Source organism: Oryza brachyantha, chromosome 2, assembly GCF_000231095.2.
Source record: "Oryza brachyantha chromosome 2, ObraRS2, whole genome shotgun sequence".
In the NCBI taxonomy this organism is placed as follows: Eukaryota; Viridiplantae; Streptophyta; class Magnoliopsida; order Poales; family Poaceae; genus Oryza; species Oryza brachyantha.
The window spans coordinates 18,141,640-18,281,143 of NC_023164.2; the positions used below are offsets into that span (position 1 = coordinate 18,141,640).

At 42.5% G+C, this 139,504-nt stretch overlaps 16 protein-coding genes, 2 long non-coding RNA genes and 2 other non-coding genes across 25 annotated transcripts in view; 15 read left to right on the forward strand and 5 right to left on the reverse strand.

Moving 5' to 3' along the window:
- LOC102710945 (CLIP-associated protein-like) overlaps nt 1-872 on the reverse strand; it is an 11,790-nt gene extending 10,918 nt beyond the window's left edge. Inside the window, exon 1 of the mRNA XM_006647457.3 lies at nt 394-872. Coding sequence (XP_006647520.1) covers nt 394-729 — 336 coding nt within the window. The 5' untranslated portion in view covers nt 730-872. The remainder of the gene's footprint in view (nt 1-393) is intronic.
- Nucleotides 873-14,665: 13,793 nt separating this feature from the next.
- LOC102711326 (GDSL esterase/lipase At5g33370-like) lies at nt 14,666-16,591 on the forward strand. The gene is made up of 5 exons (XM_040520506.1): nt 14,666-15,046; nt 15,150-15,277; nt 15,378-15,620; nt 15,776-16,028; nt 16,148-16,591. Exons 1-5 carry the CDS (start codon nt 14,803-14,805, stop codon nt 16,381-16,383), a joined length of 1,104 nt encoding a protein of 367 aa, XP_040376440.1. The 5' UTR covers nt 14,666-14,802; the 3' UTR covers nt 16,384-16,591.
- Nucleotides 16,592-16,957: 366 nt separating this feature from the next.
- Nucleotides 16,958-26,002, forward strand: LOC102711500 (ATP-dependent DNA helicase MER3 homolog). The gene is made up of 27 exons (XM_006647458.3): nt 16,958-17,033; nt 17,218-17,318; nt 17,594-17,777; nt 17,865-18,026; nt 18,103-18,340; nt 18,446-18,482; nt 18,549-18,595; nt 18,905-18,942; nt 19,126-19,147; nt 19,238-19,450; nt 19,572-19,728; nt 19,812-19,863; nt 20,492-20,563; nt 20,679-20,728; nt 20,805-20,922; nt 21,003-21,066; nt 21,135-21,218; nt 22,235-22,360; nt 22,435-22,631; nt 22,717-22,905; nt 22,998-23,246; nt 23,319-23,368; nt 23,499-23,516; nt 23,944-24,026; nt 24,130-24,415; nt 25,076-25,119; nt 25,230-26,002. Exons 2-27 carry the CDS (start codon nt 17,230-17,232, stop codon nt 25,976-25,978), a joined length of 3,618 nt encoding a protein of 1,205 aa, XP_006647521.1. The 5' UTR covers nt 16,958-17,033; nt 17,218-17,229; the 3' UTR covers nt 25,979-26,002.
- An 85-nt stretch (nt 26,003-26,087) lies between these two features.
- On the reverse strand, nt 26,088-29,230 carry LOC102711224 (serine/threonine protein phosphatase 2A 55 kDa regulatory subunit B beta isoform-like). The gene is made up of 14 exons (XM_040520505.1): nt 28,955-29,230; nt 28,762-28,865; nt 28,545-28,649; nt 28,349-28,471; nt 28,083-28,271; nt 27,894-27,985; nt 27,656-27,774; nt 27,402-27,525; nt 27,175-27,301; nt 27,009-27,077; nt 26,821-26,912; nt 26,649-26,726; nt 26,484-26,554; nt 26,088-26,375 (listed from the first exon to the last, which is right to left on the reverse strand). Exons 1-14 carry the CDS (start codon nt 29,172-29,174, stop codon nt 26,236-26,238), a joined length of 1,653 nt encoding a protein of 550 aa, XP_040376439.1. The 5' UTR covers nt 29,175-29,230; the 3' UTR covers nt 26,088-26,235.
- A 145-nt stretch (nt 29,231-29,375) lies between these two features.
- Nucleotides 29,376-37,781, reverse strand: LOC102711598 (polyribonucleotide nucleotidyltransferase 2, mitochondrial). Its single transcript, XM_006648778.3, has 16 exons — nt 37,403-37,781; nt 36,781-36,936; nt 36,518-36,688; nt 36,090-36,215; nt 35,857-36,018; nt 35,542-35,661; nt 34,818-34,955; nt 34,527-34,689; nt 33,861-33,986; nt 33,292-33,422; nt 32,958-33,177; nt 32,794-32,865; nt 31,703-31,782; nt 31,382-31,525; nt 30,131-30,811; nt 29,376-29,955 (listed from the first exon to the last, which is right to left on the reverse strand). Exons 1-16 carry the CDS (start codon nt 37,745-37,747, stop codon nt 29,857-29,859), a joined length of 2,934 nt encoding a protein of 977 aa, XP_006648841.2. The 5' UTR covers nt 37,748-37,781; the 3' UTR covers nt 29,376-29,856.
- Nucleotides 37,782-45,572: 7,791 nt separating this feature from the next.
- On the forward strand, nt 45,573-46,386 carry LOC102711773. The gene is made up of 2 exons (XR_001549656.1): nt 45,573-45,656; nt 45,740-46,386. It is a non-coding gene; the product is annotated as an uncharacterized LOC102711773 (long non-coding RNA).
- A 2,900-nt stretch (nt 46,387-49,286) lies between these two features.
- Nucleotides 49,287-52,034, forward strand: LOC102711945 (39S ribosomal protein L41-A, mitochondrial-like). The gene is made up of 4 exons (XM_006647459.3): nt 49,287-49,442; nt 49,525-49,721; nt 50,751-50,815; nt 51,710-52,034. Exons 2-4 carry the CDS (start codon nt 49,574-49,576, stop codon nt 51,803-51,805), a joined length of 309 nt encoding a protein of 102 aa, XP_006647522.1. The 5' UTR covers nt 49,287-49,442; nt 49,525-49,573; the 3' UTR covers nt 51,806-52,034.
- Nucleotides 52,035-53,161: 1,127 nt separating this feature from the next.
- LOC121053685 lies at nt 53,162-53,247 on the forward strand. Its single transcript, XR_005811229.1, has one exon. It is a non-coding gene; the product is annotated as a small nucleolar RNA SNORD25 (small nucleolar RNA).
- Nucleotides 53,248-53,330: 83 nt separating this feature from the next.
- On the forward strand, nt 53,331-53,472 carry LOC121053675. Its single transcript, XR_005811220.1, has one exon. It is a non-coding gene; the product is annotated as a small nucleolar RNA snoR136 (small nucleolar RNA).
- Nucleotides 53,473-55,086: 1,614 nt separating this feature from the next.
- LOC102711865 (glutaredoxin-C4, chloroplastic) lies at nt 55,087-57,273 on the forward strand. The gene is made up of 4 exons (XM_015833654.2): nt 55,087-55,189; nt 55,777-55,865; nt 56,537-56,635; nt 56,830-57,273. The coding sequence occupies exons 1-4, from the start codon at nt 55,149-55,151 to the stop codon at nt 56,904-56,906; spliced, it is 306 nt and encodes a 101-aa protein (XP_015689140.1). The 5' UTR covers nt 55,087-55,148; the 3' UTR covers nt 56,907-57,273.
- A 3,233-nt stretch (nt 57,274-60,506) lies between these two features.
- LOC102712226 (two-component response regulator-like PRR1) lies at nt 60,507-63,386 on the forward strand. The gene is made up of 6 exons (XM_006647460.3): nt 60,507-61,110; nt 61,230-61,391; nt 61,475-61,608; nt 61,734-61,901; nt 62,105-62,186; nt 62,285-63,386. The coding sequence occupies exons 1-6, from the start codon at nt 60,942-60,944 to the stop codon at nt 63,133-63,135; spliced, it is 1,566 nt and encodes a 521-aa protein (XP_006647523.1). The 5' UTR covers nt 60,507-60,941; the 3' UTR covers nt 63,136-63,386.
- A 7,665-nt stretch (nt 63,387-71,051) lies between these two features.
- On the reverse strand, nt 71,052-73,161 carry LOC102712501 (myb-related protein 340-like). Its single transcript, XM_040521155.1, has 3 exons — nt 72,867-73,161; nt 72,170-72,299; nt 71,052-72,080 (listed from the first exon to the last, which is right to left on the reverse strand). Exons 1-3 carry the CDS (start codon nt 73,006-73,008, stop codon nt 71,510-71,512), a joined length of 843 nt encoding a protein of 280 aa, XP_040377089.1. The 5' UTR covers nt 73,009-73,161; the 3' UTR covers nt 71,052-71,509.
- Nucleotides 73,162-84,578: 11,417 nt separating this feature from the next.
- Nucleotides 84,579-86,417, forward strand: LOC102712777 (protein CANDIDATE G-PROTEIN COUPLED RECEPTOR 7-like). Its single transcript, XM_006647462.3, has 2 exons — nt 84,579-85,596; nt 85,694-86,417. Exons 1-2 carry the CDS (start codon nt 84,715-84,717, stop codon nt 86,186-86,188), a joined length of 1,377 nt encoding a protein of 458 aa, XP_006647525.1. The 5' UTR covers nt 84,579-84,714; the 3' UTR covers nt 86,189-86,417.
- A 6,911-nt stretch (nt 86,418-93,328) lies between these two features.
- On the forward strand, nt 93,329-96,856 carry LOC102713047 (protein MIS12 homolog). The gene is made up of 7 exons (XM_006647463.2): nt 93,329-93,629; nt 93,750-93,813; nt 94,854-94,973; nt 95,258-95,350; nt 95,426-95,564; nt 96,320-96,448; nt 96,544-96,856. The coding sequence occupies exons 1-7, from the start codon at nt 93,493-93,495 to the stop codon at nt 96,600-96,602; spliced, it is 741 nt and encodes a 246-aa protein (XP_006647526.1). The 5' UTR covers nt 93,329-93,492; the 3' UTR covers nt 96,603-96,856.
- A 1,070-nt stretch (nt 96,857-97,926) lies between these two features.
- Nucleotides 97,927-98,832, forward strand: LOC121053520 (ubiquitin carboxyl-terminal hydrolase 51-like). The gene is made up of 2 exons (XM_040520630.1): nt 97,927-97,943; nt 98,137-98,832. Exons 1-2 carry the CDS (start codon nt 97,927-97,929, stop codon nt 98,549-98,551), a joined length of 432 nt encoding a protein of 143 aa, XP_040376564.1. The 3' UTR covers nt 98,552-98,832.
- Nucleotides 98,833-107,299: 8,467 nt separating this feature from the next.
- LOC102713326 lies at nt 107,300-108,258 on the forward strand. The gene is made up of 2 exons (XM_006647464.3): nt 107,300-107,613; nt 107,760-108,258. The coding sequence occupies exons 1-2, from the start codon at nt 107,486-107,488 to the stop codon at nt 107,968-107,970; spliced, it is 339 nt and encodes a 112-aa protein (XP_006647527.1). The 5' UTR covers nt 107,300-107,485; the 3' UTR covers nt 107,971-108,258.
- Nucleotides 108,259-115,923: 7,665 nt separating this feature from the next.
- Nucleotides 115,924-117,472, forward strand: LOC102713599 (ammonium transporter 1 member 3). Its single transcript, XM_006647465.2, has one exon. It carries the CDS (start codon nt 115,924-115,926, stop codon nt 117,421-117,423), a length of 1,500 nt encoding a protein of 499 aa, XP_006647528.2. The 3' UTR covers nt 117,424-117,472.
- An 8,803-nt stretch (nt 117,473-126,275) lies between these two features.
- LOC102712147 (ammonium transporter 1 member 2) lies at nt 126,276-127,981 on the forward strand. Its single transcript, XM_040520978.1, has one exon. The coding sequence runs from the start codon at nt 126,342-126,344 to the stop codon at nt 127,827-127,829; it is 1,488 nt and encodes a 495-aa protein (XP_040376912.1). The 5' UTR covers nt 126,276-126,341; the 3' UTR covers nt 127,830-127,981.
- An 825-nt stretch (nt 127,982-128,806) lies between these two features.
- On the reverse strand, nt 128,807-134,774 carry LOC102713875 (pentatricopeptide repeat-containing protein At1g33350). Of its 6 annotated transcripts, none has more exons than XM_015833420.2 (5): nt 132,939-134,774; nt 132,711-132,817; nt 132,233-132,605; nt 131,295-131,948; nt 128,807-128,950 (listed from the first exon to the last, which is right to left on the reverse strand). In XM_015833420.2, the coding sequence occupies exon 1, from the start codon at nt 134,744-134,746 to the stop codon at nt 133,154-133,156; it is 1,593 nt and encodes a 530-aa protein (XP_015688906.1). In that variant the 5' UTR covers nt 134,747-134,774; the 3' UTR covers nt 128,807-128,950; nt 131,295-131,948; nt 132,233-132,605; nt 132,711-132,817; nt 132,939-133,153. The 6 variants fall into 6 exon arrangements, with proteins under 6 accessions (XP_015688906.1, XP_040376171.1, XP_015688904.1 ...); XM_040520237.1 differs by lacking the exon at nt 128,807-128,950 and adding an exon at nt 129,034-129,094; XM_015833418.2 differs by lacking the exon at nt 128,807-128,950 and having other exon boundaries at nt 131,053-131,948; nt 132,233-132,381; nt 132,492-132,605.
- Nucleotides 134,775-137,518: 2,744 nt separating this feature from the next.
- LOC107303660 overlaps nt 137,519-139,504 on the forward strand; it is a 3,874-nt gene continuing 1,888 nt past the window's right edge. Inside the window, exon 1 of the long non-coding RNA XR_001549603.1 lies at nt 137,519-137,583. This is a non-coding gene — a long non-coding RNA (uncharacterized LOC107303660). The remainder of the gene's footprint in view (nt 137,584-139,504) is intronic.

Here is a 139,504-nt window from a genome sequence, read left to right on the forward strand (position 1 = left end):
GTTCAAAGCAGAAATTGTACCGAATTCAAGCTAACGATACAATTTCACAGCTGCATGCAAACCAAATCGCACATTATACTTAGTTCAACCACAATCCATTAGACCACGCCTATTTGTAAGTTTACAGCTAACAATCTAGCTCGAAATGAGCAAAACCATCACACCCAAAGGTCCTCTCCTCACCCACTCAACCCTCGCCATATAACCCATGCACGGCGTGCGTGCGTGCAGTATCAAAACATAGACAAATTGAGATTTTCGTTTCGAAGAATAGTTTACAGGTAACTAACTATAGAAGGGACCGAACCCGCATTCCCCCCAAACCTTAACAGGTAAGAGCAAACGATATCGCTGTGGCAGGCTAGCAGCAGGCAACAGCGAAGAGAAGCAGACCTCCATGAGGGTGACAAGCAGCTGCCGGGCGGCGTCCCGGACAGGCTGCTTGCCGTCGCCCAGCCGCTCGACGGCGGCGGGCACGAGGGCGTTGAGGTGGATCTTGAAGTGGTCGCCGGCGAGCACCGCGGCGGCGGAGAGCGCCTGCAGCCCGCCCTGGGCGACGCGGAAGTTGCCGTCCTTGGTCAGATCCATGCAGGTGTCGACCAGCGCCGTCACCTCGGCCGACGTCAGCCCGCGCCTCGCCGCGGCCTCCAGCGCCTCGTGCAGCCTCTCCACCCCGGCCAGCCGCTCCTTGGTGTCCTTGGCGCGCGCCGCCTCCAGCGCCGCCTCCATCTCCACCGCGCCGCACCCCCCACCCAGCCGACGCTTCCTTCCCCCCGGCGACGACGGCGACCGGTAGGGCGGTGGTTGGGTCGCGTCGCGCGCTCCCGGGTGATGATTTTTGGGGGGAATGGGAGCGGAGGAGGGGAGTGTAGTCGGATCTGAGAGAGACGAAAAGGTTGGGGGAGGGAGGGAGAGAGTGCGCGACAGCGAGCAGAGTAGCGCAGAGTAGTTTCAGAGAATTTTGTGCGCGTTGGTCCCTGTCGTTTCGTAATGTCGCATGTAGCACCCCCAGTCCATCCCAGTATTTGACTACCATTTGACTTGCGGTATACTAGTGCATTTCTCAGGAGCCAGGACAAGTAGGCTTCACTGTAGTTCGTCATGCAGGTGCTGAATTATTACCTCCATTTTTAAAATTCATACGTTGATTTATAGATAAACCTAGAAAAAAAGTATTTTATAACCAAAGCACCCATATGTTCTAGATATAAACATTTTTTTTTACTTTGATCTAACAATTTAGTCATGCCTCCATTTCACAATATATGGCTTTACAGTATTAACTAGATTCATATAGATGCTAATAAATATAGACATATATGCAAATAATTTTATTGATCAATTAATGAATATAAGAGCTAAAAATACGACATAAAATGGGGTGAATAGTATTTAATGGTTACATTTTAAATGGGAAAGTCAAAATCATCCGTTAAAGGAACAGGAGTAATTTGCACTGGTTCTAATCTATATAAGTACTGTCTCCGCTTCATATTATAAGACTTTTTAGCCTTAGCTAAATTCATTCATTGATAAAATTTATGTGTGTGTCTAGATTTATTAGCATCCATATGAATCTAGATAATAATAAAAAGTCTTAAATTACAAAACAGAGGGATTAATAGATAGCTGGACTAGAAGATCAACCCAGAAGTTGTCACGTGAAGTCAGGGTTAGAGGGATGCGAGTATGCAACTTAGACCATGTTTCTTTTAGATTAAGATTATTGTAATCTAGATTATTGAGTCAGGTTATTATATAAGCTATAGATTGTTATAATTTGTAGTAAGATGTGAGTTGTTTCTTTCAATGATTATTGGAGCCTAGATTATTGGTTTGCAAGTCAAAAGAGGGAGTAAGATGGTATGGTGGGTAATTTTTCACCCAATAATCTGGAAAAAGCTCACCTAAATGAGCTTATCATATTATAATAAGCTGAGCTCCAGATTATAATAAGCTACTTCAATAAGTTATCTGTTTTTTTAGCTTACTCTCAATAATCTAGATTATAATAATCTCATGCTAAAATAAACATAGCCGCCTTATATCTGTACGGTCAAGTTAATGTCTTTTACTGTTTGGTTTTGCGTTGCTAGTACTAGTTCTTTATTAATCATACACCTATCATGTTACCACTATATACTCGTATTAAGGGCAAGAGCTTCTTTAGAGTGGAGGATTATAAAAGTACAGGGATGGGAAAAATGTATATTTGATTGGAGTATCATATTAACCCAATTTCAATGGATTAGAGTAACACGGGAAATTGTAGAAATATCCGCTTGGAGCAAGCGCCGGAAAAATGCAGAAACTAAATCGCTATGCCTTGAGGCATTCCTAAGAATTTGGAGAAGAGGTATTTCTATGGTTCCAAAAGGATCATATAAGAATTTTTCAATAGGAATCTAACCATTCAAAATTCCTTTGTTCTGAAGGAGCCCATTCCTTTAGTAATCAAACCACCTATGCTTGTAGTACACATATGATACAAAGATGATCCATGAGGCCATAATAAATTTCTCATAGTATTTTTTTAGACTTAGCCTGAGGGTGTTTTTTTTAAAGAAAGACGAAATGGTATATATAAAAAAAATAATTTTTAATAAGATTTTATATGTGTTCTTAGCCACATAAAAGGAATGGGGTGGAAAATGTACTACAGTGAAAAAACTTCAAAATCAACTCTAACATTAAGTTTAAAAATTCAAATTAATTTTATCTTATAAACAAAATCAGACACGGAAAGATGACGGCAGCGTTTGAAATCTCAGTCCCACATCTTTGCTAGGTTAAAACTCACATCGTAGGCTGTTGGGCTCTCTGTGTTAAGCAGTCAAGCTTCAATCTGCCATGCATAACAAAGTCACCAAATCAAGCTGGCACGGTACTGTCATCTAAGAATCTATCACTTCAGCCAGTGATATAAGAAATCCAAGGAGGGCGCTTTCTTTTCAGTGTCCCATTAGCCTCACGTAAAATTAGAAATATAATTAATTAAATATTAAAATTAAAATAGATTTATTTGATTTTTAAGGAAACCTAAATAGAAAATTTTCGTATAAAACACACCATTTAGCAGTTTAAAAAACATGTTAATGGATGTCGAGGGCATAGCTAATATAACTTATTATGTACTCTCTCCATTTTATATTGTAAGATATTTGACTGTTTTGTTTGCAATGTTTGACCATTTGTCTTATTCAAAAAATTATGCAAATATCATTTATTTTACTTGTGACTTACTTTATTATCAAAAGACTTTAAGCACGACTTGTCATTTTTTATATTTGTATTAAATTTTTAAATAAGATGTAACACCCAGCCCGTTTAAAGCCTGTTAGTAGTGTGTGTTGGGCCCATGTGGTCCAGAAGTAGAAATGTAGTGCTGGTTTAGTACCACTTTAGAAGTTTAGGAGGGTGAGAGTATGTTTATAAGTCTTGGTGCTCCAACCATGGTATTCTCGGGTTAACCTTTTTATACGAAACGAGGACGAAAGTGTAAGCAGGATACTATACGAGCGTGGATCCGCTCAATATGTAGAGTGGACTAATACGGATTTTGGAGACAGGATGGACTTAATGCGGATTTTGGAGTTAGTCTTCTTACATAAGACGAGCTAACTAGCATGCCATTGCCATGCATGCACGGCGCATGCAGTATACTTCATGCTACAGTTGAATTCAGAAAACATACCTAGGATAGGATGACACCCCAAATTATGCTTGTAATTTGGCAAAAGCATAGGGCTATTTCGGGTGAAAACAGTGGAGAGAAAAGGCAAGGATTAGTTGAAGCGTAATGTCATCATAGTTGGTGCAAGTGCATCTGATGATTGACATGATGATACATAGGGAGGTGGTCCTCCGGAGAACAAAAATTAATAAATCTTGAGGAGACAATATTGTTGTACGGTAGTAATACGAGCGTACCGGCCATGACCCTCGATTCGGCTTTGGATAAAGTTTTTGTGTTTAATAAATACTAGTACCAAGTTGGATAAAGCTTCCAATCCTTGGGAGTCCTACAGGTTGTGATTGCATAGCACTGCTACGTACATCGCACCTATCTATGTTTCGATGCAACCAACTGATTGCGGTCTAGCTGCTAGCTTGTTTATGAGGCAAAAAAATCGACTAGAAATCAGAAGTGATCATGGCAAATTGTGTTTGTTCATCTGTTGCGTTGGATCAGTAGTGGAACGCCCTGTGTTTCTCCTCGTAAATTGATCGAGGGGTCGCGGTCTGGCGATAGAGATATAAGTACATACGGGTGAGGGGTCGTGGTCTGGCGATAGAGATATAAGTACATACGGGTGATGTCTACTGCCTAACTGTATGTGCACGTACGTCTCCTGAAAAATTTGTAACCCAAGAAGCTGGATTAAAAAAGTCTCGTTGATTTGCTAAAAATAAGCATGAGTGAAACGACTTATTAACAATTTAAAAAAATTATGAATAAAATATGTATATACGTGTTTGTAGTGATATAAAAGTAAAGACTAAAAAATAAGCAATGATGAAAAAACCTCAAAGGCAACTTTAAATTTAAATTTAAAATGTTAATTTATAAGCATAAACGTAAGCGAAAAGTAGGTGACATATCAAACACACAGCTAACAAGGGAGGCAATATAACGTGTAGAAAACTAGGAATATTTCTGCTAATTATCACACACACATATATATATTAAAGATGATAAAATTGTCATAGTTATATATTTGCACACGAAAAATTTATATACGTGTTTTTATCGTCTAAAGCATATTGATTGAAAAATAAACTTCGACAAAAAACCATAAAATCAACTTCAATTTAAAATTTAAAATTTAAATTTTAGTTTATAAGCATACGGAAAATGAAAAGACGAAGATACAAGCCAAAATCGCGCTGGATTAATTAGCTTCAAATTGCCGTTAGCAAAATCCCATTTGGTATACTAGCCATGGTCAATCTTATCTGGACATGTCCTTATATAATTAACACAAAGTATACCATCTAACCCGATAATCATGCATGTCTGGTGAGCTGTCCAGTGATCACTGATGTTATAGCTTACAAGCGGCGCGATCAGGTACATGACAGAGTAACCAAGCTGCTGCCTGCTGTGCTGGCTGCTCTAATCAAATTCTGGAGCTCGATAGCAAGTGAACTAATAAACCGAGTAATCTTTGCTTTTAAACAACAATGATGATCACCGAGCCACGTATTAATTAGTTCTCTCGTGTGGCACGATTGATTAGTCCGTTGTGCCTCTTCTTTCGATGCACTGAGGCACTGATGACATCAAACAGTTGGTAGATACTCGTACAAGTGAGTTCAGGAGTACTCACAGCTGGAGCCGATTGATTGCCTGCTTGGATTGTGATGAAGCCTGAAGCTGAACCTCCAAAAAACAATGCTACATCCTGCTCATAATTGTCATGCTAGGCAGCATGCAGCAGCAGGAGAAAGGGATTTTCTGCCCTGCGCTGCTGCAGAAACGAACGAAAACGATCTCCATCCTGCTGATGCGACGACGCATCTGCAGCATGCAGGATTAGGCGTGAGGGGCAGAGCAGCCGGGCACCCACTAATCGCTTCCGCTCTATCTGTTTTGTTTTCTCTGCCCTGCCCTGGTCTGTGTGTGGCATCCAGCATTGCTTTCTTTTTATCCAATCTTCACAACCCCCCTTTATTTTTATTTATATAAACCTAAAAAATAAATTCTAATCTTAAAGTGGAGTTGATTTTAACTTTTTCGCTAAGATTTATTTTGCAATCTTAGTTTTTTAGATCGTAAATATATATATATATATATAATATTTTATTTACTAATATTTTTTTGTTCGTAAATATGACGTACAATCACCCCTTGCCTTTCTCTACGTCTTCGCACATATCATCAGTCCTTAAAGCATGACGCCGCCAAAAGATCGCAAGTGCAGGCTGCCCGCCGTCCAGTAGAGGAGAGACCTGCGTCCATTTGGGAGTTGAGACTCAAAATGCTTCAGAAAATTCAGAGAAAGCAAGTATGGCACGCCGCTTGTATTGGGCTTGCAGGGACTTCCGGATTCGTGGCCAAATTTGTGATGATACAGTCTTTTTCTCAAAAAGAAAAGGAAGTTGTTTGCAGTAAAGCACAGCACAGCACGCAAGCAAGCAGCCACCGGTGTCCACCGCCAGCAAGGAGTCAACACACGAGATCATGAGAACGGCGGTTAAGGGGGTGTTTAAGTTGGTAAAATAAAAATCTTTGGGTATTATATCATACGTTTAACCGGATGTCGTTTGAGTTTTTAATTCGGACATGAATAAAAAAACGAATTTTACGGCGAATCTTCTAAGTCTAATTAATCTATCATTAGTGTATGTGGGTTACTGTAGTAATTATAGCTAATCATAGACTAATTAGGTTTAAAAGATCCGTCTTACGATTTCTCACGTAACTATGTAATTAGTTTATCAATGTTTAATGCTTTATTTAGATAACTAAAAATTTGATGTGAGATTTTAAAGAAAATATTTTGGAAACTAATAGGACTCTTCAGCGCACGACGGTGTCGTCGCCAATAGGTGAACAGTCGCCATAGCTCTCCAAAAAAAAAGGGTCGCCATCAACGTCGTGCCAATTACCAGCATTTGTACGTAGTACCGGACCAGTGGACCACTTCTGCCAGGTTTTGTAGTGTACTTGCATGTACCGAGTATTGGGGGTTTAGAACTTAATGGTACATTCAATACTCTCGGTCATATTGACGTTAAGCTGTTAGTTGAAAAAGGAGAAAACCATATTTGCCCTAAAATATTTTATGAGTAATTGTTCAAAAGGAGTTACTTATCTCTATAAATACAAGGTCTCAAAAAGAGGGTATGAAATCTCAAGATAAAAAACAAGTCACATTGAGTCAAGATATAAGGAATCGCATCGCCACTTGTCATTGACTTGAATCTTACTGTCCAAAGTGTTGCTGTAATACTACATGAGACTCTGGAGTATTTGGATAGGCTATGGTAGATTGCTTTCAACTTGTACTACATGAGACTCTAGCCAAATATATATAAACATATATGAGTATGTCTATTACCTATCACAAGTTAGGGATATAAATCTGTATAAAAATTAATGTGCATTTCTCATTGATGCGCGCGGTATTGATATCTTAGCATCGGTCAAACCTTACATCAACAAATATCGTAGGCAGATCTTGTAAATCAATAATATTAGAACTAAAGTTGGTGGTTAATGGTTATTACTCCATTAATTTTATAATATAAGCATTTATATGTTCTTTCATCAATATTAAGGCTGGGTTAAAATACACCATTTTTAAGTCACTTCAGTGATCATTTTTTAATTACTATATTTTGTATTTTCTTCCCCAACTTCTCATTGGTCAGGAATTATTGATGTGATAAAAAACCATAGAAAATAACGAATAAATACGATATAAAATTTAATCCCTAAAATAATCATAGATCTTTTGGAGCAAAGGGAGACTTCAGACTTTCATTATAAAAGCAGAGGCTCTAGTGTCTCCTGTCTCCTGTCCTAAAAACAGTCGCGCGGTAGGTATTCAGGAGGCATCCGAATAACAGCTTCATTAAGCAATAAGCCGATAAGCATTCATTATGTGCTGTTCGCTTTTGCACTGTCAGGGTGGGAAACTTTAGGCCACTTATATTACTCGCAGTCTCTCTGATTTTGATATTGATATAGTTGACACTGTTAACTGTCCATGCTCATTCCATCCCATAATATAAGCATACATATTTTTTTTTCTCTCGATCGCATATAAGACGTGCATACAAACATATATTAACTGACACATATCTTTTTTAGATTTGATTTTTTTTTAATTCTTCATCATCAAAACGTCCAATCACATTACATATATGCATACATAACCTAAACAGGGATATGATTATAATTTTTTCTTGATCATCATGTTAAGGGTAGTCGTGTCCTATCTTATGGGATGAATGGATTATATATTTTTGACTATTAGGCTTTTTTAAGTTTTTTCTTAAACATATAAAATATAGGTTATATTTAAAGTTTCCTTAACAACAAAACAAACCATGATAATCATATAAACTTTTGAATAAAATAAATAGTTAAACTTAGATTAAAAATTAATGGTGTTAAATATTAAAAAGCCAGAGGAATTATATACAAGGATGCCATGGAAATCAACTAAGTGCATGTAAAAAGTAAACTTTGGTACTCTTCACAATGTCGAGAGTACTAAGTTACTACTACCCTGGTCCCCCGTCCACTTTATTTTTCGATTTTTGTGTCCAATGTTTTGACCATTAATTTTATTTGAAAATTTTATAAAAAACTTAAAAATAAATTAGTCACACATAAAGTACCATCTATGTTTTACCATCTAGTAATAATTATAATATTACTCATAAAAAATTTCAAATAAGACGAAGAGCACGTTAAAACATTGTATCTAAAAACTAAAAATGATTTTAACATGTGACGGATGTAGTAGTGGTCTAATCACAAAAAATGAAGAAAAGATACTTGAAAGTGGTCTGATCAATAGAAGAAGAGAAAAGAAACCTGAAAGATACATGGTACGTCCGTACTTATTTCCACTATGTCTTCTACCTAGGGATGATAAAGGGCTAACTCTTTTGCATATAAAATTAAATGTTTGGTTTAAAATATAGCATACTAAAATTTTATAGATTTTTAAGCTAAAAATTTGTAAATGTTAAGTAGGGTTGGAAAAAACCCAAGAATATTGGTTCATTACCACACCTTTCTACCTTTGCAAAACGGCTAATTTGTAAATAAAAAATAATTTATGAATAAAAACTTTATATACACGTCTACAATGATTTAAAACATTTAAATGTAAATGTTATAAAATAAATCACAATAAAAAACCTTAAAATCATCCTTAAAATTAAGTATTTAAATTATTTAAATTTTAGTTTATAAGCAGTTTAACAGCGAATTGATGGCATGGGGAGCCCTCGTCTAGGTGAGATATGACCAGTAAACTGTAAGAGCAGAGTCACAACATGCAATTCATGCCAATGTATAAATCACTACTACCGATGTAACCAATCTATATCATACCCTGATGATGGTAAAATAATTTTGTCAGGGCACTCCATGGAACTTGCAGGCGGCAGAGCCAGGTCATCAGTTCATGAGAGCGCCAGCGAAGAAGAGCACATGAAATTGTACATGGGCAGTTGGCATAGTACAACAGGCGAAAGCTCGCCTCCTATGGGCTGTTTTTTTTACTTCCACTGAACTGATGCACTACTCAGAGTCTTCAGAAGGAAACTAAAAAAAAAAAAGTAAAAAGACGATGCAGCAGGACACACCAATCAATGGCGCCGTTCTACCCGTTTTATTTGGATCGAGATCGATGAACATTGACAAGATCTAGATCGACGAAACAATCAATGACCACTTCCTTTTACTACTTGCTGCACTATTTCCCCGTCTGATTCTTCACGAAACGCACTGTTCTGACGGCCGGCTGGCCGACGGAGATAAGAAAAAGAGAAGGACGGGCCGGGTCAGTTTAATTCTCGGCCAACTTGGGCCTGTAACGATCTGGCCCATCACGAATTCACGATCCATCCTAAAAAACCGAATAATAATAACGCGAAGTGCAAATCGGTTAGTGGTAAAGTGGCAGCACCGCAACACACTGATCGCACCGCGCGCAGCAACATCGTGCTTAGGCTGCGTTATTTTGATCTAGATTATTTCTCAGATTTTATGTATATGCTTCTAATGATATATATTTTTATAAATATTATATCTCACATGTATAAAGCAACTTTTAATTTTATATTTCATGGTAGTTAATTTTATTGTTTATATAATTAAATAGCTATTAAAAATCAGATAATACTTATTTTTCATCCACCACCTTAAATGTTAGTCGCGACAGTCTCCGACACTATGCCAGCTACAGATTTGTATTCAAAAGCTGCATTCTATTTGTACGTACCGCTAACCAAAACATGTTGTCGAAGAGTACAGTTAATTGCTCAACTCATGTATCACCAGATCGGGAAGCCTTTTCTTATTACCTTTAGGAGTAGCACATGAGGACGGTGACAGTGGTAGAATCACTTCCGAAAGAATTTCTCGTGTCCAGTTCACGGTGATAACGGCTCAGCAGGCAGCCAGGCACAGGCAAATGTGCACTTAAACTGCACTAGCGCTCACGGTTTCGGTGAAAAACTCCACCTTTTCTCGCTTCGATCTCCTACGCGCATAGACAGACTAGCACAAATAATAAGGCACGGAGCACACGCGAGGCAGCAGTACAATTGGTGTCGCAACTCGCCAGCAGATGCTTGCTTCATCTTGGGTAGTTTTGATTGCAGCGACAGTACCGCTGCAGAAGCGTCTTCAGTAAATGCAATTGCCATTCTTTCGTTGGAAAAACAGTGTTCGCTTTTCATTCATCGAATCTCATTCCACTCAACGGCATCGGCAGCAACAAGGTCTTCAAGAGTCTGCAGCAATAGAAAAGCCGTGATCAGTTCGTCCTATTTTGCAAAAGGAAATGGGATTTTGGTTTTTAAGGAGAGGTAGAAGATCGTGATGATATAGAAACACTAAGTACGTACTACTACCACAAAGCTTTGTATGATGTAGAAAATGCTAGATTATATCGTTGAATTAAGTTGTTTTTGCATTGCAGCTTTCCTGTGCAGAGAAAGAACAGTAGGCCAACCCAAGAATGAAAGATCGTCCGTCGTCTCCCACCTCGTTGGTGAGAGTGTGCCGGAGACGTGGCCTGGTGCTGCACAGCCTGAAGGAGTTAGATATTTTAGTGTGAAGAGGGAGGGCAAGAAGAATCTCAGTCGGTTCTTCTTGTCGCAGTTAATCGATCAATGAGGAAAACACCAATTTGTTGGTCTGAAGATGCATCGTCAGGCTTGTCCATTGTTTCGCCCTAGTGTCTTCTTGAGTCTGTACAGTTTTGTTTATTTTTTCTTCAGCAGCTTACTGTTGATGTTTATCCCCCTTGAGTTGTAACTCCCCCCTTTTTTTCTCAATGAAAATCTGGTTGGCCTCCTTTAGCCAACCCGGCTATTTCGCCCTAGTGGAATTTCATCATTTTTATTCCCAGTTTTAGTTGAACTCAGTAGCTCACTGCTCCCAGTCCACTCGGAGTAGCTCGGCTGCATGCATGTTTCACCTTCTGAGGTAAGCTGATTGACATAGTTGTAACTACACTCGGATATGGCTATATGAGTGAAATCCAAAATGCTATAGCTGCTGTGGTGAATTTCAGAGATGGTTGTTCAGACATGCATATATGTACTCACTGCTGAAGTGCTGATCTCTGAATTAATATACTCATCTGATCCTACCAAAATTAATTTACTGCGGTCCTCGTAGCTAAAACAAGTGATCTGTAATTGCATACTGTTTGCTGGGGGCCAGTTCAACTTCAAAATTCTACCCCACTGGTTTATGAATTTCACATGGCATGCTACTTTACTGATGGAATGCTTCTGCACAGTAATAAATGGAATGTGGGATCGACTGTGTCGATTGATTGGAAGTTGTATCTTTTTGTAAGTTTTAGAAATTTGGTGGTGGTTGAAGACTTAAGTACTGCCTTTGTTTTACTGAAGTTTAAGAAAAGGTTACCATTTTCAGTATGGCCATGTGTTTTAATAACTGCAGTCTGAAGAGCAAACTGGTACTGGTAGATGTACTCTTGGAAACTTATGCAGACTGTCAGGGAGTGCATCTCTTTCCATCTTCCAGATGTCACAGACTGACGGGTAACAACAGAAATATACAGTATGTAAAAAGTTAAAAACTGTAGAGAAAAACTTGTGTTCAATCTGTCAGTTCAATCATTGCTGAAACTTGTAAAGGGTAAAAGATTCACTGCATTATACACTTGTACACTAGGAACCAGTTTAACGTCCCTATGTGATACTACTAGTCTATTTCGTCAAAAAATATAAGAAGACCTGGACAATTGTTTGTTCAGATTTACAACCAGATGTAATTTCATCTTTGACGAAGGGAGTACATAACAAAGCACTAATTTCATCCTTATAGCTGAATTTGTTGACATTTACAGTCTTTAGGATATATTATTGAAATGTTACAAATTGTTCTAATTACTTTTGACTAAATTGTACTTTAGATAACCTTTTATTACCATTTTTTTAAACTTTGAACCACCATTTAACCTATATTTTTATTTTTGTACCAAGTAAATTTGCAGTTGTTCTGATCTCGAACAACTTTTTCAACCATGTTGAACCTCTCTTTCAGTAAATATATAGGTTGAATATAGATAGTAGTTCGCTGTTCAATTTATTTCATGTCATTGATATACACTGAAAAATTATTCATGGCGATCCAAACCATAACAATAATAGATTTACTCGGTCTAAAATAAAATGATTAGATTTAAGAGTGGTCCAAAGTAAAACTTCGCTAATAAAATATGGCCCAAAGTATAATTACTCGTTACTTTTTTCAATTAGTAACCCATGAGTAATAATAAAACCATAATATTACAAGACAAATTGTAATGACAAAATTAGCAACATTGCTTTTCTTTTTGTAATGTGACATATCTAAAAAGCTTATGTTGATGATAAATCGGTGGTAAATATTGTAGGAAAGAAAAACAATGTATTTGTACTACTATTTACTATTTAACAGTATAAGCGAACACACCTTGTAGTTGACATGGGTCGAACCCACGTTTCAAAAAAAAAAAAAACTTGCACATGCTAGGAGAAGCATGCTCCCTATGTGAGGGTGAGTGCGTCTACTCATGTGCTACTTGGGATATTTTTAACTTACAGGTGATTATTTAGACATATTTATAAACGAAAGATAATTTGTGAATAATACTTTTATATGTATTCTTAGTGATCTAAAATTCAATGCTAAAAAATAAACATCGTTGAGTAAACCCTATGAAAATTCAAATTTTAGCTTATATATATAAGTGGAGAGATGGGAGTGTTAAATTAAATTCCGTACTCTGTCTTAACCCACCATCGATTGTTATACCGCAGAATAGCAAGAACTCTGCCGATTCAATAGGATACGTATGGAAAATCTCACAAGGATCGGGCCTACGTTCTTTTGGTGACGAAAGAGTATCTGTTTTTAATAGCTATTTAATGGTATTAACGGTATGATGTTCAAAATACACCTTACAAATGTGAGATGATGAAGGATGGCCTTTTGGTTTTTTTAGTGAAAGAAATCAAACAAAAAATAATTTATGAATAAAACTTTTATATGTGTGTTGTTAGTGATATAAAGCCAATACTGGGAAATAAATTATAATTAAAAAATCACAAAATCAACTTTAAATTTAAGATTGAAAATTTAAATTTTGGCTTATAAGCATAAGTAGAAGTGAAAAGATGAACGTAAGAAACTTTTCATAAAAACACACCATTTAACCGTTCGGTAAACGTATGCAAAGGTTTTTAAGAGTCTATTTATGACTAAAGTTTTCTAAAAGGGCTATAGTGTAAGAAATGCTGCCAAACCTGACACCTCCGTAAGCATGCAAGGGATTCAAAACAATCTTCATGTTAATGGCATGACCGTATGTGAGCTATGGAAAAAAAAGTGTCTTGTGCTCCAACAAGGGCAACCGACAATACGACAAATGATCAACCGTATCATAGAGGAGTTAAAAACTTAAGATGGTAGTGTTATAATGGCACGTTTATGCTTATTATAGTCACGTATATACTATTTATTGTCTACTTGATCCATATATGTTGCATCTAATGGTTCAGACAGTAGTATAGGGTCCCAATGGATAAGCAGTAGAGCAGTGACCGTACCACTCCATCAGCTAATGTGTCCTCTAATCAAAGGGATGTCAGGAGATCAGAGGGACTTGAAAGTTATATATTTTTTATCAGAAGTTTGGATATGGATTGGAATTTGGAAAGCCATGCTTTTCATATTTAAAAAAAAATCCAATTTAACCTTCTGATCAGAGAGACTTGATTAGATTGGATACCATTGATATTTTTTCTATTAGGTCAAAGGGACATGTTCAGATTGAAAAGCTATCAACCGGACATAGACACGTGACCTTATGATTGTATGAGAAAACACAACAAATTTATTCTATCTTATTGGAGGGAAGTAACTTAAATTGAAAAAGCTCTCCATCAGGAAGAGCCATGTGGCCCAATCACGGTACGAGAAAATGCCTAAGATTTGTATATAGAGATATCTTGGACTACAAAATACGTTAAAATGTACGATGGATGTGTACTGTACTTGAGTAAACGAACATATGCGTCGAATAGTCGCAAATCTCTCCTCAAACGCCGAACAGAACAGCAGATTGACATTTTAGCAGCTCTCGTGCATCTGAATTCTGAAGCCGGCGACCTTGCAAATCCACCACCGAAACCTCTCCAGTGGTCACACGCTTCCTGCAGTAGGGGCAGGCGCGCGGATGATCCAAGGCGGCAAGGCAAGCCGGCCTAGCTACCTCCCGGCCGGGGCACCTAAATGCTGCGCCCATCAGCCAACCACCTCGCATCATTCACCGCATTTGCCAGTGTCACCTGGCTGGCATTTTTTCTCTTTTTTACCTGTGCAAAGCAGATCGTCGCGCGTTCGATCGAGCGACACCACCCAGGCCTCTATAAAAGGAACGGTCGATCGATCGATCTAGCCAGCTAGCTTACCCCGATCTGTGCATGCAACTATAGATCGATCAACTACTCGATCAGCCACTGGCACGAGTGGGGGGCGTCTTGATCGCAGCAAGGCAGAGGCAGCACTGTTTCTCGCATCCGCAAGCGATAATGGACGCCGCTGCCTTTTTCGTTCCTCTGCTCGTCGTTGCCGTCTTCGCTGCGGCGGCCGCACCGGCGCCGGCGTCCGCGGCGCGGGCCTTCTTCGTGTTCGGCGACTCCCTCGTCGACAACGGCAACAACAACTACCTGATCACCACGGCGCGCGCCGACGCGCCGCCGTACGGCATCGACTTCCCGACGCACCAGGCCACGGGCCGCTTCTCCAACGGGCTCAACATTCCCGACATTATCAGTGCGTGTTTACGTTAACCCTGCGTACTGTATTTTCAGAGACAGTGGTGTTGTCGCGTCGAGTGTCGACACGTTTGACTGACACTGCCATATATTTTCTTCAGGTGAGCATCTCGGTGCCGAGCCTGCGTTGCCGTACCTCAGCCCTCAGCTCCGAGGGGAGAAGCTGCTCGTCGGCGCGAACTTCGCGTCGGCCGGCGTCGGGATCCTGAACGACACAGGCGTGCAGTTCGTACGACAAAAACCGCCCAATTCTTTCACTTCTCCCCGCCATTTATAATCACCGTGTTTCTGACCTCCAGACTGTGTGTGTGGTGTTTGTGCATGAACAGGTGAACATAATCAGGATCGGCGATCAGCTGCAGTACTTCCGGGAGTACCAGCGCAAGCTGAGGGCTCTGGTCGGCGAGGAGCAGGCGAAGCGGCTCGTGAACGGGGCTCTGGTGCTCATCACGCTGGGCGGCAACGACTTCGTGAACAACTACTACCTCGTGCCCATGTCCGTGCGGTCGCGCCAGTTCGCCATCCAGGACTACGTCCCGTTCATCATCTCCGAGTACAAGAAAATCCTCGCGGTAATTAAAATAAATACAGCTACACGATAACACGAGATCGTCCTGTAGTAGTTCATGGCCGAGCTACCAGCTGCCTGCCACCGCACAACTGTCAAATCAATTGGTCGCTGTCACTCACTGACACCGTGACACCGGCCGCCGCGGCGCCTTTGCAGAGGCTGTACGAGCTGGGGGCGCGGCGCGTGATCGTGACGGGGACGGGGCCGCTGGGGTGCGTGCCGGCGGAGCTGGCGCTGCACAGCCGCGGCGGGGAGTGCGCGGCTGAGCTGACGCGCGCCGTGGACCTCTACAACCCGCAGCTGGTGAGCATGGTGCACGGCCTCAACCGCGAGCTCGGCGCCGACGTCTTCGTCACCGCCAACACCTACCGCATGAACTTCGACTACATCAACAACCCCCAGAACTACGGTACGTACGAACGTACGCTCGCGCGACGGCCGGCGGCGACGGCGACCGGCCGACGACCGAAGCCGAAACGCGTGGCGTGACTGACCTGATGCCGTCGTGTTGTTCCTTTGTTGTTGCAGGTTTTACGAACGTGCAGGTAGCGTGCTGCGGGCAGGGGCCGTACAACGGGATCGGGCTCTGCACGGCGGCATCGAACGTGTGCGAGGACCGGGAGGCGTTCGCGTTCTGGGACGCGTTCCACCCCACGGAGAAGGCCAACCGCATCGTCGTCGGCCAGTTCATGCACGGCTCCACCGACTACATGCACCCCATGAACCTCAGCACCATCCTCGCCGTCGACGAGGAAAGGCTCTAGTTTGATAGACAGATACATACATATGTACTGATCGCGTCGATCATCGGGAGCACGTTACGTACGTACTCCGCTATACTAGTTATATCTATCATGAACGGCACGGAGTATAATACACTCTCCACCTGTGTAACAATTTCAATTTGGTTATTTAGTGTATTTGTTGGCTGAATCAGAATGCTGCTGCTTTCGTGATGAACCAATCGCTAATGTGCTCACCAGATAGAGTTACGGTTACAGGTTCTAATCATGATTAACTGGAATCAAAATTTGAATTTTCAATATTAAATTTAAAGTTGATTTTAAGGTTTTTTCATCGATTCTTAGACTTAATTATTATATATATAACACTTTTTATCTGTAAATTATTTTTTATTTAAAAATATACCGCTCCTTTGTGTTCCTGGCACGAACGGACGTGACAGCGTGAGCCTTCAAACCAGAATTTGAATTCCTTCCCGTTGCAAGCATCCACGCCTCCACGGCTCATCTCCTCACCTCGAGACGTCAGAGGCATCCTCCACTCGCGGCATCTCCTGCCATTCCTTCTCCCTCCTCTGTTCCCTCGGGAAGCAGCCGCGCTTCTCTCCATCTCTCCTTCTCCCCGCCTCCTTGCTCCCAAATCCCACCTCCAAATCCAGTTCCACCGATCGGTAGGCCTCTCCTTCCATACCTCTCGTATTCCTTGGTTCCTACCCCGCGCTTGAGCCTTCACCGATCGGTTCGTCCGCGAGCCGGTTTTGCTCCGATCGCCGCCACCGCCGCGCGCGCAACGTGTTCGACGAAACCCCTCGCGGCGGACTACTCACCCCGCGATCGCTCGATTTTTTTCTGCAGGGACCGGAAGCGATGGCGGCGATGGGACATCTCGGCGACCCGTACGCGCTGCACTCCGTCGCCGACCTTCCCCCGCCGTTCCGCTCCGCTTTCGGGTTCAGGTGCGCGCAGTACCGCGATGTATTAATGCATCTGCTGATACCAAACTCCGTGGGTCCGCGGTTACGGTGTTTGCACGGTGTGTTTCTGTGTGGTTGTATGATCGCACTGATGCATTCAGTAGATTGAGATGTTGAGTAGCCTCCTCGTAGCGCATCAGTCTAACGATGCACCAATGCACCATTGCGGAATGTGGATTGTGGTATGGAACGTGAAATGATCCGCTCCATGGAGCAGTTGGGATGGGGTTTACAGTGGTATCCTGGCATCCGTGCAGGTATTTCAATTCCTTGCAGAGCGAGTGCTTCCCTGCGTGCTTCCTCTCGGATGTAAACATGGTTATCTCTGCGCCTACCGGGAGTGGAAAGACCGTGCTGTTTGAGCTCTGCATTATGAGGCTTCTCTCAAGGTTCCTCTCGTCAGATTGGAGGTTTAATTTGATCAAAGGAACCTTGAAAACAGTACGTGTCAACTGCCCTTTTAGCCATTTTCTCATACATCTGGGACTTAGGTTTTTTACCGTTTGCTTAATTTGGACTGCCTCATAGATCTACATCGCTCCAATGAAGGCATTGGTGCAGGAGAAGTTGCGTGACTGGAACATGAAGTTGGGCTCGTTGGGAATCAATTGCTTGGAGATCACTGGTGACAATGACTTCTATAACATCAAATCCATACATGACGCTGATTTAATTCTCACAACTCCTGAGGTATATGTTGCTTCGCACGATGTAAAAAGAGGACTGGCTCAAATTCTAGCCACTTGTTTTTTTAACGATGTTGCAGAAGTTTGATTCTGTGAGTCGTCATGGAATAAGAGATGGTGGACTGGGTTTCTTCAGTGACATTGCTTTGATTCTTATTGATGAAGTTCATCTTCTCAACGATCCCCGTGGAGCGGCCTTAGAAGCAATTGTCAGTAGAATAAAAATGCTTTCTCGACTTGGCACAATGAAATCTGCCCCTTTGGCAAATGTTCGATTCGTAGCAGTTTCTGCTACTATCCCTAATATTGAGGATATAGGTTGGTAGCTCCATCCAGTATGGTGCCAACATGTCTCCTTTTCATTTACATACTATATTATGTTCTGTTAAAGGTTACTTACGTTTTGGCTTGTTGGGATATCAGCGGAGTGGCTGGAAGTACCTTCTGAAGGAATAAAAAGGTAATGAAAACAATTATATCAAGGATACCACCGCTAGAATTCCTTATTTATATATTCCTTTTGCAGATTTGGAGAAGAGATGAGGCCAGTGAAATTGACAACCAAGGTTTTTGGTATGGTTCTTGTTTCTCATCATATTGCAATAAATTTGGCCAAAGTGTATGGATTGAAACATTTGATTTACTTACCTCAAAATGAGATTTTTTTTGTCATGACTACCTCCAACCTGCACCTGAAACTTCCTCGCAGAATATAGTCATGAAATGATATTTGAATATATCATTATTTTTATCTTGTTCCATAACATCATGAACACCTGAAAACTTTGCTCTGATCACGTAGCATATCCTGCTGGCCTTATAAGGCATAACGAGCAATTTATATGTTTGACCTAATATTTATCTGTTTCACGTGCTATTTAGGCTACGCTCCAGCAAGAAATGACTTCCTATTTGAGAGGGTATGTATTTTCTTACTATCCAAGAATGCTCCTTCTTTAAAACTTCTTCAAAATTAGAAAGGACAATGTGCTAGTTAGATGTCTTCTGCATCCCCTTGAGTTGTACTACTATACTGATCATTTGTTCAGGATTACAGAATGAAATCTGATATATTAATTTTCTTTATTTCTTTCAACTTGTAGAGGCTCCAAAGTTTCATTTATGGTAAGTTACATCTAATTATCTGTCAATTGCACCGCAAATTAGGTTAGCAGAATTTCTGGATTCAAAATAAATGAGAATATTGATATACAGATATACTGATGCAACATTCAAGAGGAAAGTCTGCACTTGTTTTCTGTTCTACTAGAAAAGGCGCACAAGAAGCAGCACAGTGCCTTTCACAAACTGCAAGTTCACTGGGATATTCAAATCCATTTATGAAATCGATGCAGCAGTATGAACATCTAAAGGAGGCAGCCCTAACCTGTAGTGACAAGCAGTTGCAGGCTTGTATCGTACATGGAGGTCATGTTGAATCTTCTTCTTGACCCATGATACCTTCATAACCTGCAATTGGTTTCCCATGTTTTATTGTATTGCCTAACGTTACACTGATAGCTGATGTTACCTTATTTCCAATTTTCAGTTGGTTATCACAACGGTGGTCTTTGCCTAAAGGATAGGAGTGTTGTTGAGGGACTATTCCTGAAGGGTGATCTTCAAATACTTTGCACGACGAATACTTTGGCACATGGTATCAATTTACCTGCACACACAGTGGTGATAAAGTCAACACAATTTTTGTGAGTCCATTTCAAATATCCAGTGATTGCATTAATCTCTATCATTTTAATGATTTTTCTCTGATATTCATTATATTTTTCAGCAACAAAGAGAAGGGCCTCTATGTAGAATATGAGAGATCCATGGTTCTTCAGGTATGCATACTATTATGTCTAATTTGCATCTGTAGATGCATCCTTGTTGATGTACAGGAATATTTATTCAATTTCGTCATTAAAAAAATGTGATTTTGTATCCCTGATATGTAGCCTTAATGCTATACACCTGGTTAATCTGAACCAACAGACACGCTTAAAAAATGCATGAGAAGACAATCTTTCATGACCTATAACTGCAATATCATACTCATACGCTAACATTTTGCTTGGACAGCCGTTAAGTTGGTTATGACCTACTTATTGCCATAAGTTTATTACTGGAATAGTTATTTATGAAAAAAGAGGTACATCGGATGTACTAAATATCATGCTGCATACAGGTTAAATTGATTGTCTGTAGCAGATAGGATAAGTTGGTTCTCACATACTTATTCCCACAACATCACATCATTTGATCTTTTATCTAGAGAACACTTGAAATTGGATGTGCGAATTTCATGCCACATACAAGTTCAATTGTTTATACTGTAATATGTTAAGATTGTATTTTTTATTAAAATCAACATAAATCGAAGTTCAGAGCATTTTGTGATGCAATTAGAAAATTATAGTATATGATTTTCCTCTTGCTTCTGACAATGCCCCTTATTTGGATGATCTACAGATGTGTGGGAGGGCTGGGCGCCCACCATTTGATGATACTGGAACAATTATAATCATGACAAGAAGAGAGACAGTAAAGGATCTATGTTTTCCACTCTTGTTAACTCTGAAATATTTTAGTATCACACCACTACTGGTAAAATTGGTTCTGTAGGTCTTCTGTTCTAACCTGTAAGTTTATCTTGTAGGTGCATCTGTATGAGAACCTTCTAAATGGATGTGAAATGGTGGAGTCTCAGTGAGTATTTTACTTGATTTTTACATGGATTGCATACCATTTCAAACTTCTTTGTGAGTATGGAAGCTATGACCAGGTTACTTCCATGTGCGGTTGAGCATCTAAATGCAGAGATTGTTCAGTTGACGGTGTCTGATATAACTTTGGCTATTGAGTGGCTCAAGTGTTCGTATTTGTACATAAGGATAAAGAAGGCATGGTCAAATTAATATTATAAATCATTAAATTCATTTGCTTGAATGCATGAACTGACTTTGACGAATTAAATTACCAGAATCCTCAGCATTACGGAATTAAGAAAGAGATTCCACGTGAACTTCTTGAAAAGCAAATGAAAGGTATCTTTCTTGTACTTTGTACACTCCATGGTTCTATGGGATTTTGATTGTTATGAACTCAATGTCAGATATATGTGTTGAGAAGATCCATGAGCTGGGGGAGTATGGGCTAATTTGGACAGATGAAGATGGTTTCCTTCTAAAACCATTAGGTAAATTTTCTAATTCTGTAAAAAAAAAGTTTGCATGTATGTAGTCGGAAAACAGTTAACAGTGCACTCCTTATTTTGCTATACTTGTGTGTTGGCCATCTGCGCACATACCTACATCATGTAAAGTACGCTTGGGGTGGTGGGTTTGGGTGTATGTGTTGTAGGATGGGGATTGGGTGGGTGTCTGATTTGCTACCATGCACCACTGATGGCGTTGATTAATATTTTTGTGCAATTCAGTTTTGGGGGGAGCATAGAAGCACTATCATCTTTAGTATACACCAACCTGATCCATGGAAACTCTTTCTGTTACATTGGGCTAAATACATAACTGTGGTTCCTTGAACTGGGTTCGTTGGATGGTGCATGTTAAGTGCCCAAAGGGTTCTAGTTTCTAATCACATTATTGTATCTAAAACACATTTAGGTAATAGACCTAAATTTGACCGTGCATGAAAATTGAGCATTATACTGTGGATAACATGCATTTTTTTCAACTTGTTCCAAGTATGAGTTTATGATTGGTGTGGTACTGAGCTTTTCTTACCTCAGCAACCTTAACAACTGACGCAGACTAGTGCATCAATATCTGGCCTGTAACACTAACAGCTAACACTGGCGCATGCTTGAATATCTGGGGGCAGGCATTCACTCTAATAGTTCAAGCAGATAACATGAAATATTTGTGTAGGCTTTCTGATCATGACTTCCTTAACAGCTAACACTAAAATGTACACAGCCTTATCCAAATTTAATGGAGTTTCATTTTCGTAAGAAGTTCTGCTGGCAAACATGGCAGGTCCTTTGAGGGCTGGATATTCAACTTGAAGCCTAATCCTGTCCCATAACATAAATACTTTTGTTACTATTTTTCTAGTGTTTCTGGTTCTGTTTGTGCATCAACTGTTCAAGTCCCTTGCTACCTAAATGCAGTTACTCAGCTCATTTGCATATTTATCAATATTGCAACTTCTATATTAAAGAGGACTCTTCTGAGATCTATTTTTTCTCCTCAGAACCTGGGAAGCTGATGACAAAATTCTATCTGAAATTTGATACGATGAAGCTTATTGTCAAAGCTTCTGCCTGTTGCACTTTAGAAGATCTTTTGCATATCATCTGTCACTCTGCAGAGATTACTTGTAGGTGGCTCTAATTTGTTTAACTAATAATTAAATATAGTGTAGCAATTTGATTTGTTTTCTGGAATATCAAGGGATCCAACTACGCCGAAATGAGAAGAAGCTCCTTAATGACATAAATACTGACAAAGAGGGAAGGCTTCGGTTCCATGTTGTTTGTGCAAACGGAAAAAGGAAGAAGCGTATTCAAATGAGAGAAGAAAAAATATTTATACTGGTAAATGACTGTTTAACTGGGGACCCTCTAGTCCATGATTTATCCCTCAACCAGGTAATTTGCTTGTCCTGTTCAAAATACCATTTGGTTTTATCACCTATTCTTTTGAATTATTTTAATTCCTGCAATTTGCATTCAGGAAACAAATTCAATATGCTCAAATGGATGCAGAGTTGCCAAATGCATGAGAGAATATTTCATATACAAAAAGAATTACAAATCTGCCATAAATTCTATGCTCCTTGCGAAATGCTTGCACCAAAAACTTTGGGAGAGCAGTTCATTTTTGCTGAAGCAATTGCCTGGAATTGGAATTGTCACAGCAAAGGTTATTATATTATCTTTGTTATTGAGTATGAACACTATCATTGTATCCGTAGTCTGCATAATTAATGCTTGAGGTTATCACTGTCATCCCAGGCACTGAAGACTGCTGGAATTGATTCTTTTGAGAGTTTGGCAACTGCTGAAGCTAGGAAGATAGAATCCGTAACAGGACGCAATTATCCATTCGGATATAGTATAAAAAGTTCCCTATCATCATTAAGCCCCAAAATTGACATGAACATAGAGGATGCTGGAAACAGACAGGGAAAGTCAACAATTATAGTAACACTGTCTCGCCTGTCACAGGCAGTTCAATCCAGTAAACAGAATTATGCTGATATGGTATCCTTTTTAACTTTGTTTTGGATCAATTGACACTCTTGAAACCTAATTTTTTACACAATTCTTTGTCAGGTTGTGGGCTCAGAGGAAGATAATATGATCCTTTTCCATGAGAAAATAAAGTCAGTTGCTTTATTTGATGTCCATTATAGTCTATTACCTTTCCTTTAGTGCCACTATGCCCTATCCTGATATGTTCTTATTTGTTGTTCTTGTGGTGGTTGTTGCACCATTTCCAATTCATCTGTGAAGGACTCAAGATTTTTCCAGGTAGTATTTCTGTTATTGGAGCTAATTCTTCAATCCTTCTATAGAAAGATAAAAGCAAATGATATTTGATTCTACCGTTAAAATTAATGAGAAAAATACAGATTTAGAATTAAGACTTTCTAAAAATCTTTTCTACTGCATTGAGGAGGATACTCTTTTCATTCGATTAGTGTCTTCTTTAAACACCTTAATCTAGCAAAACTATTGAAAGCTTATTTTTATTGAGCTATTAGCTGTTGTCTTAACCACCAAATAAGCAAAAGAACCCTTGTTTCATATAAAAGATGACAACATCATGATAGCAGGGATGAATAGAATTTATTATCTAGGTACCACCTTAGAATATTTTGCTGCATGCAGCTTAGACATCTAAGTTGGAGCTCAGTTGTTCAGAAATACTCTTAACTGCCTAATTTGAAAAATGCAGTCCATACTCTGTGAAACTGTATGTGTCATGCCCCCCAAATGCCAGGGTGACTCTGAAGGTTGACCTCATTTTTGAAGAATACGGTAATATTATCATTGGAGAACTATTTATCATAAAATGAAAATTCCTCTATAGTGTGTACGATTTTATGCTGACATAGTTCATATCCTTATTTTTATGCTGAAGTTGGTCTTGATATACACAAGAAGCATGTGGTCAGCAGGGAAGATTTGCAAGCAACCAAAGTGTTTGGGATTAAAAAGGCAGAATTCTTGCACAATCTGCCTGCAGAGAGTTGTTTGGTTAGCTCTAGAACAACTCGAACAAACCAATCTCAGTATCATAATGGACAGAGCCCACTTTCTAAAGAGGTATATGTTATAGAAGATGATGCTATGGCCAATGCTCCAGATAAAGCTTATAATGATGTGGACATTCTGGGAACAAGAGAGTACAACAACTTAGCTTCAATGTAAGTCTTAACCTTCTCTCTACATTGCCAGGGATTCCATAGTTAACACAGCCAAAATAGTAGACCTATATGGTGGCCATCATTCTACATATACAATGTGTTTTTGAATTATCTGCAACTGGGAGAATGGTGGCTAGTTGTGAGTCGTGTTTTTCAGATGAGCTACAAGAAATTGTTCAACACTTGCTTTATGCTAGTCACTTGGCTAATTTGAAAGAAAATGAACGCAGTAGTGTTGGAGGGAAAGTCCTGCACAGCGGGGGGTTGTTTCAGACAATCAAGGAGGAGATTGCCCTTTGGAAGGATGCTGGCATGTTTAAAGTTAATGCTGAGTAGTTTCTTTTAGAACGGTCATGTTAGCTCCTGGGGGGTTTGAACCTCCCTCAACAGCTTTCTATCGAACATATGTAATGTGCAATCTTTATCCCCAATCTTAATGAAATTGGCCAGTCCAATATTTCGGCTGACCTGGCTAAAAAAAAAGGAATTATCTGCATGGATTGAATCAGGTCACCACAGGATTGCAATAGATCACAGCTAGTAGTGAAATTTCTGACCTGTGTTCTTCAACCATGTATTATTTTGTAACCATTTTATCTGAAAGTTCTCTAGTTCTCTCTGAATGTAGCTTTCTAAGGTGATTTTTTTTTATGACTACAGGGAGGTCCCAAGCTTTACTCTACTGCCTGAAGAAGATTATGAAGGTAACACAATGCTATATGACACTATACACACCTATTGTGTTTTTCATTTGTCTTCCTGCCAAGAAAATTTTTATTATCTTGCTCACTGAAGAATGAAATATCGTATTCAGATATTCAAGATGAATTGGTTTCTGAACCAAGAGAGGCAGAATGCAAAAGTGCCACCAACAATACAATTTTTGAACACATTCGCAAGAAATCCAGAGATTTCCCCGCTCTGTTGTTGTCGAAATCCATGGATAGCTCTTATGAACCTTTGATACTTAAGAAAATGAAGACATCAGGCGATCAGTTTGGACTGGATAAGAGCAGTCTGCATGCAGATGATGAGGTCATGCCTATGGTATCTGATCGTACTGAGGCTAGAGTCTCTCCAACCAATACAGCTGAGAGGTGTCGCAACATCCTGAGCAGCAGTGCAGAAAAGAGCTCCTTTCGGTTTACAGGAAAACCGGGGAGTCTATCTCAGCTGAACAGAACTCAAGACAAAAACTCTACTCAACTTGCAGGTAAAAGAGAAAACCCATCTGAGAAGAGCAAAGCCCTAAGCAGGATCCAAGATGAGAGCCCTCTTCAATTTGCAGGTAAAAGGGATAGCTCATCTGTTCCCCTAAACAAGACTCCAGATGAGAATTCTCTTCAATTTTTAGGTAAAATGGACAGCTCATCTGAGAAGTGCAAATCCTGCTTCAGAAGTCCACTCGCAGATTTCCAGTCCATGCAATGTACAAAGCAAGTCGCAGCCTCAGTCCAACCTCTCAGGATTCAGGATTATTGCAAGGATATATTAGCAAGTGCAAAGGGCAGTGGGACTGGTGCATCTTTTCTTGGCGTCAAGAGTGTCTTCTCATTTCTCTGACCCAGTGGTGATCTTGTGCAGCGCAGCACATCTTGAAACGCCAGAAAATATGCATTGTAAACTACCAGATGCTTAGCAAAAAGAACTTCCTGACGACTCATAGGTCTCGAGTGTCGCATAAATATGTCTCAATGCACAAAAGATACGAATATAATGCATAGTATTTTCACTCAATGTGTCCAGTAAATTTCTGCCCTCTATATTTCCTCCAGTATCCAGTATCTCCCACCAAACAAAATGGGAAAGGGAGCAGATGACTATGTATGATACATGTACAAGCTGTAATTGGCTGCACAAACCAGGAAGTTTTCTGTCGGGTGGCAAGCTAGATGCGTCACCTTTGATTCCATGTCACATTGGGTGTCCTCCCGGCCGTCAGATCTTGGTCCATCTTGACCTGCACGGGAAGAGAATTACCAGAGCACGCCCTACAAGCTTCAGTTCTAAAGCAGAGGCATCACTGAAAGAACACATAGACATGAAGATCTCGATTAATTCTTCGAACCTTTTCTCTGGATTCCGCGAGCAAAACTGCTGAGCAGACCTGAGCTCTTTGCAGGGGCGAACGATCGTATCCTGAATTCTTCACCGTATTAGGCCAGCCTTGTCAAAGTGTAAGCCATTTGACGGCATTAAAAGCGAGATAAAAGAATAACGCTAAGTACCTTACCTGTAAGGGTTCGTGCTAGCTTCCAACGTAATTCCGTTGCGATTTGCAGCACCACGCGAGAAAACTCTGAATGTATTACTGAACACAAAGAACCACAAGATGGATAAGGATGGTGAGCGACATCGTAGTAGACTATATATGTATGAGGTTGATTCCTTGCAGCAGTAGAAACCTGTAAGATCCAGTGGCGAAGTGGTCCCCTCCCTTGCTGCAGCAGCAGCTGAACCTGTCGAATATGCTGTCGTTGTTGTACAGTTCTGACAGCTGCAAAAATAAGTTCTTATGTTGTTGTGTGCTGCCTGACGCAACGGACAGAGCGATGCAAGACAGTGAAACGTTTTGTGCCGGATTAATACGTACCTTAGGACGAAGGAACTCATGCACCTTGTAAGTTGCAACAGGGGAGCTCTCGACGCGCAAGTCCCAGAGCTGAACGCAGAGATGTTAACTGAGTTAGTTTTCAGGAACTTCAAAAGTTTCAGCATTAACATGACAATGGAAGCCAAGACAATGGAATTCAGAATACCTTCAGGTTCATGTAGTCACGACTTAGAAGATGCTTCCCATCTCCAGTGAACTTCACGTCGGAGATGCAAGAGATGATCTCAGTGAAGAGTGTCCTAGGCTGCGTGCTGTTCTCGCGATCTTGGAATCTGTACAGCAGTAATCAACCATTTGGCAATAGTTTCAGAGGAGCAAAAAAGGAGAGTACTACTACTACTAGACTACATCAGCAAACTGTCTCGGGCTCACATTCTGACGTTGCCGTCGCACAGCGCCGACCGCCGGAGGTCGACCAGCCGGACGAAGCCCCTCGAGCTGCCGTAGGCGAGGAGGCTGCACGACGACGGGTGGAACTCTGCCGAAGTGATCACCTCTGATCCAAAAAGAAAAACAACAGCTACGCGTACGTCAAGAACTTGTCTCTCGGCATTTGGTGTGGCATTGTGGCGTTTCTATGCTCTAGTGCTCTACTACTACCTCTAACCAAACCAAACTAAAATCACCTACGAGATCCTCCATGTCCGCGGGCTTCATGTCCACGATGTTGAAGCACTGGCCTGTCACCTCCAGGTGCCACAGGTTGATCCTCAGATCGTCGGCCGACACGAACGTCTCCCCGTCACTGCGATCGCATGAAAACCAATGAAAATTACGATCGATTTGACACCGTTTTGTTAAGCAAGAAGAATTTTTGACAAAATGGTTTGCAAATGAACGAAGCTAATTACCGTATCGGCCTACCAGTTGTTTGAGAGAGAGTTGATGTTGTACTCATGAGCACGAGCGAACACTCTCCGGCATTTCGCGGAGTACCCTTCTCCAACCTCGCCTGCCTGATCACACATGGCGGTATGGCGCAAATGTCAGGCATGCCCAGACGGAGTTCAGCAGAAAATTGCAATGCTGCAGAGAGAGAGAGCACGGTAGTGCCTTGTCAGAATGTTCGGTGGAATCCGGGGACAGATAGCTCCTAGCCTTCTTGCTTGCGCACTCGTGATAGTACCCATTTCTCACGCCGGAATCGTCTCCCCCGAGCGGCGCGATCTCCGACAGCGACGCCGGAGTGCTCCGTCGCCGCCGCGGCTGGCCGTCCCCTTTCCTCCACCTGTGTTCGGAGACCTACCTTGAAGCTATGGAATCGTTACATCCATGAGCCAGTGATTGGGCAATGGCCATCCTATCCGTCGCCACCTTACCTTCCAGAGTTTGACGGTGCGGTCGTTGGTGGTGAGCATGCACAGCGACGAGCTGTTCGGCCGCGCGCACCATCTCAGCTTCTTCACCTTCTCGCCGATCTCCAAGCTGTGCAGCACGTCGAACTGCATTGCTAGTGGTCAGTAGAGCGTACTGCGTTCCAGAGCGTACGTCTCGATCGGTGGGTGACTCACTCACCTCCTGCTCGTGGCTCTGGAACTCCGCCATGTAGCTGTACGCCGGCGCCGCCGCCGCGGCGGCGTAGTCCGTCCGCTCCAGCTCCGCACGAGACGGCGGCGGCTCCTGCATGCGGCAAACAAGAATCGCGCGCGGGGTCAACCGCCCAGCTCGATCGATCGTGCTGCAGGAACCGTACTTGAAGTATAGCAGCTGCTTTGAGATGCAGGGCTCTTACGTCGCTCTCGTCGGTTCTCCGGAAGAGGATGACGCGCCCAGCGTGGTCGCCGGCGGCCAGGTGCTCGCCCTGACCGTCGAACTCGATGGCCGAGACCGTATCACCTGCAACCGTTCAAGAACCGGATTGTCCTCGGACGAAAAGCCAAAATCCCGATGGCGTTTGACACAGCGTGACAAGTAGTAGTACGTACCATCGTCCTGGAGCTGGAGAGTGCCGCTGTCGTGGCCTGCACCGCCGCCGCCGGCGGCGGCGGCGGCAAGCGGCAGTTCGCCGAGCACCTGGGAGAACTTCCAGCTGGGAAGCTGTGACGGTGCCTGAGCTTCCTGCGAACCGGGAGGGGAGGAAGAGCAGGAGACAGGGGAAGGAGCTATGGAGTTCGGGCTCCTCCTCCTCCTGCCGGAGTTGCTCATCGCCGCGACCAGGGCGCAGCGCTGCTGTGCTCTAGCTGGGGAGAGCCCATGGCCAGTCAATCATCTCATCTTCTGTTTTTTTTTTGGTTCATTTCTTCACGATTATTAGAGGCTGCCTCCGAGCCGCACGCCTCGTCGTTGGCACATGGTCCACACTGGCCCACTTGTCTGATGTAATGCGAGCGCAACCAATGGCTGAGATTTTGCATCCACTACTGCACAGTGCACATTTTGCACTACAGAATTGCACGAATACACAACCACTCGTGGCATGCCAACGAGCTGCTGAGATTCTCATGGCTAAAGGAACTACATTGAAGAAAGGAAATTTCTATGGTGTTATGGGGTGAAGTCACCAGTAAAGAGTAGAGTATGCATGCTAATGCTACGGTTACTTTCAGCAATGAATAAGAAATATTGTGTTCTTAATAATATACAACTGATAGTCAGATACTGAGGTGATGCGTAACGTTCGTGAGTGTCTGAGTTGCAGCCTTGCAGGGCAAAATATTCATGATAGCCGCAGAAGCTCAAAATTTCGGTAGCCCTCGGAACGAACTTCAGGCAGCCGCGGTATTATTTATCATGTTCCTCAAGTCGATGAATTGGCTGCTACACATTTACAACCGTCTATTTCTGTAGGCATCTAGCAAAAAAGACATTAGCCCCGTAAAAATGGCTACTAGTCTAGCAACGAGAAGACTGGAATTCCCTTTGAGTTGAAACTTGCGCATTTCACAAGTAGTTCCTGTCCGACCTCAAAAGTATTGCGTCCATTTTCCTGCAAATATTTCCAATGTCAGTGCCAATGGAATTAAAATACATATCTACATTGTTATGTAAAGTTTGTTTTTCATACAAAAGAATGACAAACAATGTGAAGTAATTGATGACGATATTGCAAAATTCCATTGGAAATCAACTTGCTCGCTAGAGAGCTTGGGGTCTGGAATTACCTCAAATTTATGCATTCCACGTACTCCATCACTCAACTCAAGTACTAATCCATAGGCTCGTATCTGATAGACCTTTGCTGTAACCACGTCACCCAGCTTCATGGACCCAGACCTAAAGTTTGAGGGACTCGAATAGTTCTGGACGCTGCTTTTATTTTGTTCTGGAACGGTGTCCAGCTCCAGCCCATCACTTGCAGAGTCCTCAGCCTTTTCTTTCTTATTTTTCTTGGCATTTAATGCACCTGAAGTTTTCTTAGCAGTAGTTCTCTTAACTTCCTGCCTTTCGCTGGCTGGTTTAGATGGTTTAGGTGATGACTTGGCCATCTTTGGACGCTTCTTCGTAGGACCATTTGCAGCCTCTTGCGCATCACATTCAGCAGCACTTCGAATTATAACTGCAGGAGTAGAACACTCAGGTGTCTCCTCCATCATGTTATCTTCATCTTTGCTGACGGATGGTTCACAATCAGCACCCCTGCTGGGCATGTTCTCTACAGCCGTCCAGCCAACAATTTCTTGACTTGGCAAAGGATCAGTATGATTACTTGCTAAATCTTTCTTTTTATGGGGGTGGGGCAGGGTAGCTTTAAGAGAGAGTTTAATGTTACCCCTGACATCCTGTCCAATGCATGTCAATGAGAGCACTTGGCCAACAGATACAACATCTGAAACTTTAGACACCTGCAGGCAAAAGGGAAATAAATTGAAATACATAAATAATAATTATTATAACTGATTAAAAGCGGGTTAATCAGCATTTAGCCAGTATGCATGCAATGAACTAATGGATCACTTATACAGTGTAAATCACAACTGAACTTGTAGCTTAAGTTAAGGGTGTTTGGTTAGAGAAATAGCCTCATATCACATGGGTGGTTCCTATGGCATAATCTCATTGGTCATCAACCACCGTGAGGATAATGTATCAACTCACCCATAAAACCAGCTCTATCGTGACTAACAATGTGGAGGGGGATGATAATGACCATTCATGAATATCATGCCTCAAACTAGGTTAACCCATTCCCCTCTCTCTCTCTCTCTCTCTCTCTCTCTCTCTCTCTCTCTCAAACAAAAAGTGTATAGGAACTTTTCCCATTGATAACAAATCAAATCGTGTTCAGTGGGAACTGTAATCATGTACTGGCACAAATTTGATATCATTGAATAACCTAAGATACCTTACTAAATAAAACACACGATAATAATCAATATATTCCATACAGTGAGAGTTTCAAAAGAAAAAAATACCGGTTCATGTGACAACTCAGAAATATGAAGTAGACCATGCTGTCCACCGTTGAATTCCACAAAAGCACCATACTCCTTTATTGAGGAAACAACTCCTTTGTACGCTCTGCCAATTTCAATTTCACGGCCCACAAGAAATTCAATCTGTAATGAGGTAGAAATTAGAATAATCTTGTTCTTCCTACCAAGAACTCCGTGTTGTACTCACATTTCAAATCTTATAGAACTGAATATCATGTATGAAGTGCAGGAAACGATCAGACCCTTTAAGCACTATCATAATTGGTTTAAATAGCATGTCATCGTTTTGTTGAGACATACCTTTTCAAGAGCCTTATCCATAATCGGTTGGGTTTTTGCTACAATAGTGACTGTACCATCACTAACAGATACCCGTGCACCTTGAGAATATGGAAGATAGGAGTTAACAACAGAACTGGTTGAGAAAATGTGAAGAATATACAGTGCATTGTATGTTCATGCATTCAAATATACAAGTTATCAAACAGAAACTAGTGATGAAACATGTCTGTAGTCAATATCTTGAAAACTATTTGAACCTCAACAGAGATTTTTACTACTGGGTTCTCACACAGACGTGTAGATTTAGAACCTACATAAGCAAGGCCGAGAATAGAGAAATAAAATATGAATGCTTGGTGGAGAAATGAAACTCTACCAATGTCTTATTCATGCTGCTGTGCAAAAGAAGGAAACTCATGAAGTTTTGAAAGAGAAAGACACAAAGTTGCAAAAATTTGATGTTAATAACTTAATATAGATTAACCAAGTGAAATTTCGATCCTTACATATATCCATATGTTATTCTTCATCTAGACAGCGTTACAATTTCTAGTTTTGCTTCAAGCAAATCATCTATTCATTATTTTATTTTATTTTTTGAAAAAGGTACAGTCCAAGCACTGAAACACTTACATCAGCAATCTGCAAAAAATTTATGGCTTAAAGGTACAACAGACAATAGTCAGGATCTCCACAAGCAACTTTGATCTATCACTCTAGTGAAATGGCATGTATCTTTACTTTTTATAAGAGGGATTTGGGCTATCCTATATCTATCCCCCACTGCATCTTTTGAGGCTACAAAATAAAGCACTTATGTGCATCTTTAGTAAGATGTTTATAAAAAAAACAAGGCATATTTGCACAAGATATGGCAATACATAGATGGTTGATTAGTATCATTTAGTCAAATATATAATATTTAGATTTAGCATAAATACCTATTTTTTGCATTATATATTTTAGATTATACTCCCTCCATATGCAAATGTTTGACGTTGGCGTCAAACAAAAAAGTTGGGAGGGAGTAGCATACTTATTAGTGATTCCTTCCAATGTGCAGGCATGATGCTAGTAATTTCTTGAAGTTAAATCCAGGGTCTTGATACCTGTTTCTTGCTCAACCTTTTTCCTGTGGAAAAGAAGTTTTCTAAGAGAATCACTGCTGAAGCTCAGTGTAGCTGCAAATGGAAGGCCAATTCTGGTGTTGTGATATCAAGCTAACTTTGAAAAAGTTTCCTTAAAGAACTAAACTAAAAGTGCACCAACAAACCTAATCGAGGGGAACTTCCATCATTGATAGCACGTGCAGAACTTATTTCCTGGTCCATATGGTCAAGGATTTGATTTCGAGCCTTTCTTGCAGGTTCCAAACTTTCACATATTATGTCCAACGGTATTCCGGCAGGTTTTATATCCAGTTGAATAGCAGTAATACCTTTCCTTGTTCCTGCAATTTTGAAGTCCATGTCACCCAAGTGATCTTCAAGACCCTGGAAAACAACAATGACCATGTTCAGTTCAGTATCAAACAAAATATAGAGTTCGATGAAAAACGCATAGTTCTTTGAGGAGTTAACAGTAGAATGGTATGAATATATACTTACTAAAATATCCGTCAATATGCGATAACTAGAAATATCTCCAGTTGTCGGGTCCACTTCACTGACAAGACCCACAGAAACACCAGCAACATGTTCCCTTACAGGTATTCCAGCATCCATTAAAGCCATACTTCCTGTCAGTTGCCATTCAGAAATGAATGAACAAAAAAATTAAGAAATAAATCAATGTTTATACACCTTGACACTAAAGGGAATTTATATAAATATGCATAAGTAGAATCTTCTGGGCGTAGAAATGATAAAGGCATAACAGAGAATGGCTATCTTGGATTTTCAATAGATAAAAGACACAGACCCTTCCTCTATTCCAAATAGTTGCAGTTTATAGCCTTTCAAACTAAGGCTTCTGCAAATAAGCGAATGAGAATGTATTGCCAAATTAGGCTAGTTGCTGCCAGCTAAAAGAAATATAGTTCTTTTAGAGAGAAAAAAAAGGATATAACAGAATTTAATGACCAATGATACCTCTTTAAACCATGGCTGAAAATCATAATTATTTGTTTCAACTTTGAAGTACAGTAGGGCCATTAGAAGAGACAAACGATGTATACCTCCACATATTGATGCCATTGATGTTGAACCATCAGAAGCCATGACTTCTGAATTTACCCGAACAGTATATGGAAATTCACTTTCTGGGGGAAGTACAGCGAGCAATGCCTTCTCTGCAAGTGTGCCTGAAAGGTGGTACAAAATAAATAGTTGTGCAGGTGATAACCATTTTGCTTCGCAAAATTACAATGCACAAGAAGATTGGAATTTAAGAAGCAGCATGTAAGGGAAGAGCATCAATGATGAGTCTAGATATTACACTTAGTCACCTGCTTTCAGCAAATTGCAACACTGCAATAACTCACAACACAGACCAAATGCTTAAGCTTTCAACCATGCTTTGCTACACTTCCCTAGCCTTCTATACTAACACCATTACAACCATTGAAAACCTCATTGAGGTCGAAAGAATGGTCCCTCGCGTTTGTCAATTTTTAAAGAGAACTACTTTTTTTGCCATCTAAATGTAAAGTTGTTGTTACTTGCCAAGGATGCCCTTTCTTCATTTTTCAACACACTCTCCTACTGAGTATAAATACCCATGTTAGACTAATCGCATCGTACTGATTGACCTCGACAATCCAAACATGTCCTTATTTGTTTGTCTGATACAGGGTAATTAACTCACTAGCTCCTATAATCTGCACATAAACAAGACAGCATACCATGTCCAACTTCACGTCGATTCAAGCCCCCACGTTTCGCAACTTCATTTATTGAAAATGGTGGAAAGCTGTAGTGAAGCATGAAGCGCTTTGTTGGAGGACCAACAATTGAATCCAATCGCTGAGCATCACCAGGAGCACCCAGGGTAACTGTACATAAAACCTACAAATAAAGTAGTCCATGTGTGTTATCACTTTACTGGGAAAATAATATTGCAATGTTCCTTCAGTTTAGCTGTCTCTCTGGGTGTGTGTGCATGTGTATGTGTGTGTGTGAGAGAGAGAGAGAACCTGTGTATCTCCACGTGAAAACAGGGCAGAACCATGCAATATTGGATATGTGCTGGACTCACAGTACAGTGGTCTAACTTGATCAAGTTGCCTACCATCAACTCTAAGTCCTTTCTCAATTATCCTTTTGCGTATGACCTGCACAAAAGATGGGCACAACTCCCTCCCTGTCAGCTTAAATAACCCAAGTGACTATATATAAGAAAATAACACTGAATGAGGTAGTATCAGGTTTTTGTCGATGATAAAAGATATCTGGTACATCTGATCCACCAATAAATTATGTGGATTGTGTAAATCTTGACTCAGTGCAAAACTGGTATACAAAGAGATTTGATATAGACTAATATGCTGGATATATAAGTTACAGACTTGCCAAATTTTAAGATTTCTGCTAAAATCATAAAGAAATCAAAGGGCTCTGTCATTACTATTACATGTATGTTGTTCCAGTATACAGATAGCATTACCAGGTCTGTCCAGACTTGCAAGTTTTGATGCATTTAAATTAGATGTGGTAAGCAAAAGGCCAAAAGCATAACTATGTAATGACATCATGACCTTTAGAGGTTACCCTCAGCCATCTGGTATTGCAAAATCAGGATATCTCTTGGCCATATATTTGTAATAAGTTGACAACATGTATACATTTGATGATCATCAATTGCTAAAATACTTTTCCCTCCATTTGCAAGAGTTTACCAAAGAAATCAAAGTGCACTACCTGTTTTCTCACTGTATCAACTGCCTTGTGAAGAAATTTCAAGCTGTCCTCATCGCATTCTTCTTCAAGCTTTGCTTTCACAGTTTGTGTGATATTTTCCAAGGCTTCTCCTCGTTCAAACTGCAGATAGTATGTTTTGAAGAAAAAAAGGAAAGTTTGAAATATGTTACATGTAGCTTGTCAAACAAAAAGACAGACAATAGAAAACCAATAGTGATGGCACAAATTCATATGAAATGGTCATCATCAAGCATTTTAGATCCCCTCCACATATTAGAAAGGAAGAGTACAGATAACATATAAATATATAATCACCTTGCCGTATGTTGAATCTGTGAAGACTTCTTCAATGGGTGCTTCTGATAATGTTCTAATTTTCTCATAGGATTTATCTGAAATCAATGAGATTTTGTACTCTTTCTTCAATTTGCCAGCTCGCTTAGCCAATCTAATTTGAGGATCAATGCACTTAATTGCCTGAGCATCATAACCGATTCATGAGTATATACTTACAATACAGCAATAGTAGTACAAAGATAAAATAATACCTCAGCATGTGCAAGCTTCATTCCTGCTTGAAGATCCCTTTCAGTTATCTCACGAGCTTGCACATCTATCATTAATGTTTTATCACGAGAACACGCATAAACAAGGTTGAGGTCACTCAAACCTAACTGCAAGGCATCATTAAAGTAATGTAAATACAACATGAAAGCTGAAAAAAAATTCTAGCATTGTGGACCACATTTGAACCATATAGGCTGATGGAGCTGGCCATGGTACACAAAAATGACAAAAGGGAATCAAATAGAAAACGATATCCTTGTAACTGGAGCAGGGCAAATACCAATAAGCGATACTGAATACTCCTGAGATATATCATTTCCCCAAACCATACATTCCACAACAGCATGGGAACAATTTATGGAGGATAGATCAGTATAATTCCATGTGGTAGTAGTCAATCAATATATACCTCATCCACTGTTGGGTTAAGCACAAACTTCCCGTCAATTCTTCCAACACGTATTACTCCGATTGGCCCATTCCAAGGTATATCGGATAGCATTAATGCAGCTGAAGATGCATTTGCAGCCATCACATCTGGGTCTTGCTTTCCATCTGACGATATAACATTTACCGTGATCTAGAAAAGTAGGATGTAACTTGGTAAATAAGTTATAAGGATTTTACAAAAAAAAATACATTTAAGAACCAAATAATAGCAGCAATCATTACCTGGACTTCATGGTAAAATCCAGAAGGAAACAATGGCCGTATTGGTCGATCGATTATACGCCCACATAGAAGTTCCCTTTCCTTAGGGGCACCTTCCCTGCGCATATATGTTGTCGGAATAACACCTTGGGCATATTGTTTCTCTTGATAATCAACCTACAAACACAAATAAATCATAAATATCTATTAGGACGCAGAGCAAAATGGAGCTAAAAAGATGCACAAGCAGAAGACAAGTGATGCATTTAAAATGTGAACAAGCGAATATTTATTTTTCAACTTTTGAGTTCAGCATTTCCTCAAATAAGTTATATAAATAAATGGAAGTTATGGGTGCGTATCAGCAGCTATAAGGATGGCCCAGGAACCACCAAAGCTTTTGCGTTTGCATTACATTTCAAACTAAACACCGTTCAAACCAATGTCAAGGTTTATAAATGGTATTCAGCATCCGATTTTGACTTCAGCAATCTCATAGATCACCAATTTGATTCTGGACAGAGCGATCATTAGCCAAATTAATTCGAAAACTGCAAACCAGAACATGATTGTGAAAGATGCCCCCATCATATTCAACGGTTTCTAAACTCCACATAGACAAGTTGGGGGAAATGATCCGTACGGTCAGAGGGAGGAAATCCCGGACGGGCTCGGAGGACTTGGCGGCGGCTACGGTGGAGAGGACGTGGGTATCGTCCATGGAGATCACGACGGAGCCGTTCGCGAAGCGAGCCATCTTGCCGGTCTCGAAGGATATGACGCGACCTCCAACCTCGAACTCATCGCGGAAGCTCTCCAGCACCTTCCGACCCGGCGGCGGCGGCGGCGGCGCGTCCGCCTGCGGGACCTCCTCGGCCGCGCCGGAGAGGAACGCCGCGCGGCCTCCCGGAACGGCGAGCGGCGCGGGGAGGCGGATGCGGTGGCGGCCTCGCGCGAGGAGCCGGAGGGAGGCCACCGCCATCGACATGGTGGTGGCGCGCCGTTGGCCGCAGGGGGTTGGGGGGGGGAGAGAGTGGGGTTTGGTTTAGGGTTTAAGCGAGGGCGAAACGACGTCTTGTGGGAGTGCCTTCTTTTACACTGTTACTGTGGGCCCACGTGTCAGTGGGAGAATCGGCCGAGCCTTCTCCACTGCTCTCCTTACCGCCATCTGAACTGTCCATGAGAAGATCGACGGCTGGGATTCTCCGAGAAGCCAGGCTGCGTGCCCCCAGTCCGCGCCACCGAGCGTCGAGCGCGGGAATGGAGCACAAGACAGTACTACCTCCGTCTGGAATTTTGACATTTTTATTTTTTTGAAAACTTATTTTATAAATATACCCTAAAAAATTTTATTGTACAAATGGACTTTTTGACCGTGCCAATGTCATTGGCGCCATCGTTGTATAGGACGGTGCCAATGACATTGGTGTTGTCCTATACATCGACGGTGACTTGGCGCGGTCAAAAAGTTCTATTTATGCAATAAGTTTTTTAGAGGTCTATTTATAAAATAAGTTTTTTAAAAAGACCAAAATATGAAAATTGCAGACCTTCGTTTCATATTATGAGGGTATGTTCAATGTTAGAGCCCATAGTGGGCTCTATCTCAAGCCACGTCAGCAGAAAAAACTTCTCATATAAAGGACAGTCTCTCAAGTTGACTCTTCATAATTACAGACTAATTAATTTTTTGTTTGCATTCCATTCGATTAGCACTTCTGATTAGAGTCAGCACACGTACAAAGCAGATATTCTGGTTGTCTCCTCGTTTATACGCCAAGAGCTGATGTTTTGCTAACTCCATGCAAAACAACCACTTTTCTCTCTTCTATCCTCTCTCTTCCATGTCAGCGAGCATGCAGCGATAGAGACAGCAATAAGGGGCCTTTGTACGTGCGCTAAGTCTTTTAGCGAGCTAGAAAGACTTATATTACGAAACGGAGAGAGTAGTAGGTACTGGAGCGGCCGAGCGGGCCGATCCAAGATGGGCAGAGGCCGCCGGCGGTAGTACACTGGTACTAGTCCGGTACGGGCATTTAACTTTTCGTCACTCTTACAAATGGCACCTAATAGATTTATCACCCTCTGTCTATGACATATGGGTCCTCATGTGTATGACATGTGTGTCCAATGACAAATATGTTAACACCATTTGTAAGAGTGGCAAAAAGTTAACCGTGGGCCACGGCGAGCCGAGGCTGAGAGCTACCCTCTCGAATCTGGATGGAGGAGGAGGCGTCCCCCGCAGATCCAATAATCGCTTCTACTGCGTTCATCAAGTTAGATTATTTTTATATTTTTCTCGATATTTATGTGCACGATTCCATATATTTTAAAAAATCTCTATATAAAAGTTTATTATCTTACCTTTATAAAATAGATTTTTACTTTGTACTACCTCTGTTTCATATTGTAAGACTTTCTAGCTTTGTCTAAATTCATCAATTGATGAATGTATATAATTTACATATATGTCTAGATTCATTATCATTTATATGAATCTAGCTAAGGCTAGAAAGTCTTATATTGTGAAACGTAGAGATAGTACTTAATTTCATCATTTACATCATTTAATATCTATCAAAAAATCATACGATCTTTGATCTTTCATCTAATTTTGTAAAAGAGCACGGTCACCTCATGTGTCTTCTAAATATGTTGGAGAGTAGAGATGAGAGGAATACTAGGTAACGTGGATCTCAGGGCCGTATATGTAGGAGTACATGAGAGAAGAGTGAAAACAACGTATAAGCAAACGAACCAATAATCTGTGAGTAAGTTTTTTATATCTAATCACAACTTAAAAGTGAATGCTGAAAAATAACTACAAAGTTTGGGACTAGCAATACCATAACTACCCCCATGTTTGATTGGGTTCTGCTTGGCTTCCTCTCCTATAAATTACAAGAAATATTAATGCAATATTTTTAGTATAAATCTTAATGCAATGAATTTTGAGTAAGTGTACTTGCCTTTTCTTGGCTCTATTCAGTGCACACTTGCTATCAATGGGCATGGGTCAACCCATGGATAATTTAGGTTCAGCTATAGTTTAACAAAATGAAATAAGTTTCACCACAAAAAAAATTTAGTTTATTTAGTTGAACTAGAGTCGACCTTAAAATACACGCGAATCGACCCACAGTCATCCCTAACACTTGTAGATAGTTTGAGTATGACCAAGTTCTCCACATCCCTTGCACCTTCTCTTGCTGGTACATCATCATTCACAAGTATTGTTGCCCCACCGATATCTTCACTAGCATCACCCACACCATCACCACCACCAACAGCTTCAGTGCCATCACTGCCAGCAACTTATCTAGCCATCTCGACTTGCTCATCCTTATCCATTAAACCCAATAATTTGTAGAATTTATCGTCCCTAGTGATATCTAACCGCCATTCAACATTGCTTCAAGCAAGAATCTCTAGCCTATCCCAATCCACAACATAGGTAGCGACATATGGGGCATCAACAAGAAGGAATGCAATTGGTTCCACTACCCCATCAGAAAAATCAAGGAAAACAAATTCACCACCAAGATCAGGCTCAATTGTCGAATTAGTAGGTTCTGACACACTTAAGCTAAGTGCAGGCTCCTAGTCGAGCTTGAAGAAATAAAAGGAGGTTGATTGTTAGAGTACTCTCTAACTGATTCTAACCACTCGCAAACACAAACACACACATAAAACAATTTCAAAACCCCAGATAGAATAATCGATAGATGAACTTTACCTTGCCATTAGCTCATGTCAAGTGCAATCCATCGCCACTATGCTCCTAGCTCCCACGTGATAGCACCATTCGGTGCCAACGACTTTGACGATGACGTTGGACTTGGCGACGATGATGACCTTGGAGAACCGGCAAGCTTTTACCAAGAGGGAGGAGCGGCTAGATTTGGATCCCCTTTATCTCTTTACTCGGCTAGAATAAACAACTTGAAGGGGACATTTTGGCCAGCCCAAGTGCGAAAAACAGTGAAAATTAAGGGTGAGATCGTTTGTCTTTTTTAAGGCATATTTGGAAACAAAAAATAATTTATGAATAAAACTTTTATATGCATGTTCTTAATGATTAAAGGCCAATACTAAAAATAAACTATGATGAAAAAGACACCAAAATAAACTCCTAATTTAAGGTTTAAAAATACAAATATTGGCTTTTAAGTATAAACAGAAGTGAAAAAGATGAGGTTGTAAGTGAAATGGCGAAATTGGCAAAGTATCAAGTTGGCATCGGTTAGGAGCGGCTATTTTGCTATAGTACATGGTAGTTAGAGTCATGTTAGGATATGATTAATTTGTGTGGACTATTTCCATATCCGTAATTATTCCTAATCTCTCCCGTTTACTCCTAAATATATCGCCCCCGTGGCTCAATATAAGATATCCTAATTACGCAGTATTCCACGCATCACCCCTCAGGCTATAGTGTTGTTGCTCGTGGTCCATCTCCACCGGTTGTTGTAGTGTTGAGAGGTTCCCTCTTCAGTATGGCTTCATCACCGGTTGTCATTCTCCGCATTGGTCATCGTTAGCCGCTCAGGATCTTTTTCATTTACTTCGAGCCTCACCACCACATCTCTAGACTATCACCATTGCCACCCTGGTCTGGTGGTTCACCCACCCCTAATTGTCTATTGAAGTTGTCGTCCAGACCATTGGTCCCACTACGTCGCCTTCGTCAAGCATGCCTCACCAGTGTTGTCGTATCTTCCTCGACTATACTTTGTTTTTCTCCGGTAATTGCGTGTTGCTACGACAATTCTTCGTCTACGTCATTCTCACGCCCCAACCATCTTGGAGGCCTTATGTGCTAGTCTCCTCTAACATTGGCATGTGGTGGTCTCCTACCTTCGCTCACACAATATTGGCAACATCGTTGCGCTTATTCGTTCCAAGTGGTTCATAGGTATGGCAAACCTGTCATAATGTCTTGTACTCCACGATTCGACAACATCAACACTTCAGCGTCATCTTCCTCAATGACTGTCGACACTTCAGTGTCATCTTCCTCAATGATTATCGACACTTCAGCGTCATCTTCCTCAATGGCTGCCGCGATCACATCACTGTCATCGTCTTCAGCACGTCCTCACCTACGACCACTCTGTGGCACGCCTTACGGCTCGGCTACCTCGACATCAGCTTCATTGATCGTGGCTCCCTTGCATCCTTCACTTATGCTAATTTGACTATGGCATAAAGGGCTATCATCCATGTTAAGCACTCTTGTCAGTTTCTTCTCCAGTCTAAGTGTTAGGGTATACGGTAGTTGGAGTCATATTAGCATAAGATTGATTTATGCGAACTCTTCCATACGCGTAATCATTCTTTATCTTCTTCCAGTTGCCTACTTGATCATAGGTGTTTTTAAGCATTCATTTGTTCTCATTCCTGATATTTTATTTGTGCTAAAAGAATTCGTGGTGTTTGCAATATGTATTTCAAAGTATTACATGAAACGGAAGCAAGCATCAATTCATGATCAAAATTATTATATGAGGCGAGCCTGCTTATCTGAGACACTCGGTCAAACTGTTGGGTTGTACGGCTGTACTAGTTCACCGATCATTTGGGTCCAGAGGGCTTAAAAATCGTAATTCACTCAGTATATTATATTTTTATGTGGCATGAAAGTACTACAGCAATACAACATGAAATAATGATGAGAACACATGTTGCTCTGAGTCGGAGAATAGTCAGTTATCCTATACTGTCAGAGAACAAATGATGTACTCTCTTCATTCGTAATTCATGTTATTTCAAGTTTTTATCTTATCTAGATTATTTCATGAATCAATATATATATATATATGTTATATATATATATAATTTATTAATATCTATGTAGATTATGGGAGGGTCATAGAAAATCTTATAATATGTAAGAGATGTAGCAGTATTATAGAAGGAGCAGAAGAAGCATCTTTATAATTATTTTAGTAAGTTCTTGGATCTCAAAATTTTTAACTCAGGAGATCGGTAGGTTTAGAACATTGGATAAGTTTGGCCAAGCCTTTACGAGTCATCCACTCATCCCATCAAAGTTTTTCTTGTCAAATTTAATTCATGGATTTATTGTGTTCTCTTTGAACTATATGTAACCTGCGGTTTGAGTTTGATCATTGGTTATTGTTGAGATCAATTCTCCCAAAAAAAGGATAAAAATGTTTAATTCTAAGCTTTTAAAAAAACAATTCTAAGTTGTTATTCTCTTCATCCCAAATTGATCATCATATAAGAGAAGAGAGCCTATTATGCATTCGTTGTAGTGTGAAAAAACCTTCGGTTCACACATTAAATAGTTACATACGTCTATCCAATCAACTTTGATGTAATTTACAAATTTAGATTTTGCATGTATATATGCAGCTTGAGATTTATGACTATAGCTTTTTCAATGCTAATTAAATAGATTTTTTTGTCTTTGTATATAAACTTTATATGATGATTAATTTGGAATGGAGAGAGTAATATGTTACTTAAATGACGCCGTACTACTCATTACTCACCTTGAGCATGCTAGGAAAAAACAAATCATTTATTTCTTGTGGGGTAATCATGTCCCTTGAGTGATGTTAGCTAGCTTTAGACTAGTCTTCACCCAGATTGACAGCAATATAAATTGCTGGAAGCGAATGGAAGTTGGGCAATTGCTTTGTGAATTATTGAGACGTTTGTTCTTCATTGAGTGGACTAGTGGGGTATAACAGCAATGTTTTCTGATATCAACCCTGCCTAGAGTGTCCTGGGTAAACTGGGCATGGATCGCAGATTCGCAGACTCTCTTACTAAAAATGTCTGATTGAGTATATGCCTTCCCTTCTTTTGGTGAGAAAAGTCCCTCTCCTTTGTGTTTACTCCCAGCTGGGTAGACGTTGAAACCTTGCCGTCAACTTTGCACTTATATTTCAGTGCTACTTTAACTCTTTTTCAGGCCAGTCTTTTCTGAATGGTATAGTTCGGCTCCCACCGTTTCGTTTTTTTAGGAAAAAATAAAACATCATTTTTCTAATAAAAGTAATCTATGCTAAAAATTTATATGTGTGTTCATAATGGTTCAAAATCAAATGCCGTGAAAATAAACTATGGTGAAAAACCATAAATTCGACTTTCAAAATAAAGTAATTTTACCATCCTTAAAGAGGTACCAAGAGATACCACAGTTTTCTATATAAAATTTGGTAAGTACCTTAGATACTAAAAGATACCAAATTTTACGTAGAAAAGAATGGTACCTCATGGTAACTACTTAAGGATGAAAAAAAAAGTCTTCAAAATATGTTTTAAAATTTAAATTTTGACTTATCAGCAGTTGCATAAGCGAAATGATAGGAGCCATCATCCATAGGTCAAGTTTGGACAAGATTTGAAATTTTTTGTAGCAGCATGTTCTGGTTTGTACAAACAAACAAAAAATCATCCAATACACACAGCTAGAGGTGGATAATATCAGTTCAAAGGCCACTGAATGTGTGCCACTATGTTGATGCTTTGTCTGTTGGTCATGGGTGAGGCAAAGGACTTGTTAGACGTTAGTGCTTCTCATCAGGGGGTGAGGGTAGTGTGATGGAGTAGCGTGTCTGATGGCAATGAATGGTTGCACTCGCAACAGGGAATTTTTCACTTGCTCTCTAGCTCATCCACCAGTACCCCCCAAAAAAAAGAGTGAGGAAAAGCAGGCCTAGATTGTTTTGTAGGGCCGATTTCTGTTGCTGGACCAAATGCCCACAATTGGTGGTGTTGATTTCCTCTCTTTTTTTGTGGGAGCAATGACACATACTCTATGCATAGTACTCCTATATTCTCCTCCCTTTAATCTTACGTATAATCTTTTCGGTTATACTTATACTTTTAAATCAAAATTTAATTTTTTATTATAATTTATTTTTTAGTTTTGTCTTTTAAATCACAAGAATATATATATATGTTTTATTTATAAATTATGTTTTGTTTGTAAATATACTTTTGATTTTCCCTTAAAAAACCCAAACAATCACTACTTAATTTGTTTGGTACCAAAGCTGGATTACCAAGTCAATCTACAACCTTGTTGCCTCATAGGGTTACATCGTCGGCAGTCAGATTTTAAAAGTTGATAAACTTTGTTAGCATGAGTTAGTGGATGAACAGGAAGGCTGCGTTGCTCCAAACTCCATATTATGAATATGCGCATCTCGAAAAGGGAGATTGCTTCTTTAGCTTTTATGTAAAGAATTGTCCTCTTATCTTTCTATCACGGATCTGTAGATTTGGTTGCTCAGTGAAGGCTGATTAGGCTCTGTTTGTTGGTAAACATCTGTTGGCTGGGTAAAATTGCTCCGGGTTAGTCGTGAATTACTGAATTGCTTAGCTTGTAAGTAACTGGTTAGCTACAAGAACTTATGCTTCTGAACTTTTCCCGGCAAGCATGACTATTGGTCAGCAGCTGCTAACAGATTGGTAAAAAATGACAAATCAATTGAGGTATAGAGGTTGTCTAAACTTTTACTAACATTGATGCCTCTGGTACACTAACTGGATGACAGAAAATGTTTGAATGTCCCACTTAAATAGGTAGGAGTGAATGTGATAGCTTGACTATTATATCTACATTTAGTAGGTTTGTTTGGAAGCTCGAGAAGTAGGATAGGAACGAAGAATTGTCAACAGAAGAAGTGCAGCATATCATTGTTTGAGACATTAGGCATTCAATAAAATAAATGAATAAATAAATGCACTGAACACAGTAAACTTTGTTTTCACCTTTCACTGCCCTTCTTTCCCACTGACTAAAAGCACACCACACTAGCCTCTTTAAAATGCCACCATGCCAGTTCTTGGCTCACTCACTAGACTCCCCTAACTTTTGCTGCATCAACAGCTGCGCACTTGCAACTTCAACCCAGGTACGAAAGAATCCCTCATGGCTCTTAACTTCATGACCTGATTTTTTCTCTTCTGAAGACTCTTGAATTCTTTGCCTCCACAGATCATGGTGGGCGAATGGCAGGATCATCTTCATGGTTCTTGAGATCAGGAGCAGCATATGCAGCATGAGGATGGAGAAAAATGGCTGGGCTGTTCCTTCTCCTCCTCCTCCTCCTCCTCCCCAAGAACTCCTCAGTTTGTCCATGCCTTTCATGGGCTAATTCCCTGGACTCCAGAATCTCTGGGTGGGTGGGCTTAGGGAGGTATGAAACAAACCGGCAAGTCATAAATCGGCAATGGTGAGCTCCGGCAGGAGTCTACTCCTCAGTTACCAAATTTATTTTCATTCCCTTGTAACCTCTATTCCAGTTGTTTCTACTTTCTGTTGTTCCCTCTTACAAAGGCCATTCCAATTGCATCTTGTGGAAGCAGACAAAATGTTGTCTCGGTGTAGTATTGTTTTGTGGAGTCAATAGTTGCGTGTATGTTGCTTGGGAACACTTTATTGTGAGATGCTCATATGAGGTCGGTAGTGGAAGTACCTAAGGCCATTCTGTTTCTCTGCAGCTCAGTCATAAATGTGTTGCTCTGTGATATAGCAAGAACAAGAAGAACATGTATCAAATGTGATCTTCTAGAGTACTGCACAATCAGTACTGCAGAGGATCTGAACTCAACATGTATGTGTTGCAGAGGATCTGAACTCAACATATATGTGTTGAATACATGAATCTACAAACATCTGAGCAGGTACTGAGACTGAAGCACTGCAGTTGCTGAGTTGCACACTTGCATCTTGGGTCATTCGTGCAAACTGAAGCTGCCAAGGCACTTGCTGCATACTGCTGCCTAGCAGCACAGATTTCCAGCAGATGTCCAAAAAAGCTTCCATAAACATGAATAGACAACCAAAAAAGGACTTGTGATGCTGGAGACACTTTACTCCAGACTTTTCTTTGGAGATTTAAAGTGCCCAGGAAAGATAGCATCCTTGTTTGGTCATCTTTGACGTATCAACGCTGCCATTGCACTGAACTACTGAAGAGGTACGAGCTTTGCTCCGCGAGGTACTAGTACAGTGAGGTTAGTATTAAAATTTTAGTAATGATAGATCGAATGGTTACGATTGCATACTACCTCGAGATACCGACTTGATAGTGGGTGGATAACACGAGTGATCACTATCTCACAGTACTAGCACCTCGCAGTATAAAAGGAAATACTAAGAGCAAAGCTCATATAGTACATGTCATTCTGTTTATCTACAGCTCGGTCACAAAAACGTGCTGCCTTCTGATGAAAATAAGAAGAAAAAACATGTAATGTACAAACTTCTAACCAGGTAGTGAAAATCGCTGTCTGAATACTGAAGACTGCGGATGTACCATACGTCCTACTCAGTACTATCTCCCTTCCAGGCTCTATAATCATGAAAATCAGCACATAATTGTTTCCAATGTGGTACAATATTTAAATCTTATAAATGAGTATATTTTGGTACGAAGGGAGTGAGTATTCTTGCATGCTGAAGCTGTCAAAGTACTAACAGTATATACTACTATTAGGTGCTGGTACCAGAGTACAAATTTGCAGCAGATGTCTAGACTTTTCTTGGGAGCCTAAGGGGTTGTTTAGTTTGAAAAAAAAATTTAAAAAAAACATCACATCAAACCTTTAAACACATATTTGAAGTATTAAACTTAGCCTAATTACAAAACAAATTTCAGATTCCGCTTGGAAACCGCGAGACGAATCTTTTGAGTCTAATTAATCCATCATTAGCACATGTTGGTTACTGTAGCACTTATGGTTAATCACGTCATAATTAGAATCAAAAAGGCGTCTCACTATTTCCTCCACAACTGTATAATTAATTTTAATGTTTATATATATTTAATACTTTATTTAGAAGTTCAAAAATTTAATGTGATGTTTTGGAAAAAAATTTTGGGAACTAAATAGCCCAGTGTTCAGAAAAGATTGGAATACTATGTCCCAGCATGTCTGTTCCATGATACAGTAGTACATTGCTCTGGATTCTCTTCGTGAACGTGAAGTTGCATTACAGTAAGCTGAATGCCAGCCAGCTTCTGGCCGATGGGAATGAAGCAACTCGTCAGAAGCCTTAATGATGACACTCTGCAACAATAACTTATGTCTTATTATAGTTTCTGCTGCAATGCCAAAGTTGCATTACAACAATAATGTTGTTGTAAACCCTGTAGGGGAACGAACTGCAATGCCAAAGTTGTTCAGAATTGGACTTAAATTATAGTTTCTGAAATGAAGATTTTGCTTTTCACCGTTTCAGGTTCCATAGTCCATATAATGCTGCAAGCTGCGTTCGTTTGCAGGATTTTAGATTTTTACGAGTACATTTTTTGTGCTCTTAAATGTTGTATGAAAAACTATAAAAATATATATTTTTTAATTTGTAGTAGTTAATTTAGACACTGTAACCTTAAATAGCTATCACAAAAATTAAATAATATATTATCTATCCTTAAATCTCAGATATATAGTAATCCGAACTAGTTATGCTCAAACTATTAAAGTTACAAACTTAAGAAAGAAAAAAAAAAGGAAAATTCACTTATACTCCATATGTTAAGTGAACCTTCCTTGAACCTTGATCAATTCACGCGAAAAATCCTTCAGAGTTTATGTTAAATAGCATCCTTACTAGAACGACGAAAGATTTTTTGCATGATTCATACAAAAATTCTATAATGAATATCACTTAACCCAAGTTATTATAATCCTTATTATACACAACCGCTAGCATCCTAACTTAGAGTTTATTTGAGAGTTCTTTCACCTAAATTTATTTTTTACATTGACTTTTAGATATATGAGAATGTGTATATAAAAGTTTTACTTATAAATTATTTTTCGTTTAAAAATATGTCGTTTAACCATCATCCCTAGGCTTTTAGCACGTGACATTAATCAATTGTTATTCGATCCACCGTCATTATATATTCCCAAATCATTTATATTTATGAAGCCTTATCCATTGTATGGAAATTTGTAGCCATCTAAGTCAAACCTTTTTTTTGCTTTTATACTCCATCCGTCCAAAAACAATATAATCTTTACTCTCTCTTATTTAATCCAAAATAAGTTAATCTTTAAGTCACGTTGTATTAGAGTTTGTGAAAATAAAGGCTAGATGCAGTAAACATAAGTAAATTGAGAAACAATTCTATTATGATGTATTAGAATGTCTAGGATGGGTGAATAATGAAGAGTTTATTTAGCATCTTCCTTATGCTCATTAACTAAAATTTATTTTTTGGTTTTTTTATCATATTTTATTTTTCAACCATTGCTTTTTATCATTATATATAAAAGTTTTACTTGTAAATTATTTTTAACCATTAATAAGCTATTTGACTTACGCTTAATTTTAAGGAAAAAACGACACTAATCTTGGGATGGAGGGAGTATTACAGTATCAAGTCAAATCGATTAACATTATTTCTAGATGGTTAATCATGTTGATTCAGTATATTTGTCCTGGATCCATCCTATTTGCTTGACCGTCCATTCTTCCCCACACTCGATCGTGGCCGTCCGCTACAGGCCTTCTTCCCCCTCCTACGCAAATCAGCAAATCGTCCCCCGCCGCCGCCGCCCGGTTTCTCCTCCCCTCGCCCCTCCGGTGCTCCCCTTCCTCACGCCGCCACAACTGCAAAAATCTCCAAGCACTACCTCACCTTCCCTCGTCACCGCCTCCGTCCGATCCGCCCCTCGCTCCTCCGGTGCGTGCCTCACGTTGCCCTGTACGCCGGCGACCGCAGTCTCCACATTATCGTGCTGATTTTCGCTGCTGGGGGTGTGCAGGAATCGTCGGGTAGGGGTGGTTGGTTGGTGGAGGAGGAAGAGGAAGACGATGCCGCTGGGACTGATTCTGAGCTCGCTCGGTAGGTCGATGCGGCGGAAGCGGCTGTCCTCGCTCGACATCCTCTCCTCCAAGAGGGCGCCTCGGGATTACTACAAGGGGAAGAACTGCAAGCCCACCGGGTTTCACACCCGCAAAGGTAATGCCCTGCGACGCTTGTGATCTGAATCTAGTCGTCTGTATGGGTCATGCATGCTCTCTCTGCGTATCATCACATATAACATCGCAACCATGATATGCTTGATTGAGAAATTTTGTGATTATGAACCGGATAGTTTACTTAACCGGTGTTGGTGGAGCACGAAATGGTGACAATTGCTAGTCACCACACTATTTTCTCAACCAGAAATCTGGAAGAACCAAGGAGAGGATATTGTTTATGTGAATCAATCGTTATGGGCCAGGGTTTATCTGAGCCATCCGTGCAAGTAATATTCTGCTTACTTTAGATTTGTGAGGTGCTTTCGGTAATGTCAAATATTGCTTCAATAAGAGGTGTGAGTAAGCAAATATAATAAGACCTTAAATATTTAGTGAGTAGCAAATAACATTTCAATTCAACTGGTGCATTTTGATTGGTGGTACAGCCAAGCAGAAATTTTCTCATGGAAAATTGAGAAATGCTTCATCTGTCATAGTTACAAAATGACATTTTATTTCATCTGGTATATAGTCATCCTACAGAATGTAGTAAATCATGTCAATCTGCCCGAAATAATAATAATAATAATAATAAAATAAAAAAAAACTGAAGAGAAGATTCTGTGGTATCGGATTCATCTTGGAAGAAAATATTAGGCAGTATTAAACAAAGAAGACCAAACATATCTGCATACAACAGTTTTACTAGTGCTATTTTCCAATATATTGCAGGATAAGACAAAGATCTGTCAGTGGATATTTTCCATTAATAGAACTTAGCCTTGACTTTTCTATGCGATGCTTGTTTGAACATGTATAAATTTTAGTTTCATTGATTTGTTTGATTTTTATGTGCAAGGATCAAATACTTCTTCATTATATTCCTGTTTTTATTTGATTCAAATACATTTGCTTTAGCTATCATATGATCATTCAACTGATTGTTGTTACTAATGCCCATCCCTCTCTTCATGAGTAAACATCTTACTTGCTTAGTTTAATTTTCAATATTGATGTAATTTCACAGGTGGATATGTCATGGTGGATGAGAAGCTGCCAAGATTTGTGGTCCCTGACTTGACTGATTTCAAGGTAATTAGCATTTTGCTCCAGATATATACTTGCACGGTTAAATTAAATTTAGTGTCAATGCTGTCTCACTGCTATATCCAGTCTGAACTTGCTGGGCAAACTTATAGGAGTAAATGACACCTAACAAGCAGAAAATGGCTAATATAACAATCAAACGTCTCAGATTTCTGTTTGAACTTTGAATCATCCTTCTTAAGAAATGACGGAAATAACTTGCCATGTCCAAATTTTATCGGAAAAGATGGGGACTTCATTTCTTGGGTAATGTGGTGAATTCTGGGTTTACATTTTCGGTAGGGCTCCTGATCCTGACCCACTGCGGTATGACGGAATTTAACGAAAACTGGTGGATTCAGACAAAATTCAAGAAACAAAACTTGAATTTAAATTCCTGAGTTTGCGTGCCAGCCAACGAAATCTTTTTGAAATTATCTAAAAACCAAACAGGATTGTTGAAATTTGTTGAGAGAATGAATTTGGAAGGAAAACAAAAGGTAGAGATAATAAAAAAAATGCTAAATGTGCTATGAGGGGCTCAAACCTGTGACCCTGCGGTGAACAGATATAACTGGGCTATTCCAGCTTTGATGAATGAGCTAAAGCGTGTAGACACTGAATTCTAATCAGATCGAAAGGCATCGTAAAGTTCCAGCAGAAACATATCTTCGGCCAGACCAGTAAGATGGTTTTTGTGAAAACTGACCAGTTTTTTTTGGAAATCTAGTTATGTTGAAACATTTAGCTCAAGAAAGGAAGAGAAACCGATAATGAATGATATATCATGGAATTCTTCTATTTATGTGATTCAAGTGGCCAAGCAACCATCTTTTTCATTTTTTCTTTCCAATTATGGTTGTGTATTTAGTAATAAATTTCCTGTATAAATGACTGCAGTTGAAGCCATACGTATCACAATGTGCCAGGGACATCACGGGGTCATCGACATCCTCCACTTCAGCAGAAACTAAAACTAGTGAAGACAAGAAGTGATCTGTATGGAATTGCTTAGTCATTGTTTGTGTTTTGCAAGAACGCAGAGCAGCTTTTCAGTTATGCTTTTCTTACGGCAAAAACAAGAACTGATCTTAGTGCATGTAGCATTAGCACCTGCAGGCTGCAGCATGTTGACTATCACTTAGCTACATCTTTTCTCTAAGAGATCTTGACAATGGAGCATATATTATCCGAATTCGGTTACATGTTAGCTGTTTTCTGGCTCCAATAAATTTCCATTTCCGGAGGCCTATACTGAGGTGATGCAACTGGTTGAAATATGATGTGATAAAAGTGAGTTTTTGTCATCCAGTAGAAGTGACTAGACTTTACCAATGCTACTCTCTTTTCTGCTCATACATGACCTACCCACTCGCATATCACTGAAAGCAAAGTTGATTGTCTCGTGCTGTCCATTTTATTGGCGCTGAAATTCGTTTATCACAAGGCACAGGCTACAAAACATGTTATGTTTTTGTAAACAAACCCTTAGAAAGTCTTAGGTATGTATGGCGAACTCATCAAAAATCATGCTAGCTTCAAGAAGTGGGCAACAATTTCTATGGTTGCCAAATTTTAGCAAGAACATGTTTCACTTCCCATGATTTTGTTAAATTTCCAAAAAAAGGGAAAAATTACAAGGCTGCAATTATAATTTTATTAAATTAGAAATATGTCATTCTCATCCATGTGTCATTGACTCATGTGTGCCTCGCATGTCAGTGAGATATCAATAACATATTTTTAATTTTGCAAAATCATAATGATAAGGTTGTAAATTTAAAAAAGAAAGAGAGAAAGTTTGTATAATAGCCACACGGCCTATTTAACATCCAATTTCCGGCCCATGAACTCACTCCCGGAGCCTACCTGTCCAGCCACATCTCAGCCCATTAGAGCCTTCGGCCAATTAGGGTTTCTTGCGCGAACCTGCACCGCCCAAGCCTATATAATGCGTCCACCTCTTCAACTAGCATTACCATCGCCGCCGCGCCGCCCAAGTCTTCCTCCTCGCCGCCGTCTTCTAGATCAGATCTTCCTTTTTCTTCGTTTCGTTTTCGTTGGATTTCGTATGCTTTCTACTCGCGATGATTTTGTGCGTGCTTCGTCATCTGGTCATTGGGAGGATTAGTCTCTAATCGGTTCCCAATCGACTCGTTCCCTTGAAGCAAAATCATCCTGTTGTATCCTGAGCTCGCCTTCCTCTCGTGTCCTCGGATGCGTCTCGCCGTAGGGCACTCGGCGGCTGTTACATACATCAACCTCCTCGAGAAAATCATCCCGAATCAGTTTTTCTCTCTCTTAAATTTTGTTGTTTCTGTCGATCTGTGTTCGATTCGATTCGTGGTCGCTGGCAACGGTGATGAGTCCTACAGACCTGTAATGACTCCTGCGGAGATGATCGCATGGTCAAAGAACATCTAAGGGACTGAGTTGTCGTTCGTGGTCAATCGATGAGATTATTTTAATTCCTTCCGATTGTTTTTTCAGTTTTTGTATACTCTGTAGTGAGTGGTCTGCTTCGGCTTCTGTTCGATCTACTCGTGCCTGCGGACGACCTTGAGGTTCGTGAGCAATGGCGATATGTGAAGCTAAAGTAATTGTTCCTCTCGCTATCCGGCGCGGAATTTGTTGATGCGATTGGACGTCGAGGAACTATACTTCGAATCTGTTACTCCTGGTCCTTCAAATTTTGGTGTTATTTGTACTGAAATTTTCGTGAGCAAAAAATAAGCAGTGAGGTAGATCATGACGGCAATGCGAATCTGAACATGCGAAACGGCAGCTGAAGGACTGTCTTGGTAAAGATGCGTCTGTAACGTTAAACAATCAACCTTTAAGTATGTAATCAGCTGTAGAACATCCAAAACCATAGGTAGGAACAAGTGAACCACCATAGTAAACCATAGAAAAAAGAAAGTTGGGCAACTGTCGTTTCCTTTTTTAATACAAAATGGAATAGGAGTTTTGAATACTATCTCGTTTTCATTTTGAACAATTGGAACACAGGATATTTCTTTGAAACACAGGTTTGTTAAATGTAGGAATATGTCAATGAGCGAAACATAGGAGTTAAAAGGTGGAACATCCTGCTTATTATTTTGCTTCAGAATCTTTATAGTATTATACAATTTGTGCAAATGTCAAAGGAAAATGTAAGATCTATCATCAGTTACTTTTTCAAATACCTTTCCGCTTTATATGTTATCATACGTATTTCTTTAAGAGGTGTTATGGTCTTTTCTTCTAAATCTTAATTCAAGTTAAAATAGGATTTTTTTTTTGTAGGATTGGAGCCCTCTAAATTCTACTACTGTGTTTTTTTGTTTGAATATAAAAGGTCCTAAAATTTAAATCGCCTAAATCTCTAAACTTTGGGCAGTTGAGCTGTTCTCAGTAGAAAATGGCCTGTATTATGTTGGGCCTCTGTTCGGAGACGGGCTTAACCTAACAGGCAGACACGTTCGCTGAACTGTTGGTCTCGTTCTTATCGGTAAGCCTGGGCACCAAAAGACAAGTTGCCGAACAGACCGAGACCGAGAAATTCGTTCTGGTCTCGCGTGAAGAAGCTAAAATTTCGTCCGGTCTTGGGTACCCGAAAATACCAAATTTGGCTGCCTCCCCTCCGCTGCTTCCTCCTGCCTGTCTACCTGGCTCCTCCGGGTAACTGGAATTTCGGGCATTTCAGTTAGGACCGAGATCGAATAAGAATTTCTCGGTGTTGTGTTTTTTTTCAAGACTGATCGAGCCAGAGTTCTGAAATCCTCCGGGTAACCGAAATTTTGGGCATTTCAGTTAGGACCGAGATCGAATAAGACCGAGACCGAATTTCTCGATGTTGCGTTTTTTTCAAAATCGATCAAGCCATAATTCTGAAAGACCAAATTTTCTCTGGAGACTGAACCGAAGACCTCCTCGTCGGCTCTTCGTGAAGTCAACCGCTGCCGAAAACAAAACACTAAGGAAAACCACGCACGTTGCGTATCCGTAAATTCTGTGCTGCCTTCTCTTGCCATCTCTGCGCTCCTGGTATCGTAGCTCTGCGTCACTGCTGGCGCCTGGAAATCCTGTTTGTCTCTCCACCAAGCAAACCATTGCAAGGATCGAGTCGCAACCAGGAGAAACAAATACAGCCAGTATTTTCCTTTTTGCAAGACCAAATATACGTATGCCAATTCGTGGCAGAGGAAAACGCAGATTTTTTTTAAAAGGAAATCTCCCGTCTCCTTCTGCACTGCTATAAAACGGAGGCTGGGCGGGCTTGGGGATGGCACATTCGTCTTCGTCTTACTCGCGCCCCTCCGACCCCAACCCAGCAGAGGAGCCCAGCAAGCCGACCATGGCGCTCGACAAGGCCTCCAACTCAGTCGTCGTCTTCAGGTCTCTCCCTGTCTCCCCTCTCACGCCTCTTTCATTCGCTTGCGTATATAAACGTGGCAAGGCTGGCTGACCTACGCGATGCGAGGCCGTGGGCCGTCGGGTGCTAAATTTGTGCTCAAATTTTGTGATCCTCAACAAAGCTAATCCATGAGGAAGGCAATATCGAATATGTTGCCTTTTGCTGTTCATTTCTTTTGCCGAACTTCCTGGAGCTGAATAGTTGATGTGCCAAACAAGACCCCTCAAATAGCTCGCCATGATAATTGAAGTTTGCATTATCCGGTGATTTTGGTATCAAATTATTTTGTTTCTGTGGAAACTGGAAAGTAACTAACGTATAATGCGAAACAGGTTGATTTGATATCATACTACTTTGCATAGCTTTTGAGAAAAAAAGGAAATGCTCAAATCTTTTGTCTGTACATTAGTACCTCGTGCAGTTTAAGACAGATCTGAAACAATAATCAAGCATTTATATAAAACGAACCTATCAGGATTATCTCCAATTTTTTCAAACTGTGACCCTGTGCTATGCTAAGCACTACTAATTTTTATCTTTCTCCGTGTGCTTCTTGGACTGGCCGTAGCAAGACGTATTGCCCTTTCTGCGCCCGAGTGAAGCAGTTGTTGGCACAGCTGGGTGCAAGCTACAAGGCCGTTGAATTGGATGTGGAAAGTGAGTGGAATACGCTTTCTGTTCTTTTCTCTATTGTTTATTTTTATAGTACGTAGTCACAAACATGTCTTTGTTGGCAACAGTACTAGGCAAATCTGCTTGGATTCCATTGGATTTAGTATGGTTAGGTTTAGACTTTAGAGAAATGTCCATAAAAATAATCAAATTGAAATACACGTGATCAAAATTCGAGTGGCTAAAAGATAATAATTAAGCCAAACATTTCCTCAAAAAGAGAACTATATAACCAAACAGAGAAAAACAACAGGGGCACACTTATAACCCCATTAGAAAGGAACTAGATTGGATGGAAACTCTGAGAAGTGTATGTGAACTGATGCCTCTAGAATAAAACAGAGGAATATTTTGCCCTACCAAGTTAGAGAAAAAGATTAGTGGAGTTGTGTAGACCTTGTTCGGAGGATTTTTAATATTATAGTGCTAATGGCATAATGGATTGTCAAGAGAAAATTTTCCTCGGTGGATTCTAAACTGATATTGGTGGTAAATGGCTGCCATTGAAAGTTTGAAACCACTTGATAGTACTCTTTAGCTCACATATGAAGATCATATATGACTGACTACATGGGGCAATTTTAGAATGACCTATCTACTCTTTGGTTCATAAATTGCAATTTATCATTGAACTAATTCTTTTTCTAATTACGAAGGTGATGGATCTGAGCTGCAAGCAGCTCTTGCCAATTGGACTGGTCAGAGAACTGTTCCTTGTGTCTTCATTAAAGGGAAACATATTGGTGGCTGTGACGGTGAGTCCTTTGTTCTTAATTTGTTGTGAACTTGCGATGCTAATGTCCTTGAACCAACAACATTTGCATGAGCTTTTATCACTGCTTAAATGTTCCCAGAACAAGAAAAGTGCTGAAACGACAGTCATTTAGTAGTTCAATTTTTTACAACTTTGACATCTGTTTTAACGTCCATATTCATGTCTGCCAAGCAGATACCATGGCAATGCACAAAGGAGGGAACTTGGTTCCTCTGCTGACTGACGCAGGAGCAACCACACCTTCACTGTAGATAAATACTTTGTGAAAACGTGTTCGTTTTATGTCGATGTCATGGAATAAAAGCGAATATGGGGACTTCCACTGGCACTCTAGCAGAAGAACTTACTGCTGACAGTAGCTTTGGGTGACTGCTAAGCCTGTGTGCAGCACTACTCTAGCTAGCTTAATTTGTATGATTTCATTGTTGTTAGCAATAAAGATGAGTGCGTCCTGTGAATGAGACTGATGATGAATTGATGATGGTCTCTATTGGCACCGCTCTTTCGGCACTTCAAGCTCCAGCTACCGGCGTGGCCATTTGCTGTTCAAGATATTTGAGATCGTGTGTTGTTGTGCCACTGATGCCATCCACTGTTCTGGGTGGAAGAGGTGCAAACAGACAACCAGTTAACTGGAGGACACATCCTTCGTAAAAAAAAAGGTTTTTTTTTGGCCCCGACCATATAGGTCTGACTGTCTGAGTGGCATCTTGATTGCATTTACCGTCATGCTGAATTACAGCGCTACTAGTAACCGGTAGATGAAGTTACCGACGTAAACAAACAACAACACATTAAGGCTTCCATAACGTTTCCAAACCGGCTCGATGCTCGAATGTAAGCAAACCGAATTCGCAAGTGCAGCATCGCTGGATCTGCTAATGGGCCCATCGACGATCTGGTGCCGGAGGCAGAATCTCGTAGCTACTTGTCTTGCGTACATCGGCAGTGGCACACACAAGGAAAGCGAAGCTACGAAAAGCGCTAGGCTCCCGGTCGGCGCCACGAGCCACCACCACAACTCCACGACCCGTCGCTCTCCAACCGGCGTACTGCCCACTCGTCCAGGTTTAGCTAAAGCCGGGAGCTCAAAATCTTTAACTCATCAACCACCGGCCACTGCCGTATCGCCATGCTGCCAATCAACGCGAGCATACGGACACGGGACGATGTCCCGGTGTCCCCCCTCGGATTTTTCCGCCGTCCTGGCACGTCGGCGGTGGTGGCCTCACGTCGTGATCCGGAACGGAGGGCGGGGACGCGGCCACCGTGGACGCCGGCGCACGGCACGTGGGGGGTGGAGCGCCCACTTTCACGTTAAGTGGCAATGGGACCATTAACCGATTTATCCCATTAGGACAGCTAAATAGGTTAGATTTTGTACCCATGGATATCTTAGTGAGAAATTTTTAGAGTAAAGTGCATCAGCGATCCTTAAATTTGTATGCATGTGTCATCTACGTTCCTGAGCTCTCAAAATGTATTTTTCGCTACTCGAACTTGTCTGGTGTGTCATATAGATCCAAACGGGCTTCGATCCGCTCCATCCGCTGACGTGCCATGGCACAATGGCGCCTACGTGTTGGTGGGGCTATGTGGGTCCCACATGTCAGTATGCCTCTCCTTATTCTTGTCTCCCCCTTCTCGATTCCTACACTGACATGTGAGACCCACACAACCTCACCAACACGTAGGCGTCACCGTGGCATGACACGTCTGTGAATGAAGCGGGTCGGAGCCAGCGGCGGATCTAGGATTTGGGATATGTGTGGTCCGACCGATTTTTTTTTGGTAAACACATTAAATATAATTATGCTAACACACACATATTATATATATATATATATTATATGTGCAAGTATAGATAGTAGAATAGACTATAAGTGCACTAGAATATATGAATAAAGAATCTTAAAACATATAAAATTAGTAGTTAAGTAAAATTTTGATTCAAAGAAACTTATATGGCTTCTCAGCAATAAAATAGAAGCTTAAATGCCTAGAAAAATTTAAAGAAACATTATCTTACTACATTTCTTCTTATCAAGTCTATGTCTTCTAAATTTTAATGGCTATAAAAGTATTCATTATATCTTCTGTATCCATTTTAAAAACATCCCGCTTAATAAAAATGATCATGTTACGTTATTTGCAAGAATACCAATCGATATATTTTTTGTGTATTAAAGGGCTGATCGGCATTTTTTGGGTGGTCCGGGGACCAACTGGACCACCCCCTCCGCCGGTGGTCGGAGCCCGTTTAGACCTATATGACACAACAGACAAGTTCGGGGGACGCAAAAAAATGTATTTTGAGAGTTCAGTGACCTAGATGACACATGCACGTAAGTTTAGGGACCGCTGGTGTACTTCACTCAAATTTTTATACCCGATGGATAATTGAGTTTTGGTATGAGTAGGTAGTGTCCATACCCATCACCTAATGGGTACCCACTAAAAATAAATAAAAATAAATTATATCATTTACTCATAAAAATTCGGCCCAACATAAAAAATTCTAATTATGTGGTAAACTATTACCAACTACTTTTGTAGTACTCATTATTTATTGCTAATTATAGCACAAGATTACAATTGATATTGATATTGTATTGTTATTTTTATTGTATTGTGGGTAATAATTGGGTATGGATTACCCATGGGTAAAAAAACTCACGTGAGTATGAGTACGAGAAAAAAATATATACATGAATGTAAATATGTAATCCAGTAAATAAAATTTTATTTCGTGAAGATGAATATGAGGTCGTAAATATCTATTAGTATCTACTCATTACCACCTTAGTTCCACGGTTTCCACCACCACCATGGCACCATCCCACGCGCGTGCGACGCGCCCCCACCTCCGCCTCTCGCGTCTCCGCCTCTCACGCACGTCTCGCTTCGTTTCGGTTTCAGCAGTATAGCGCGTCTTTGCTCGCTGGCCGGCTGGCCCCCAGCTCGCGCGCGTGGCGGCCCCCCGTATCGCACGCACGGCCACGGCCCCAGATGGCAACGGGACCCGTGATTCGAGACTCGATAGGTATTTACTCTATTAGAGTATAGATATGAGCTAAATATATTACCTGTGGATAAGTAATTAGGTAAATACTTTTATCCGATGGGTACGCGGGTATAGAAACATTCTTATCATCACCATACCCGTTTAACCATGGGTAATAAATACCCGCAAGTTTAAATGCATGTCATGACCTAATATTATATTAGGCTAGCCCAATTAACCAAAACCACATGTATTTAAACCATCCATACATTTTTCACCATACTATATGAATATGTGATGTTCTAAGTATCTAATATCTATGCATATACTATATGAAAACTATGATATTTAGATTGTTTTGAACTTTTGCGGGTATATGGGTAACCTAGCGGGTAAGGTTTACCCAAGCGGATATGGGTATGAGTAAATTTTCTTATCCGTGACAGGTATGAGTATTTTAATGATATAAAATTTTACTAATGTGTACGAGTATAGGATAACAATACCTGATGGGTATTTACCCATTACCATCCCTACCCACCGCCCGGCCCAATCGCCCTTAGGCATCGGGGATTAAGATATTTCCGAGGCGCTAACGTGGCAGGTCAGGTAGGTGTAGTAGATATTTTCTCACCGGCCCACACGCCGCCGCCAGGTCGGGGCCCCCATGTGGCTTAACCGCGCGGGCTCTCCGACCTGGCCCTCGCACGCGGCGGCACGCGTCTCGCCCAAACCGCTTCACGGTGTCCATCGCCAAACCGCTTCACGGTGTCGCGAGGGAGGCCGTGCGCGACCCGCGGCGCGCGGGTGCCGTTTATTTTACACCGCCCCGGCGGGTGTCTTTCTTTCCTTCTGAATTTTTCTTGTCCAGGCTACGACGAGCCCCACGCGACGCCACCGAGAGAGGAAAAGGGAGCAAAAGGTAGGGGAGGAGGAGGAAAATATCCTGCGCCAGTAGAGCGGACGCCGACGCCACCGCCCCCTGAATAGATTAGGCGCCGGATAATGGAGCGGGACGGACCGCGACGGGCGGAGGAGGTCGCCGCCGGCGGCGCGGGCGGGCGGTGGTAGCGCAACTGGTACGCTCGGCGAGCTTGAGCCTCTGGGGTGGGCCGGTACTACTGGCGACGGCACGGATGGAGGAGGAGGCGTCCCCGGCAGATCCAACAACCGCGTCGTCCTCCTGCGTCGTCTAAAGGCGCCGGCTGCTGCTTTTGTTCGTGCTGATTCCGACGCGTTGGCTGGTGACAAGTGGCTGGGGGGTGCGTCCGTGTGGTTGGGTATGGTGGGCGCCGGCGAGGGGGATCGCGTTGGCGGTGGCGGCGGTGGCGCGGCGGTTGGGGGAGGGCAGCAGTTCGTGGACCGGAGCAAGGTGAGGATTCTGCTCTGCGACAGCGACCCAAGCAGCTCCCGGGAGGTGCTCCGCCTCCTCTGCAACTGCTCCTACCAAGGTCAGTTCAGCTTTGCCCGCTTAGTAGGGGTGTTTGGCTGCTCTAATCATTTGGATTAAGATTGCTTGTTTTGCTTCGTGTGCGCTTGATTGTTTATCGCCACTGTTTTGTTATTTCAGTGACTTGCGCCAAATCTCCGAGGCAGGTGATCAACGCCCTCAACTGCGAGGCTGGGGAGATCGACATCATCTTGGCCGAGGTTGATCTGCCCGTTTCCAAGTGCTTCAAGATGCTCAAATACATCGCCAGGAACAAGGAACTGCGCCACATCCCCATCATCAGTAAGCCGCCTTCCTATTCCGCTGATACCCATGCTTGTAGAGCTGTAATAGTGACCTATCCTCCTCTTGACGCGATTATGCAGTGATGTCCAACAGAGACGAGGTTTCTGTTGTTGTCAAGTGCTTGCGTCTTGGGGCAGCAGAGTACCTGGTCAAGCCGCTGCGCATGAACGAGCTGCTAAACCTCTGGACCCATGTGTGGCGGCGAAGACGGATGGTAAAGGGACTATCTTGATTCATCTTCAAATTCTGGGTTGTAAAAGCATGCTCTAAGCTGAGATGGCTGTGGTGCTGCTGTACTGTGTATAAATTGTATCTTAAGTTGAGTGTTGGTATTGGCAGCTTGGTTTGTCGGAGAAAAACTTCTTCAATGACAATTTCGAGTTGGCGTTATCAGAACCTAGTGATGCCAATACCAATAGCACCACTCTTCTCTCAGATGACACAGATGATAAGCCAAAAGAAAACATAAATCAAGAAACAATCACCTCGAATCAACATGAATATGAGGTAACCAGCTAAGTAATCTTTATTGAAGTTTGTAGTCCAACATACTACTGTATTTAATATCTATCCACCTTTGTGTACTATCTTAATGCTGGAGCATACCTTTTTGCTTCATATGCTCTGTTGATGATGATGGATGTTGAATGCTAAATTGTTTGCATTAATCTGCCTGTTAAATGCCCTTGCATTTTTCGACATGTTCGCAGTCTAATCCTTCTGACGCTGAGCCTAAACAAAAAGACAACCCAGATGATTTGCCAATCTGTACTGAAGGTGGTGAGCAAACTTGTAAGTATCTTGAGTCTTAAACTGTTTCCTTTCGCTGATTTAGCAGTTCTCCCAATTGAAGAATAATTTATAAGGTTTATGTGTTTCTTCTATGCCAGCATCCCCAGGAGTAATGTTTTCACGTCCAATAAAGACTAACTTGAGGGTTGCCGAGTCTTCTGCTTTTCTAGCTTATGTTAAGTCAAGCACCCCAACCACCAGCTCATTTGATAGTGCACTACAAAGAGGTGGAAATCGGTTAGACTCTTCAGATCACAGGGCTAATTTCACTAGTACAGCTGATAGAAGTGACACTGGCACTGATGTAAATATTCGGGATAAAGAAGCCTTTGAGATGCCTGTGCAATACCCTGTGGTATGCTTTTCGTCCTCTAACTTGCATCTGGAGCGAAGCAATGAAGGCCAAAATGATGCTTCAGGAACTCCTCCTGTATATCATTTTCCATTTTATTATCCAGGGATGATGGACCATGGTATGACACATCCTCCTGTGCAAAATTTTCAAGGGAATATAAACAGCGCTCAAGTGCATACACCACCAACATTGCTCCCTCAGTATAATGTTTATCCCCAATGTCATGGTGTATCTATGATGCCACCATTTCAGTATAACCCTGCTGGTATGAGCATGCCATCAAGTCATATGCCAACACAAAATATGTGGCCACAAGTATCAAGCACACCAATGCCTGAGGAAACATGTAGTCGGTCTGAACGGAGAGCTGCAGCACTTGCCAAATTTAGGCTGAAAAGGAAGGAGCGCTGTTTTGACAAGAAGGTAAGGTATGTGAATCGGAAGAAACTTGCTGAAACAAGGCCAAGAGTGCGAGGGCAATTTGTTAGACAGGCAAACTATACAGATATAACTAGCACTGGAGATGATAACTCTGAAGATGAAGATGATGAACCATCCTCCAGGGAGATAGAGATGGTTTCTTCTCCAGAGTAGTGTAAAAGGTTTTGTTATATTTGAAATAGAGTTCAGACGATTATTGCTCACTTTGCAACTCAGTAGATCTAGGCAATACATTTCTTATGCTTGAACTAGGCAACACATCCATTCACTCACACAATACATCCATTGTGCCCCCAAGGAACTTGTGGCATATTCATAACTGTTACTAAGGACATTTTGGAGAAACTCATCTTTGAAGGTGAGATGCTAATTAGTGATGCACAGGCCAGTCCAGATCGTAATCATCGTGCTTCAGAACCTTATAGTATTTCTACTTGCACATACAGTGTTCCTTATAGGGGTGTTAATGGAGCGGTTATAGGGGTGTTAACGGAACAGATTTAAACGGACAATGGTTATACCATATCCTAAACATAATTTTTACGTGGATGCGAATATGGATGCGGATTGTTGGAATATGGATGCAAATTGTTGCAGATGTCGGATATGGTATGAAATCGGCTTGAAAACGAATTATTATGATCGGATATGATATGTATATACAATCAATACATTGCCATTTAATATTGGATGAAAAATACTTGGGCTATTGATGGGCTTTTGATTGAGTGTTTTATGGGCTAAACAACTCGGATTATCCGCTAAAATGATTATCGGATAATTCGATAATAAAATAGGATAATCCACATCCATCAGGTATTAATGATATCACATTCGTATCTGAATTGACAACTCATTATCTGAATCCGACTTCGTATCTGTCGGATAGTTGCAAACCTCTATAACATCCTTAATTCGAGCGGATTCGAATCGGATATTATCCGATCCGTTAACACCCTTAGTTCCTTAGACATGGTTACTTCCATTTTCTTGATTTTGGATGTGCATGTGAACTTGATGTCCTATAGTTAGGGGAATCGACATATTTACAAATAAAAAATAATTTATAAATTAACTTTTATATATATATTCTTATCTATTTATAAGCTAAGGCTGAAAAATGAACTATGGTAGAAAAACTTCAAAATCAACTTTAAATTTTAAGGTTAAAATTTAAATTTTAGCTTATAAATATAAAAACAAGAAAAAGACAAGGGTGGCAGTTCACGTTCGCAAACGCCACGGAAACAAGAATACCACCAACCTAAATATTGTAGCGCGACTCTTTGTGTAGACAGACACAAAGAGAATAACCTAAATTTTGGATTTAGGAAACAGATTTGTCGCCGTCATGATTCCTCGTAATCATGAAAACTGAGTTCCATTTGCACATCTATAGCTTCAATTCGCATAACTTATTTTCGACCTTGGAAAGTAATGTAATCGATATTTTTAGAAGGCCAAAAATGATTGTTAAAAGGAATAAGATGGTGTTCGAGCGAAAAAAAAAAGAAAAGAAATAAGATGAAGGCTTCTCATGTGAAGTTTAGAGTGATTACTGGTGGTTCTGTGACTACGGCCAGCACCAGAGCGATGTCGCCACTGCCAGCATGAGCATGACCTCTCAGCGGTTCACTTCATTGCCAAAAAAAGAAAAAGCCTGTCTGAATTTTGATAATAGAAAACCTTTCTGAACTTTGACAATGCCAAACTATGGCAATACCAATGTTGGCAAGGGGTTTTGGCTAAAGTTTTGAGTGTAAAGTTACAAAATTGTCAAACCTTGGTCTTGGTAAGGTTATATTGGTAGTGGTATGTTAGTCTGTTGGCTGTTGCCATGCCAAATTGTGGAAGGGTGGATATGGTAACAAAGTGAACAAGCCCTTAGCCATCAACTCTTGAGTAAAATTGCAGAACGAGCTCAGCTCAGTGGAATAAAATTGCAGCTCAGAACAAGCTCGGTAGAACAAAACTGCAGATATTTGCTACCTTGCTTTGTCAGGCAATCACACATGATGTCCTAATAGCACAAAAGATGACAATGTACTACAGTTTCAGAACATGCGAAGTCGCCCGAATGACATCAGGATCATACGGGAGTTAATATGGTAGAAACAGCACTATTTGTAGATAGCATGGGGGTACACCAGATCTTTTGACTGATACAGATAATAGCAAGGTGACAAGACTGTTTTCTCTTGAGGATCCATGGAACATGGTACGCCAAACTAAGCATCTCCATCAGTACTTAGGCGCTGGCTTTTGGGTTGGCAGCAACCCGAATCTCTTCTTCAACAGGTATCTCTGGCGTGAGTATTTGTCATCGGGAGAGAAGCGAGCTGCAGCACAAGCACAATGTGTCAGTAATCTTTTTATGCTCAAGAACACACGTAGATCATTTAGATATACAAATTATTTTAATGGCGTATGCACACAACGAGATTAAAAAATGATTAAAAAAACATTCTACCTAGAGAAAACTGTACATACAGGCACACGGCCTTAAGCCCCCTAAAACCCAAAATATTAATAGAACTATAGAAGGCAGACAATGTGAGCTAAAAGCTCTGGCTATACAATGCCTTCGTGTTCAGTAAACATCCCAGCAGACCCCAACACTAATTAGACATTGTAATTCTAAAATCCAGATAGCTTTGACAACTCAGGGCACATAAGCCGAAGAATATCTATGTATTTAATCTCCCCAACAAACAACTTTCATGCTTCAAACTGCGCCTGGGTTTATAATTAGGTCAACAATAAGATTTGACACACAATTCGAATGGTAAATCCTTATTTACAGTACAACACTAAGCACATCGGCACATAAACACAAATTATGACTCCACAGCAGAGGCAGAAATCAGAGCAAGCGACCGTACCTGGGTGAGCAGACTGCGTTGGCACACCGAGCGGAGATTCCTTCTGAAATACAAGAACAAGATACACCCCATTCAGCATCGATTAACATACCAAACCATACAGTAATCACCAATCAAAACAGCACATAGTCGCTAAGGCAAAGCCTACACGACCTTGGTGGTGTACACCTTGTCGCCCTTCTCGTTGATGTAGTACTGGAGATACATCTCGGACAGACGACAAGCCCTGAGAAATTCGTCGAGACGGGGAGCGAGGTTACTTCTGAGACCACCACACGCGGCGGCGATTTTCGAAAGCGGGAAAAAATAATAACAATAAGAAGAGTATTGGACCAACCGGGAGGCGAGCCGGTGGAGCTCCGGGGTCCGGGCGGCGAGCGACGGAGGAAGGGAAGGGGGGCGAAGGGAAACGCGAGGCGAGAAGGGAGTTGTGGCGGCCGCGGCGGTGGTGAGTGGGGGGAAGGCAAAAACCCTAGAGAACACGTAAGATGGCCGCCGGTGGGGTTTTCAACCCAGCCGAGAGTTGGCGGCTGGGTTGGGCTCATTGTGCGGTTTAGATGGTTTGAAGCCTGCGACGGCCTGCTTACCTATGGGCTCGCTGCGGACGAGCCATTGGGAAAGCGAAAAAAGGCTAGTTTGCGCGCCCGCGCGCACCACTTTCCAATTTTGTTTCTTTCCAAACAGTGTCTTTTACTTTATGTATATATGTATTTTTTAATTTTTCCAAACAGTGTTTTTACTTTAGGGGTATAAATTTTGCATGTATAAATTTATATATATAAATATATTTCTATATTGAATTTATATGTATAATATTTTATGTATATATAATATTTATATCTATATAGATTTTATACACAGAGTTTTTGTATATTATATATATATATATGTATTTATTACTGAGCAATTTTTTATTTGGCTCATGTTTAATGTTAGATGGAGCAGGGGATATTTTTTCGAGGCCAACGGAGCTCTGCTCGGAGCCGGGGATTCGCCGAACACAGGCGGAAAACGCTTTTGCCCCGGTTTCGTTTTTAGGACCAGGGCCTGGGATATTTTTCTAAGACGGGGTGGGGTTTGTTCTTGTCACCCCTTGGCTCTGCCCCACCTCATTGCCAAGCCTATAAGTACATATTTCTCTATCCTAAAAGTGACAACTCCATCGGTTCCCGCCAAGGAGCAAGCATGAACAGTCGGGCTAGTTGGGACGGGCTGCAGTGGTTTATTAGGTTCTAAGGTCTGAGCTCTAATCCTTGCTCAACCCAACTCATTGCCAAATCATATGGAGTTGATTTAAAAATGGTAAAAATAGCCCACCCCACTTAGAGCATCACCAACGAATGTCCAAAATTTTATCCTCTAACGTCATATACAAAGATGTTTATTAGCTAACTCTCTTAATTACCATGTATACAAATTTAATAACATAGCGGAAAGAAAGAGAAGGAGAGAAAAACCGTTCTCATGCATTACAATGGCTAAGAGTCGACTCTTAGCATTTATTAAAGAAAATTTTGTTGTACAAGGGTGGATAAAAAGAAAAATAATATAATAAAAATGTTTTATTTTATTAATGAAGAAATCATACATGACTCTACTTTTGCACGTACCGTTATAAAAAAAGTTCTCGTGCTGACGTGGATCAGACAAGAATCCACGGTGGTCTCTGTTTTTGAACATGCCCTAAATCCCTTTTGAGAGTATCTAATGTTTTAGATATGAAAAAATATACTTCTATCGAAGAGAGAACCTAAATGTGGTTTCATGAAAATAAAAAAGTTTGTCAGCTTCAAAGAGCCGCTATCTCCTTCCACGTGATTGCCTGCCCTTTGTCTCGCCTCATATGTGAGGAAATGATGGATTGGGAGGAGAAGCGCCCCCCCTCCCACACACACACAAGTGGGGAGCGAGAATAATTATGAAAATTTTATTTTTTTGGCATGTATTTATTCATTCTGTTTTAATTGGGTTAAAGAATTTTTCGATTTTTCACATGAACCATGCACGAACATGACTAGGTTTGAACATATATGACTATAATAAAAAAATGACAAATGTACCAATGCTATTTTTCTCATATTAAATCATAACATTTCTACATATAATAGATATTTAAGATTCAATATTTGAAGTGTGTCTTTTAAAACGTTATTTATTTCTAGGGATGGCAATGTATCGGGTTTATAGCGGGTTTTGTAAAAACCCACCTGTCACAAAACCCGTGACCGTAAGGTAAACCCATACCCGTAAACCTTTATGGGTGTATAACTAAACCCGTACCTATACCCGTCGGGAACCCGAAACTCAATGGGTACCCATGGGTGAAACCATGTCAAAGAAAAAATATCTTAATCGAGACATTTCCATGAGTATATTAAGGTTTTTCAATATTTAAATGCAGGAAATAAGCAAATAAACATAGTTGATTGATTAATATCAACAAGAAAATAAAAAAGGTAAAATAGTAAGCAAGTAAAACTAAGCTCGAAGAATTCTAACATTCAGTTATCCAATCATATTGACACAAACGGCCAATCATGCATCAATAATATTCTTATGCTCTCGGCTTATAATACTGAACAATAAGCATGTTTTATGTCGAATATTTCAAAGTGTTGCTATATTTTTGGGGCCCCAATGGACACCCATGGGTTAAATCTAAGACCCGTACCCAACCCATAACTTCACCGGTACCCATCCCAGGAACCCATGGGCACAAATCTTTGCCCATACCCGTACCCATTGGGTACAAAACCCGTTGGGGCTCTGGACCCGTGGGTCCAATTGGCATCTCTATTTACTTCCGAATAGAAGGAGTATATATATATGGGGTCACAAAATGAATGTGCAAACTGATAAGCGATTAAAAACAGCACTACCAAGTGCTCTTTGCCGTTTTTGTTCTTTTTCAATGATTAGATTCTTATTAGTGGAGAGTGCAAATGGTGCACTTGAAGTTTCCTGGATTTAGTTGTCTCTAGCTAGGGAAAAGAAGGTTCTTCCATTCTGTTTGTCCATAGGAAAAAGAAGTTCATCTCCCTATATTCTCACCATCTTTTCGCTTTGATATTGATAAGAAAAACATCCCTAAAAAGTAGATCGAGTAGTATAATTTTGCCAGAGTATATGGTTTAAATGCAAATGCTATGGCCCCTAAGGATTTAAACATGTTCACCATTAGCACCGTCGTCTCCCTTAAATTATACACATTTTAAGAGATTTTTTTTACGTCCATATATTGAGTATTACTGATTCATTACCGATTTTTTATAGCCCCAAAAGAATGTCTGGGAAGATTGCATATATCGTATCTTTTGCTGATTGTTAATCAACACTAAGGATTTGTGTGTATAGATAATCATTAGACTGAAGATTTTAGTTTAAGGAAGTCTTCCTTGCTCAGAGCGGCACGTGCTTTGCTAGTTACTGCGTCCAGTACACACACCCTTGCCGCTAGCTCCTGCACCCAGTTGGTTCGTTTTGAGGGATGTTCCCTCCAAATATTGGTCTATGCTTCTATTTTTTTAACCTCTTTTAACATGAAAAAAGGAACATACTCTTGTGGAATAACATACTTTCCCCACCAAGTCAGGAACAAAATTTATGGTGGTAGAACCTACGGTGGTTAACATGGTATGAATGCTGCCAGCATGGGAGGGTGATTGTTTGTTTTTGTCAAGGAAAAAGCGAAAAAAGATATTTACAAATAAAAAATAATTTGTGAAAGTAACTTTTATACACATGTTTCTAGCGATGAAAAAACCTCAAATCAACTCCAAAATTAAGGTTAAAAATTCGAAATTTAGCTTATAAACATAAACAAAAGCAAAAAGTTGCAGATGATGGTATATGAATTAATGTTAAAAGCAACTTGGTTAAAATAATAAATTAAATTAAATTAAAATTTTCTTAAATAGATTATTACCCCTCCCGTCCTTAGCCTTATCCTCTTCCTCGAGATGGCCTTCTCCACTCGCAAATTGTGATTGAGATTGTGATGTTATCGATGCAGTTAGCTCCTCTCGCTCCTAGCCTTTCACACATGTGACTCTTGCTCCTAGGATGGGCTTCAATTCCTCCCCCACAACCTTTCTTCCCCATCCTGTAATGCCCTACCCCTTCTTCCTTCTCTCAAAGAAACACATGCAAACTTGATGCTCGCACGCCTAACACCGATAAGCCCTAGATTTGCTTTTTCTACCTTGCCCTCACCCTTGCCCCACCCTCTTCATGACCTCCCATGGCTAACAGTTCCATCGCCACACTTCCCCCTTCCTGTCCATAACTCTCTACCCTACCCAACTTAACTAGTTAGCACCTATTTTTCCATCATCGATTATGCTTACCGTCCTCCTTTATTCTATAGTTGGACTACCGTCTTACCATAACCGTCACCCACCAACAGGTAGCCACTCCCCTGTCCATCTCCAACTTCCTCCTCCCCTTCTCATCCACTCCACCTAGGGAAACTTAATCTAATCATTACTTAGACAATGCTTTGACACATTATGATGAACTAGAGTTTGTCGAAATTTGTTCTTAGATAACAAGCACATGCCCATTAACAATCCTAAAATCAATATTCTACTATGATAAGTACCGTTAAAAGTCCATATGGAAAGATTCAATATGAGAGAAACCCTATAATCTATTTTGTATTGCACTAATCCTAATGTAATATATATAAAATATATTGAGGCAGAGACTTGGAGTATAAGACCATGTTTGTTTCCACTTAGAATTATTATAATCTAGATTATTGAGGCAGATTAATAAGTTTGATTATTATAAGCTGAAGTACATATGCACAGTAAGAGTAGTAATTAATTTAAAGTGCCTAAGGGTAGTGAGCCTTTAGCCACTCAATAATTTGAAAAAAGCACTTTTGGAGGAGCTTATCAAATTATAGTAACTTAGGGCTCTAGATTATAATAACCTGACATAATAGTCTAATCGTTTGTTTTAGATTATTTTTATAATCCAGATTACAATTATTGCTAAAACAAACCAGGCCTAAGACTAGTTATACTATGTTTAAATCTAGCATGTCTCTAATATTTTTTTTAGAACTCAAATATTCTATTTTATCTTTATAATATTTTATCTTTGTATCCGGAGTTTGTATTTGACTCCATTATCTCTAATATAAATATATAGTTATACTTCTAACGGTCCTTACTAGCGTCTTTATGGATGAATTTTCATTAACGGTCCTTAGAATACACAGTTTGTCAGATTACAAGAGCTCAGATGTGCTTTTAACACCTGTTTGTTTTTTCTGCAGTCCTCCTATATATCCCTTTTTCCCAAAAGCAAAACAAAGAAAAAAAAACTCTCCCCTTCCCTTTCATCCGAGAAAAAAGCGCTCTCAAATGAGCCAAACATGCCATCGAGGCAAGCTAGCTACTCAAAGTGGAGTATAGTTGGTGTTGCATCCTTATCCACCAACACCTCATGTACACAAAATGGACTCTCGCTCTCACCTGCACAGTCACTGCGTGTGCCCTCCTCCACACGCACAGGCCTCTGTGCTTGCAGTAGGATCGATCGATCCACAAGATCGACCAAAAGGAGGGGGAAAAAATCTACTTGTAGCTAGCTAGCTAGCTGGCAATATGATTGTTAAGCTAGCGAGCTAGCTATGGCTAGTAGTAACCGAGGCCTTGGTCCTGCAGCGGAGGGAAGCTGCCCCAGCAGCCGGCGCCGCCGTCGATCATCACGTCATGCACCACGTCGTCGAGGTTCCACAGGCTGCCCCACGTGGCGGCGCCGCCGTCGAGCTCCTCGCTGGACCCGACGTCGCTCGTCGAGGCGGCGGCGCCACCAGCGCTGATGGTGGCGGCGCCGCCGCCGCCGCCGAGGAGGTCGTCGTAGGAGTAGGGCGACGACATGTCTGCGGCGGGGTGGTAGTACAGCAGGTCGTCCATGTCCGGCATCTCCTGCATTATCTGCAGACCGTCGACGTCGTCGTGCGCTAGCGAGGCGGCTGGTGGCGCGGCCTCCGCACTACGGTTGTCCTCCACCGCGCTGGCGGCGTCGTCGTCTTGGCCGAGCATCTTCTGCTTCTGCTGCTGCATCTCGCGGCGCTGCTTCAGGAAACGAGCCCTCGCCCGCTCGATGTTCTTGGACGGCTTGCCCTTCTTGAAGTGCGTCCTCCAGTAGTTCTTGATCTCGTTGTCCGTCCTACCGGGCAGGCTACGCGCGATCGTTGACCATCTACCACCACAGAATAATGTAATCGATCGAATCAGTCATACACAGCAAATTTAACACGATCTATCGAGCTCTCGTGAAAGGATTTGCACCTGTTTCCCCACAGGGCGTGCAGCTCAAGGATGACGCTCTCCTCCTGCGGTGTGATCTTGCCTCTCTTGAGGTCAGGTCTCAGATAGTTCACCCAACGAAGCCTGCAGCTCTTGCCACTTCTCTTCAGACCTGCAGAGCACGACAGACAGGCAGGCCAAAGCATGCAGTGTAAGATATCAGACAGAACTAGCTGACGTAGATATGCAGAAAGTAATACATGACACACCTACCACCTCCATTTGCTCTACTTAACTAAGAAAAGAAAGCTTGGCTAATGCTAATCATCTGAAGCTCTTAGCGTGGGCCAGAAGGATTTCCATGTTGATCTGACGAATTTGCATGCGCGTGCATGCAGTCCAAAGTCCAAGCGCGGCTAATTACTTATGGATGTAAGCTACAGGCACCAAATGCGTATTCCCCGAAAACAAGAGCACCGAATGCAATCGGAATCAAATCGTGCAACTTGCCAATCATGTGTGCAACCTTAAACAACCTGTGCTGATTTCATGTTTGACTGCTCCAACTTGCAATTTAACTAACTAACCAAATGCAACATACTGTGATGCTACTAGCTTCTTTTCCCAAAAGGCTATATTAATTGATGACATGCGCTTCTTCATTTCGGACAAAAAATCAAACAAAACCAGGTAGAGATTGAACTGATTGCAAACATGCAAGAACACTACTCGATCTCACCTGTGATTTTGGCGACAGAATTCCACCTCCCTTCGCCGTGCTGCCTCACGTACTCGACCAGCAGCTTGTCTTCCTGCGCTGTCCATGGCCCTTTCCTCCACCCTCCTTCCTCCCTCCCCCAAGCAAACTGCTGCCCTTCCATTAATACTACTCTTTCCAGAGACAATCACTTCGTCTGCTATCTGTCTAACTCGATCGAGAGGGTTATCTATCTCCTCTTAATTAATTAATCTCCTCTCTTCTTTTGCTTCCCTCCTGAGCGAGCGAGCTGTCTCCCCGGTGATGAGAGCTAGCTAGCAAGTGGTGAAGCGATCGATGAAACAAACCGAGTGAGCTATCTCCTCATATATATCGGCAGAAGGCGCCATCTCACTCTCCGGGTCGATCACCATGGGGGCATGTCGCTGTCAGGGACATCCCACTGCCACTACTGCTTTCGGAGGAGCAGAGAGGGGGCCGGGCCGGGTTGCCGGAAATGCCCCCGACGGTGATTCGATCGGTGTCGCGGGTAATTTCGATAAACTTTTTTCCGCACTTTTTCTCCGCCGATATGATGATGGATTACCGACTTACGTAGGGTTTCCTGCCGAAAGCGCTGCCTCTAAGCCTAGCTTAGCGGCATGCGGTTTTTTGGGTGTTGCTTGGAGTAGCCACGACAAGGACAAAACCAAGCATGTTTCCTACTTTGTAGCTAGGCAGCCATGTATTGCGCATTTTTTAAATTTTTTGGGCCTTTCTTTTATTTTTAAATTTTAAAACTAATCCCTTCCCGAGTTTCATTTTTATATCTAGACTTCTCAGACATACTAATCTAACTAGTGTGATAAGGGTTTTGTCGCACTAGTTAACAATACTGCTATGCCAACTCATAAGGGCATGCCATATTATTTAGACATATCAAGCAGAGAAAAATGATCAAAATATTTAGAGTGAAGAAAATTGAGTAGAGTTCCATTTTAAACCAAAGAAATGATAATGTTTAGAAAATGAAAAAAAATCCCATAAAAGGCAAGATCTCTACTATTTGCAAATCTTTTTAAGTCCATCAACCAGGTATTCCCTCTATTTTTTAAGAAGCTCTGATGTTTGACTTTTGACCTGACATTTGTTCCTATCTTCAATAAATAAGTTATAGTATAATACATTGTTGGTCTCTAAACTTAAAGCGGATATTATCTAGGTCCGTAAACTTAATTGAAGTTATGCATCTAGGTCCTTAAACTTGGAAGCGGATGTCATTAGGTTCATAAACTTTTAAGTTGCATATCTACGTCCTTAAACTTGAGAGCGAATGTCATTTAGGTCCATAAACTTGAAAATTACATATCTAGGTCATTGATTCATTGATTTTGAAACTTATATCACTCTAATTTAGGGCTCATTCGTTTTAGAGGTAAAACAAAAAATTTAAATTTCTATGAGTGTTATTCAGTTCATATAAATGAAGTATAGAAAAACTAAAGGGGATTTTCTTTTCCGGCAAGTCGTAGAGAAAAAAATTACATTCATTCCAATTTATTTAAAAAAATCTATAGATTAACATGTGCATATATTTATATTCCTTAACTTTTCCTTCTAGTTACCTGGTGTCTAGGTGTCAAACAGTGGTACATACTTAACTTACACTAGCTAGAGGTAGGCATACTTTTCACCGTATTTATCATCTGAGACGACTGACCTCTGTAAAAATGCTGAGCCTGTTGACAGGGTTTACAAATGTCACCAGTAGTCAAGTATCGCTCCTTAGCAATTTGGTCAATAACCACAATGCCGATGCGGTCGTCGACAATTAAAGCACGATGAAACTTAGGCTTTTTTTCTAAAAAATATTGAATTCTACCTTTTGAACTTGATTGATTTATGGGTGATTTCTAAATTTGAACCTGCTCGATAAAACCTTTTTATTGACTATTGTCAAGTCAAGAACATCCATATATTACAGTAGAAGTATATTATATGCACACAAAAATTTGATGATCACTACTTCTTAATATTGTATTATATGTTTTGCTACCTCATTTGCTACCTATCATAGAAACATGAGTAAGGCCGGACGCCGAGCTAGGCTTGGCTAGGCTTGGCTTGGCTCAGATCATGATAGCTCATTAAGTTAATGAGCTAGCTTAGCTCGGCTTGTTAACTAAATGACCTAGCAACCTAGCTTGGTTTGACTCGTTAGCTAGCTCATTAGGCTTGCGAGTCACCATAGGCCCACAGGAAGCATCAGCTAGTGGGAAGGGGTGGGGCTGGTGGTAACCGGTGGGGGTGGGTTGGGGCTAGCGGCAACCGGTGGAACAGGTTTGGGGCTCGCAATGGTCGCTACAGGGATTGGGATTGGGGTTTGGGTTGGTGGCACAACCGTGTGATGGGTTGGGGCGGGGTTGTCAGCTATCGCCCCGAAGGGTTGGGTTGGACTGACAGGACTGAATGGGTCACTGCTTCTTGTGCTTCTCCTGCCTGTCACTGTGTGTGTCTAGTTTAGTGGTGGCTATAATATTGGTGGAGTTGTTATAGAGGAAGAGGAATGGAGGTATAATGGGCTATGGCTATGGCACGTTATCAGCCTAGTTCTGCTGCTCCCTGCTCAGTAGCTTGTTTAGCCCGCAAGTAGTTCATGAGCTGACTCGTTATCAAAAATAATCTAAAGATGTGACTTGGCTCATGAACAGATTGAAATGAGTCGAGCTGAGCAAGGTATCAAACCACGAGCTTTTCGTCTAGTTTTACACATGAAAGGTAAATCCTCAATTTAAACTGCGTTTTAGGGTGATTTTTTTTATTACAAGAAAGATGCACACACCACCATACATGCATATCATACTCACACATCATTAAATTTCTATTCAAGGGTACTTTCCTTTTTATACATGAAGGGCGAATATGTGAAAACTTAAGCACGGCCATTTGCTTGAGTATGTGAAAAAAATGAATAATATGAGCCACATACAAGGTCGCTAGCATCGGTGGATGAGTCTTGGATTGATTATGACCTAGCTAACTTACACAAAATAAAACATCTTTCCGAAAGAAAAACGTCTCCTCAAAATAGCGATGTTGGTATGATTGCTCGATCTAGAAGTAGCCTTCGGTTGAACCAATATCTTCCTTTGAAGAGTGGTAAGTGCATGGTGTCATCAACATTTTTCACCATGTATGTAATATAGGATGGTTTCTTCTCCTTAATTATTGTCTTATTTTTATATGTATGCTTTCGAACATCTATATAGGGATTTTTTAAAAGGTTTCTATATAAAATTTCATCATCTCATCTTTTAAAAATTAATTTTTAATTAATGGACAATTTTATCGTTTATAACATTAAATAGTTAGCACGCTAATAATATAATCTTTTATCCTTAGCCATAAAAGAACCTGACATATATTCTCTATTTTTTAGGAAATGGATGCAATATTTCTATACACATCAAACAAAAGGATTTCAGATTTCGTAACAATACACGGCGTATCTACATCCATGATGCACCTAGCACACGAGTTCGATACGAGAGGCCCCAGTTCAGGTGCCCATTGGGTCCTAGGACAGTTGACCTGTCTTGGCAGTGTCTAACCTCGTGCGCTGCCACATGTGCAGGCAGTTGACCTCCGTCGAAACGTGCGCATGGCCTACCATGCATTCAAGTCGGTCAAACTGTATAGCCTTGTAGGCCTTCGCCGAATCGCATGGTTTCTGCTGCTCAAGTCAAACAGACCTGCTCGGTCACGTACTCACGTCGCTTTTCCCGTACACCCTTCTAGCAGTCCATCTAGATCAAAGTGATCTCCAAATCTGACTGTTGCCAAGATATACTAGCATAGTAGTAGTACGACACAAGGACGGAAAGGCTACTGCACAACTTGTGCACAGGCTTCAACCTGGTGACAAGATCTCTAGTTCTCTACCGGATCGGCACGCGTGTGAGCCCAGTGGCAACGATCATCGGGTGGCCTCGGCCGGTAATAATTTCCCATGGCTCTCCACGGTAGAACTGAAACGCACCACCCACATCGGACGGACAGTCAAGCGCAATCAGACGGCGACCGCAACGTACGATAGCCAAACTCTCGTTAAACACCTGGCCATCGTAGGGGCCGGGGCATGCATCGATCACGGTCGCTTCAAGGCCGAGCAACCCGCGCCGCGACGCGCTTAGCAGCGGAAAAAGCGCAGCCGTCGCCGTCCGCCAAAAAAGACTCGGGCAGGCGGTTCCAAGCGGTCACTTTGACCACCCCACGATGGCGGATTCACCCCAGCGCCGCTCCGCGCCCGCGCGCCGCGCGTCGTGTTACGTTTTTTTTTTCTCACCCGTGTACGGTCGGCCGGGTCGCCTCATCGTCAACACGGGAGCCCCCGGGGCCTAACCCCACCACCGCCACTAAACCACCGCGGCGTCCGTCCAACCGCGCGCGCGCGGAGCCGGGACCGCACGCTGACTCGGGGTCAAGCGCGAGCGACACTGTGTGGCCTCCACCACTCGCCCCACGCCGCGGTCGCTCACACGGTTTGGGCCCAAAAAAAAAAAGAGCGTAAAGCGCGCGACCCCGAGTGCGTGCGCCTGTGCGAGGGATCGATGAGCGACCGAGCCGTGCGAGTGGACGCTGATGATATCGCGCGATGTGATCAAATATATCTCCCCATCGGGAGCGCGCTTTTAAGCCTAGCGGTAGGGATTAGCATGGGAGGAATTAAAGAAAGAAAGGGAGGAATTAAAGAAAGAAAGGGAGAGCGGAGGAATTGACGAGAGATTCCGTGTCGAGGAGGAGCGCGCACAACGGGTACGAGCGGCCCGTGGCGTCGCTGGGATCGTGGATGGCATGATGCCCGAAGCGAATTTTGCTGGACGGATGGATGGATAGGCAGGGTTCATGAGAGCGATCCGTCATCCCCGCGCGGGGTTCGTTAGTTGCCCATGATGGGTTTGTGACATGGCCCATGGGGGTATTATCGCGTGGAAATATCGATCAGCATAGGTAAGCAGCTGGTTTTAATTTTATTAGGTGAGAACATGGGAATGGTAGTACTAGGTACGTGTTTCACGTGGTGCGTACAGTACGTGCCCGTCTGATTTCGTTCGAGAGTGACGAGAGTAGGTTGCCCATATGGCATGTCGTTTTCAATATGTTTAAATTGAAACTATAAAAGAACTAATTATATTTTAACCTAAATATTTACATGGGTGTCTAAACATCACGTATCATTTACTCAAGTTCAACGGTATTATTATGATATTGTATTGAGTTTTTAAAATGTTTTATAACATATCTGTTCATAAATATGAGACAATGCATTTTAGCCGTCTAATTTTAAGCTTATGACCAACTAGCAACTAATGGTGTTTAGGCTTTGCCATAAAATATTTAATTTTGGGGTTCATGTTAAAAATTACTTTCTTGTGACTATAGTTTTATAAATACAATCGAAACAATGTAAAAATGTTATGGTCAAAACACACCCTACATTTAGCTACTCGTCGAATTTATAATGTTAAATAAGAGAGGGTATATGCTAATAAATCTTGGGACTTGCCACTCCAAGCACATGGCAAAAAAGAACATGCATATGCACTAAAATGGTAGAATGCATGATGAAGGTTAAAATATTGATGTCTATGAATTGTGTGTGTGTGTACACGTGGGGTGGGGTTGGGTTGCGGGTGCATTTCTTCTTATTAGTATAGTGAGGTCATGGATTTTTTATTGGGCTCTACCAAAGATTGTCAAGACCGGGCTGATTTTCACTAAAACATGTTACATATGATAGTTTTATATTGCATTCTTCAAACTCTTAAACAACCTCTCCGCGCCACTAGGTTCAAGCATAATATATTGTAATCTAGATCAGAAGTGATTATTTAAGCAATGAGATTACCTGGATTAACGTGTGGATATTTATGGAAGAAATAATTACACACATGTAGAAAATACCATTTTTATATTATTCATATATGATATTTAATTTAGCCATATGGTCCATGTTTTAGGTGTGAACTTCCAGCGGTAGGTCAAGTAATTAGAAAGGTCATTTTCTGCATAATTGCAATTTGCAACCACAGGAACTTAGCACACTTCTTGCTAATTAATGAAAAGTAACACAAAGAAGCAAGTGGATAACAATGAGGCTTTGCTAGTTTAAGAGAACAAAAACCAATCGTTTAGGATTGATGTGCTTTCTCTTCATTCACGTTTTGTTGTTGTCACACGTTCTACTATTTACATTCACCATTCATGGTATACCTGAGAGTTTCAGGGTGACTATTTGACTTTTTTGGAAAAAGTACTAAACACTACATTTATACTAAATAATAATTTGTGAATATATATATACACTCTTATATATATATATATATATATATATATATATATATATATATATATATATATATATATATATATATATATATATATATATATATATATATACACACACACACACTTAATAAACTAAAACAAACTAAAACAAAGACCAGAAAATAAACTTAGATAAAAGAACTTAAAATCATATCTCGATTTTTAGCTTATATAAGCATAAGCTTAACGTCCTCCCTGTCAGCAGCTCAGCACCCATCAATCACTCCTGTTGCTCTGAAGATAAAGAGCAAGCGTGCTTCAGAAAATTTAACAGCGGAAAAGAGTCAAAAGACCGAACCACTAGTTGACATCTCAGGACCGACCAGACTTTTAATCCCTCGGCAAATCAGAGAAAGACAACTGAAGTCTCGTCAGTTTCTAAAAGACAGAAAAGGGGCCGAGATAAAAATGGACACTTTAATTACTAGAAGAACCAGATAAAAGCTCTCCTGCCAAAGAACTAAGGCGACACTCACCTGTTTTTTTCTTCTACTTATACTTATAAATCAAAATTTAAATTTCTATCTTAAAATTTAGATAGAGTTGATTTTAAAATTGTTAATCAAAGTTTATTTTTCATCTTTATCTTTTATATCGCTATATATATATAATTTATAAAAATATTTTTACTTACAAATATATCGTGAAAAAGTCAAACAATTATCCTTTTGTTGGAAGGACACGAGCGGCTATCTAGTTACGTGCTAATTAACATCTTGCACTTGAGCACGCTAACCTCTGATTAGTGCAATATAATTGCAGTATAAAACTCCGTTTTGTTGGGCGGGGGAAAACGCGGTTACTGGTATCGTCGACGTATGGTTGCAGGCCGCCAAACCAGTACGTACGCTATCTCGGAGCGTGATCACGCACGGCGCCGCCGCCAGACACACGGTCTACTGATCACTGGTTAATGCAGCCTTTGGCAAATCTAATCTTCTTACACGCTTTGAATAGTTGTTAAACTAGGGACCAAATCCAAGTAGATGTTTCGTTAACTGCCAACTCGCTTGGCTACACATTGCTTTTTGTGGAAACCGTGAAGGTAACTAACCCGGCCTAGGTAGGACGTAGGAGAGACCACGCCCGTCGACTTGCAGTGGAAGACCAACGAATTAATTAACACGTGTGTTGATCACGGCAGCTAGAATGCATTGTTTTGAAAACTCTTTTTTTTGCGTGAATATTAATTCTCATTTGACTACTATTCTCTCAGTTGTCTAGATTCAGATATGTACTAATGAATCTAGATATATACAGAACATATACGTTAATACATAAATAAATCTAGTCAAGTTTAAAAATACATTATTATAATACGGAACACAGTGAGTGCAAGTTAGCCCAAGGTGCATAAACATAACCAATTTCATTCTACTTCCTGAAGCTAGGTACGCATGTGAAACTCCAGATATTTGGACATTATCCCTATCGATTTTTTTCTTATGGTTATGCTAAGACAAAATTTAGTGATGTTGATTTTTACTTTTTATCATAATTTATTTTCCTGTTTTTACTTTTAAATCACTAGAAATACTTATATAAAAAGTTATTTATAAATTTTTTTATTTACAAATATACAATTTCGTTTATCCAAAAAAACCAAAAATAGCCTGCCTTATCCCTTAGACCCTTATCAACAACAGGGGAACACGTAGCATATGAGCTTGCAGATCGACTTGCAGTAGAATTTCCGACACTAATAAAAATATACCGAGATCTCTTGATTAGCTACTATAATCAATCAGTCAATCAAATCATGGCCGACGAACAAACGGGGCACCAGGATGTTAGAATAGAATGTTTATTATTTTTCACTCTTGTCTTTAAACCTCACTAAATTAACCGGGGACAGGCCAAAGGGCATCTTTGTCACGGCATCACAGCGTTGCATAGATCCTCCCGGAGTTAAACAATGCCGTCCCGGCCGGCCGGCCTGCGAGACACGAGAGCCCCCCCTCGCCTCCACGTAGAGCCGTCTAGCTAGCCCGCCCCGTAGTTTGGTCGTAGTAGGCTTAGCTTAGCTTAGCCCGAACGACACACATCGCGGCCACCGGCGATTCAGCCGGTTATTTTTATGTCCGGCGTAGCTGTCACGGCGAGTGGGATCGATGCGCTGCTCCCCCCGCCCGCCCACCTGGCCGATGCATTGGTCCCCCCCGCCACACGGACGGCCTGCCAGGACGCCGGCGCACACCACCCACCACCGTACCACCGCCTAGTGTCCGCTGCTACGTCGACGTACGGCTGGTTGCTTTCTGGCGAGAGGCGTTGCGGTGGGGGACCGGCCGGAGTAAACTATTCCGGCGATCATGGCTGCCATTTCGGGCAAGCTCCCGCGCCCGGTTAGTTTACGCGCGGCGTCGCTGTCGCTCGCGCCACGGCGAGCCGGCGAGGCGGCTGGCGGCGACAGGTGTCCCGCCCCGCGGCATTGTTAAATGGGGGAGGGCGCATATCATAAAGCCCAGCGACCGGAAAGGGAAGGCCAATCCACATATGCGCATATAATTGCAGGGGGGTGTTGGATGGATCGCTACTGCCTACTGCTATTATTGTTAAGCGTTTGCAGATGATCGAGATCGAGATCGCCGGAGTTTTATAAACGCTCTCTGCTTTTGTCTGCTCGCGATGGCATGTCGATTCTCGCGGCGTCTTTCTGGTCGGACGGAGTTCTCCCTCCTGGCTCGCTTTTGCGCTTTGCATTTCTACTACCAGAAGGATCGATCTGGTTAGTATTCTAGTTTTTGTTCTCATTCGACGAACTGTACGTATGATTATTTGCCAAGATTTGCTTTGGTCAACAAAAAGTATCTCGAGGTACTAAATTTTTTTTATCATTGGATCTAGATGTACGCTGTTAAATCAAACGATTAGAAATAATTTAATAACATGAGGTACCGGTACCTCGAGATATTTTTTTTATTAAACTATAAAATTACTCTTATTTGACCGTACTGGAAGCGAGCTGCAGCTGGTTTGGTTAGAAGGAAAAATATTGACCCATCAATGCAGGGCTCGGCCCAGCGGAAAGACAAGAGCTAGCTAGGATGCTCACGTCAGGATGCATGAGAAGCAGCTTATTTGCCTACGACCTTGAGTTTGTAGGCAAAATCTTTTCAGTTTGTCCTAAAGAACATGATCAAGAACTTTGCCCATAGATGAATGATGGGTGATAAGACATTTTCTTTCGTCGAATCTAGAGCAATTTCGGACATAAGGAGCTAATTAAACTCCACCTGTTGCATTCAAATTTGCTAATCTAGCCTTTCACCAACCTAGACTTGTGATAGCAGGCCATATGCGCGAATCGTTGAGCATCTGAGATTTTTTAACAAGAAATTTGTAACCGTGTCATTATAACTGTGTACAGTCGAAGATTGCCATTGGTATCTCATTGACATATAGGACATGTATGAGTCAATGACACATGGGTTAGGATGACATATCTCTTAATAAAATCATAATGGGCAGGCTTACAATTATCTTTTTTTAATTTGACATTTTGACAGAATTTACTTTTTAAGATAAGAAATATGAATTGCATCCCTGGTCCTTGCATCGAAGACTTACACTCCAACACAAGGTTTTATTGAAGAGTGATAATTTTACCGTCCTTAACAAATATCTATAAATACCAAAATTTACTTAAGTTGCCAAGTATCTCAAGTTGTCAAAATTAACAAAATTATGTTACCTATAGCTACCTTTTGAAAGAATGTTAAAATTGCTCTAAATATATAGTGGATTCTCTTTTACTACTACCTCTATATTTTTTATATGACGCCGTTGACTTTTAGGTCCACGTTTGACCATTCGTCTTATTCAAAAAAATTATATAATTATTAATTATTTTGTTATAATATGATTTATTATTATAGGAATTTTAAGTATGTATTATAATTTTACATATTTGAATATAAATTTTAAATAAAATGAATGGTCAAACGTAATCGTAAAAGCCAACGGTGTCATACATAAAAATATAAAAATATGGAGGGAATACAAATTTAGAGCCAAAACCAAAAAGAAAAGTTGTTGCACATAAAAAAGTTGGTGAGCACGTTAGCAGGCACCAGGAGGCAGTAGCAGCAGCAACAACACCAAAAAAAAGAAGCCCTGACGAAATCATGGAAAATATTTTATGCATGTATTACACTCCTCTGGATGAAAGAATCTAAACATAGATATGCGTAAACAGGTCATTGGTGGCCAAAGACACATAAAAAAGAACCCTAGAACTCTAGACAGACATACATTCCGCTTTACTTAGGACGCGATGGAATGCAGTGGAAAACAGAACAAAATATGATTCCATCTAGGGAACAGGAAAGTAATAGAAATTCTCTGACAAAGGTAGTAATACAAAGTAATTTTGCTTAAAAAGAAGCCGGAATCCTCAAGCAGACACAGATCATGTGCCGCGTCATGGGTACAGCAACTTAATAGAGACGGTTGGTCTAATCAAGCAGACACAGAGTATTTTTCTATATTTGAGAAAGTACAATAAGATACCTACTAGAAAATATCAAATTTTACATAGAAAACAGTGGTATCTTTTGATACCTCCTCAAAGATGGTAAAATTGCTTATAAAAAAAATCCTAAGTGCTCCCAACTATGGAAAAAAATTGAATGAGACCAGGCTACTTTGAAATTAGATGGTGTTTTTCTCAGCAGCCTAAGGGGTTGATTCATCTTGTTGTTATGGTACCTTTTCTTTGCTCTTTTTTTTTTTGGACATTTTCTGTTTTTGCTGGTATGATTTGGTGTAAAGGTTGTGAATTAAACCTGTAGTAACATAGGGATAAAGATCCCTGAGAGCCTGACATGATGATCTGTTTACCTTGAGATCACATCAACTTCTTTGCTAACATACTACCTCCGTTTCGTAATGTAAAATGTTTAACCTTTTTGCTTATCATTTGTCTAATTCAAGAAATATCATTTATTTTGCTTATGACTTATTTTATTATTAAAAGAACTTTAAGTATAATTTATTATTTTTTATATTTGTACTAAATTTTAAATAAGACAAATAGTCAAACACTAAATAAAAAAATTAATGGAGGGAGTATCATTTTATGGAGAAATAGTGCTTTTGTACATGCAACTGGTCATTTTATCACGCCGAAGAAAAACTACACGCAGCTCATTAAGCCCATTAGCCGGCAAGCCCACGTCACATGAGGTCCATTTACCATGCACGCGGAGCACCGTACCCAAGTGTGCCGATGGCCCGGCCGCCGTGGCGTGGCAGAAACGGGAGAGAAACAAGTAAACAACACGTCAGTACGTCACCTTCTCCGTTCGTCCCCGGGCCTCTCATGGCCATCCCTAAAACACGCTATGGTCATCGACGAACCGCCTGTCCATTTCCATTGCCGCCCCCCTCTCTCCTCCCGCACGGTCGAGCCCCATGCAGGCTACGATTCCTGCACCGGGAAGGGCAGATTGAGATCGATCGATGCAACAAGCAGAGCGGTTAATCCGCCGCGTTGGATGACATGCACGTGCGACGGTCTCCGGCAAGGTCCATGGGAACCTCCTCCCTCGCCGTCGCCGTGCTGCTGCTCCTCGCGCGGGCCGCCGATGCTGAGATCACGACGACGCTCATCGCGTCGGACTCGCGGCCTCTCATTCTCTTCGTGCAGTTTGGTTTCGAGCGTGGCGGCAGGGCCACCGTCTCCATACGCCGCTCGGAGTGGAACCTCCGGCCGGGGTCACCGCTCACCGCGGTTGACCCCAGCCTCATGGGGTTCGTCCTCATCTCCGGCAGCCAGTTCCCGAGGATCAACAACGAGTCCGCGTACGCTGCCGCCGACCCGGGGGACAACGGCGACGCCGGGGGCGGCTTCTGCGTGCTGACGAGCGACTACGCGCTCCCGGTGCTCCGGCTCAGCGACGTCCCGCCCGGCGGCGTCACCACCACCGTGACCATCGACGATCCCGACCAGTACGCCGTCCTGTTCAGCAACTGCCAGGACGGCGTGGAGGTCACCATGGACGTGCTCACCGAGCTGTACAACGTGCGGGGCGGTGCCTCCGACGGCCCCAGGAACTACCTCCCCGTGGGGCTGCAGCCGCTGCCGACCATCTACACGGCCGTGTCGGCGGTTTACTTCGCTTTCCTGGCAGCCTGGGCGTGCGCGTGCGTGCGGCACCGCGCGACGGCGGAGCGGATCCACGCCGTCATGGGCGCGCTGCTGCTCTTCAAGGCGCTCAAGATGGCGTGCGCGGCGGAGGACTCGTGGTACGTCGAGCGCACCGGCACGCCGCACGGCTGGGACGTGGCCTTCTACGTGTTCGGCTTCCTGAAGGGCGTCCTGCTCTTCACCGTCATCGTCCTCATCGGCACCGGCTGGTCCTTCCTCAAGCCCTACCTCCAGGTCATCATCATCCATCGGCATTAGTTAATCACTCGCTCGCCATGATCGAATCAAGAACTCTAGTACTGATCTATTCTGAATTAATTCACGGCGCCAGGAGCGCGAGAAGAACGTGCTCATGATCGTGATCCCGCTGCAAGTGATCGAGAACCTGTTGCTGGTGGTGATCGGGGAGACGGGGCCGACGGGGCAGGGCTGGATCGTGTGGAACCAGGTGTTCCTGCTGGTGGACGTCATCTGCTGCTGCGCCGTCTTCTTCCCGATCATCTGGTCCATCCGCAGCATGCGCGAGGCCTCCAGGACCGACGGCAAGGCGGCGCTCAACCTCCAGAAGCTGACGCTGTTCAAGCGCTTCTACCTCGTCGTCGTCGGCTACCTCTACTTCACCCGGATCATCGCGTCGGCGTTCCTCGCCTTGCTCAGCTACAAGTACCAGTGGGGCGTCAACGTGGCCATCGAGGCCGCCAGCTTCGCCTTCTACCTGTTCGTGTTCTACAACTTCCAGCCGGTGGAGAAGAACCCGTACTTGTACATTGGCGACGCCGAGGACGACGCCGCCGAGCGTGAGATGGACGACGAAGGTGGTTTTTGAGCCCTCTCGTCCATACCCAAAAAAAACGCTCAGGTTTTATGTATTTTACTTGTTGTCTAGCTGCGTTGTACAACTATGATGGTGCGACGACTGGTGTAGTGGTGTCCAAGCGTTCTCATCAGATCGCGAAATAAGCAACAAAAATGCGTGCACAGCAATGGACTGTTGGTTTATATCTAGACGTACGACACAATATATATATTGACAAAAGAAAAGGTGAACTCTAATATAGTCATTAACATGAAACCCACGTTAATTGGCACCGGCAGGCTGCGTCCTCCCGGTGTTCGGGTATGACACGGGGACGTCCGCAGTGGACACGAGGCACGGGGTGTTCAGCGCCGCGACGGGTTCGTCCCCGACCCGCCTCGCCGTGCACGACACGCGTGTCTCCTGGTAGTAGTGGTCGTGGTGGACGCCGTGGTGGTGGACGTGGGCGGTGTCCTGGATCCTCACCGCGACGTCGAACGCCGCCGCCCCGCGCCTCGCGTCCGCCGCGAGCGCGTCCAGGAGGAACCCGGGCAGCCGCACCCCGGTGCCCCACGCGACGGCGGCCTCGTCCTTCGTCTCCCCTACCCCGACGCAGAGCTGCCCCACGGGCCCGCTGGCGAGCAGGACGCCGCGGTAGGTGACCTCCACGGTGGTGGCGGCGCCAGTCGACGGGAGGCAGTCCGGGTACATGCTCATCCGTCTCCGCGAGGAGACGCGGATGGTGAGGCTGAACTCCGGGTCCAGCGTGGGCGCCTGGCCGGCAGGGTCCTTCGCGGGGTCGAGCTCGAGGCCGGAGACGGCGTCGATCGAGGCGGAGAAAACCGGATGCCCGCCGCTCACAGTCACGGTTACGAAGTAGCCGAGCGCGACAATAAGGAAGACTGCGCATAGGAGCGAGAAGACCACGAGCGCGCGATATCCCCACGTTACACCGTCGCAGCAGCGCCGGCGACGACCGGGAGGCTGTTGGTCTGCCGGCGACGCATCCATCTGCATTGTCGTCGCAGCTAGCATGCTGAACTGATCCTTTTTCCGCTCGACTTGGTTTGTCAGTTCGCGATCGCAGGGATTGACTAGCTGGAGTACTAGGGATAATCGAGCTCTGGTGTTTTCGTTGATCGAACAGCGACACGAAGATCGAAACTTGGTCAATTTTATGCGGAGTTTCGTGAACGCGAGTTAAATTACTGGAAATCGGCAGGCCCGTACGAATTCTATACGAGCCAGGTCTCTTAGGACGAGAGGGATCCCAATCTCGTTAGCACTTGACGCGAGAATAATCAGAGCTCCTGCCGTCGGTTGACGGATTGCTTAGGACGAGAGGGATCCCAGTCTCGTTAGCACCCAAAGAATTGATCCGGATTGCAAGCGATTAGTCGCCCCCCATCAAAAACCAACACGGATCGTCTTGTCTTGTCTCTACGAGTCAGCCTACGTGCTTCTACGTGACGGAGACGGAGACCGACTCCGCTTCTGACAACCCCCAATCTCCGGGTATATATTGCATGTCCTGGGTCCTCCCTCTCCTGACGCTCGATCGTGTTTGTTACCACCGCAACCTGAGAGGCTGAGACGCACCCTCCCTTGTACGTGTGATCGTACTCCATGTCGCCGGAGAAACCAGAGAAGCAGGCGCGCGGCAGCGCGCACGGCTCCTCGGCGGCCGGGGAGAACAGCAGCGGCTTCTGCCGCTACTTTGGTCTCCTGCGCGACAAGCTCAAGGCGTACTTCGACACCGACTACACGCTCACCATGGAGGAACACCTCGCCGACATCTTCGCCTCCATGGGCGAAGACATGGACGAGGTGCTAACCTCCGAGGAGGAGTTCCTCCCGGGCTGCGTCACCCCACGCATGTCCACCCGGGATCCGAAGAGCGGTGGCGGCAGCTTCCGGGGGCACCTCAACATGCTGTGCGACTGCCACTACACGCACGCGGCGGCTCCGGCGGCAGCGGCTCCTAGTACGCCTCCCGCCATGGCCGTTGTCATCGACGAAGCTGATCAGCACCCAGCGTCGCCCGATGACGGCAGCAACCTGCTAGTTTACATGCAGGACGAGGTGGTCGCGGCGGAGGCGGCAGAAGACGTAGACCAGATCGTCCTGAATGCTCTAGGATTTAATGAGATTGCTCGCGATCTGAAGGAAGCCATCGAAGCAATGGATCGGGAGGATGCCATGACTGCGACTATGGTGGCCATGGACATGGACGCAGTGGGCACAGAGACTGCAGCACCGGCGACAACAGACATAGATGAAGCAATGGATCGGGAGGACGCGTAGTGCTCATCAGTTTCTTCCAGCATTCGTTCATGAGTCCGGCCACCGGTATAAGCCACGGACGTGTCGGGGTGGTGTCTGTTGTGTTCACTTACCGATCAGTGTGATGTGGATTTTGGTTCTGTATTTCTGGAACTCCTACGATGGAGATAGTTTTTTAGCATTCGGGTGTAGGTACACCCGTTGCTTAGTATGTCTTCTAAATAGTTATCAACAAATATGAAAAAAATTAAGAGGATAGTTTAATATGAGTTATTTCACTCCATTAACATGTAAGTTTAAATTCAACTTCTACGAGTTGTAGCAAAATAACAAAAACAATTATGAATATGCGTATACTTAGTTTCAGTTTTATTTGTTTTTTTTGCTACAACTTGTAAAAGTTGAATTTAATCTTTACACGTTTGTGGAGTGATATAACTCATATTAATCTATTGTGTTAAATTTTTTCATATCTTTTGGTGACTATTTAGATTGCATGCAAGCACACGGGTGTATATACACCCATGTGCTAAAAACTGTTTCCCCTCCTAGGATCTACAATGTATTTAGGATCTTATGTTTATATGGTTTAACTTATATATTTTTAAAATATTATATTATGTCAAAAATACAATACATTCTAAAATCATTACAACATTAATAAAGATTTTTTTCCTTTTTTTCTTTTTCTTTATAATTGTCTCCCAAGACCGAAAAACCACCTCACAACCGTACAATAACAATACAACATCATGCGGTAACAACATAATTCAAGTGAAACATAGTCACGAAAGATCTACTTTTTAAAACATTTTTTTTCTAACAATAGGATGTGAACGTTTTTTAAAAAATAATATAATATGAGAGATAAATTTATTTAAAATTTGAAATTTTAAGTATACAATAAGCACCCACGTCGACTGTACTGGCACATCCGGAAGTGTCGATGTCCCCACGCTGTCTGTCTGCACTGTCTGCAGACCATAGGAGTGGCTGAGAGGCCAAATAGGCTGGGAAGAAATTTTTTAACATACGAGTTTATATACATCCGTTGCTTGCATATTATCTAAATAGTTATTAAAAATATAAAAAAAATTTAATAAGATAGTTTGATATGAGTTATCACTCCACCAACATGAAAGTTTAAATTTAACTTCTACAGGTTGTAGCAAAAATAATAAAACAATTATGAATATGTGTATACTTAGTTTCAGTTTTGTTTGTTTTTTTTTTACAACTTGTAGAAGTTAAATTTAAACTTGCATGTTTGTGAAGTGATATAACTCATATTAATCTATCTTGTCAATTTTTTTCATATTTTTTTATGACTATTTAGATGGGATGCAAGCACACGGGTATATATACACCCGTGTGCTAAAAACTGTTTTCCAAATAGGCTGTTGTTGTTAGGTTAACATGCTCTTGGCTAGTGCTCTATAGTTTAGAACTTTAGATCGATAGACTGAGAGGTTATATGTGCTTTTTTTTCTGGTGGGATCGCGACATGCGAAAGCCGGTTGGTTTGGTTTTGAGATCTTGATAAAAGCGTCGAAGGAGAAGGGGTGGAGTTGATCGTGAGCGAGACCGATCAGACTTCATAGTCCTAGTGCTACGCTACCTATTTACAGTCAACCAGTATAAACCATTAATCGTTATAGGCTAATTATCAAATATCAACTAATTCGTGAAGTAGCGCCGAGCGTCATAAAATTAATCCAATTGACCTGCCAATCAATGTTGCATTCAGAAAAAGAAAAGAAATCAGCCAAAATTAACTGCGGTCCCAAGCTACCGATGAATTCGATCGAGAGTAGTCACATTAGCAATCTATCGAATATTGTTAGTGCTCAACATATGTGTGTGAGCGTGACACATCCGCAAGTAAATCCGGTTTTTACACGCAGTGATAGCTCATTAGATGTCAAGGCGGCGCGGGTCCACCATTGACACGTCGCAGGGCACCCGCAGCGCGGCGGCGTCGCCGATCCTGTCCCGGCACGACGCCACCTTCCGCTGCCCGTAGTACGGGAACGTGAGCGCCACCTCGAACAGCGCCTCGCCGCGCCGCATGTCCTCCGCGAGGGCGTCCAGCTCGGGCCCCGGCACGCGCACGCCGCTGCCCCGCGCGACGACGGAGCCGTCCTCCGCCGCGCCCATCGGCCCCCGCACACAGCTCCGGGTCCGGGGCGCGCCCGGCGGCCTGCGGGACGCCGCGGTAGAGCACCTCCACCGCCGCGCCGGCCCTGACGCACGCCCCGGCCGTGGGGCTCCGCGAGGCGACGCGGAGGGTCAGGCTGAACGCCGGGTCGAGCGCCGGCGCGCCCAGGTCCGTCGACGGGTCGAGCCCCGAGAGGCCGTTGATCGCGACGAAGTAGTCTGGCTGGATTGGCGCCGTCATCCCCTCCGCGTTCGGCCGGCCGATCCAGAGGACGAACATCATGATCGCGTAGATGACCATGAACAAGGCGATGAATACATGACAGGCATAGGTGAAGTGATCATCATCTTCTTCTTCTTCTTCTCCCTCTCGTCGAGAGGAGCTGCGGAGCTGCGACGACCAAGGAGAGGCGGGTGTTCTTGCTCCGCGAACGCGCCCATGGCCACTTCTCTATATTTGGGATTAGCTTGACGTGACGGCGTGACGACTCTATTACCCTGCCTGCGCTTGGTTTGTACACATCCATGGAGCTCGTAATCGTAGTCGAGCACGGCGAACGCAGGAACAACGTGAAACAATCGGAATCGAGATATCTGATCTCCGTATCATTGCCGAACTCATCTCGGTAGATCAAACACTAACCCAATCTGATGATTAGTCCGTGTAGGATAGGAGGTTGTATTGATCTTCCAATGGCGATCTGTTTATAACGAACACCTGATACGGCGCACGCTAAGTTCATAATTCGTATCAACTCCCTTCTACTGTAGCTTAGATTATACTCCCTCTATATTTTTTTTATATAACGCCGTTGACTAGATTCACGTTTGATCCTTCGTCTTATTAAAAAGTTATATAATTATTAATTATTTTGTTATAATATGATTTATTATTATAGAAACTTTAAATATGCATTATAATTTTGCATATTTAAATATAAATTTTAAATAAAACAAATGGTCAAACGTAATTTTAAAAGTCAATGGTATCATAAAAATATGGAGAGAGTATTAGATTAGATCGTGCGGCGAGCGAATCGGCAAGAAACCTACGAAAGCGTCGACATGAGGGCGCGGTCGCCGGAGTTAGACGAGCTGCTCCTCAATTATGGCGGGGGCCGTGACGGCCGCCGCCGCGGCGACTGCGGCGCACTGAAGGGGTTCTGCCGGAGCATCCTCCCGGGGATCCTCGGCGCTCTCACGGCGCTCGTGCTCATGTCGGCGTTGCTCTACTACCCCTACAAGTGGTCCGTCGACATCGGCAAGAGCGCCGAGTTCAGCGTCGCCGTCGCCGGCTTCTCGGGGCTCGACCCGGACCGCGACCTCGGGCGGCCCACGCTGGACGCCACGTTCGACCTGAACGTCCGCATCAAGGAGCCGCGCAGGTACAGCGCGGCGTGCACGGAGCGCGGCACGACGGCGGCCGTGTCCTACCGCGGCGTGCCGCTGGCGAGGGGGCCCGTGCCGGAGTTCTGCGGGGAGAGCGAGAACACCACGGAGGCGAGGTCCGTGATGGCGTGGGGCCACGGGGTGGCCGTGCCGGGGTTCGCGCGGGAGAGCCTCGCCGAGGAGCTGCGCCGCGGGGACGCGGAGGTGGACGTGGCCCTGACGGCGCCGGCGAGGTACTGCGCGGGGTGCTGGCAGACGGTGTACGAGTGCAAGCCTCACATGGGCAGCAGCAGCGCTGAGTTCTCGCCGCGGTGCGCTGTGACCTCCCAGATCCCGACCTTCCCCGACCACCCAGAGGAGCGATATCCGGGTTGGCCGGGGACGATAGTACCAGGGAGGAGGTACCTCAGGTAATCAGGATGCCAGCCGGCGAGCAATCCATGGCGACAAAGACGAACTTCTGGAGTAGTTTTGTTTTTTTTTTTGTTTTTTACGCAGTTTAAAATCTAGGTTAAATTAGTTATGCAGTTTAAAATAGAGCAGTGCTATACGTACCATGAAAGGACAAACGACAGCGCTTGAAGTAGCAGCGGCGCGGTAAAAAATCACGGTCACAGTTGAAGCAGCGGCTGAAATCGTATCGATACTCGTACGATTTCATCGTACAGTACAGCAATTTCCTTTAAAGTACATGTTATGTTAGTGGGAACTAATTGTCACAGCATGAGAATGATTTTGATTTTGCCCTCTCTCAAACAAATAAAAGATTTTGATTCTGCGAATTTGAGTTATTTTTATTCAACTGTGACCATGAATGTGGTTTTTAATGTTTATCGATGTTGAAAATTAAAGAAATTTCTAAATATTTGCTTGAAAATAGAGTATGACCAAATATTTTCTTTGTATTTTAATAAATAACGTCTTAACCTTTTGACTTATTATTAGATACGTATTTACCTTTGGTTTCTTTTTTAGGCTTATATTAAGGGATGTGCTGATATGCTTATGTGCCTTATTATCTATAATTGAAAATAAATAAATCATGAGCCTATAAAAAGCCACGGGAAAAAAATAGAAACAACCTATCTCACAGGTCTGGATTAGCTGTAAGCCTCTAACCCATACTACTTATCCACGTAACAAACACATCCTAAGGCTTTAGGCCCATATCGTATGTAAAACTAGGCCCACGCAGACTCATGGATTAAGCCCAGCAAAAGCCGCTTCGCACACCTTCGCCACCGAACAGCGGCGTCGTGCACTCGTGCAGCACGGGCTCTGCCGCTCTGGAAAGCTACAGAAGGGCATCCATTTCCGCCCGAAAATTGGCCGCCGAAAATTTCAAACTCCCCCTCACTCGGCGGCGGCTGCGCGGAACCACCTCGCGGCGCGCGGCGCCCAAGCCCCAACCCTCCGACGTCGCTCTCTTCACCGCCCGTCCCACACCAGCGCCACCCAGGAGCCCCCTGCTACTAGTCCAGAGGAGAGTGTCGGGATCCGGAGGCATGGAAGAGAGCGACGAGAGCCCCGCGGCGACGGCGGAGGTGGAGGCGGCGCTGGGGCTGAACGCGCCGCTCTTCGTCAACTCGGTCCTCAACGCGGTCGACGACGTCCGCTACGGGGCCTTCGAGTACTGCCTCCAGTTAGGCTCCGGAGCCCTCACTCGGCCATCGCATCCGCTTCCCCACTGCTCTCCCTTTTTCTCCCCTCCGCTGCTCGCGTGTTAGTTAACTTGCCCTCTTGCTGCTCTGTTCTTCTCCAGGGAAGGCGCCCCCGAGGCCGTCGGCGCCGCCACCGCGACCCAGAAGGCCGAGGAGCTGGAGCGGGTAAGTTCCCCGGGCCACCGGATTTGATGAAGCATGAAACCCCAATTAGGCCCTTGGTGATTCCGGTGTTGGAACGCGAATTCCATGCCGCGGTTCATAATGTGCCTTGGTCTATGTGGACTGTGGTTGTGTTTCTAGACGAATTCGACCTTTGTTCATCGGGTTGCTTGCTCGTTGGGTAGCTGAACTGCCTTAGCGCTCTTGATTTCACCAATTTGTGAGCCCTAGCGCTCTCAGCGTCCACCAATTTGTTAGGATCAGCCAGCTGTTATTAGTGACTAGTAGACATTTGTCAATTTTGGTTCGTTCTAAACTTAGGTTTGCCTATTAGATCCTATTTCACATAAAATTCTTGCCAAATCAGGATGTGATTTTCAGCTGCAGTAGTATGATTACTTGTTTTGTAGTCACTGTTTTACAGGATGCGATGTGCTGTCCGTCCTTATCTAATTCATATGACTTTTTCATGCCGCATAGTGTGTGGTATCATACTATCATTACCACTTTCCAATGGGCAGTGAAACAAATGTGTTGCTATTTGCATATATAATTGACAAACAAACTTGCGACGATACTCTCTATGCCTAAATCTGAAACACAAATGGATTACTAAGTGTAAATATTGAAACAGTTAGAAATATATCAAAGCAAATCATGGGCCTGGATAAAATTACTTTCATCTATTAACTTCTTTCATATTTTCCTATAGAGTGGATACCGTACATCTGTCTGCCCATTAATATCATTTATTGTGGATTCATGGTCGAAAGCATCTATGGTCATGTCAGACTAACTCTCCTCGGAAACATTACATTATATTGTAACACTTCTAATGATTTAGTACCCTGTACAAGTTATCCTGTATCATGTTTAATAACTGGTTTGTCTTATTATCATGTCATTTACATTGTTACTGTGTTTTATTCTGGAAGCTATTGCATATGGTTCATATGTTTGTCAATTGTCACTTTTTTCCCAACTGACCAGGTCAGCTTGAATGTTCTGAAAAGTATAGTTGTTCTTATGACTTTTCTTTTCAGGGAGTAATCAGCATTCACAACTTAGTTAAGGATGTATTGGATAAGAGAATGAGCAATTGGGAGAAATACTGCCTTCGACATTGTTTCGCTATACCTGAAGGATTTCTGACGCGTGAAGATGTATGTTCCTCATCTTGAAGTGATTTTTGTTTTGGGTGAGGTTAAAGTGATTGATTTAGTAAAGTCAAGATATTTTAATTAGACTACACCATGTTCCCTTTGGAATTCATATAGTGTCAAACTTGTACAATCTTCATCTTCATATGGTCTTACATCTAGATGAAGCAGAACATATAATTCTTTTCCCTGAAGCCTTGCTTTACTTTATGTTTATTTCACTGTTCCATTTCAAAAAATGTAGTATCAAGCAAATGGCTAAACATATTAGTTATTTTCTTCATCAGCATAGTTCTTCTGCAAAAGGATCACTCAATGATGGGAATTCTGATTTGGATCTCGATGAGGAACTTGTTTCTCTAAGGAAAAAACTTGAATATGTAAGCATTTTACTTGAATGAATTAAATTAACTTGTCTATATCCATATTCGTATGACAAACACATGTTTCATCAGGCTAACAATGAATCTGAAGAACTTCAAAGGGATATTTCTTCCTTAGAAAGACAAGCTGAGTGCCAGAGAAATTTGGGGTCCTGTATGGCTGAACTATTGAAGGTGTTTGAAAGCAAGTCCTTTCAGGATAATTTTCAAGGTATGCCATTAGATGCAATAGTTGCGTACAACAGGAGAAAGAGACCACGCCATTTGATTATAATTAAACATCCGTCAGATCCCATCATTTGCGTTTAGTATGTGCTGATTAAGTTTCACGTTGCTTTTGTTGTTGAAAAAATAGTGATTTGACATGCTCAGCTTCAGTTTCACTTCAACATTGATGGCATAAAAGACTTTTATTTTATTTAGTTTAGGCTAATACCTTTTGAATAAGGCAACTATACTTTTACCTTGTTCACTTCTTAACTTTAATGGTTGGGTTAGTACCAATTCAAATTGTTGATATAATTTGGGTTATTGTCTTGCTGCTGATGTTATATCCTTACCAGTTACCACCTTGTTTGACAATTGACATGCTACATGGCAGATTATTAGCAATTGTAACGTATCGTGCATATTGGTTATAGTCTAGTATTTCACATGGTAAAAAAAAATGTTATGATGCAGCCACTGGCATCAACGATTTTGAGTTTTGGCAAGCAAGATTCTATCACCGCCCCCAAATTCTGTGACTTTCTATCTGATTTTTTTGTTAATTTGTTTGCGTTACATACAAATACAAATCAGTGTTGTTTATAGGATCTTGATACTAATTCGAAAGCCTTATCCCTGTGTTGAAATTTGATCTTGACAGGGTTGCTGGCCATTAATAACAAAATATGGCTTTAAGCTCATCCTAGTTAACTCTCTCTTTCAGAATATATGACCTGCTTAATTGTGCTGAACCTGCAGATCTTGTGAAGGCAATACCAATATTTCACCAGAAACTGAAGGGTATGAAAAGGGAAGTTGCCGGGAGCACGGTGGATCAAAATGTTTGGAACGTCAGTGGACTGGGGAAACGCAAGCGCTTAGCATCGGGTAAGCTCCTTCCTTTTCCCCATCTATCTCGCCGCATTTCCTTTTTGTGCCCGTGCCACAATCTTTTCTCATTACAGTAGCTCCTTGTCTCGCAGATCTCACTGCCAGCACCGAAGACGTTAAAGTGGTTACGAACGAAGTAAAGAAGGCATAGCTCCCACTGTCACGCGACCTGTGCGATAATCGGACGCCTGCTATCCTTCGTAGCACGATATAAGCTGGTTGTATAATATGTCGGACTCTCTTTTAACTGAGTAATGCCAATGCAAATCTGCAATGTAACCGTGAACTGTGATTCCGTATAATGATGGTACGTCTTGTATATCCTAAACCTTCCTAATTAGTTTATACTAAGCTATTCTATTTCCTCGCATACAAGTACAGCCAGTCGCAATCAACCTAGTAATACATCGGGCTTCAAATAATTGTCACTATTTTATTTATTTATTAACTTTGATTACTCGTAAAAATTGCTATGTATATCTAAAAATATGCTATATTAGTAGTGTGATGTGAAAAATATACAGTCATACAACTTTCGCTAATAATCAATTAATCATTTAAAAATATTAATGGTTCAAGTTAAAATAATGATAGTGCAATCATTTAAAATATTAATTGTTAAAGTTAAAATAGTGATGGTTAATGGTGATAACTGATAAGTAATGAAAATGGAGGCAGCACTATTGTTTATGTACTAGTTTTGACTGCGACCCAATTTTTTTTTGGTAAGGCCCGCATAAGCATGGGCAAAATGCCAAAATATCCCCAAAAGCCCAAAGAAGCGAAGAGGCACAAATACAACAATGAAAAAGACCGTTTCCATTCTAAAAAGGAGTAAAATTTCGTAGAGGTTGACCTTTACATCATTGTTTCCGTCGTAAAACTCTGATTAACCGTTGACGAGGCAGACCAAATCCGTATAAACAAAGAACTCAGGGTTGTTTGAATCGATGCCAAAATATGCTCTATCAATATTTTGCTAGTTTGAATAGTACATATGGTGTTTTTGGTGTGAAGCTAAATTATTGCTATTGCCAATGTTCAATTTAGTAATTTCTAGACTTTGCCTATAGTTTATATCCTAATGGATATTAGCTTGTTTTATATTATAATATATTTTGGTTTTTCTAAATATATATAGACGCTAATAAATTGAACAAGTATATAAACCATATACGTTGTTCTATAAACAAATAAAGGTTGAACTAAAATCTTATAATATGAAATGGTTGTAGTATTAAAAAGTAAAATCTATTGTGCTAAAGAATACTTTGGTACCGTCAATTTTTTTAGGGTATCGAACCAAACCAACCCTCGCAGACCGTGTGTAAGATAGCTAGAAGATAAAATATTTTCTGATTATTACGATAGTTGTTTAATGGTTAATCGATTACAATTTTAATTTAAAAATATAAAATGATAATATATCTATATAAAACTATTTATAAGAAACACATGGTAACGTTTAACAAAACATGGACTTAAAAACCAAGTAAAAAAAAAGGTGAGGACAAGGGGAGAAAAAAGCAGACCGCATCTCGCCAGTCACGATATCAACAGAACAGGCCCGGCCTAGCGGCACGCAAGCCCAGCCCAGCCCGGCCCGGCCCACACACAAAAATAGGAAGCTTAAAGGATTCTGCGCTTTTGTTACCTCTGTTAAATCACTGACTAGTATCATACAGAAAAAAGAACGAAAAAGAAAATTCCCGTGTGCTCGCGAAGCGACGCAACAATTCCCCCCAGCATCAAAGGAAGCACTCGGGGCGCGCCCCAGCGCCAGCGCCAGCCCCACCACCGGCCCCTCCTCCTCCTCACCGCCCTCCCCATTCCCCGCTCCCCTCGCCGTGGTCCCGGGGAAACCCTAGCCGCGCCGCCCCCGCCGCCATGGACGACGACGCCATCACGGCGCTCATGGACATCGACGACTCCCCCCGCAGCAGCGGCGCCGGCGCCGTCTTCCTCGACGACGACGAGGACGCGGAGGTCCTCCACGGCCACCGCACGGCCCGCGCCAACGAGCCGCGCGGCCCCCTCCCCTTCGCGGGGTTCTACAACTCCTTCGACGGCGCCGACTTCGACGACGCCGACCTTGCCTGAAACGCCCACCGGGTAATGTGGGGGTGAGGGGTTCGTCTTGGTGAAGTTCGAGAGGCTGATCTGTCGATGGGGTGTCTTCTAGTTAGTTCGTCGGTTAGAACTCGTTTGATACATCTCGAGAGGCTTTGAGATCAATCTAGGTTACCTTTAACTGCTATGTTCTTCGATCTCTATGCCTGCATGTTCCGTTGGTTGGTTAAGAACAAGTGCCTTTTGGCTTGATCAATACCATCTCTGCGAGTTACTCTGATTTTTCGTTTTATCACTGCTTCGATTCGCAAGATAGCGATTCCTCGTTTTGTTAATGCTTTGATTCACAATTGAGGTCTTTGATACGTGATATGTTAGGCTTCAATCTGCATCCTGTTGGAACCGAGTGGGTGTAATGTCGATGTCACATTGATCGATTGGGGTTTGATTTTTCATGTTACGATTTTCCATAACAGGAATATTTGGAGCGCGCAAACTCCAGAAGTGGTACCGTGATGTCTAGGATAATTAGCAGATCCATCTAATCAGTAGTGACATTTGTGGTGGAAACCCACCCTCGTCTTTTAACTTTTGCTTATGGTTATAAGCCAAAATTTGAATTTCTAACCGTAAGCTTGGAGTTGATTTTGGAGTTTTTTTATCGTAGTTTATTTTTCAGCATTGACTTCTAGTTCACTATGTATGTGTATAATATTTTTGGTTTGCAAGTATAAGCCAAAAAGATCACTCTTCCATCGGCATGGATAATTAGAGTTATAATCCTACCATGCTGTACGCGCAAAATATTATTTGAAATTGCAGGGAGATGCTTTTATATTTTTTTAAGAGTGAAGTGCACCACGGTCCTTAAACTTGTGTGCATGTGTCATCTAGGTCCCTGAACTCTCAAAATGCATTTTTGGGTCACCGAACTTGTCCGGGGGTGTCATATAGGTCCAAACGAGCTTTGATCCTCTCGATCCGCTGACGTGGCATGCCACGGTGGCGCCTACGAGAAGTGAGAGAAAAGAATAAGGAGGAGAGAGATACTGACATGTGGGACCTATGGCCCCACCAACACGTAGGCGCCACCGTGGCATGCCATGTTAGCGGATGGAGTGAGTCGGAGCCGGTTTGGACCTATGTGATACCCCCGGACAAGTTCGGGGACCTAAAAATACATTTTGAGAGTTCGGGGACCTAGATGACACATGCACACAAGTTTAGAGACCGCTGGTGAACTTCACTCTTTCTTTAATCCATTCAACACTGGATGATGGATGGCCACTGGGCAGTGGGTGTATTTAATAGGTGGGAATTGGGATGATGAAAGTCACTGTTACAAAAATGTAGGGTGTAAAGTGCCCCAACTAGCTGCTGCCTGCTGCACCACCAATACAGCATTGCTTCTACTTGTTGATGTACAATGCACTTGCAAAGACAATGTTAAATGCTTACAAGTATACTGAAATTCTGTTAGGTGAAATTGTGCTAGGCGATGATTGACCCCAATTTATAAATTGTTACTAGCTTTTGAGAACTAACTGTTTGGTTGTAGTGGTGGTTTCTTGGATCAATTTCTGAAATTGATCAAGGAATGTAGTTCCAAGTAGCACCAAAAGCATTCTTGATTTTGGCCTTCCTTTAATTTACCATAAGACATTACAATGGTAATATTTACAGGAGTTCTTAAGCCAGAGTGAGAGCGATGGTTGTTTCCATACCTCATTTTGACATTGTTGCTTTAAACTGATTCTTCAGATTGACTAATATAATTTCAGCAAGATCTGAAATTCAGAACTTATGCGATACTTCTCTTTTGTAATATCTTAAATTTATATCTTGATAAGTCTTAATTTATAAGTTGTCATACTTTGCTCTAACTGATTTGTCGTATAATAGTGTTGAATGCACTGGTTAGATATTATTTGATCTTTGTCCATGATCTGACATTTCTAGTCCAGAGATGTGGTGAAAGTGAAAGTCAGGAACCATTATAGTTGAACTGTTTTCCGTTCATTATTAGTTGCTTGATTGTCTAGCATGGGAGAAACGTCAAGTAGATTAGTATTATGTACCATTTATTGTTTACAAGATATAGCACCTGCAATAAGCCAATAAACTGTTTATGCCCCAACTTCTGGTCCTCGTTTTCAGTTGCAGCTCTACTGCTTCTGAATGTTAGTTGTAAACTTGTTCAACCAAGGCTGAGGATTGCATCTAATTTGACAAGGCCTGCTTGAGACGTAGAGACCGCTCCGTGCTACGTTTCCTTTACCAGTTTGCTTCAGAGTTCTGTGCAGTGATTCTTTCCCTTTCTCTGGGATTACTGTCTGAACAGAAAGCTTCATCCGGAATTATAGCAACTTTTGACAGTTGATTTAGGAAATACTCTCTCTGTTCTATATCGTCTATTGTCTAGATTCATCAATGTATGAATATATATGTTTTGTATATGTATCTAGATTTCATATTATAAGACTTTTTAGGTTTTGGTTTTGGGAAGCGTAAAATTTAGTTTAGTTAACTCAGTGAAATAACGTGGCCTAAGTTGCTGGACAAATTTATGACGGAAATACGCGTATGCTTTGTTCAGATTATTTTTAGTTGTCTATAAATCTTTATGCTTATTCTTCCGATAAGAAAACTGATTGCAACCCAATTTGTTATGGAGAAACGATAGTTTTGTTGCCTGGTCTTCACTCTAATTTTGTCTAGTTGTGCTGAATCCCACTGTCTAATTCGATCAGTTTCCATAACGGAAGTGCTGCACACCGCTATATCGATTGGACTAGGTGAACGGTATCTACTATAGTATCCATCAATGGGCTGCCTAAATAGGTCGTGGGATGGATCAATCGGTCAGGGCATTGTTCAGCCATGAGCTTTTATTTACCCCTTAATTAGGTTGTAGTCTGGCGGTCTCACTCCAATGAGTGTTCTTACAGTGTCCCGTGGATAAAACCACTTCTCCTATCGTGGAAACCACTCTTCTCTAATAAGACCAATGACCATTTTACATTTCAGCCCTCTTACTTTCTCCTCTCTCCCGTTTGCCTTCCCCTCTGCTACTCCCTCCCATCCCCGTCGGTCATTTCCCAGCCAAACTGACTTGCCATCTATGGGCCCCATGTGTGGGTCCCACAGTCTAACACTCTCTCTCCTCCTCCCAGCGACCCCCTCCGCGCGTCGACACCGCCGCCCAGGCCTCCTCCGCGCGACGCCGCCGTCGGCCGGGCCTCCTCCGCGCGACGCCGCCGTCGGCCGGGCCTCCTCCGCGCTTCGATGCCGTCGGCCGGGCCTCCACCGCGTGACGCCGCCGCCGCCCCTTTCTCCTCCGCGCGACACCGTCGCCAGGCCTCCCCGCGCCGCGCCGCGCCGTCGGCTCCACCGCCGGGGCCGCCGCCTCCACCGCGCGCTGATGCCGCCGCCCCGACCTCCACCGCGTGACGCCGTCGCCACCCCTTTCTCCTCCGCGCGACGCTGCTGCCGGGCCTCCTCGCGTCGCGCCGCGCCACCGGGGCCAGCGCCTCCTCCGCGTGCCGATGCCGCCGCCCCGGCCTCCACCGCGCGCCGCCGCTGCCGCCCTTTCTCCTCCGCGCGCTGCCGCCGCCGGGCTGCGCCGTGCCACCGGGGCCACCGCCTCCACCGCCTGGGCCGCCGCCTGTCTCTGCCGCGCGAGGAAGAAAAGAGGGAGAGAGAGGAGGGAGAGGGAGCAAAGAGGATGACACGTGGGACCCAGTTGTCATAGACTCAGAATAAAAAAGATAGAGAGACTATTAAAAAGTAAAAAACGAATTTAAATGGCTAAATAAAATGATGAGGAGCTAAATAGATATTTGGAGAGTCTAATTTAAATTATCTGTTGGAGATACTTTTGTGCCCTAAAATGTGCCACCAAAGATAAAGCTACATGCCCTAGTCAGCGTCAAAAAGGGTACTACAATCAAACCACACATACATACGTCAGTTCTCCTAGCGAGGACAAAACAAACTATATGTAGTATGTTTATGTGCTTTTTTTTTCATACTATTGAAACGCATATGGATATTTATCAGGAGCACGGAGACTATGTAGGAGTACATGATACTGTGATGAAAAAAATGTTGTAATATAACTGATACTCACTTTTTTATAGACATTTGACTGTTCATTTTATTCAATTTTTTTAAATATGTAAAGATATATATATATGCATAAAAGTATATATAAAAATAAATGAAATGATATAAAAATAATTAATAATTATGTAATTTTTTGAATAAGAAGAGTAGTCAAACATGTATAAAAAAAATCAACGACGTCAAACCTGTAGACAGATGGAATATATTTAAGATACAATTTATCTTTACAGTGAGACTTACGAGTATAGAACTATAGATGCACCACTCTTGGCTTTTGCTTATGATTATAAGCTAAAATTTAAATTTTGAATTTTAAATTTAAAGTTGATTTGGAGAGTTTTTTAGTTTATTTTTTAGGTTCGACTTTTATTTGTTATGAACACAAATATAAAAAATTTATTCATAAATAAATTTCTATTTGTAAATATGTCGTTTGACTTTTTTTATAAAACTAATATCGTATCTGACATCGATAAAATATTAAATTTAATATCCTACTAACTCCGTTCCGAAATAAGTTCTTTTTTCAGCTTTTGGATACAATATTTTGACTCTTTGTTTTATTTATATTTTTGTGATTAATATTTTTATTGCTACTTTTGATAAAATATGAGTTGTACTTCATGTATGACTATTTTTTAAAAGTTTTTTAATATAATTTTAAATAAGATAAATGATTAAACATTGGATACAGAAATCGAAAAATACAGTTATTACGAGAAATAGTAGTATAAAAAAGTATCAAGTTTCCGAATGGGATATGGGTAGCCTTTTCGTATATGCAGCTCTTGCGTGTATGGTGCAAAAATGGAGCGGTCTTTTGACTCGCTGTCGTCTTGTGTCACGACGGTGCCCCGCACCCGCAAAAGCACAGAGGATCCGCGACCTCCGGCCGCTGCGCCGGCCACGCGTCGCGCGCCCACTGGTCCCACATGTTCGGGGGAGCACGGCGTACGACCAGGAGAAAAAGGAAAAACGGTAACCATCGCGCATCGATGATGCCCCCCGCCCGTCCCGCCCCGCGTCGCATCGCCACCGTCCATCCGCGCATCGGCCAGTCCGCCCGCAGGGCCCCTCGCGCCAGCCCAGCCGTCCGATCGCAACCTCGCGTGGTCCCGTCCACCGCCGCACGTGTCCCCTCCCGCACGGCCGCGGGCGGGGGTGCAGGAGGCGCATATGGGCTGTCGCCGCACGGGATCCCGGGCGGGCTGGTCAATGGCCTGGTCGTGGGGTGGGCCCCGCCACGCGCCACGTCAGCGGACCGGATAGGGACGGCGCCTGCCTGTGCCTGTTGTCAGCCTCAGCCGGTGTGCGTGCGTGCGTGCGTCGCGCTTCTCGCGGTCGATCGCTGTTTTTTTGACTGTTTCCTGCTTCGGTTGTGTGTGCGTGGAGCTGTGGATTGCGTGAGGTCGGTGAGTTGGGTTCTCGTTCTTCTTGACGAATTCGGCGGTGGTTGCTTTCAAGTTGAGTGTTTGCTTCTTTGCCCCCGAGCGCAGCAGTGGTCTCTGATATTTTATCTAATGGTCACTAAACATGTGTTTCATACGTGGAGGGTTTTTATTGTATCGTGTGATGAACTATGTGTATTGTCTTGGTCTTCTACTTATGTTTATAAATTAAAATTAAAATTTTTAATTTTAATTTTAACGTTGATTTTACGGTTTTTATCACAGTTTATTTTTTATCGTTTGTTTTTAATCATTAAAGACACGTATATATGTTTTATTCATAAATTATTTTTTTATTTATAAACTTTGCGTATTTCTTTAAAAGCCAAAAGGCCTTCTTCGTTATCAGGGTTCGCGTTACCGCGGTTACCGCCGCGGTAACCACGCCATCCGTCGAGGCACGACTTCGGTAAGCCGCGGTAACCGAGTTTAAATTTGAGAAGAATTTAAAAAAAATTGAGGAAATTTAATGAAAAAATATATGTTGTATATGTTGATATATATAGTGTAGTTTTGTTAAAGAAATTAATGAAAAAAATGTATTCCCGGTGTTATTAAAAATCATAAACGAGTATTTCGGGAAACAAAATTAAAAAATAGCCTATTGCAAGTAATATTTTATAGGAAGATGGACAATAATATATTATGTTGAGTCATTATTAATTTACACTAGACACTTGGGTACATAATGTTGAAATACAAATATACAACGATGGATATATGAAAAATATATATAGAGAAAGCATCTTAGTACATACATAATAGTTTTATTTGTAATAATGAGTAGTAGGTACAGTTGTGACGCAGTAATCAAAATAAAGTTTTTGTTACTTGTTATTGGAGTGAATTATTTGGTGAAGGGTGATATGCCGGTGTATGTTTGTATGTTGCAATATCAAGAATTTAGAAAATATCATGTGAAATTTTCTTGTTTTTCCTATAACATGTCCTATTATCATAATATAGTCACAAAATATTTTCCTATTTTTCATGTACTCTTTTAGATTTTTTAAAGCTTTTTTTACATTTGACATCACATCCGCGGTCTTCTCGCGGTAACCGCGGTTTTGGCTAAAAAACCACGCGGTAAGCCGCGGTAACCGCTGTTCTCATATGTTGTTCCAGCAAGTAGTTACCGCGGTTTTCGCGGCTTACCGCGTGGTAACCGCGGCAAACCGTGCGAGTTTAAATTTAAATTTTTTGGATTCAAATTCATTACGGTTTTTACGGTTACCGTGCGGAATCCCCGAGAGCGCGGTACCGCAGTTTTGGCGGCTTGCGCGGTAAGAGGAACCTGTACGTTATTATAACCACTTGTTTTTTTTCTTCTAAAATTCGTTTGATAGGTCTAGATATAGTACTCTGTATGCAGCTAGTGGCAAGTGTGCTTTAGCCTAGACAATGCAAGAAAGGACATTCCTTAGAAAGCATTGTTAGAACTTAGAATATGTAACTGTTCAAAAAGAAAAGGGACAGTCCCTGGTTAACTATTGTTATAACAAAATGTACCGCTTGCAATGATATCAATTTGACCGGTCAAACTTTACGTATTGATATGCTAGCAAACTGTGGGAGTTATTCCATAACATATGGTATCTAGGCTATGCAAGTCTACTGGAAATGCTATGGAGAGATTGTTACACGACATATCTTATTGGGCTAATTGCATAAGTAATATGGCAGGTTTCTATTGCGTCGATGTAATCATCCAAACTCAATAAAAACTTCATTTATATAAAAAAAACTAAATGGTTTGAAGTTAGATATAAGAAAGACCAAAAAAAAAAGATTGAACAGGACAAGACTAGAAGACACGTAGATACTATGCCACATTATTGCTCTTATTGACTGGCCAAGCTTTGACTAATAACATAAAACATTCAAAACATCCAGGAGTACTACATATAATATATATATGGCCCTGTTATACGACTATACGTATGCAACCATAGATTAGTTAAAGGAGTGGCTATTTTGCGCTGCAGCCGTGATCCGTTTTAGTTATACATAAGTCGTATAAAGGGTCTTATGTACAGTAATTCTGAATATCCAATTGCGGCATAGAGGTGGAGTTTTAAAATTCTAAACTAGAATGTTTTAATACTTAAAGAGTAAAAGTCACATATTCGTGAAAATCATGTATTTGATAAAATGATGGAATATTTACCAATATATAAAATGCATTTATGTTTTTATAGCATTCTACATAATGGTACCTTTTCAGGATTATCTTTTATGCGCTATCTCAATTCTAACTATGGTTTCATGGTCTACGGTTACTTAAAAAATGACACAGATATAGGATGGTCCAAAAAGAGAAGCATTGCAACACTTCAAGGAATTGATCGAGCAATTAACATGAAACAATGAAAAATAAAATGTTTGGGCGTTGTCTACTATGTTACATTGTAATTAAACAATATCTTTTAAACATGACACAAGTGATATATTTATTATTTTTATTTAATTTGCTCAATTCAATATACGTTTAACATGCCTTGCACATGCATGCGCAACGCGCTAATCTCTACTTTCTGTAATGACGTTAATTTTATTATCTCTTCTCTCATAAAGCCACATCATTTCAATTGTTTTTATCCTTACGATGCGATGATACATCAAGGATGTAAATTAAGACATATCATCTCAATTGTTTTTAGCCTTATGATGAGACATCAAAGGTATAAATTAAGTCACATCATCTCAATTATTTCTAGCCTTAGGATGATACATTAAGGGTGTAAATTGCATCTATTCACATCACCTTTGTTGTTTTTAGCCTTTGGATGATTCATCAAGAGTGTAAATTGTATTTCTTCCCCAAAAGACACACCATACAACTCAACCATTTATAACATATGAATAATTGATAAAGACACAAAACACATAAACACATGAAAAAATATATAGTAGATAAGAAATTTTTTTAGAATTCATATCTGCTGTATTATCACACAGTTCTCCTGTAGCAATGCGCGGTTATCTATCTAGCAGTAAGAAAGAGAGAGAGAGAGCGCGCTCTTTTGGACTTAAAGGGGAGAATGAAATTCACTTGTTTCCATGCAGGAAAAAAAAATCTGCAATATTGACCTGTCCCAAACAAATGATATACACATGCTGAACAACAACAATATAATATTGCACAAGCCTTTTATAAACATGAAGAGGAAGAGATTCCTCCATCCTAGCCTTTGGTTTGATACAGGAAAGCCACCAGTCCAACTGCCCTCTCTTGGAGCCTTCACCTCTATGCTAGATTGCTAGAAGAAGACCTCATCCCACATCAACCCCCTCCCGAACTGACACAACCCCCCTTAACTCATCTCTCCTACTCCTGACTGCAAGCTACCACACACTGCTGCTCGCCGAGAGAGAGAGAGAGAGAGAGTCCATGGCCTCGACCTCGAACCCGGACAGCATGGACACCGACCCTCCCGGCGCCGCCGCTCTGTCCATCTCCGTGGAACACAGCCCGCCGGAGTCGCGCCTGCTCCAGCTCGGCGTCAAGTCCTGGCCCAAGTGAGTCGCTCACTCGCTCGTCGGCACTGCCGGTGCCGGAAACGATCGCCGTGCTAGCTCTCCTCCTTCTTGGTTTTTCGTTTCATGGCGGGCATGGCGTCGTCTCTGTGTCTAATTAAGCGAGGGCGCGTGCGTGCGTGCGGCAGGTGGGGTTGCCCGACGGGGAAGTTCCCGGTGAAGTTCGACGCGCGGGAGACGTGCTACCTGCTCAAGGGGAAGGTGAGGGCGCACATCAAGGGGTCGTCGGAGTGCGTGGAGTTCGGCGCCGGCGACCTCGTCGTCTTCCCCAAGGGGCTGAGCTGCACCTGGGACGTCGTCGCCGCCGTCGACAAGTACTACAAGTTCGATTCGTCCTGACGCGCCTCCCACCCCACCCCTCTCGCCCAATTCGGTGACTAATTCGCTCTCGCTCGCTCGCTTTCTGATTACTTCGGTGACTGTGCTTAGCCTCATTTCTGTAGCTAATTTGCCTAGATAATTAATTAAGCCCGTGCCTAATTTCTTCTCTGCGTGTGTAAAAAAAAATGGTGTGTGAGGTGGAAGGAGGGAGGGGGACATCTAGCCCCTGAGTAGGCTAGTGGTTATTCAGGAGCCCCAAAAACCGGTCAATGCAGGGGCTGTTCAAAGTATTCATGTTTATTCCTCCAAGTGCAATCCACTTTGAATGCTCTCTTTGACCGCCACCACTAGACCCCATTGTCTTTTGTTTTTAATTTGTAGGCGTATTTGATTTCCCTTTTTCTTCGGGTAAGGCAGTGGAATTCCTTTTGTTTTGCTTTCTGAATGTTTTTAAAATAAATTTTAAAATGCAAACCAACCAATTTTTAGTCCTAAAGCTGTGCAGGGACACGACAATGCAACTCCAAATCGTAATGTATTTCATCAATAAATACGTGGAGTGGTTAAATGATATATTTACGAGTGAAAAATAATCTATGAATAAAAATTTATATACTTATTTTTAGCGACCTAAAAGATAATAATAGAAAATAAACTTCGACGAAATCTTTAAAATCAACTCAAAATTTAAGATTCAAAATTTAAATTTTTCCTTTTAAATATAAGTAAAAGCGAAAAGATAGATGTGATTATAGCACATCACGGACATGTTAAGCTATGCAGCGATGCGGTCTGACCAGCATATTTTTAAAAATAATAAAAACTATTTCCGCACATTATAATATCACTGACGCATATATTTTCAATGTAGTTTGGCTGTCATTCGTTGTATTATGCACCAGTGCATACAATATTATATTTTTGGGAGTAAAAATATCATTGTATGTTTTCTCTGGTGCTATCTAAAAATTGGTGAGGTTCCAATTAAAAGGAATCAAAAGCGTTTAAAAACATTTTTTTTTGCTATATCATGGAAGACATCATGTACACGTTGCTGGGCTTAAAATTTCAGGAGCTAATGCCAAATTCCTGTCCCTACTAAATTTCTCTCAAAAGCACAGTTATGTGAACGTGTATTTGAGAACCAACATCTAAAACTTAAAAATACCACTCTCTCCTAACATAAGATCATCTTTTCTTGTCTTATTTATCTAAAAATTAAGTTAATCTTTAAGTAATTTTTGCATTTGAGTTTATGAAATTAAGAACAGATACATTGGAACTAGATAAATATATGACAATCGTAAAAAGATTTGCTAAAATAAAAGGTATTCTAGCAATTTTTTATTAATATATATTAGATAATTCAAAAAAAAATTACTTGGGTATGGATGCATTAATTGCCACGGTGGATAAATTAGAAGTAAGGTACATGTACCAGTGGCGATATTTTTTTTGGAGTTGGTACATTGCACGAAGATCAGTAAGTGGTACGCGTGGATCTGACTATTTATTTGCAAACAAAATTATGAGACGGCGATACATGAAAAATGTGGGGATTGATTTGCCTGTCAGTCGCTGTCCATGGCGTCTCTGCTCGCATCGATCGCAACACCATTTACTAGCCACACAATCAGGTTCATTAGGCAAGAGAGGATAATGGGCACAATGGAACAAAAGAGAATATACCGAATCCTTGGATGGTAGCAGCAGCTGCTACTTGGTGTTCGCTTTTCAGCTGGTGGCTCGAGCACGAAGGTGATGGATGGTTCGTTGGTCGCATGGTCCATGGCTCACTCGGTCGGCGACTCTAGCAGTAGCAGCTGTGTGTGTGTGCGCCACTGTGTGGCAGTGGTGGTTTCTGAACTTGTGATCAGCCATGGCCGGCCGGCCGTCCGTCCGTCTTGCTGCCCTAGAAGCAGGTGGTCCGGCCTATTATTCACTTAGAGAGGTGCTATAAGTGAGCTATAAACATATTTTAAAAAGATAAGATGAAAGAGAAGAGAGTTGGACTACTAATTTATAACCATCTACACATGAACTCCAAGACATATTGTGTATGACATGTGGGGCAATGTATTGATATTTTATAGCTAACTATTGTATGTATTAGCTATTAAATTGACTATAGTTAAATTGAAACTATTAGTTAGTTATACTATTGAACTTGCTCTTTAAGCCACCGAAAGTGCGGTTGTTGCAGCATGTGAGCGACTGAAGTTGCTTGCTTTGCTTTGACTCGTCCTGTGGCTGTTCATGCCCGGTGCATTCACTCACATTCAGTGATGCCTTTTGACTGACCGGCCTGGCCTGACCTGAGCGAGTGAGTACCTTGCACATTTGACAAAACCGATGGGCCTGCTCGTCGATCGATCCCTGGCAGGAGGAGGATCACTGGATCAGCACGAGATTTTTACTGAATTTTCTGTGAGTCTTGGCTGGCACTACCGGCATGTTGTGTGGACATGGTTGCGAGCTGCTGCTGCGGCTGATGATGAGCACGAATGGGCGTGGCTGTTCATCGACCCTCTCCGTTCTCAGCGCCCTCGTACGTGCTGCTAGTTTCTGTGGCACCCGCAGACTTTGCATTACTGTTTCTTCACGGTTTGCAGGTGTTACTGTTTCTTCGCAGCACACTCTGCCTGTCGGCTGTCGCCTCTCCCGGCTTCAACTTGAATACGCTGATGTACTCTTGGCGTCGCCTCGCCTGCCTCTGCCTGAGCCATGTGTGGAGTTGGTCGCCATGGCTGATTAAGGCTGTCTTTGCTTTGATGCACTGGGTTGCCATGTCTAGCCCAATTAAGCTGCTCTTTCGTACTTTGTCTACTACTAGTAGCCAGCTGTTTTTGTTCAGCGTGTCACGGTTATAGTTTCTTGTCAAAAGTTTTTTTAACCGGTTAGGTTATCTTGCTCTCCACTCATCAGCTACCGGATCTTGACCGGAACGCCTTGGATGATGCAACCGTGCGGCCAATTAACCGGCTGCTCCAACCGTGCGCTGAGATGGCCCCAGTCGCGTTCGCGTTTTGCGGCTTCGCGTCATCGCCAACGCGAGCAGGCTGCGTTGCCGTCACCCGTCAGCGGCTGGTTGGTTACTTGGTTGTCGTCGACGAGTTGCTCTGTTCCTCTCACGCGCGCGCGGCAAATGCAGGCTCGCGTTCTAGAGATCAGACTTGCCATCAGGGTTCGCGTTACCGCATCCTCCGCCGTCTCGGCTTCGGTAAACCACGGTAACCGAGTTTAAATTTAAGAAGAATTTAAAAAATTTAAGAAAATTTAATGAAAAAAATATATGTTAATATATAGTGTAGTTTTGTCAAAGAAATTAATGAAAAAAAATATTCCTGGTGTAATTAAAAATCATAAACGAGTATTTCGAAAAACAAAATTAAAAAATAGCCTATTGCAAGTAATATTTTATAGGAAGATGGTCAAAAATATATTGTGTTGAGTCATTATTAATTTACACTAGACACTTGGGTATATAATGTTAAAATACAAATATACAACGATGGATATATGAAAAATATATATAGAGAAAAATTATACGTGCATCTTAGTACATACATAATAGTTTTATTTGTAATAATAAGTAGTAGGTATAGTTGTGACGCAGTAATCAAAATGAAGTTGTCGTTACTTGTTATTGGAGTGAATTACTTGGTGAAGGGTGATTTGCCGGTGTATGTTGCAATATCAAGAATTTAGAAATTGTCATGTGAAATTTTCTTGTTTTTCCTATAACATGTCCTATTATCATAAATATAGTCACAAAATATTTTCCTATTTTTCATGTATTTTTTTAGATTTTTTAAAGCTTTTTTTTGTATTTGACATTACATCCGCAGTCTTCTCGCGGTAACCGCGGTTTTGGCTACAAAAACCGCACAGTAAGTCGCGGTAACCGCTGTTCTCATGTGTTGTTCCAGCAAGTAGTTACCGCGGTTTTTGCGGCTTACCGCGCGAGTTTAAATTCAAATTTTTTGGATTCAAATTCATCACGGTTTTTACGGTTACCGTGCGGGATCCGCGGGAGCGCGGTACCGCGGTTTTGGCGGCTTGCGTGATAAGGGGAACCCTGCTTGCCATTGCCATCCCATCTGCCCATTATTATTTTTTTTACACAAAAACTCTGCAGAGCAAAGGCCCAGTTGTGAGCAAGGCCCAACAGAACTGAGTTTAATGGGGCCTGAAAAATGGGCCTCCGTCAATTACGGGCCTGAAAAATGGGCCTCCGTCAATTACAATTTACAGGCCGTGAAAAAAATTCAGAAAAAAAGCATCACAACTCTCCCTTAAGAAAAAAGTTCAGGAGTGGGCAACAATAGCCAGGCAAAAATTGAAGTTTAACGTAGAGATGCCCCCAAAATCAACTGCGGCAGAAGGCCAATACCGCGACTAGCATACCTCACAATACTTAACGAGCAGTACAATTGCTGTACATTGATGTATCAACAAGTCAATAGCAGCATTTGAGTAAGAAGGAAAAAAAAATGCTTTTACGGTTGCGTTTATTGACATTTGATCCCTGGAGGCGATAATACTAGCTCCTCTCGTTATCCGTGAAAACTATTTGTCGTCGAGACATCAACGTCTGGCTGAGCACAGCCGGGTCGGCAATTTGCTAATAATAAACGCTTTGTTTCCGTCCAATGGCGAATCGTTTACTAGAGATCCGTCCATTCTCTGAACTTCTGAAGGTCAACCATCTGAGATGCATACAGGTGAGTAGCAGGCTCGACGCAATCACACAAGTACAAAACAATAGTTTTTTTTTAAGCGCATCAGCATGATCTACCCTCCAGTGTAAAAATTCGATACGCAGCATGCGTCCCTATCTATCCACCACATCTTATCCGTTTCCTGTCAGAGTTTTGACATGGAAGTTCTGCATCGTCTGCATTCTTCAGTACTAAGAAATTGCAGACGGCTAAGCTTAAGAAGCAAGAATACACGGACACCAAATGCTTGAGGGTATGTAGCACACTGCACCTTGCGTTCATTGTCTGCCCGCAGGACCTAATTGAGACAATCGACATAGAATTTAGGTGAGTTGAAACAATACAGAGAGTTTCAGTGAAAATATCTCAGGTTAATGTAGCCATCTAGTCATCTAGACAGAATGGAGCTATCAGAGTATCAGTTTGGGAAGCTCTCAAGCAGTTGTACTTAATAAGCCGGTTGAGCATGAGCTGCCTGCTAATTACATGGTTTCAATCTAACACGGGTTGCTACTGCCAGTAATTTCAATAATCGACAAAATCTTAGCAGGCTGGATGCTGCTCTCCTTTAGGGGGAGACTGACAGTGATAAATATTGTACTCTCGGCTATCTCGATATACTACATGTCATGATATCTATGGCCAGATAAATAAATGCAAGCAATAGATAAATTGAGAAGGGCATTTGTTTGGAAATGTGAAAAAACAATTAAAGGAGGGCAATGTCTTGTAGCATGGCAAACAGTTATAATGTCAAAGCAACAAGGGGGCTTAGGAAACGAAGATCCCAAGGCACACAACATAGCACTACTGCTGAAATCCGAAAACATACTAGCAGAAATAAAACAGCCAACAGGCAACTGGTTCAAAGGAAGATACATGCAGGGCATTATACCTTTAGAACCAAGAATGAACAACACCCCGATTTGGAAACTAATCAAATCCAACATCGCCCAATTGATCCAGGTCACAAAAACTAAATTGGAAAATGGCAGCACAACTCTTTTCTGGAAAGATAATTGGACTACATCCCGTTTTATAACCACTTCCCCAACACTGTTCGTATTTGCTCTAGACAAAGACTGCGAGGAAAGTTTTTCTATACCTTCAAGTTTTAGGTTTAAGCTTCTTGCTTCTTTCTTTCTTTCTTTCTTTTATTATACAGCCTCCGCAATTGTAAATTCACCTCTACTCCCCCTCCCTCCTTTTCTCCCTGTAACACTCATTTCAATCAATGAAATGGCTACAAGGTAGAGTCACCTCAAAATCTAACACGGGTTCTTCAGCGAGGGTTAATCAGAATATCTGCCGAGACAGAAGCCGCCGGTATGGTCTGGGAGCAAATGGGTTTATCTGTTTTATGTCAATCCCCTCATCTACTATTTAATTACGAATGGCGCACATCATATGCCTTGGCGATCGATGAGTTTTTGTCGCCATGTTCTGCTAAGTACGACCTACCCGCTGCTGGATTTACATGCCTGTCTGAAGAACTTAAACAGTTCACCAAAAGTCAAATGATATTACGAAGATAAGTATATGGTTTTATTCAACTTCATGACACGACCATTTTTCGTGTAGTCGGACGTGACGATAAGCAACTACCTCGTGTAAGGATGCGAGGAGATACCTGAAACCGGAATGCTCTTGAAGTTGACAAAATGCATGCGATTCTTCAGACGATATAAGAACAAGAACATTACTGAATCTTCCTTTTAAAAAAAACATCGAATGCATAAAAGAATCTTAGCTGTGATGGCAACAATACGACTTTCTGATAATGACGTTGGATCTTAGTTGAATCTGGCATCTTGCGTATGCGACCTTGCTTGGATCTGTCGGATACTCCCAACCCAGCATAAATTATGCTTGTCTGAAACTTTCTGAGCAAAGCTGGAGCTCAGGCAAGGTGAGTCGCTCATCATCAAAAGACAAAACAATACTTAAGTAAAAATAAACTAATACTATAACTCTCGCAAAACCACTATTCACCTATTGTGATAATTTTAACAGTGTTCTATAATGATCCAAGACCAGTAGCCGGAGATAACAAATTTAACCACCGATGGTAATTTTTAAAACAAACTGAATTGCCTGTCTTTCTCAATGAACTTTATTTATGGATGAACCAACCGATACACAAAACTCAGTAAATTAAGTTTGGTTGAAGACTTGCTTGGTGAAATTTTGAAAAACAGAATTGCGGCTTACCTTTATTAATTCACCCCTAGGGGGTTCTTTTTGGCTAAGGAAAAAGTCAAACAGTATATTTGCAAACAAAAATAATTTATAAAAAAACTTTTATATATGTGTTCCTAATGATCTAAAATGGTGAAAGATAAAGTAGGATAAAGAAATATCAAAACTTACTTCACATTTAAGGTTGAAATTTTAAATTTTGGCTTATGAACATAAGTGTAAGTGAAAAGATGAGGCTGCTAATATATTTTCTCACCATAGTTTTTAGGTGAAGAGATTGGTTTCTACAACTAAAAGGAGAAATTTTATGCTTCTTAATAAAGTAACTAGATGTATTAGATTTCAACTGTAAAATTTTGATACATTTGAGAGATTTGTTCCGGTTCAACAAAAAGTATCTTGAGGTACCGGTACCTTAAGTACCTTGAGGTAATAAATCATTTCTCACCATTGGATCTAGCTGAGTAGGATGTGCGCCGTTAGATCCAACGATCAAAAACGATTTGGTACCGCGAGGTACCGGTACCTCGAAATACTTTTTGTTACCTTTTGTTGTACTATAAAATTGCTCTACCTTTAAATAACTAAATAACTAGTATAACTAGAGATATGAGTTTTTACGTTATAAAATATGTTACGGATGGTAAAAAATCGAGTAACAAAATAAATATGTGTGCCCAGTTGGCATCACTTGTTTTTACATGGTACTGAGTTTTACGTTATAAAATGTGTGCATAGTTGGCATCACTTAAAAAAAACTATTTTCAGATAATATATCAGATGTTAAAGTTAGAACAAATCGAAAACAGTATGGATGCACACCTCGGTTTTGCGTTTCCCGCTGTCTGTGATCGCAAAATATCTAATTAAAAACAAGCATCAACCATTGATTCCAATTTATTCCCCTATAAATAGTCCGCCATCTCCATTCTGTCGTCTACTTCAAAGAATCACACGCCAAACCTCCATTAGTTAGTTCCTAAACCCTAGCAAGAAAGCAACACAGCCTCTTGCCACACGCGCACACTAAGCTAGCGACAACACTGACACCATGGCGACGTGCTTGGAGAGCCTTGGGCCGCTGCTCGGCGGCGCGGCGAACTCCACCGACGCCGCCAACTACATCTGCAACAAGTTCACGGACACCGCCTCCGCGGTGGACGCGACGTACCTGCTCTTCTCGGCCTACCTCGTCTTCGCCATGCAGCTCGGGTTCGCCATGCTCTGCGCGGGATCCGTCCGCGCCAAGAACTCCATGAACATCATGCTCACCAACGTGCTCGACGCCGCGGCCGGCGCGCTCTTCTACTACCTCTTCGGCTTCGCCTTCGCGTTCGGGACGCCGTCGAACGGCTTCATCGGGAAGCAGTTCTTCGGGCTGAAGCACATGCCGGAGACCGGGTACGACTACGACTTCTTCCTCTTCCAGTGGGCCTTCGCCATCGCCGCCGCCGGCATCACGTCCGGCTCCATCGCCGAGCGGACGCGCTTCAGCGCGTACCTCATCTACTCCGCCTTCCTCACCGGGTTCGTGTACCCGGTGGTGTCGCACTGGTTCTGGTCAACCGACGGGTGGGCTTCGGCCAGCCGGCTGACGGGTCCGTTGCTGTTTGAGTCGGGCGTCATCGACTTCGCCGGCTCCGGCGTCGTCCATGTGGTCGGTGGCGTTGCTGGCCTGTGGGGTGCCTTCATCGAGGGTCCCCGCATCGGGCGGTTCGACGCCACCGGCCGCACGGTGGCGATGAAAGGGCACAGCGCCTCCCTGGTTGTGCTCGGCACCTTCCTGCTGTGGTTCGGGTGGTTCGGCTTCAACCCGGGGTCTTTCACCACCATCTCCAAGATATTCGGCGATTCGGGGACGATCGACGGGCAGTGGTCGGCGGTGGGGCGCACCGCCGTGACGACGTCGATAGCCGGCAGCGTCGCCGCCCTGACGACGCTCTACGGCAAGAGATGGCTGACGGGCCACTGGAACGTGACCGACGTCTGCAACGGGCTCCTCGGCGGCTTCGCGGCGATCACCGCGGGCTGCTCCGTCGTCGACCCGTGGGCGTCGGTGATCTGCGGGTTCGTGTCGGCGTGGGTCCTCATCGGCTGCAACAAGCTGGCGGTGATGCTCAAGTTCGACGACCCGCTGGAGGCGACGCAGCTGCACGGCGGGTGCGGCGCGTGGGGGGTCATCTTCACCGCGCTGTTCGCGCGCAAGGAGTACGTCGAGCAGATCTACGGGCAGCCGGGCAAGAAGCGGCCGTACGGGCTGTTCATGGGCGGCGGCGGGCGGCTGCTCGCGGCGCACATCGTGCAGATCCTGGTGATCGTCGGGTGGGTCAGCGCCACCATGGGCACGCTCTTCTACGTGCTGCACAGGCTCGGCCTGCTCCGCGTCTCGGCCGCGCAGGAGATGGACGGCATGGACCCGACGAGCCACGGCGGGTTCGGCTACGTGGACGAGGACGAAGGCGAGCGCCGCGTCACGCCCAAGTCGGCGTCGGCGGCCGTGGAGCCCAGAAAGTCGCCGGAGCAAGCCGCGGCAGCAGGCCAGTTGGTGTAGGGAGTGGTACGTGTCAGCTTGCGCTAGTGAATTTGTGAAGTGTGCATATATAGGCTGAGGCGGTTGTGTCTTGCGTGTGTGCGTGTGTTGCCCTTGGTTCATGGTGGTTGTGTTTTTCTTTTGATTTTTTTTTTTGGTTTCCTTTCTTCTCTGCATGCACATCTAAATTTGCGTCTGTTTGGATTTCCGTGGCTTTCAATCTTTACATGTTTAGATATCTCCTTTTGTATCAGTAAGGTTATGTTGCTAACGTGGAGCTCGGCACGGGCTATGTGGAAGCATTGCTGCAAGATGGTCCAACTATCTTCCATTGTCCATGTCATTGCAGAAATTACTCATCGTATTTTAACAGTTTGATATGGTTAAGTTTTCTTTATATATTTGACCATTCAATTTCTTTAAAATATTTACATAGACATTTATGATTAAAATTACTATTAAATTTATTTCAATTATAACAAATATTTTTGTATACTTACACGGAAATTTTAGTAAAATGAATGGTTAAACTTGTATTAAAAAATTAAGACGTAATTTATTAAAATTAATATAGATGGAGTAAAAGTTTTTAAAAGTTACTACAGCGCTGACGTAACACAGTAGATGCCAATTCAAACCTGAGCAGCTGGGCAGAGCTCGATAAATTGCCACCTGAAGCCCGCCGGTGCCCTCTCAAACCCAAAAATTCTCATGGGTGATGTTTGGTTTATTCGAAAAAAACTAAATAATATATTTGTAAATAAAAAAATTGTATATACGTGTTCCTCACGATCTAAATGGCAAGAATATAAAATAAACTACGATAAAAAAATCTCTAAATCTAAATTTAAGGTTAAATATATTTTTTTTTAGTTTATAAGCATAAACAAAAGTCAAAAAAATATGGCCTAGCCAAGGCCATTATGAAGAACTACAAGCTATTACTAGCTCGTGTCAACATACTTTTGAGTATCGATAGATATCTTTGTAAAAACTAAATATAACTTTCATCTATGAAATCTTTGTGTGCTGAATTTTCATGATGAGGATAAGCTATCAAATGTAAGTTACTCGCTTTGTTCCAATAGAAGTGAAAAAACAAATTAATGTGGGCTTAACTCAACTGGTTAGGTTCATTGTACTGGAACTTGTCCAGATAGGTTTAAGTAATAGATTTGACATAGGTGCTTATATTTACGTCTAACTATTCTTTTAATCGTAGACGGGGTATGTCCATCAAAATATGTCTTTAGAATTGCTCCCAACCTTCAAACTTCATAGGAAGAGTGCAGGGATAGGTAAATCTCAAGATATGACTAGGTGATCATGGGGATAGAGTGTTTATGTGTGTTTAGAGGTGCTCATAGAGTAGACTAGATATGATAAGGTGTTCATAGTGCGCTCATAGGAAGAGTGCCTGTGTATCATAGTCTTTAGATGTGCTAATAGGCACAAGTTTTTAGATGTGCTCTAACCCAATGTTATCTTGTAGAATTGCTCCAAACCTTTAGATATATTCATGGTGATATGGTGTGTGTACATGTTTATAAGGTCGAGTATGCGGGAGTTATAAGTACCTCTATTTAGCTAAAATAAAAGTACCTTTATTGCATTGCATAGGACTAGAACAGTGTGCCGCCAAAAAAAATGGTGTCATGTGCAATGCAAGATAGAGTTTCGCAAAGATTATCGTCCTAGCTTTCAGATTTTTTATGTTTACCATTCAAAATGATCCAGTAGTATTTGCTAAGGTACTATACTGTACTAGGCCCTCTGTGTATAAGCTGACTTTTGTCGAAAAGCATAAACCTAAATAAACAAACATGTTTTTTCAATAGATTTTTATAAAGTCATAAGTCACTTTTCCACCAATAAGCCAAAAGCGATGTTGAACTATTTTCTTCTGGCTTATTTGGAATAGAGGTAGCACCTCACTATTAATTTTGAAGCTTTAAAATCACCAACTTATAAACCACATAAGCTGAAAAATCGACATAAAAACTTAAGCAAGTAAACCTAAGTGCAAACAAAAGATAAGCACTAATAAATTGTAACCGTATCGTTGCGGTTAATTAACTGGGCCAAAATCTAAACTCCGGAGCCTCTCAGAAGGCTCACCCTGCCCCCAAGTACCACTCATGAAAGACTCTCTATGTGGAAAATGTCTATTATATATACTTCAACTATAGGTTGAGTTTCAATCATATCCCTCGACCACAAAATCAGGTAAAGAGTGTTCCAAAACTAGTGTAAATTAGATTGGTTTTTGAATGATGTGACATCCTAGTTAACAAGAGAAAAAACACATTAGCCTAATATGGAACCCACATGTATGTGGATGCTTCTTCTCTTTGTTATCTTCCCAGACTCAACATTGACAAGGGAAGAGGCATGGTGCTGGAGACTCCACCTCCCAAGGCAAGCGAGTGCTCAGTAGCGAGGTTTGACACCCGACTCAATAGGGTCCAAGATGTACGGCGGTAGCGGTAGCAACACTTGTAGTCACTACCGGCGGTAGTACCTGTAGTTGTGGATCCTTGTGGCAATTCAAAGACTACATTACCACTAAGCCTGCTAATGGGCTATAATCCACTTCAAATCCACTCCAATTCAGCTCTTTACTAATTAATCTACCAAACCAACTCGTACCAATTATTCTTCATTAGGATTCAATCCAAACCAATTCAATTTTGATTTTAGTCCAACCCGCACCAATCCATTTGGTTAAAATAGATCCAATCTACTCTTGCATAATGGATGCACCCATTTGGAATGTATAAACTTGGATCTAAAATTATAAAATCCGCGTTCACACTATAAAAATTTATCAAATTTGACTAAAATTTGGTGGGATGATTTATTATGTATAAAAATAATTTTGTGCAAATTTGGTTCAATTTCTACATGTGGGTACTACATATGCTTATTCTCTTATCCATTATCTACCTAATTAAAGGATTCATTTGCCCTCCACGGGTTAAATCCATTTAGAAAGTAGAATCAGCTGACCAAATCCAGTCCATACCAATTCATTTGTCTATATAACACAATTCAATCTAAACCATTTGAAGTAACAATCCATTTGTACCTAACCAAAGACAATCCAAATTAAAACAAACCCATTTAATCCATTTTCATCTAACCCATTAACAAGCCTAATCATCACCGTTGTCAAGCCAAAGGAGAAGGGGATCTAGCCTCCTTTTCGTTTTCTCTGCCTTGGTTCATCGATAGTAGTGGAGTGGAAAGGGATTAGGATGTCAGAGCTCAACGCCAGCCCAAGTCCCTGATGGCAGCAAACGAGGATGGAGATGGGAACACTTGACCCCCAAACTTGCACACCCACTTTCATGCATAAAGGGAGCACGAGCTCGATCTCGCCCACCTGCTCACGTGCACGTACAAAAAGATGAGGCATTGGCTGGTGAGCCTTGTGCGAGGTTGAGCTTGCCCACCCATTCGTGTGCTCGATGTTGGGGCTGCCACATAGTTAGGCACCAATGTAACTCACGGGATTGCCCGGATCAGACAGTCGCGGTCGTGACGAGGAGAGGCATGAGATAGCGACATAGAAGCGGAGGTGAGGCAGCCAAGCGATCTAGTGAATATTTTTCTCTCTATCATCTGCAGCCATGGAAGTGGCGGTGTTGCATGAAACAACAAAACCTAACCTGTTTGTGCCAAGGTGCGCCTTCCCACAGGCCACAACCGCAACAACCAAAAATCCTCGCTAGCCTCCACAACAAATCTTCTTGCTTCGCATGCTTCCTACTCAACCTACCGTTAATGCCAAAATTTAATAAGATTCTTTAGTGGATTCAGTCAAAAAAGAAGCCAACTGATATATGAAAAAGCCAAATTCAACAAGGAATTGAGAAGATCATGGCAAGACAATTTTATCATTTCTTAAAATATCTATTATAATTAGGTAAGATTAGTTATTTTTCTTTTCTTGTTAGGAAAGTTTTATCTCGTATCTGATATGGACTTGTATCAACAAAAGGGTATACATAGGTATATCCCGAGGATATTGTAAATCATCTGCATAGATCAATACAATTTCAGCGTATGTCCACCCTTAGAAGTAGTTTTTCGATAGAGTGGGCTCTCGACTAGGCTGCTTTAGTTAGATCTGACCTCCGGAGTGTAAGTTCGTTCTTGTCATCATGCTAGTTGTATCAACCAGATCATAACTTTCTTGGTTCGGTCTGATATTCTGATCTTAGTGCAACTGCTAGTAATCGTATCACTTTTAGTTCAAATTACTTTTGTATATTTAATCATTTGGATTAATTATTTAGTGACTGTATTAGCTAAATTGAGGCTTTCTTGGTTAAGTCCAGTATTTTGATCAAATTTGTGTTGTTCCTAGTAATTATATCAATTTGGCTCTAAGTTACTCTTGTACATTGAGTTGATATGGTCTACCACTTTGAGGTTTTTGTGTTGACTCACTATTTGTTTGTTTGATATCTTCAATATCATATTGTCTCAGTTAGGTCCGATATATTAGATTGTATTTATCAAATAGTTTATATCAAGTTGATTTATCTTGCTCGAATTTATCCAAGTTTTAGCCAATAAGTTATCAATCATTAGCTCGTTAGGTCAATATTTTGACTAGGTTTTCTAGCCGGTCAATCTATTTCATATTAAGTGTGATCTTATACTACATATGTTTGGCCTTACCAGATTATCCTTAATAAGCTAGATGTTTTATAGATCTTGATTGATTATCTATTGGTTGTAAACCAATGATCCTTGTCAGTCAATATTTATTGTATTTATATCAATAACATAACCGATTATCTTACTATAGCATTTATAATAGGTCATCAATCGATGGGTCTTTATTTGCCCATTGGCCGATTGACTGTTTAATTTAATACTCTCTATATTCCTTGTCAATAGTAGATGCCAATTTTGCCAGGTAGCCAGCACGCCCGAACCTGATTCTTTAGGACGTGCACTAGTGTTAAACATATATCTGAAGCCTTCGTGTGTTAGCGCAATTTTCGTATCATACCGGTGCAAATTTTATATCAACACCTACAAAAATGATAGCCATCCTCGTCACCATCGACTACTACTAGTCCTCCCCTTTGTCCGACCACAACACATTCAGCTTAGCAAATCCAGGAGGGCAGTCGGATGACGGTGGTGGCCATGGGAGAAGGCGACGAATCCAACTGGTAAGAGAAAGGAGGGAGAGAGGGGGGTTGATATGTAGGTCCTACTATACTTTTTAAAATTTTTAACCTGGCATACACTAACGTATGGGCCCCTCTATATTTATTGTTTTTTCCTACCAGAATCCCGTTGACATATGTGTCGTATCGGTGTTTTATATTTCTATTTTTATTTATAATGGCATACATAGACGTCACATGGGATAAAAACCAAGTTAATAAAGTCATGAATATGCTACGTCAGCTAGCTGAAACGCTCTGAACATTGCTGAGGTACTCAATCTACACTATTTTTACCCGTTTAGAATGTTCTACAATTTCACGGCTTAAGAGATGTGAAATGGACTTTTTCCCTTCTCTACGCTGCTGCGAACCTGCGAACAAACGATGTATAGCCCAATGGGTTTGGTGTGGGTCCTGCGGCCCTGCACCCTGCCGGCGTTCCGGCAGTCCGGTTTGCAGTGTTGCACCCTCGCCCTCAGGAGGCATTTAACTTTTTATCAGTTTTTAAAATAGCACATAACATATTTATCATCCGCTGTTTATGACACGTAGACCCTTATGTGTTTATGACATGTGAGTCCAACGATAAATATGTTAGTGCCATTTTTAAAGGTGGCAAAAAGTTAAAGTTAATTATTCCGGCCGTTCGGAGTCTCCGACTCGGAGAGCATCTCTCGTCGCTCTCCACGCGGTTCTAAGGCGAGCGCCATTGCCGCCTACATACCGCTCCTCCCCGCCTCCGTGCTGCTCGCAGCTCGACCGGCTGGCTCCCACACCCGCCAGCGCGGTTGATCCCTCGCCGCCGCACGTTCCCGCTCGTCCTTCTTCGTTCGCCGCCGCCCAGTTTGGGCCGGCTGCCCAGGCGTTCGCGATCGCGAGAATGCGAAGATCCATACCACACCACCCCCTCGAGCATTTCGGTTTCTCGGCACCCTAGCTACCGCGCGCGACGGCGACATCTCCGTGTTCTGAATTAACAACTGAATACGGTTAGTCGCATCAGAAGTAAACAACAAATCCGCGTTTTATTTTTATTTTTATTTGTTAAAAAAGGCCAAGAACAAGCCGATTCCTCCGCCGCAACGTACGTACGCAAGCGTGGAAAAATGGGTAAATTCAACGGCCTCCATGTTGACGTACCGAGCTCGAGCCATCACATCGCGAAGGGTCCAGAATCGGTAACAGCTGTCATCAAAATTCAAGCTGCAATAAAATTACAGACGCAGACGAGATGGATCAGATTCAGAAACGGATCACACATATCAGATTCAGAAACGGATCACACAGGCAATGAACTCGATCTGTTTTTTTTTGGACATTCTGGTTTCCAAATGAACCTGAATGAGGGTAACACGTGAAGATACGACACACTACTGTACACGACCTCCTCGGATCACGTACCCCTGGGACCATGAAGCGGTTGGCAGGTAATACGGTTTGAAACAAGAAATACAGTACAATTATGCTCACGTTTCGCATGACAGTGCGCACTGCTCTGTCAGGACCAGACAGCTAAAACATCAATTTTTCATCAGATTCAGCAAATGAGTGGAGAGGCCAAATCCACTGTAAACTCGAATACTCTAATCGGCAGCAGGACGGTGATGTCAGACCAGAGCAGAGAGAAAACACTTCCTTATTAATCTCAAGTCAACGAGAGAGATCCAATTCCAAACCCTCACACACATATACTACATGTTCTCTGTGCTCCGGATTCAGGCATAATTTACTCAAGGAGCAGCTCTTCGGGACACGGAAGATGCACACCGGAGGTCGGGGGGAATAATCGAACATGCGAAATGGAAATTGGCTTAGTTGTGGAGCCCCAAGTGGGGTGCTTATCTTATTACCATTGCCGATTGCCAATTACGTCTGAAACAGACGCCTTCATTTTCTTCTTTTTTTTTCTGATGTCCAAGGTACAATACAAACTGTTTCATTTTTCTTTTCTGAACAGGAGCACCACCTGTCAGTCTCAGGCTCTCAGCAACGACTGGGTGTTCGATCCGCCGACGCGCGCGAGGCTGTGGACTTCGCGGGCTCGCGGCGACGGCGATGTGCGCTCCAACTACGGCGGGTCTCCGGCCGGGCTAGCCGCGTCATGGTATGCCCATCTCGGGATCGGTTGTTTTTATGGTGTGCCCTCGCCGTGGTCCCTCGGTTGCATTGCATCGTCGTGCGAGCTGCCTATCGACAGCGCGGTGATGAGCCAGTGTGGAGATACGTTGATCGGTGGTGCGGGGAAGTACGATGCGAGTGGGTGATAGCTGCGATGGCTTATTTGGCTGCGATGATTTGCAGGTTAGCTTAACTATCAGTCAAGTATCAGAGACAAGAAAAAAGATGGTTCTTGCTGGGTTTTTTTCGTGGGCACCCACACGTACTTTGAGCTTAAGGTGCAGCGACTCGGCAGGATTTTGTCCATGATAGGCAAAGAAACTTTCAGGCAAGTAGAAAATTACCTTAACCGGTATAAACGTTGATGATGCTGTAATGAAATGGCCGACATATTTGTCCGTCTTTGCCCCCAAAATATCTGAACTATTTTGAAAGAAAAAACAGAAGGATCAAGGATGGACAAAATTCTCGTGACCACAACATCAACCGATCCAGCGTTGAGCCGGCCGTTGAGTGATCATGAATCCCCTTTTTTTAGTCTCGCAGTCTATATCTTGTCTGATCATCAGCCATCAAAGAGACCAATTGTTTGCCTTCCTAAGACACAACCAGCTACTACACTTAAAACTTAAAAAATAGTGAAAATCACCAAGTAGATTTAGAAACTATGAAATATATTCAAGTGGTACAAGTGGAAATACAGGTAAACAATAGTTTTAATACTATTTTAGAATAAAATCTTAAGAGCTAAACTAAACACAGTTATGTAGAGGGGAAAAAAAATCAGGTTTGCTATTTGCCAATCGTCTAAAATTTTTTAATTTATCAATCGATTTTTCTGTCCATTAGATTTGTTTCGATATTTATACTTGTTGTCCCTATTTACTTTGTTTGATTGTCTTTATTACTACTATTTGATTTAAATCCAACTGTTAAATATTTTGATGAATTCAGTTTTTTAAAACAATTGATCAATAGATGTCTAAAAAACACTTTTGCTATTGATCAAACGTTTGATTTTTTTTTAATCAAACACATGCACATTGCATGGGAGGAGGGTATGTATGGTCTTTTTGACTTGGATGCACGTTTTCAAATTAAAGCAATTTTATTATCCTTGAGGAGATACCAAGAGGTGCCACTGTTTTCTATGTAAAATTTGGTACTTGTTAGTACCTTAGATACTAGAAGTTACTAAATTTTATATAGAAAACCGTAGTAACTCGTAGTACCTCATCAAGAATAGAAAAAATGCTCTTCAAATTATCATTCAACAGTAGCGACTGAAGTTGATTGATGGAATTAAAATTTTCAACATTTGATCGCTAGGTGGATTAAAAAAATGTAATAGTACAAACAGTCGGCAAAACACGGGGGGCCTACAGTTCAGAGGCGGCCGAAGATTCACGCTTTTGAAGGAATCAGCGATAACACCCCAGCAGCTCATGGATTCCTCTACCTCTAGCTCTTCTGTAGCTCGCGCTCCCCACTCCACACCACACGTCGCCTATAAATTCCGACGAGGCCGCTCCCGCACTTCCACACAGCACTTCCCACTAGCTCCTCTCCTCCTCCTCCTCCGGCTGTGTCGATCGAGCGACGAGGGCGAGGCGAGGCGAGGAGGCGGGGATGGCGACGTGCGTGGAGACACTCGGCCCGCTGCTGGGCACGGCGGCGGGGAACGCGACGGGCTACCTGTGCAACCGGTTCGCGGACACGACGTCGGCGGTGGACTCGACGTACCTGCTCTTCTCGGCCTACCTCGTGTTCGCCATGCAGCTCGGGTTCGCCATGCTCTGCGCGGGATCCGTCCGCGCCAAGAACACCATGAACATCATGCTCACCAACGTGCTCGACGCCGCGGCGGGCGCGCTCTTCTACTACCTCTTCGGCTTCGCCTTCGCCTTCGGGGCGCCGTCCAACGGCTTCATCGGGAAGCACTTCTTCGGCCTCAAGCAGGTCCCGCAGGTCGGATTCGACTACAGCTTCTTCCTCTTCCAGTGGGCCTTCGCCATCGCCGCCGCGGGCATCACGTCCGGCTCCATCGCCGAGCGGACGCAGTTCGTGGCGTACCTTATCTACTCCGCCTTCCTCACCGGCTTCGTCTACCCGGTGGTGTCCCACTGGATCTGGTCGACCGACGGGTGGGCCTCGGCGTCCCGCACGTCGGGGCCGTTGCTCTTCAAGTCCGGCGTCATCGACTTCGCCGGGTCAGGGGTTGTCCACATGGTTGGCGGCGTGGCCGGACTCTGGGGCGCCCTCATCGAGGGCCCTCGCATTGGGCGGTTCGACCACGCCGGCCGCTCGGTGGCGCTGCGCGGCCACAGCGCGTCGCTCGTCGTGCTCGGCAGCTTCCTGCTGTGGTTCGGATGGTACGGGTTTAACCCCGGCTCGTTCCTCACCATCCTCAAATCCTACGGCCCGCCGGGCAGCATCCACGGGCAGTGGTCGGCGGTGGGCCGCACCGCGGTGACCACTACCCTCGCCGGAAGCACGGCGGCGCTCACGACGCTCTTTGGGAAGAGGCTCCAGACGGGGCACTGGAACGTGATCGACGTCTGCAACGGCCTCCTCGGCGGCTTCGCGGCGATCACCGCCGGCTGCTCTGTCGTTGACCCCTGGGCCGCGATCATCTGCGGGTTCGTCTCGGCGTGGGTGCTCATCGGCCTCAACGCGCTGTCGGCGAGGCTCAAGTTCGACGACCCGCTCGAGGCGGCGCAGCTGCACGGCGGGTGCGGCGCGTGGGGCGTCATCTTCACGGCGCTGTTCGCGCGCAGGGAGTACGTCGAGCAGGTCCTCGGCCAGACGGGGCGTCCGTACGGGCTGTTCATGGGCGGCGGCGGGCGGCTGCTCGGGGCGCACATAGTGGTCATCCTGGTCATCGCGGCGTGGGTGAGCTTCACCATGGCCCCGCTGTTCCTGGTGCTCAACAAGCTGGGTCTGCTGCGCATCTCGGCCGAGGACGAGATGGCCGGCATGGACCAGACGCGGCACGGCGGCTTCGCGTACGCGTACCACGACGAGGACGACGGCAAGGCGGGCCATGGCGTCGGCGGGTTCATGCTCAAGTCGGCGCACAGCACGCAGGTCGCAGCCGAGACGGGCGGCCATGTCTAGCGACACGGATGAGCTGAGCAAATAGTATACACACAAAAGAGGCATCGTCGATCGAAACGAAATGCATTTACGCATTTTTCAAGAATGATCCGATGCTGAAGGCTTCGTGGTTGTATAATAAGAAGGGTAAAAAAAAGGTAGTATTTTTATCTAAGATTTTCCGTTTGGAACAGGGGATTTTGGCTAAGATTTAACATAAATTTATACAAAATCTTAGCAAAATCCCTTTGTCTCAACCTGGGCTTTACTTGTACTAGAACGTACCATGTGTGATATAATTGTCCTGTGGAAAATTGGAAATGGGTATACTTTGGCCTTTCTTTGTCAATCGTCGGGTGACCAAATGATGGGTGAGCCTGTGTTTGCTATCCAATACGGAGTAGTTGGGGAAAAAAAGAAATATAGCTATAAAGAGGTTAGCAAATGTGTGGTTTGCAGTTTGTACCATTTATAATCTTTTTATACTTCCCAAAGGCACGCACACCAAGAGGTGATTATTTGGCTTTCCTAAAGAAAAAAACACAGTATATTTTTAAATAAAAATAGTTTGTGAATAAATATTTTATATATGTTTTCTTAAATTAAAAGGTAAAAGTGAAAAAAATAATACAATGAAAATATCCTAAATGAACTCTAAATTGAAGGCTAAGAGTTCAATGTTTGGTTTAAAAACAAAATCAAAAAGATAAGGTTACATCTTTAATGTTGTATTTAGTCCCGTGCCAGCCTACAAGGACACACACATATATATATATATATATATATATATAAAGTACTTCCCGCAAAGCTTTTATCTGATGTGGTTGGCTTTTATATTTTGATATTTTGCCGTCTTATTAAAAATTCTATGCAAATATGTAAAATTATAATTTTATTTTTGAAATGTTTGTAGTAGTAAATTAAATTATAAAATAAATAATAATAATTTTTTTAATAAGATGAATAGCTAAACATATATAAAATTTAAAGGTGTCGAATAAAAGAACAGAGGAATTATTAACGTTTGACTTTGGATCGGCCCGGTACCGGTCCAACAGGTGGAAAACGTATATCAGGGACGCAGCTTGCCTGCTCCCATCGTTGCTCCCTTGACACGCGGCATTGATCCGCTGGTTGCACATCTGCACAAGCATAATCTGACGCTCAAACAGGAAGAAAACAAATTTTACATCTTAAGAAAACCGCGAGTAGAATCTCCAGCAAGCGTGCGACCAGTTAACGGAGAGCCGTAGCGAGGGGAGTTTTTTTAGCTGTAGCGCCAGAAGCTGTCCCAAAAATGCACAGCTTTTAAAAATAAGCAGCTGCTTCTCAGAATCTAAAAATCCTCTAAACATGCCCATTAAGTGAGGTGAAGAACCGAAGATGCTGCCATGACGATAATTCAGTATCTTTATATATTGAGAGCCTCTGACTTTTTTTAAGCCTCTGACTTAAAGTTACCGATATTCAGAAATACTGCACCGTTAAATACGTTGCGATAAAAAATACCCTTAAATATTAGCGCATCCCCAGTTAATCTAATCCTCCAACAAATATCATGATAACTGAACTTATCTTGGATTAACTAATTTGATTATTGTTTTGTGAGTTGTGGTGATAGTGGTCGGTAATTTAACATCCACCCCATCACCAATTTCTTTTTTTAAGGGAAAAAAATAAATGTGATACTTTATCGCTAAATAGAGATCCGATTTTGCTATTTGAATAGTAGGGTTCGGCCGACCATGGTATTCATGAGAAATTAGCAATGAGAAGGCTACAAAAGGATGTTGTGTAGTAAATAGTACTTATAATATCTGATTACCAAGTTTTATTTAGGTCATTCTTAAACATATATTTAAGATAATTCTTAAACATAATTTTAGTCTAGATCAAATAAATTAGTAATTATTGTGGTGGGTCACACCAAACAACTTTTCTAATCATTTCTTATCCCAATCTCACTAAATATATAGACTACATGTGATAGAAATTCGTTGGTGTATTAGGACCGAAGTGTCTAATATCATTATCAATGTACACTTGAAATATATGTTTAAGCATGATCTAAAATAAAACTTAGTAATAAAATATGATCTAAAGTATACTTTATTCTTAAAAAACTTCATGATGAGGTTTACAGCTTAATTACTGCGAGCGATGCTGTAGTTATCTCCGTTCTCCGACGTTTTGGTTCCAATTGGTAGATGTCCGGGTGTGAAAAACGGTTGAGCTTATGGAGCTGTGTTCGTTTACTAGATTATCCCTAAATTATTTATCGATTTCTACAGTTAAATGATATGTTTTGTAAAAAAAATTTATATATAAGTTTATATCTCATCTTTTTGATATATTTTAAATTTAGTAATAGTTAATTTTTTTTGTTTATATCATTAAATAGCTTCTAATTTTTTATCTTTCAAAATAATCCAGCCTAATGGCCCGATGTCTCTTTGTCACATTAGTTGACCTCTTTGATATGTCATTGTCATCCAAACGTTCATTTGTAGCCTGATGGCTAGAACAAATTAAGGTGACGTGGCTTACTCCTAAACAAGAAATTAGCTTTAATTGCACCTAATGTGGACTAACTTTATAAGCATGTAGGATAGGATATGATGCGACATAACTACGTTTTAACCAACTACCTATCCAACAAATACCCAAAAAATTAGCCTGTATCGCTTTCCCCGTATATCCGTGTGTTTTCATGTGCGCAATGTCAAGCTGGCCACGATATCCAAGTAGTTTTTTTGAGTGATAAGTGATAATTACATGTTGTTGCATTTGGTTCATGTGTAAGTTACATCTACAACAGATATAAGTTACCTACAGAATCATAAAAAGTCCATTTAAATCTATACGAAATCATGCAAAAAACCAATGTTTTCACCAATTTCAATATATTCTATGATTGTTTGGTTTGACAACAACTTTTGCTCACACTAGTTTAAATTATATCCTACCAAATTCGTTAGTGTCAAAACTTGTCAAGGTTTTGGCATTATCAATATTTTGGTATGGCAAAAATTGCCTTCAAACCACACAATTTCCTACAATTGGAGACATAGACTTTAACACATGCCATACTCACACCACCGTACATGTAAGGGGAGATTGTGTGGCTTGTTCAGAAAAAAACCAAACGATATATTTACAAATAAAAAATATATGAATACAATATATATATATTTCTTCGCAATCTAAAAGCAAAGATAAAAAATAAAATAAGATACCCCTAAAATCTACTTAAAATTTAATGTTGAAAATTCAAATTTTGGCTTATAAAAAAACAAAAGCAAAAACCTTTGGCTGATACATTTCAACGACCTCTATAAAATGTAATGAAAAATGAAAACCGCAGGTAAACAGATGTCCTCGAAGCACAAGGATGTGTATATATTGGCAGTCCTCCCGGGATTTAAAATAAATAAATAAAATGTTTGCCTAAAGAGATTCTAGAGGCAAAGATGTCCTAGTGCTGACCTGATAGTCTTGCGCCCTTCTTTGGAAGGTCCAAAGGATAATTCTGCCCAACACACGGCATATTCGGCCAATCTTCGATCCACTGCCATCGCTCATCGATGCTTCCCATGACCATCTGTGCAGAATCTTCTCATCGCATCCAAAGGTCCAGCCCTATATATGCATGCGATTCTTTTGTGCTAGTACTGTGCTATTATGAACTGTAAACATGAAGGATGGAGCCAATCCTACTCCACCTTGAAATCCTGAAAGGAGCACTAAAATAAGAACCCGATAAAATGGGAGCCCTAAAAATTGTCTGAGACATCACTGCACTTATCAGTTATCGCTGGCTAGTGGCTACAGCACAACAGCCATTTCCAGTCGCTTATATTTTTCTTTTTGGAGGTCTCACATGTCTCTTTCAACTCACTACATTCGGGGTACTGAAGCTTGCCCTCTTTTGGACGGTCAGGGTAATATATACGGTTCGCAATTTATATGGTCAGGCATCGCACTGGAATTTATTCTTGGAGTGTTGCTGAACCATTTCACTGTACTATGTATGGTTATTCTATAATCTGCACCATTCTTTTTGACCTCCCTTTGCACTGTCCGCAACTCTGGTATTGCAACATGGCAACGTGAGGCTCTCATTTCTCCATGTTTTCTGCCCTGCGAGTGTGTGACACAGAACACAAACTGTAAGAATCTGATCATTCGGAATTTCATCGGCGGCTAAAATCTTCTTTCAAAGAATCACCTTTTAACAACTTGCAGAGATATGATAAAAAACATGAGAGATTGAGAATCCCATAAATTTAGAATGAATTATACACAAATAAGTTAAAACAAGAAGCAGCTTTGAATTGGAAAGGGGGGGGGGACATGAGAGAGCGAATCAAAGAAAACCGAGATAAGATATGGAAGAGGAAATGATAAAATGTGTATGGTCTTACTGCAAGACAGAGCAGAACATATTCTTTGAACCATGCTGCTACAATCATCCAAGATAATGAGATGGCATTTCCAGTGTTGCCTGAGAGACCAGTGTGCAACTGATTCCAGCTTCAGTATATCCAGCTCAAGTCTCAACTAGCTATTCCAGCTGTTAATGTAATGCTTGTCAATAGTCCAGGCTCAAAAATCCAAAGTACTTGATAATGAAAACATTTTGCAAGGGATATCCATAGATTAAGTTAATATAAAATTACCCACACAGCAGATAAAATGGGAATTTATAGGCAATTTCTATAATTTGTTCTTTAGCTTCTGTCTCCTTTACTTTTGGTACTCCTGCACAAGAGGCAGAAAAAAGAACAGGAATATGCACTGCAACATTTGACAATAAATTACCAGTGAGTGTAGATTTTGTTAAAACTGGACAATAAAACAAAATTTAGTCATGATATACCAGCAAAGAGGTGATATCCATACCAATAATATAACTGTTGGGCAGCAGCAGCTTTACATGCCAGACAGTATGATTCATCAGAACCAAGGAAAACATCGAGCAGTAAACAGCAATCTTATCAGTGGCAGCACTGAAGACATAATACAGAACAAGCTCAACAAGTGTGGGATACAAAATTGGAGTAAGCAGAAGCATAATAGGTCATCCATAATTGAATTATAACACAAACGGGATGATAAATATACACATACCTTTTATGGATATGCACATATAGCAGAATTACAATGGATAAGCCTGACGAAGTGTATCCCATTATTGGCATATGCAATACCACTGCCATAAATAGCTCAAAGCATGTGTTTAACAGAAACCACCATGTATATTACCAGCATAATGCTGCCTGAGTCAACAGGTTCAGTCATTTACCAAATTAGAAGGTGCTGACTTCTGAATATGAATTATTAATCTATGCAAATGTATCCTGAATTTCCATTGAGGTAGCTAACTCATCAAGAGTGCTATAGATATCCTCAGACTCTGGGTGACCATCATCACCAGAGTAAAACCGATGAGTTCTGCGATTAACCTCAATCCAGCTACAACCAGGCAGCTTCTTGCCTGTAACATCCTCCTTCATGAGCTTTCTTACCTTCCTAACCTCTTCCCAGAAACCACCTTCACTGTATAAATTTGCAAGCATCACTACATAATTAGCATTATTTGGATTCAAATCCAACAACTTTCTTATTGCATGCTCAGCTAGTTCTAGGTGTCTGTGTATTCTACAGGCATTGAGTAATGACCCCCAAATGACTTCGTCTGGTTCAAGTTTCATATCATTGATAAAATTCATCGCATCCTGAAACCGTCCTGCTCGACAAAGAAGATCTACAACACAACCATAATGCTCAATCTCTGGCTCAATTTCATGCTCATCAGACATCAGTTCAAAGTATCTAAGGCCTTCATCGACAAACCCTCCATGGGTGCATGCATTCAACAGCCCAACAAAAGTAACCTCGTCAGGTTGAACCCCTTCATTCCTCATCGCATTAAACATAGCAATGGCACTCTCACTGCACCCATGTAGTGCAAGGCAATTGATCAGAGAATTCCATGTGGTCAAACGCCTATCAGAAACCTCATCAAAGATCCATTTTGCCTCCATCATATTCCCACATTTACCATACATATCGATCAACCCATTTACAACAGATGAACCAAAACCAATACAGCTCCTCCACGCATAACCATGGAGGACCTTCCCGATCTTCAGCATTCCTAAATGCCCGCATGCAGACAGCAAACAAGAAACGGTGGTGCCATTTGGCCGGAAGCCCTCATCCACCATCCTCTTGAAAATCCCCACTGCCTCCACAAACAACCCGTTTTGTGTGCATCCAGCAATGATTGCATTCCACGCAGGCACATCCCTCTGAGGCATCCGTTCAAACAACACTATCGCGTCCCCAGCCTTCCCTGCCCTTGCATACCCAGACACCAGCGCTGTCCAGGAGACCACGTTCCTCTCGGTCAAACCATCGAACAGCTTGCGCGCGTCCCCCATCATCCCGTACCTCGAGTACCCATCGAGGAGCGAGGTACTTATAACATCGTGCCCGTAGAACCCATCCTTGCAGGAGCGGCAATGGATCGACCTGACCAGCTGGATCTCCATGGCGCAGGCGGCGCGGAGGACAAGCGGGTAGACGAACTGGTTGGGCGCGGGGCGGCCGCGGCGGAGCATGCGGAGGAAGAGCGCGAGGGAGTCCCAGGCGTGCTCTTGCGCGGTGGAGGAGGCGGCGGCGTAGGCGGAGAGCATGGCGGAATAGAGGAAGATGTTGGGGCTGGGCGTGGCGTCGAAGAGGCGGCGCGCGTAGGGGAGGCAGGAGAGGCGGAGGGAGGCAAACCGGAGGAGGTGGAAGGTGGTGGGCTGCGCGGCGGCGCGGCCGGTGACGACGGCGTTGGCGTGGAGCTGCTTGAGGTGCGGGAGGGTGGCGCAGCGGTGGAGGGCGGCGACGAAGTCGCCGTGGGAGGAGGACGGTGGCGTTCGGGGCATCGTGCGGTGGCTCCCCCGCTGCGACAAGTTTGGCTCTGCCTCAGTGCCTCTGGGCGCTTGGGTTTATGCTTTAGTGTGTCACTTGATTGATGGGCTGGGCCGGGCCGGGCCGTGCTTGACAATAATCGTGCATAATTTTATATTGGAGGATGCAGTTAAAATTGCATTTTAGGGATTTTTTTTATTACCTAGTAAGTTTTACTTTGAGCTACTTAAATTTTATTTTTCGCTTTAAACCGAGTAAGTTTTCTATTATTGTACATTAGACCACACAGGTAACTTTTTCAAGACCACAAACGAAGTATATAAGCGAACTCTTCATCTCTGTATTTGCCGGGAGGGGAGGCTATACATGGATATGTCTAGCAAATAGAGTTAGATTGTCTAAATCGAAAAAAGACAAAATTATCTGACCCAAAGTGAACGGTAAGATTTAAGGATGGTTTAAAGCAACATTTAGGTAATTAAAGGTGGCCCAAAATACAATTTTAATCTAAAACATATAATGTCAAACTTTTTTGATGGGTTTTGTGGATATGATTTAAACCATGTGTTTTTTATTTAAAATAAAAAAGTTCATACGATTTAGTAAGTAATTTTAAGACAAATGTAGTATCATTATTTTTAATGTTTTGGAACCAAGGCGCTGCAAACTGCTGTTGCTGTGGTTGCGCGGGCTGCAGCAGCAGGCCAAGGAACATGGCTCTACGTGATGCACTGGCTACGGCGCATCTGCTGAATAATTTTTATAATATATTTATTAATAGTTGAAGTCGTACGAGTTTGAAAAAAGAATTTAAACTATTAAGTTAATACAATGCACCGTATCTTAATTCCCACTATTCAGAATTTCAAATAGTAGCCGGCCCGACAAAGAATAGGCTATATATAAAAAATGAAGCAATTAATTTTTCTTACATCAATTAATGAGAATAGCTAGAACACAATTACTCTTTGCTGCACTGCATTGGTTGCAGGAATCTTTATTACACGAACGAAATGATATCTAAATCAGTTGTCCATAGCACAAAACTTTGGGAAATTACCATAAGCCTTCAACTCCTGGCAGCTGGGGCATATCCAAGGGCCGGATGGTCCCAGTGTACCGAGATCATCCAAAAAAATTCTAACCCAAACTATACGTAAAGAAAAATAAATCCCAAAAGAGAAAACAAACTTCCTTAATAATATGTATTGTACTTTTTACATGATATATTTTCAGTAAAAACCTATATAAATTGAACCACCTAAACATAAGATGATAAATATACTACTAACTCCAGGAGCTCCATAAGTACACAACAAAAATACACATGGGCACCGATTGGTAAGTGAACACAAGAGTACACTGACCCGACACGCGCTTAGAGCAAGTATAATAGCAGGCTAGAAGCTGACTAAATGTCTATATGGAGGAGAGAGGGAAGAAGAGAGAGAGGAGTAGTATGCTGTAATCTTATAGCCAACTTAAACATAAGAACCAACAAATTATGTGGGAGTGACATATGGATCCTGTATTAATAATAAAGAGCTAACTACTATATGGGTGAGCTATTATTTGCCTTGCTGTTATACCGGTGGACAAACGAACGCGGCAAGAAACTGACGAGCACTATGCGTCCTCCCGATCCATTGCTTCGATGAAGTCCTTCAGGTCGCGAGCAATCTCATCAAAAGCATTCAGGAATTCGTCTATGTCTGCAGCCGCCGGTGCTGCGTCCATGTCCAAGGCCATCTCCGTCACGGCGTCCTCCAGATCCACTGCTTCGATGGCTTCCTTTAGGTCGTGAGCAATCTCGTTAAACCCCATAGCATTCACCGCGATCTCGACGTCTACGTCTACTGTCGCCGCCGCCGCGGCGACCAACTCGCCCTGCGTGTAAACCTCCGGTAGGTTGCTGCCGTCGTCGGGCGACGCTGGCTGCTGATCAGCTTCATCGACGCCGACGGCCGCCGCCGCGTGCGTGTAGTAGCAGCAGTCGCAAAGCATGTCGAGGTGCTCCCGGAAGCTGCCGCCACATTGCTTCGGGTCCAGGGTGGACATGCGCGGGGTGACGCAGCCGGGGGGCAAGTCCTCCTCGGAGTCGGAGATATCCGAACACTGTGGCACATCGGAGGTTAGCGCATTGTCCATGTCTTTTTCGGCCATGTTGGCGATCAGGATGTCGGCGAGGAGTTCCTCCACGGTGAGCGAGTAGTCCGTGTCGAAGTACGCCTGGAGCGTGTCGCGCAGGAGGCCAAAGTAGTCGCCGGTGTCGAAGTACGCCCGGAGCGTGTCGCGCAGGAGGCCAAAGTAGCCGCAGCGGCTCTGGCCGGCCGCCGAGCCGTGCGCGCTGCTGCCGCGCGCCGGCTTTTGATCGGGTTTCTCCGGCGACATGGAGTACGTACGTACGTACGTCACACGTACGAGGGAGGGTGCGTCTCGATCAGCCTCTCCGGTTGCGCGCGGTGGCCGGTAGCACGATCGAGCGGTGTCAGGAGAGGGGGACGCACGGCATGGCATGGCAATATATAGCGGGAGATTGGAGGCTGTCAGAAGCGGAGTCGGTGTCCGACTCCGACTCCGACTCCGACTCCGTCACGTAGAGGTACGCCGTCTCGTTCTCTGATGGGAACCAGAAGTGCGTAGAGTTTGCACCGGTTTGTTTGGGGAACCAGAGAGGGGAGGGGGCCCAGGCTACAGGAAGCCCGTACCGCCAATTCGACAAACATCCAAGCGAACCTGGCCGCCTCCTACTAGTCACTCCCATCCCCTCGCCCCCTCGGCTTCCACTCCCGTCTCCACTCCATCCCAGCCGAGCAGCGGGCGGGCGCCGGCGTCCGTCCTCGCTCGCCCGGTGAGCCACCCATACGCACATCCCTCCTTTTCATCCTCTCTAGTCTCTGCACACACCCTTTTTCTCTCTAAAAAAATTTGGGGTTTTTAAAAGCCCACTCCATGCACCACGTTATGCCCCGTCCGGGTGCGGGGTTCCACGGCGAGGGTTTGTTCGGGCGTATTTCTGCGAATTTTGATGTCCCGTGCTGCCTGAATGCGAATGTGATCGCTCCGAGTTTGAGGAGATTACTCGTATTTTGGGCGCCCTTTGTTCGGTCGCTTTGAGCTGGTCGGCTGTTGCTGGGTGATCACAATAACCTAGTGCAGAGCTAGAACATAATAATACAAAGGGGTGCCACTCACTTGTTTTTTTAGCGTTTTGAACCAGGTTTAGGCTGCCACGGGTGCGGATTGAGGGGTGCGCGCATATACCATAACGCTGCTTCTCCTGCTTAGTTTTCTTGTGATAGAACTTGTGAAATCCGGGCTTACCATTGGCGCTGTTGCCCCAAATTTGTTAACATTTCTATGAGTTGGTTGTGCTTGGACTTGTGAGCTGCATGTTATTAGGAGTTGGAGGCATTCTCCGTAAAGGGATTAAATGGCTCCAACATTGAGTATGTTACAGAAAACATTAGTATTTGTTCAAAACATAGGAATATATCAGAATGCAACCTTGGGTATTTATTCAAAGGCTAGATCCTGTCTTTGATATAAGTAACTGAAGGCTGAATGAAGCCACCACATTTGATTTGCTCTCGAGGCCAAGAATTACCACTTTAATTAGGTGAAAAGAGAGATACATGCAATTGGTCATGATTGATCTAGATTATAGCAATCTCGACCGAAAATGCAATTGTATTTATATTTTGTAGAAATAGAAGAGAGAATTGTATGTAAAATAGATTTATATGCTAAAATAAGCTTTAATCGAGTTGTGCATAGTTTGTGTGGAAATTTGACAAGATATTTTCAAGTATAAGTAAAAATGATTCCATAGGAATAACAATATAAGTTTATTCCAAAATAAAAAAAACTTGCTGTGCGGTAGCTTTGATTGTACTGTGGAAATCTAAGTAGAAGAAAGGTAAGAAATGGAAATAGAGAGGGCGACCGGGACGATGACAAGTCCCAACCGCCACCGCACTCCCTAACCTCTCCCACCCCCTCCTCGCCGCCGCCCGAGTGGCCGCCGGCAAAGCCGGTCGGCTACAATGACGGCAGCGGCAGGGCTTCATCATCTTCCGCAGGCGCCGGGAGGGGGGAACCGTGGCTGCGCGATGGAGGGAGACGGCGGCACGCCCGGCGGACGGGGCCGGCGGCACGCGTGGCGGCAGCGGCCGGCAGCGTACAAGGCGGCAGCGGAGAGGCTGTGCCGGTCGGAGAAGTGCGCGCGGGGGCCCAGGTTGGCCGTGGCGGCGGAGGGGTGTGACGACGGCGCTCCTAGGAGGATGCCGGCGAAGGGAGGTGTGGGGAGGCGGCGGATCCGGTGTCCCCAAGACCAGATCTGGTCATCCCCCGTTGGAGCTGGCGTGGCGGCGGCTGGGGCGACATGCGGCCGTGGTGGTGGCGCGACGGTGACTGGGCAGCAAGCGGCCGTGATGGCGGCGCGCGGCTACCGACCGGTGAGGCGGCTGGGCGGCGTGAGGCCGTGGTGGCAGCGCGGTGGCGGCGTGTTCTGGTGTGGGCGAGAGCGACCAAGCATCAGCGTTTGAGCGACCGGGTCGCTGCCATGGTGGCCACGCGAGGAGCGGCGTCCGAGCAACGGGAGTGCCGGTGGGTGGCGTCGGAGCCGGAGCAGCAACGTGTCTGGCGTCGACGCAGGCCCAGATGGTTGTGCTAAGGGAGTTTGTGGCGACGGGTCGTCTTCCTCGTTTCCGGTCAGCATCCTCACCCTTGCTAGGGCTCCTCCCCTTCTCTGAGGGGAGTTTCTAGGCTGG

What these genes read in the sequence shown, in the direction of transcription:
- LOC102711598 (XM_006648778.3), bottom strand. Translation starts at nt 37,747, where the DNA reads ATGTCGATGGCGGTGGCCTCCCTCCGGCTCCTCGCGCGAGGCCGCCAC. An exon ending in CAGATTCAACATACGGCAAG is followed by an intron (nt 35,662 to 35,856) that starts GTGATTATATAT and finishes TACTATCTGCAG; the next exon opens with TTTGAACGAGGAGAAGCCTT. An exon ending in TGGATAAGGCTCTTGAAAAG is followed by an intron (nt 31,526 to 31,702) that starts GTATGTCTCAAC and finishes ACCTCATTACAG; the next exon opens with ATTGAATTTCTTGTGGGCCG.
- LOC102712226 (XM_006647460.3), top strand. Translation starts at nt 60,942, where the DNA reads ATGGTGGGCGCCGGCGAGGGGGATCGCGTTGGCGGTGGCGGCGGTGGC. An exon ending in CTGCAACTGCTCCTACCAAG is followed by an intron (nt 61,111 to 61,229) that starts GTCAGTTCAGCT and finishes TTGTTATTTCAG; the next exon opens with TGACTTGCGCCAAATCTCCG. An exon ending in GCGCCACATCCCCATCATCA is followed by an intron (nt 61,392 to 61,474) that starts GTAAGCCGCCTT and finishes GCGATTATGCAG; the next exon opens with TGATGTCCAACAGAGACGAG.
- LOC102711945 (XM_006647459.3), top strand. Translation starts at nt 49,574, where the DNA reads ATGCCGCTGGGACTGATTCTGAGCTCGCTCGGTAGGTCGATGCGGCGG. An exon ending in CGGGTTTCACACCCGCAAAG is followed by an intron (nt 49,722 to 50,750) that starts GTAATGCCCTGC and finishes GTAATTTCACAG; the next exon opens with GTGGATATGTCATGGTGGAT. An exon ending in CTGACTTGACTGATTTCAAG is followed by an intron (nt 50,816 to 51,709) that starts GTAATTAGCATT and finishes AAATGACTGCAG; the next exon opens with TTGAAGCCATACGTATCACA.
- LOC102712501 (XM_040521155.1), bottom strand. Translation starts at nt 73,008, where the DNA reads ATGGAAGGGCAGCAGTTTGCTTGGGGGAGGGAGGAAGGAGGGTGGAGG. An exon ending in TTCTGTCGCCAAAATCACAG is followed by an intron (nt 72,300 to 72,866) that starts GTGAGATCGAGT and finishes CGTGCTCTGCAG; the next exon opens with GTCTGAAGAGAAGTGGCAAG. An exon ending in CACGCCCTGTGGGGAAACAG is followed by an intron (nt 72,081 to 72,169) that starts GTGCAAATCCTT and finishes CTGTGGTGGTAG; the next exon opens with ATGGTCAACGATCGCGCGTA.
- LOC102712147 (XM_040520978.1), top strand. Translation starts at nt 126,342, where the DNA reads ATGGCGACGTGCGTGGAGACACTCGGCCCGCTGCTGGGCACGGCGGCG.
- LOC102713047 (XM_006647463.2), top strand. Translation starts at nt 93,493, where the DNA reads ATGGAAGAGAGCGACGAGAGCCCCGCGGCGACGGCGGAGGTGGAGGCG. An exon ending in AGGCCGAGGAGCTGGAGCGG is followed by an intron (nt 93,814 to 94,853) that starts GTAAGTTCCCCG and finishes TTTTCTTTTCAG; the next exon opens with GGAGTAATCAGCATTCACAA. An exon ending in TAAGGAAAAAACTTGAATAT is followed by an intron (nt 95,351 to 95,425) that starts GTAAGCATTTTA and finishes ATGTTTCATCAG; the next exon opens with GCTAACAATGAATCTGAAGA.
- LOC102711500 (XM_006647458.3), top strand. Translation starts at nt 17,230, where the DNA reads ATGGCGGCGATGGGACATCTCGGCGACCCGTACGCGCTGCACTCCGTC. An exon ending in TCTTGAAAAGCAAATGAAAG is followed by an intron (nt 21,067 to 21,134) that starts GTATCTTTCTTG and finishes ACTCAATGTCAG; the next exon opens with ATATATGTGTTGAGAAGATC. An exon ending in GCCTGAAGAAGATTATGAAG is followed by an intron (nt 25,120 to 25,229) that starts GTAACACAATGC and finishes TATCGTATTCAG; the next exon opens with ATATTCAAGATGAATTGGTT.
- LOC102711224 (XM_040520505.1), bottom strand. Translation starts at nt 29,174, where the DNA reads ATGAGCAACTCCGGCAGGAGGAGGAGGAGCCCGAACTCCATAGCTCCT. An exon ending in GCACCGTCAAACTCTGGAAG is followed by an intron (nt 28,272 to 28,348) that starts GTAAGGTGGCGA and finishes GCTTCAAGGTAG; the next exon opens with GTCTCCGAACACAGGTGGAG. An exon ending in AACTCTCTCTCAAACAACTG is followed by an intron (nt 27,775 to 27,893) that starts GTAGGCCGATAC and finishes ATGCGATCGCAG; the next exon opens with TGACGGGGAGACGTTCGTGT.
- LOC102713326 (XM_006647464.3), top strand. Translation starts at nt 107,486, where the DNA reads ATGGCCTCGACCTCGAACCCGGACAGCATGGACACCGACCCTCCCGGC. An exon ending in GGCGTCAAGTCCTGGCCCAA is followed by an intron (nt 107,614 to 107,759) that starts GTGAGTCGCTCA and finishes TGCGTGCGGCAG; the next exon opens with GTGGGGTTGCCCGACGGGGA.
- LOC102712777 (XM_006647462.3), top strand. Translation starts at nt 84,715, where the DNA reads ATGCACGTGCGACGGTCTCCGGCAAGGTCCATGGGAACCTCCTCCCTC. An exon ending in TCCTCAAGCCCTACCTCCAG is followed by an intron (nt 85,597 to 85,693) that starts GTCATCATCATC and finishes TCACGGCGCCAG; the next exon opens with GAGCGCGAGAAGAACGTGCT.
- LOC102713599 (XM_006647465.2), top strand. Translation starts at nt 115,924, where the DNA reads ATGGCGACGTGCTTGGAGAGCCTTGGGCCGCTGCTCGGCGGCGCGGCG.
- LOC102711865 (XM_015833654.2), top strand. Translation starts at nt 55,149, where the DNA reads ATGGCGCTCGACAAGGCCTCCAACTCAGTCGTCGTCTTCAG. An exon ending in AACTCAGTCGTCGTCTTCAG is followed by an intron (nt 55,190 to 55,776) that starts GTCTCTCCCTGT and finishes GACTGGCCGTAG; the next exon opens with CAAGACGTATTGCCCTTTCT. An exon ending in CGTTGAATTGGATGTGGAAA is followed by an intron (nt 55,866 to 56,536) that starts GTGAGTGGAATA and finishes CTAATTACGAAG; the next exon opens with GTGATGGATCTGAGCTGCAA.
- LOC102711326 (XM_040520506.1), top strand. Translation starts at nt 14,803, where the DNA reads ATGGACGCCGCTGCCTTTTTCGTTCCTCTGCTCGTCGTTGCCGTCTTC. An exon ending in CAACATTCCCGACATTATCA is followed by an intron (nt 15,047 to 15,149) that starts GTGCGTGTTTAC and finishes TATTTTCTTCAG; the next exon opens with GTGAGCATCTCGGTGCCGAG. An exon ending in CAACAACCCCCAGAACTACG is followed by an intron (nt 16,029 to 16,147) that starts GTACGTACGAAC and finishes TTGTTGTTGCAG; the next exon opens with GTTTTACGAACGTGCAGGTA.
- LOC102713875 (XM_015833420.2), bottom strand. Translation starts at nt 134,746, where the DNA reads ATGCCCCGAACGCCACCGTCCTCCTCCCACGGCGACTTCGTCGCCGCC.